The 143503-nt window shown below is 45.0% G+C and overlaps 3 protein-coding genes across 5 annotated transcripts; 2 read left to right on the top strand and 1 right to left on the bottom strand.

Annotated features, from left to right (window-relative positions):
• The first annotated feature begins 18783 nt into the window (after positions 1-18783).
• Positions 18784-62563, top strand: GALNT15 (polypeptide N-acetylgalactosaminyltransferase 15). 2 transcript variants are annotated; one of them, XM_014842176.3, is made up of 10 exons: positions 18784-19924; positions 36893-37059; positions 40162-40366; positions 45893-46060; positions 48735-48852; positions 49876-49989; positions 52592-52723; positions 53111-53215; positions 57530-57673; positions 60511-62563. In XM_014842176.3, the coding sequence occupies exons 1-10, from the start codon at positions 19398-19400 to the stop codon at positions 60655-60657; spliced, it is 1827 nt and encodes a 608-aa protein (XP_014697662.2). In that variant the 5' UTR covers positions 18784-19397; the 3' UTR covers positions 60658-62563. The 2 variants fall into 2 exon arrangements, with proteins under 2 accessions (XP_014697662.2, XP_014697661.2); XM_014842175.3 differs by having other exon boundaries at positions 18840-19924; positions 49876-50070.
• Positions 62564-90251: 27688 nt separating this feature from the next.
• Positions 90252-97298, bottom strand: DPH3 (diphthamide biosynthesis 3). Its single transcript, XM_014842173.3, has 3 exons — positions 96927-97298; positions 96322-96396; positions 90252-92797 (listed from the first exon to the last, which is right to left on the bottom strand). Exons 1-3 carry the CDS (start codon positions 97032-97034, stop codon positions 92732-92734), a joined length of 249 nt encoding a protein of 82 aa, XP_014697659.1. The 5' UTR covers positions 97035-97298; the 3' UTR covers positions 90252-92731.
• OXNAD1 (oxidoreductase NAD binding domain containing 1) lies at positions 97236-138699 on the top strand. 2 transcript variants are annotated; one of them, XM_014842169.3, is made up of 9 exons: positions 97346-97720; positions 108448-108598; positions 110656-110782; positions 111083-111146; positions 121054-121160; positions 128995-129136; positions 136321-136563; positions 137339-137447; positions 138114-138699. In XM_014842169.3, exons 3-9 carry the CDS (start codon positions 110664-110666, stop codon positions 138266-138268), a joined length of 939 nt encoding a protein of 312 aa, XP_014697655.3. In that variant the 5' UTR covers positions 97346-97720; positions 108448-108598; positions 110656-110663; the 3' UTR covers positions 138269-138699. The 2 variants fall into 2 exon arrangements, with proteins under 2 accessions (XP_014697656.3, XP_014697655.3); XM_014842170.3 differs by lacking the exon at positions 108448-108598 and having other exon boundaries at positions 97236-97720.
• The last annotated feature ends 4804 nt before the right edge of the window (positions 138700-143503 follow it).

The raw sequence follows: 143503 nt of genomic DNA, 5'->3' as shown, positions 1-143503 counted from the left end.
ACCAAAACCAGACAAGGACAACACAAAAAAAGAAAATTACAGGTCAATATCACTGATGAACGTCAATGCAAAAATCCTCAACAAAATACTAGCAAATCGAATACAACAATACATTGAAAAGATCATACATCATGATCAAGTGGGCTTCATTGCAGGGATGGTTCAACATCTGCAAATCTATCAACGTGATACACCACATTAACAAAATGAAGAATAAAAATCACATGATCATCTCAATAGATGCAGAGAAAGCATTTGACAAGATACAGCACCCATTTATGATAAAAACTCTAAATAAAATGGGTATAGAAGGAAAATACCTCAACATAATAGAGGCCATATATGACAAACCCACAGCAAATATCATTCTCAATGGAGAAAAACTGAAAGCTATCCCTCTAAGAACAGGAACCAGACAAGGATGCCCACTGTCACCACTCTTATTTAACATAGTATTGGAAGTCCTAGCCAGAGCAATCAGGCAAGAAAAAGAAATAAAAGGGATCCACATTGGAAAAGAAGAAGTGAAACTGTCACTCTTTACAGATGACATGATTTTATATATAGAAAACCCTAAAGAATCTGCTAAAAAACTTTTAGAAATAATAAATGAATACAGTCAAGTCACAGGATACTAAATCAACATACAAAAATCAGTTGCATTTCTACACACTAACAACGAAGTAGCAGAAAGAGAAATTAAGAATACAATCCCATTTACAATTGCAACAAAAAGAATAAAATACCTAGGAATAAACTTAACTAAAGAGGTGAAAGACGTGTACACCGAAAACTATAAAACGTCGTTGAAATAAATTGAAGAAGACACAAAGAAATGGAAAGATATTCCGTGCTCTTGGATTGGAAGAATTAACATAGTTAAAATATCCATACTTCCTAAAGCAATCTATAGATTCAATGCCATCCCTATCAAAGTTCCAACAACATTTTTCACAGAAATAGAACAATGAATCCTAAAATTTATATGGAACAACAAAAGACCCCAAATAGCCAAAAGAATCCTGAGGAGAAAGAACAAAGCTGGAGGTATGACACTTCCTGATTTCAAAATATACCACAAAGCCATAGTAACCAAAACAGTGTGGTACTGGCACAAAAACAGACACACAGATCAATAGAACAGAATCAAGAGCCCAGAAATAAACTCATACATTTATGGACAGCTAATATTCAACAAGGGAGCCAAGAACATACAACAGAGAAAGGAGAGTCTCTTCAATACATGGTGTTGGGAAAACTGGACAGCCATGTGCAAAAGAATGAAAGTAGACCATTATCTTACACCATGCACAAAAATCAACTCAAAATGGATTACAGAGTTGAATGTTAGACCCGAAACCATGAGACTTCTAGAAGAAAACATAGGCAGTACGCTCTATGACATTGGTCTGAGCAACATATTTTCAAGTCCCATGTCTGACTGGGCAAGGGAAACAAAAGAAAAAATGAACAAACAGGACTACATCAAACTAAAAGCTTTTGCATAGCAAAGGAAACCATCAACAAAATGAAAAGACAACCTACCAATTGGGAGAAGGTATTTGCAAACCATAGATCAGATAAGGGGTTAATATCCAAAATATATAAAGAACTCATACATCTCAACAAGAAAAAAAACCCAACAACCCAATTAAAAAATGGGCAAAAGATCTGAACAGAGATTCTCCAAAGAAGACATAGGATGGCCAACAGGCATATGAAAAGATGTTCAACATCATTAGCTATCAGGGAAATGCAAATCAAAACTACAATGGGATATCACCTCACGCCTGTAAGAATGGCTATAATTAATAAGACAGGAAATAACAAGTGTTGGAGAGGATGTGGAGAGAAGGGAACCCTTGTACACTGCTGGTGGCAGTGCAAACTGGTGCAGCCACTACGGAAAGCAGTATGGAGTATCCTCAGAAAATTAAGACTAGATCTACCTTATGATCCAGCTATTCCACTGCTGGGTATTTATCCAAAGAACTTGAAAACACAAAGATATAAAGATACGTGCACCCTAATGTTCGTTGCAGCATTATTCACAATAGCCAAGACTTGGAAGCAACCTAAGTGCTCATCAAGGGACGAATGGATAAAGATGTGGTATATATACATAATGGAATATTACTCAGCCATAAGAAATGATGAAATCTGGCCATTTGTGACAACGTGGATGGACCTTGAGGGTATTACGCTAAGTGAAATAAGTCAGAGGGAAAAAATCAAATACCATATGATCTCACTCATAAGGAGAAGATAAAAACAAAGCAAGGCAAACACATAGTAACGGAGATTGGATTGGTGGTTACAATAGGGGGATGGGGGGAGGGCAAAAGGGGGGATTAGGCACACGGGTGGTGATGGACTATAATTAGTTTTTGGGTGGTGAACATGATGTAATCTGCACAGAATTTGAAATATATTACAATGTACATCTGAAAGCTATATAGTGTTATAATCCAATGTTACTGCAATAAAAAAAGTTTTAAAAACCAAAAAAATTAAATAAATAAATTGTGCAATAAAAAAAACCACTAAGAAGTCAAAACACTCGGCTCCGTTCCTCACCAGGCAATCCCTAAAGCTGTCTAATCCTTACTCTAATTGTTACAAAGTCCTCCTACTGATTCAGCCCAAAACTGCCATGCTGTAACTTGCCCATGGCAGTTCTAATTTTCTCCTCTATGTCTTCCTGCTCTTGCTAGAGGATCTTTCCCAAAAGGAATCAGACCTTCCTGTCTGTATTCTCTCTCTTCGTTAGCGTTGGAAACTAGCAAGAAACACCATGGGTTTTTAGATGCGGAATCACAAGAAGGGGGAAGGTTTTAAGAAATCAACAAGACTTTATTTCCTCTAAGAATCCGTCTCCTCTGGTTTTCCCAGGCATCCGTGGAACAATTTCTTTGAACAGACCTAGGTCTGGGATCTTTGATCCCTTCACTAAGAGCAGGCCTCTTTATACCCAGATGGCAGCCACAGACCACTGAGGTCCGTGGACACTTTGTTGACCTCATAATGTGTCAGTTAGCTAGGCTGACCTACATTTCCCAGAATTCTCTTTCTTATATGTTTTCAGTTAGGGTGATTATATTGTTTTTCCCAGTTTAGATATTTGAAAGGATTCCCCAGTCTCCACAGCGTATTCTCACATGAGACTTGTATTTAAGGCACAGAATACAGTGCAGGGAGAGAAAGAGAATGCAGGGAGGCAGTGTAGGTCCCAGAGACATTCTGCAGCACCAGGTCTGTGCACAAGGGCCCACTCTTTGTTCACATAGACCACACTGAATCTCTAAATTGAATGGCCAAGATCTGTGCTAGGAAACTTAGCTTCAGGAGAATTCCCTGAAAAGAGCTAGGTGGCTCTTTAAGTAGTCAAGCCAGGCTTAGCCACCTGGCGAGGCCAGCTGCAAACCACCAGTGAAGATGATAATTCTGGGGCTTGCCGGGAGAGTTTCAGTCCTTAAACAGCATATCATATGTCCCACTGCCCTTATCTTAGTTATAAGTCACAAATCAGACATTCAGGCATCCCCACAGGTAAAGATGGAGCTGCCAGTATCTCCACAGTGGGACATAAGAGAGATCCTTGGGAGATCTGGAAGGCAGAAGGGAAGCAACAGATGCTATGGAGCTCACACATGTTGTGGCCGATTTGCTAACTCACCACATTGGCATGAAGTGGCTGCTGGGCCTGTGACTGCTCTACCTTGCCCTGGATCCTCTTGCAGCTTGTCTGCTCCTATTTCTGGGCCAGGTGTCTGTGTTTAGCTCCATGCCAAGGGGCCCCAGCTTCTGCAGAGTACCATACCACCGCACCACCTACCTCAGAGGCAACCAGAATTGATACGGGTTTAAACCATCCTTATGGGGTTCCAGTATTTATGGGTTCCAGCTTGTTCTTGATCTCCTCTATTTCGTATCTTTCTTTCCTTTCTAACTGCCTGTCCTGTGGACTTCAATTTCTGGCATCATATGTGAAGACAACAGCTTTACAGGGACTGCTTAACCAGCTCCAGTGATTATGTAAGGCCGTATCTCTGCAACAAATCCCCTAAATGTAAATCCCTATCTTTCTATGTACCTATCTACCTGACATCTATCTATCTATCTATCTATCTATCCACCTATCTAATCTCCTAGTGGTTCTGTATCTTGTGTTGGCTCCAGACCCCTGACTGATTAGGTACTCTGCCATTCCCCAGGAGCACAGCCATTGGCTTCTCCCTCTCTCTGTGTTGCAGAAAATGCCGGATGGTGGCCAATTCCCTAGGCTCTGCTTCCGCACACGCTGCCACTTGACTCGCAAGTTCCTTCTGACAATCTCTATTCTATGTGCAGGTGGAAGGCTGGGCAGCCAGCACTGTTCTCAGCTATGGAGTGGGCTGATGGGCTGTGCAGACTAGCAGATGCCAGACGAACAGCCAAGTAGGCTCGGCTAATTTCTCACAAGAGGGAAAATGACAAAACAGTGACAAGAAATTACTGGAAAATTCCACTAGCCATGACAAATGGAGGTCCTTGGACATCTAATAAACCTCGACGCAGGAGAATGAGGCGAGCTTGCTTGACAGAAACAGAGGTGCCTCGCCACGCGGACATCAGGGCAGACTTCTAGGCATCTCTTGGCATTCCCAGAATGCCTTAGAGTGCACACGAGATAAAGATATGTTTTCTCCGGGCTCATACTCAACAGGTGGGTTTTGCACATCTTCTAACAGAGAAGTTGCAAATTGACAGTCCGTGGGCTGACATTGGCCTGCTAACATGTTTTGTTTGGCCTTAACAGTGTATATTACAATTTTTGAATTTATTGCCAACTTTTACTAATTGGGGATTTCACATTTTAAAAAATCTAGATTTCCCACTTTTCTTGAAAAAAATCAGAGGATTTTGCAAGTATAGGCCTATCTTCCCACATGGTAAAAATTGGCCGGAGCTGAGTAACAGCCATTCTTGTCAGACAGGGATAGGAACTCTCAGCTCACACAGTACCACCCAGCCTACTGTTCTTGCTTATGTTACCTGCTTGGCTTCTGGAAGCATCTAAGTTTACAAGCCCTGGTCGTCCCATCTGTATAAGATGCTCGTATCCTCTCCCACTATAGTAGAAACCCAGGCTGGACTTCAATTGCCAGCGTCTATTCCTTGTTGCCTGAGGACTTGCTTTGGCAGTCAGACCCTCTGTCTGCTCCCCAACAGGCCATGAGTGCCCCTTCCCAGGGGTCCTCAACTGATGGGAGTTCGGATCACTCTAATGCACATGCTGTGCCCTGGCTCCCAGAGGTCCCCAACGATGTGGAGCTCTAGGTACCCACAGTGGTAGCTGCCTTAATGACATGCCCTTTAAAGGCTCCTCATCCTCCCTATCTCCCTTCTCCTCTTCCCGACCAGTGGCAATTTTTTTTTTTTGCCATCTGAATAAACTTCTTGTACAGTTTATAGTACAATAACAAGAATTTGTAGTAGTTACGTTCTGTAAAGTTGCCATGAATGCTGACTTTGCAGATACTGAGCTGTTGCTCCCAGGGGAAACAAAGAGTTAGGTTCCTGTGAGCCTCTGCTCACAACGTTTTGGTCAACCAATCAGTGCAGAACCTTGTTCTATGTGTTCATGTTCAAGGACCCCTTATTTAATGTGTGCTGTCGATTCGTTGACATTGAACCCACAGCCAAGAGCACTACGACTTGTGCCTGAGCAAAGCTCATCTAAGACACGTATTTTCTCCATCAGCCACATCGCAGCCTTCTTGCATCTAGGGACACTAGACAGCACTTCAATACCAGGTTTGGGGGCTGTTTTAAACAGCAGAATCGCCAACACAAAGCACAAAAACGTGAAAAACCTGGCAGTAAATAGACCGTGAAAAGGACACTTGCTTACGATATAAGAGCTGAAACAAGAAGGCAGAGCGTTGCCTTATTTGACCTCAGCTTGGAACGTGCACATCATGTAACTCAAATTTTTTGTCACTCTGCACATGTCCACAAATGACTGTGAAAGGGCCATGAATGTTGACTTTGAGATTACAAAGAAATTGTAATAGCAAGTGGGCAATTCACAAATACAGAATTTGTCAATAATGAGAATCAGCTGTCTGTTTAGAGGCAGAGTCTGCTTCTAAAGGGACCCCAAGTGAAGACAACATCATAGAAGTGCTTTCCTCCTCAAGTAATTCAGGGGCAACTAAGAAATGGGAAGAAATATAAAACAACCGTTTTCAGGAATTGGCCATCAGGTAGCACAGGATAGTGATCCCTGAGAGAGGGGAAACAAATGAGGTGAGCCATATGATTTCCCCAGAGTATTGCCTAGAGACTGTTTCCAGGCTGTGGTGCAGGAAGGAGGAACCCACTTGGAGCCTGGAGGTGGCCCTGAGTTAAGGAGACAGAGCTGGGAGACTGCGGAGGCCAAGGCAAAACACTAGAGAGCTGAGAGCTGTGCACAGAGAGAGCTCCAGAGATCTGCAGATCTCCCTGAGTCTTCATAGGAGCTCTGATCAGAACACGCATGTGAGCAAATGACCCAAGGCCAGGGAAAAAACTACCTGGAAAGAGCAGAAGGAAAAATCCTCGGAGTTCGCACAGTGTTCCCACCAGCCTGAGTGGAATACCTCATAAATCATGGAGCATTAACAGAGCACTCATAAGAGTCTTGCCTCAGCAGTGGGGAAAAAATTGGCCCTCAACTAAAGACTGCTCAGAAGATCAAGTCGTTTCCAACCAAGTGAACTAACTTCCAGAATAAAGCTCAACAGTATTTATAGAAATACAAAATATCCAACATCAAACAAGATAAAATTCACAACATCTGGCATTAAACTGAAAATTACCAGGCATGCAAAAAAGCAGTAAAATATGACCCATAATGAGGAGAATTAATAGAAACAGATCAAGAAATGACACAGATGACAGTGTTAGTAGACAAGGACATTGAAGTCATTAATATAACTATCTCCCATATGTTCAATAAAGTAGAGAAAAGATTGTTGAGACATAAAAGATATTAAAGAGGTCCAAATAGAACTTCTAGAGATAAAATTAGAATGTCTGGGATGAAAAAGGAAAAATACACTGAATGTGATTATTAGGAGATTAGATACTGTGGAGGAAAAGATGACTTAACTTGAAGACATAGCAATAGAAATTGGAAACAGAAAATGAAATTTAGAGAGAAAAAAGTGAAAGATAAGTTGGAGGCTTTATTAGAGTGTGGCTTCTAATTGCAGGTCATTCAAATCTGTCCCTGCGACCTGACTGGGAGGACACAAGACTGGGAAGCTGGACCAGCGGCACATTTCCTAGATACACTGTTGGTAGAAAGGGCGCCACTCCTGTCACCGCTCTGACTCAAGATGGCTTCCGGCATGCCCCAGCTTTCTTCTTTCAGGCCTGAGAGACTCAATGGGTAGCTGCTTCCGTCTACTCTACTCTTAAGGTATTTTCTTCCCAGGAAATGGGAAGAAATGACTATGAAGTTTCCTATCTCTCCAGGTCTTTCCTCCATTTTTGCCCTCCAATAAACACAGGCACTTTTTAGGACTTGCTACTCATTAATGATAAATGGACAGGAGACAAGAATAACAAAATGAAAACAAAATAAATGTCCTAAATATCACACTAAGTATAGATCTTCTTTCTACCAGATGGTAAAATATAAAAATGGGGTTGGGTTTCTCTTTCTCAACAGACATCTCTGAGCGCCTTCTCAGATGATACTAAATATACTCTGAATAAAGACTGGGACCCTGCAGAAATGGATATTAAAGCCTCAATAAGATACTGTTAATTTTTTTATTATTAAATATCTCAAACATACTGAAAATAATATAATGGGCACCCACATATTTACATTCCAAGTTTTTAAAAAGATATGTTGTCATATTGGCATCAGAGCTCTTGTTTCAATTAATGTTTCAAGTTACAGATATAGCTAATACCTCCTTTCCCCACTCTGTTCCCTTCTTTCTCCCCATTCTCAGCACTATTCATCTCTTGAAGGGGTTGTTCTTTTTAATAATTTTTGTTTTACCACATATGCATAGTATGTGGTACCATTTTGACTATTTTAAAAAATCACATAGATATCATACTATGATTTTACAACTTTTTCACTCAGTATTATATTTTAGAGATTTACTTGTGCAGATTCATGTAGATTTCGTTCACTCATTCTAACTGCTTGTATAGGACTTCCTCATGTGACATTATATGGACATTGGGGTTATTTTCTATTTTTTGCTATAACATGCTTCAGTGAATAACCTTGTACATGTTTTTTTGTGAACATATATAAAAGCTTCTCCCAGAAGTGGAAATGCTGGGTTGGAGAGTATGTGCGTTCTCACCATTACTGGATATTGCCAGAATCCTCATCAAAGGTACCAGTTTAGACTCCCACAAGTAGCATCTGAGCAGTGCCTTCCTCCCACATCTTTGACTGAATTGGTAGTATCAAACTTTAAAATTTTTTATCAATCTGTATCTAGACTTTCTATTCTGTTCCACTGATCTGTTCCTCATTCATATACCAGTACTACACTATTTAATGATTATATCTGCAAATCTAGCTATCTCATGAGAGGGATTTCCTTCTTTGTTCTTCATAATTATCTTATCTATTCTTGGTTCTTTATCCTTCTGTACTAATTGTAGGATAGCTTGTGAAGATATATGGATTTTGAATGTAAAGACAGTGAATTTACAAATGAATCTGAGGAGGATTGACATCTTTATGATATTGAGTCTTTTCACCCAGGATTATGCTATATCTCTCCAGGTTTACTTTTATTCTTTCAACAAAGTTTATAGTTTCCCCCATAAATTTTGTGAGATTTATTACTAGGTATCTGAGAGTTTTTGTTGCTGAGATACCATTTTTCGCTTGTCAGGTAGGTAAAGACAAAAACGGTTAACAACACTCTATACTGGTAAAATTATGGAGAAATAGGCATTCTGATATTTTATTAGTGCAAGTGTAAATTAATACAACCTCATTGAAGTACAATTTGCAATAGCTCTAAATTTTTTGATGCATGTTCTATGTGACCCAGAAATTCCATTTCCAGGAATTTGCAAATATATGCACATATATACATGAGATTTTGTGTGTATAGGGATATTTAAGGCAGCATTATCATAAGAGCAAAAAGTTAGTAACAACCTTTATGTGTATTGGTAAAGACTGGTTAAATCAATCATTAAATAGTTTATTCATTCAGTCAAATACTATGTAGCCATTAAATAAAATGAGGCAGCTTTATCAATACTTACGTGGGAAAATGTCCAACATTTTAATTTTTTTTCTTCTTCCTGCTTTCTTTATGTTTAGTTTGCCCTTCTTTTTCCAGTTTCTTAAGGTGGTAGATTAGGTTATTGATTTGAAATTTTTCTTCTTTTTTAATATAGGTATTTATAGCTATAAATTTCCCTCTAATACCGCTTTATCTCCCTCCCATAAGTTTTGGTATATATCTTTACTTTCATTTATTTCAAAATATTTTCTAACTTCTTGTGTGATTTCTTCTTTGATTCATTGGTTCTTAAGGAGTGTGTTGTTTAATTTGAATATATATGTGAATTTCTCCATTTTTTTGTGTCATTGATTTCTGTTTTCATTCCATTTTGGTTGGAGAACATATTTTGTATGATTTCAATTATTTTAAATCCGTTGAGACTTGTTTTATAGTTTAGCTTATGGTCTATCCTGGAGAACGCTCCACATGCACTTGAGAAGAATGTGTATTTTGCTATTGACGGGAGAAGGACAGTGATACCTCTTAAATTCCTGTCTTCTCTTATCCTACTCTCTCTTCCCTACAGTTATTTCAGCGCATCTCACTCTCAAACTTGAAATCTCTCACTTTTGTGCCTAGTCCACAGGGATTTCTTAGTTTTTTCGTGTTTTTCCTTTTCTCTCCTCTTTCTTGCTCTTTAGTTTATAGACCAACTTAGCCTCTCTCGTGGTGGCTCTACCTTCTCCTCCTCCTCTTTATTCCCCACTTTTTCTATCATTCAGATTCTCCCAGGACAAAATAGAACGGAGAACTGACCCAAACATAAGAATCCATTCCTTTTCTATATGGCTCTTTAGTTTAGTCTCTCTCTATCCATTTCCCTGAATCTACATTACAAAAAGTCCAGGAACCAAGTTGACAGGGAGAGAATTCCACATATGATCAGATCTCTCCATATGGTTAAAACGAGCTGGTGAAGACAAAATTTTTCCTTCTATAACCACCTTTCACGGATCACAGACCCAGTGGGAGATCCCTGTAAACAAGTCTTAATCAACTTGGTACGATTATCCTTCGTCCTCGAAGTCACCTGCTGGAAATTCCTCTTAGCTCCGTCTAGGTCTAACAGAACCAAGCGCAAGGCTTTGACAGTGGCCGTCTCAAAATTGGAATCAATTTGATTTTAATTCATTATTAACACACTACTCCTAGTCCTTTGAAATCATAGCACCAGCAGGTGCCAAGAACACAAGATCTCTCACAGCTTTCTAAGACCTTTCAGCCTGTGAAGGGGTGGAAAGGTAATTGCACTTTTGCCGTTTATCTCCAGACTCAGAGAAATGTCACACCTTTACATTTTATTTTGCTTTCTTCATATTTACCCAAATATTAGTTTGTACACGTCTCTATAATTACTCCTAGAACAGTATATGGTTGAAATTATTTGCAAAACTGTCTTCCTGGCCATACCTTGCTTATCTTTTTATCTTCTGTGCCAAGCACCTTGCCTGGGACATAGTTGGTGTTTAGTAATGTTTGCAGAACAAATGGAGACAATACAATAACAAATACACCCAGTAGGGCTTCACAATGCTTTTCCAAAGGAATAATTATAGGTATCACAAACTTAACATACCGGTAACATAACTCATCGTCTATCTTCAAAATCTGTTCCAAGCCCTGTGTAATTATTCTTCCAAGTACTGTCTCAAAAGTTTGGCAGCCTCTTTAATCCGTTCAACCCCACTTCCGGTCAGTGCAACTACCTGCAAGGCTTGTTTCAAGTGTACACTACAAATGCTCATGTATGCACGCACGCACGCACATGGCTACATGTTTCTAATTTGACTACAGAGGATGGTGCATTCACCCTGCTTTCTACACCAGGACAGGAAGTGGACCTTTATTCTCAGAATTAGAGGAACAATGAAGGGCAGAGATGCGCTGCCCTCTTAGATCACTCAGATCTTCAAGACACCTGGAACTCAAATGGCAGGATAAGGTTTTGGAGGTACTAACTGATGTGTTTTGCTCTCAAAATGTTGATTTGTGTCATGGCCAGCGCCCAGGTCTAGGCCCCCCAGAGAGGCAGCATCAGGGGTGCCCTTGCCTCCCCATCACCCTGTCTGGCTGGATCCACATGGGATAAGCTTAGTGTCCAGGACCTCCCTCCCAGTTTGACCTCACCTGGTATTACTGAGCGGTCTCCTGGGCAAAAGGGGTAAGTTTCTGAAAACATGTTTTTTCAGAATAAAAGATGTTACCTTTTAAAATACATATAATTCATGACTTGAAAGCAAAATAACAGGATTTTTTCCCCCACATTTTGTTAGAAACTGTTTTTTTAGTGAAATTGGGTGATTAGACTCAATTCCAGAATACTGTCAGTGTCACTGGGATTAACTGGGTTTTTAAGACAGGGTGGCTTTACAATGTCAGACATGGCCTTTGCCCTTCAACAGATTATTCTAGGCGTAATATAGAATATACTGAAGAATGTTTCACTTAGGGTCTAAGAGAGTACCGATTACGTAGTTATACGCTTTATTGCAGAGAATACAGATCAGGAAACTTGTCATAGTCAGACTTAAATAAAAAGAACAGAAATAATCTTGCTGAATACTACAGGAAGTTATTTTTCTCAGCAATTACTTTACGCCACAGCAGAAATCCAAGAAAGAGATACAGCGTTCACGCTGTTTGGCATCTCCGTCTGAGTTTGGATTCCCCTGAAAGCAAACCCTGAGATAAGGACTTGGACGTACGTAGTCTATTTGGGAAGAGAACTCAAGAAGCACAAGTGAGGGGGCGGGGAGAGAAAGATGAAGAAGGGAGAAAATGAATAAACGCTGTGCTGATGAGCAGGTTGCCGCTGCGGACAACTGGGACCTCAGTCCTGCTAGGAACTCTTTCAAGAATTATGCAGACCATATCTCAGAATAGTCTCATGGAGCCGGTTCAGTATTATCTGATGAGGTATTTATCCACCAATTTCCTTTCCCTTATGATGGAAGTTGCTTAATGATTGAAGTTAAATCCCCAGCACTTCTGGCCTGCTGGGCATGAAAGGTGTGCAAGCTCCATGATGCTGGAGAAACCCTCAGGCAGGCAGGAGATGCAGGCACTTGAGGGGAAGCTATCTACGTGTCCACCTGCAGCCGCCCATGAACTCAGAGCTGGGATGAGGGCGTCTAGAGCAGTGAATCAACCAGGGCTGCTACAATCTCCTTGGGAATTAAAAAAATGTTAAATATATTTTTTAAATCTCCTAGGCTGGGAGAGGAATGGTTGAAGGGAAAGCAAAGAGATCTTCGATCCCCATGGGTCCCTGAAACGTGTCCTAAGCCCCTCCCCTAAGCCAAGTCTCAGGACAGGAAGTATATATGATGGTAAATGACAGAAACCCCAGAAAGAGGGGACCAAAGTCCCCATCTTCAGGTACAACCCAGGGCAATGGCAAAACCCCAGTGTCCTCTTCAACCAGCATGGGGTGGGAGTAGAAGAAAAGTCTCATGTGGATTTAGGCAGGTGGGTGTGAGACAGTCTCGCAGAGTTCCCCATGTCCCCAACAAGAGTAGCATGGAGTTGTCACAGGAAGCCTGTGACCCAAGAGGCCTTGTGTTTAGAGAGCAGGTGGATGCAGCAGAACCTCTGCAGGAAGTGTCTCAGGGCCAGACGGGAACAGGGCCCTTTCAGAGGACTCTGGCATAGATAGAGGACAAGGATGAGGACAGGTGTGCTCCACCCCAATGCCCGAGCCCTGTGTAGCACCCACAACTTAGACTCTGCCCCAGGAGAGTGAGGCGATGGAGAAACCTTGAACTTCCTGAGACTGGCTCCACCACTGAGGAGAATGTGGGTTCCTAAGTTCTGTTTTGGCAAAGATAAAAACCGGCCTTGCACATCTAAGTCTGGGACCTGCAGTTTAAACACACAAAACTGAGCTGCCTTGCTTCCCCCTCATGCTGAAGCAGAACTTATCTTGGACCAGAGAGAAGCAGCTTGAGCTTGCATCTCTTCCTCATCTTCTTCAAGGAGATGGATTCTTTCTGAGAGTGCTCTTGAACCTTAGCAGACACTTGAAGCATCTGGAAGGCTTGTTGAAACACAGATGCCTGGGCACACCCCATAAACTCTGGCTCAGTGAGTCTGAGAATGGCCTAGGAAGGACCTAGATTCTTGGCCATCTTTGCATTTGAAGATGGACCTGCCAGTGATGGTTGGGCACAGAAAGGGTGCCTACCTACAAGCATCATGGATGCCAGTCCTCCCCAAGTTAGCCGTGTGTAAAGACTGCTCCGTGTCAGGGCTGGCCATGTGGTAATTAGACACTTTGGTGCCCCAGTCAGCAGCACTGTTCTTCCCCATACAATCCATGCCCAGAGGGAGCACAAGGAAAGCAGAGCCGTCTGGGTTGTATCAGAGCACCAGGAAGTGGGGTGGGCCACCTCAGGCACAGTCTTTCAGGTGGCCTGAGGGAAAGGAGGAGGTGGAGTTGGCTGTTTGATATGTGGTGGCATGTCCTCCCATTTCCTTTCTCCCCTTTCTAAGGCCAAACATAGATACTGATCCCAGGTGTTATCTTATTGTCAACAATTTACTCAGTGCGTATGTATAGTGTACACCAGATCTCATCTCTGAAAGCCATTTATTTGACATGTGTTGCTGAGCCAGGTGCTGTGCTAGGTGTGGGAGAGACAAAGACAGAACCACTGTTCATAAGGAAGACCAAAAAGCAAATAGCCATCGCCGCATGTTATAACAAAGTCAAACAGAAGACACTCCTGGTAAGTCCCTCGGGGAATTGCCTCATCGCCCTCCTTGCTTCTTGCTCTTGTTTTCACCTGAGCTTAGGATGGGAACCAGACTGGTGACCAGGCTTACAGCTGTCAATGGCATCTTCTTGAATTGCCTGGGCCAGGTCTCCCATTGCATGGCAGTGTTTACTTACAAGCTCGTGTCCCCTGTTCCCTCAGTGAAACCTCTTGGTCCCTGATTTGTTCAGGCACTTTAACCTGCTACCCAAATGAACTGAAAACTTCCAACTTTTTTCTAGGCAAATAGCAGACTTTTACACACCAAAGGTGCTGTGGCCTGTGACAAAACAGGCAAGCGAAAAGCTAAAGCAAGCAACATGCAGAAACCCCAGGGACTCTCTGACTGGGGTGCTCACTGTCTCAGCTCTCTGAGCTCTGAGCCTAGATGGATGATGCTCCAAGCCTCATGAGGGACCAGAGGTCCGCATCTGGGTCTCCACCAGCTCTAGCTTATCTTAAGCTGGGACTGAGAACCCCAGGCTAGAGCCAAGCCAGATCTAGTCCTGAGAGGAGCCTTTCTTCAGGGTTGTCTCTGTCATGGGAAGACCAGGCCCAAGACCCTGGACTGAGGAGGTAGTATGACACAGGGAAAGAGATGGAATGAGAGAGAGAATGGAAGGACAGAGGGAGAGGGAGAGTGGAGGGAAAGGAGGGAGGGAGGTGGTCAGGTGAAAGGAACTGTACTAGTTTTCTGAGCTGCTGTGACGAAGTGCCACAGCCTGGGTGACTTAAACAACAGAAATTTATTTCCTCACAGTTCTGGAAGCTAGAAATCTAAAGTCAAGGTGTCAGCAGGGTTGGTTCCTTCTGAGGGCTGTGAGGAGAATCTGTTCCATGCTCTCCCCTGGTGTCTGGTGGTTTGCTGGTGATCTTTGCTGCTTCCTGGCTCATGGATGCATCACCCCCATCTCTGACTTCTTCTTCACATGGCGTTCTCCCTGTGTGCATGTCTCTGTGCCCAAATTTCTCCTTCATATAAGGATATCAGTAACGTTGGATTAGGGGCCACCCTATAACCTCATCTTAACTTGATCATCTGCAAAGACCTTATTTCCACATAAGGCCACATTCACATGTACTGGGGGGAGGACTTCAACATCTTTTAGGGGGACACAATTCAACTTATGATGGGAACACAGGTGAGAAAGAGAGGAGGAGGGACCCTGATGATGGGGCAGGTACCACAGTCCTGTGTGTAGGCCCTTCTCCCCCAAAGAGCCCTGGACAGGGGCAGTGTAGCTCCCGTGTAGCTTTGGGCAATGAGTAACAGACGGGATGTCCCTCAAGGAAGTCTCGTTTCTGAGGCTGAGAAGAATAAGGTAGAGGTGGAAAAGATTTTTGTGTTGTGTTTGGGGATCCATGACTTGCTTGGTTTGTTTCTGAGTAGAAGACATAGAGAAGAAAATTCCAGCTACATGAGGACAGAACTAGGAGACAGGGTTGTAGACCGAAGATGCGTTGCTGACATCTGGGTGATAAAGGGAGGATCAGGCTATGAGATGGTATATGAGCAGCAAAGTAACACTCCTGCAAGCCAGGAGCTGAGAGGGGGCAGAACAGCATGCAGGTGGGACGTGGCCCTGGTGGCCTGGGGTCAGGAAAGCCTGCTGCTCCCCCCAGACCTGGTGACTTTCAAAAGCCGGGGGATTTGTGGGGAAGTCTGAGTCCTGTGCTGTGTGGAGATGTAACACTTATTACATTGCCCAGGAGAGGGGCCCCTTCCTTTAACTGTGTAATGGACACTTTGGTGGGGAGGCCATCAGGGATCCGTTAGAGTGAGTTTCCCCAGGACTCTGGTGGGAGTCAGAGCCAAGGGCAGCACGGCCAAGCCCCTCCGTGGTAGTCATGCCAAGATGGTCCATTCTGACCCTTAACCATCCCAGCAGGTGTGGACCAGTTCAAGGGTTTTTGAGGGACCTCTGTCCATTTGAAGAGCACCTGGAATTTTACGTCCTTTAGGGCAGCCTTAAAGTATCAACCTGGGATTATGGGCTGTATAGAGTCCTTTTAGGGCTGATCCAAATCTCAGAGTCTCAGGGGACACACAGACCTTGTTGACTTGAATCAGAATAGCCATCTAGTTGTCTCTATATTCATTTGACAAACATTTTTTGAATGCCTAGTTTGTGCCAGACACAGGGCCAGTCTCTGGGGAAACAGCAGTGGACAAAACCCCTCCCCATGTAGGGTTACCTTTTGGGGTGAGGTGGGGGCATAGACAGTAAAGGCCTGAGTATCTTACTTGTTGAGCGTTGAGAAGAGCCACAGAGATTCTCAAAGAGAGCAGGGGACGAGGATGGAGAATGCCACACGTAGATGGAGGGGCTTCTGATGCCAAAAGGTGGGCCAGGAGAGGCCCCACTGAATAAAAGACAATCAAGTAAACACGAAAGTGAAGAAATAAGCCACGTGGCTGGATTTCCAGGGCAAGAGTGATCAAGTAGAGGGTCGTACAGATAAAGGCCGTGGAGTGGGATGTGCCTGGAACCTTCGAGGCCAGTGTTGCTGGAGAGGGTGGGGGAGGGCGCTCTGCCGCAAGGGTGGAGACTGTGCACACTCAGTTCTCTGACAGCCTCCTGGAATTGAAGCTTTCTATCTCATTATCCTCACGAAACTGAAAATGTCCCAGAAATTCTGAACTTCATCTTCCAGGGTGCCTGCCTCTTGAACCTGAAAGTCGCACAACTCCCACCCCCAATACACCCTGATGTGGGATTTGGAAAATGCAGTCTAATCTAGAAGTTTGCAAGTGGCATTGGGGCACTGTGCTGGGCTCTCAGCAGAGCAAACTCATGTAACCCACCATGTCACCTCTGACTCTACAGATGGCTTCGAGGACCACACACACACACAGGAAGAAGCAAGTGAGTCAAAAGGAAAAACATTTTTTTCTATAAGATGTTTAGGCTCACATTCTAAGATCAAAATCAAAACGGAAACAATTAGCAATTTGCTTCAGGAACCCCCAATGTCAGTTGTCCCCACTCCACTCCTGGTTACAGGACAGCCTTGCTGCTTTACAGCTGTCAGGAGAAACCCACCTCACAGTGATGGGTAGGTACCCAGAGTCAACCTGTTCCAGCCAGAAGCCAGGAGCCCGAGCGCTCTGAGCATGCTCGATTCCCTTCTCTCTCCTGTCCACATCGCTGCCCCCGGATCTTGGGTCTCACGGCCTCAAACGTCTTCTGTGTGCCACTGGTGTCCAACTTCACATCTGAGGCCAGACCTCTCCCCTGACCTCCAGCTATCATACTTCCAGCTGCCTCCCCTTCAGTTGCCCTTGGCTGTCTAAGACATCTCCAACATCGCATGTCCCAAGCTGAGCCACTGCTCTTCACCTCCTTTTCTCTGCTCCCGGCTTTCCCCATCTCAGTTGATGGTAACTCTACTCTTCCAACTGCTCAGGCAGTTGGAAACTTGAAATCATCCTTGACTCTTGTCTTTCTCTCATACAAGACATCAATTCATTAGCAAATCCTATAGGTTCTTCCTTAAAGTATGTCCAGAAGGGGACCTCCTCTCACCACCTCCACTGGTACCAGGCTGGTCCACGTCCTCACCTGTTCCCACTGAAGTGACACTTTCATGGGCCTCCCTGATGCTGCCCTTTGCTCTCCCACTGTCTACTCTCAGCACAGCAGCCAGAGCGAGCCAGTTAGAATCCAAGTCGATCGTGTCTCTCCTCTGCTCACCACCCTCCAAGGGCTCTCATCTCACTGAGAAGAAAAGCCAAAATCCCCAGCATGCCCTGCAAGGTCCTACCCGATCTCCCCTGCCCTCTTTCCCCTCTTACCCTCTCATTCCATTTCCCATCACACTCCACTTGCCCACTCTGTTCCAGCCACCTGGTGCTCTGCTGTTCCTGAAACAGGCCAGGCACTCCCTCACCTCAGGCCCTTCCCGTTCTTTATCCTCTTTGCCCAAAATGCTCATCCCTGGACAGCCGCCTCGCCCTCCTCCTTCCCCAGGTGCTAACTCTCCTGTGAAATCTCCCCTCTCCACTCAGCGTCAGTTGTCAACTGCCCGCCCTCGCTCCCAGCCCCCTTTCCTGCTCTGTTTTTCTCCTTGGTTCTTATCACCATCTCACCCACTGTATGTTTTAATTGATTATCTATCTGTCTGTCTCTCCCACTTGAATGTAAGCTCCAAGAGGCACAAATTTTGGTCTGTTTCATTCATTGCTGTACTCCCAGTCCTGAGAATCGGTTCCGCATAGTAGCTGCTCATTAATATTTGTTGATTGAATGAGGAAGTTTTCTGTCTGAAGGAACATTCCACGCCTCTTCCGACGTCCCTCCATCACTGGCCAGTGCATCATAGGCATTCAGATGCTCCTGTGGGCAAAAAGGGCTTAAAAGAGCCTCTCCCATAGCTTCCCTCATTTTCAGAAAGACAAGGACAGTGGTCCTCAGGAAGGGAGGGAGAGTCCTGTCCAGCTTTATGGATCACCTGTGGGAGGCTGAGGATGCAAACAGCCAGCCAGCTCCCCGCATTTACGTCACACGTACAGCCTTTCTGAAGTCGGGAGGGAATACTCTGTCCTGCCCCTTTGGGTGGGGAAAGAAGTCATCCTATGAAGGAAATTCAAATCCGACCTCCTGGAATGTTCCTGTTTGGGTTTGGTGCCAGCAGTGACGGCTTTTATCCCCCCTACCCCACCCCACCCCACCCCCGCCCCGCCCCGGAGTTGTGTTCCGTGTGGTTGTGCAGAGCCTGGGAACAGTGAGGGCATTAGGACCAGGGGCGAGGCGCACGCCTGGCTCCCGCGGTGTCTGGCAGAGGCTCTCTGGCTGAGCGCAGAGCTATGTGTGAAAGGAAACCAGGCACCGCCTGCCGGCTTCACATCTGTTGATCTGACCTGACTTGCAGCATCCAAAGGAGCACGGCTGTCACCTCTGCTGGACTGAGGACTCACCAGCTCCCCCCAGACATCGCATAGCAACCTGACCATTCGTGCAAGGGGGGAAACGAAATACACGGGACTAAACCCCTGAGCAGAATGGAATAATGATTTTTTTCCCAAGGAGAAAAAGGGGGGCAAACAATTCCATTTGAAGTCCCTGTGAGTGGGCTTTCAGAAGGCAATTAAAGAAATCCACTCAGAGAGGACTGGGTGGGGCTTGGGTCCTGTGACTTTCTGACTATAAGCGAAGCCAGTCTTACACCCGCTGTTGGCAAAGGTCAGATGGGAAAAAAAGGAGCAGGTTAAGTGACGATCAAAGAACTTCCAGGTGGAACCAGGAACCCAGGTTCTGCTGCCAGCTTGAAGGAACCTGCAGCAGGAAGAGAAAGTGAACTTGAACATGACCTGTTGCATTTGGCAAGTTCCAGCAACATGCTCCTAAGGAAGCGATGCAGGCATGGACCATGCAGACTGCAGTTCCTGCTGCTCCTCCTGATGCTGGGGTGCGTGCTGCTGCTGGTGGCCATGCTGCATCCTCCCCCGCATGCCCTGCACCAGGCTGTCACAGCCCAGGTCGCCGAGCACAGCCCTGAAGCTGGGTACCGCCTGAACTTTGGGGAATCCCAGGAATGGGTGCTGGAGGCCGAGGATGACGGCCAAGAGTATGACTCCCTGGAGGGCCTGTTGCCCTTTATCTCGCTGCAGGAGGATCAGCTCCTGGTGGCCGTGGCCTCACCCAGGGTCAGGAGGAACCAGAGCCGGGACAGGAGAGGTGGCAGCTACCAGCTCATCAAGCAGCCGAGCAGGAGGCAGGACAAAGAGGCCCCAGAGAGGGACTGGGGGGCCGAGGAGGAGGACCAGGAGGTATCTGAAGATGAGCTGACACCTCTCAGCCTGGAGGAGGCGCTCAGCGCCCGCATCCCCCTGCAGAGGGCGCTGCCGGAGGTACGGCATCCGCTGTAAGTAAGGCCCTTGCTTCCCTTCCCTGGTACTGGAGTGCAATCAGCAAACGCCAGGATGCGAACTTTCTGCACCCTGCCTCCTCTGTCCTCAGGGCAGCACTTCTCAAGGTGCGGTCCAGGGACCAGCAGTGGCAGCAGCATCACCTTGGGACTTGTTAGAAATGCATAGTCTCAGATCCCATCCCAGACCCATGGAGTCAGAAGCCCTGGGGGGTCCAGTGGTCTGTATTGAACTAGCCCTCCAGATGAGGACCACTGTCCTAGAAACAGAAAAGGAGGAACTTGTACTTGTTCCTTCTCTTCCCCATCCCGGGTTCTTGGCCTCCTGTCTTTGGATTATGGGGTCAAACAGCTTCATCTATATAATGCAGAGGGGGCTTGGAGCAGACACTCTCCAAGGCACTTCTGACTCCAGTGCCTTTCAAGACTATGGCTGTTGTTAGTGTTTGCTTTTATTTTGGATCAAAATAACAATTGCAACTAACATTTTTGTGGCTCTTGCCATGTGCCTGGCGTTCTTTGAAAAGCTTCTCATGTATTAACTCATGAAGTCCTTACAACTCTGTAGGATGGGTGCCAGTATTACCGTCATGCCTATTTTATAGGTATGAAAATAAGGAACAGAGAGGTCGAGTGACTTGCCCACAGTCAACCAGCTAGTAGGTGCCAATGCAGGGATTTGAATCCAGGCAGAAGCTCCAGTCTACCTGAACCACCACTCTATGCCACTAGACTAAGGGGACAGTTCCAGTGCCCAGGAGCTAGAATACTGTGCTGATGCAGCCTAACCTAGCTGGGTGGTCCCACTCCTAGGAGGCAAGCTGGGAGTGTGATGACATGCAGGCTGTGCCCAGGGGAATGGCCGGCTCATCTGGTACACCCCCTGCCATCCCACACCATCCCCATGGCTGGCCACAGAGGAGGGAACCTGGTTACCAGCATCCAGGGGCAATGCAGCTGGGTGGTTTGGTGATATAGGTCCCTTCCCTATAAGCCACCGCTCTTCGCAGAGTCTAGAGAGTTCCCGGGTGAGGATCTGTGTGGAGCAGGAGTGGGAGCAGGACCACTTGCTCCTTGGATCCCTGGGGGAGTTCCTCTCAGCCTGGCTGCCTGGCTCCTTGGCCACTCACTGTCTGGGTCATGTGAATGCTGGAGAGCGGAGCCTCCTGAGCTGGTGTCCCCAGTGCCCCACACACCTCTCCCTGGTCCCAACCCTGCTGCTCTGACTCCAGTTCTTGGCCTAAGGAGCTCTTTCCAGGAAACTCGTAGACCCAGCCAGGCCTACCCCGTTGCAGTTTTGTGGTCTCTGGAGTTTTAATTCACAACATGCATTCCAACCGGAGATGAATGGTCATTGATGCCATGTGGGGAACCCCCAGGTCCAGGCACACAGTTGAGAAATGACTGCTGAATTGAAGGAGTATATAGTTTTCAAATTCTTGGATACATCTTTTCATTGGCCTAGAGCAAGGATGAGTATCCTCATCCGTCAATCAGAAACATTGCCTCAAGCAAGAGGGTCTCTGGCTACCAAAGGTGCTGGTGTGTATGTGACCATGAGTGTCTGCATTGTGCATGTGTGTTGTGCATGTGCATATATGTGGGTGCATTGTGTTGTGTGTGTTAAACAGTGTTGTGTGTAATGCATCATGTGGTGCCTGAGTGCCTGGTGTCTGTGTATGTTGTGGTGTGATATGCACAGGTAGAAGCTGTGCATTGTGTTGTTACGTGTGCATGTGTGTTGTGGATGTGTTAATATTTATGTATGTATGTATGTCTGTATGCATTATGTGTGATACATGCATGCATTGTGTATGTTGTGCATGTGGTATGACACGCATTGTGCATGTGTGTTGCAATGTGGTACTTGTTTTACTTAGGTTTTTGTGGCACATGTGTGCATGTATATTGTGCTGTGACTGTGTTGCATGCATAGGATGTGCTTGTGTATGTACTATGTGAGTGTACTGCATGGTACAAACGTGTATACCTTTATAATGTACTCATGCACATCACGTATGTTGTACGTGTGGTCTGACGTGCACATGTACTGTGTCTGTACATGTGCATTGAGATGTACTGCTTGTTTTGCACGTTTATGTGGTACATGTGTGCACATGTATTTGTGTGTTGCACATGTGTATTATGTGAGTGTTGCATGCGTGTTACAAATGTGTTGTGCAAGTGGTACACATGTACATGGGCAACTGTGTTGTGTGTGTTATGCTTGTGGTGTGAAGTACATGGGTGTGCATTGTGCACATGTGTGAATGCATGGTGCGACTGTGGGTACCTTTTGTGTCCTGTGTGTGAGGTGCACATATGTGTGTGTATGCCACTTCTGTGGCGGCCTCTTCCAGTCAGGGTAACAAACTCATCTCTGTTTGCCTGAGTCTTTCCTGTCACAGAAACCCCTCAGTCCCAGGCAAACTGGACACTTGGTCCCCCCACTCCCAGCCTGCCTGGTCCTCACAGCTCACCTCAGCCTCAGCTCTGTCCCGAGGTGTGTGGCGCCCTCTGCTGGCCTCAGGCTGGCTCTGCAGCCTGTGAGCCCAGGCCTAGGCTCCCAGACGCCGGTCTCCCATCCGCCTTCAGGCCCTGGCTCCCCCAACTTCCTGGCACCTCTCCAGGATATACGTGGGATTGTCTGCAAAGTGAGGCAACAACCCTCACCTTCCCTCCGGGGTGGCAGGACTCTCCTCCTCCCACTGCTTTAAAACTGGGCCAAAATACAATTCATAACACAACAGCCAGGTCTTAAAGCACCTGCTCTGGCGAGTTCTACACGGCTGCTTTCCCGCAAGGGCCGGGAGCATGCCAACATCCACTGGCCGCCTCCCTCGTATCACCAGTGCCATCAGCGGCCCCAGAGCTTCTTGCAAGCCCACCCTTGACTCCTTCCCAGACAAGCCCCCCGGCCCAGTTCCTGCACCAAACCGGCCTCAGGCCTTCTCTGAGTGCCTTTAGGGTCATTGCTGGAGGTCGGTTTGCAAAGGGGATATGCGAGGATAGTTACTAATAATGCAAGACCAAAACAGAAAACAAAAATCAGTGTGAAAGAGGTCAAAAGGCAGTTTCTGGAAAGAGAGGTAAAATTACAGTGAACTCAGAGCACTTACTACGTGCTAGGGACGCTGCTAAGTGGTTGTCATTCCTTTAATCTTCATAATAAACAGATAAGGTGGGTAATATTATCATCTCCATTTTATGGATGAGAAAACCAAGGCCCAGAAAGGTGAGGGGACAGGGGCCAGGTCACCCGACCAAGTGTGTCTGACACCAGAGTCATGCTCTTAACCACTGTGTTGTACTTCCCGGGCAAGTCACGTGGTTTGGAAGCATTTCAAGCTTTTCCATCTATAAAATGGGAGAACTCACACTGGTCCACAGGGAGACGCAGAGGACGATGTTTATCACAGCGCCCTTGGTGGCACTGAGGAGTTGGAAGCCACCTGGGCATCTCGTCACATGGCGCTGGGGGAGCTAGACGCAGCCCAGAGATACTCGGGGGGCAGGGGGGAAGCAGCAAGAGACTCAGTGAACGCTACCGATGGAGGGGGCCCTTCCAGGGACCACGCTGAACGATAAAGATGCAGAAAGAGGTCCGTAGCACATCGTGAGGGAACATGTGAACTCTATGCGCACAGACAGCCCATGCTTTACAAGAACAAATGAAAATCAATGGAATGGCTGTGCTGTGGGGAGGGGAGGGTCCTGGGGGCAGGGGCAGGGACAAAAGTGAATGATACATAGATGATACACGATGGAGCCACAGGCTGAGGAATAGGATTGACTCAGCCCTTCAAAGCTGCTGTCAAGAGGGGGGGCAGGGAGAAACAGCCTTGCCCGTTCAGCCTTGGGTGGCATCAGCAGCTTCCACAGCCCTCCCAGGCGCAGCTCTCCTTTGATCATCCTGGCTTCCAGCGCAGGGCAACTGATGCCCAGGATCAAAGAGGCTCCCGACTGGGAAAGAGCTTTGTAATCTCTGTGTCCAGGCAGGCAGTGGCTCTCAGACTTGAGTGTGCGTCAGAGCACCTAGAGCGCTTGTTAAAATACAGATTCCTGGCCTCCACCCCTGCAGTTTCCGACTCAGTAGGTCCAGGGTGGGGCCCAAGAATTTGATTTCTACAAGTTCCTGGGTGACGCTGATACTGCTGATCTGAGGACACTTTGTACGCCTAACAGGTTGGACAGAACGAGCTTCTCAAACTTTAACACGCAGGCAAATTGCCTGGGCATCTCATTAAAATGCAGAGTCTGACTTAGCAGGCCAGGGTCGCACTCCAAGATGCCACATTTCTATCATGCTCCCAGTTGGTACCAGCCCTGCTGGTCCACAGACCACACTTTTGAGCAGCTACATCGCTGGTTCCTAAAACTATGTGCATATGAGATGCCCCCATATTGCTTGTTAAAAACGGAGATTTTCACACCCCATTGCTAGAGCTCTCCATAGTGCTGAGTTGAAGCCCTGTGATCTGGATTTTTAAAAGCTGATGCTAGACAGTTTGGGGACTCATAGACAGTAACTGGAGAGATAGTAGAGTTCTGGAAGGTTCCATGGAGAAGGTAGTACTGGAATTGGAAAATAGAGAACAGAGACAGAGAGGAACACAGTTCCCTTCATGATCTGGAGTTTCGTACAAACATAAACGTCAGCTCAGCTATACCTGGCTTTGTGCTACCTGCTTGTATCAACTTATAAATTGCATTTATGGTTTGACCCATGTTTCTCCGGTTTATATACCCACGACTGTGACTAAATCATACAGCCATAGAACAGTGGACCCAGGGTTGAATTCTGGCCCACCTCTTACTGTGTGACCTTGTGCAATCACTCAATCTCTCTGAGCCTGTTTCCTCAACTGTACAATAGAGATGATAATAAACCCTCGCATAAGGTTGTAGATCAAATGAGACAAAATGTGTGATGATTTTCCTCCCAGTGTTCAAGTCCAAACCGAAGATGCCTTTGTCATATTCTGGAATATAGGGTCTAGAAGTGAGTTGGAAAGATGGAGGAAAGCTGGAGCAGGCAGCTGTGGACATCGCATTATTGTCTTTTCTCTGATCGAAGAATTACTTTCTGCTCCTGTGGGCTGCTAAATCGTCACACACTTGGCAGCACTGTGGAATTATCCGGAAAGTCTTAGAAACTACTCATACCCAGGTCTCACTTCCAGGAATTCTGATTTCCTTGCTCTAGGGTGAGGCCTGGGCATCCCCAGGTGGTTTTGCTGTGCAGCCACAGCTGAGAGGCACTGGGTGGGCGGTGGCATTTCACAGCCAGTGGGGAGAGAAAGGAAGCACTGTCTTCTTCTTTGTTCCCTCCCTCCTGCCCCGAGGCCACTTTGCTGGCAACTTTGTTGTCCTGGAGAAGGTGGTGTTGCAATCCACAGGTCAGGTCGGTTCCGCCAGTCACTGAGCCACCCCAGAATGACTCCCTGCCTGCTCTGTTGGCTGGGATAGCCTGGGCTGCAAGAGAGAGGAGACAGCTGCCGGGGCATCAATAAACCTGAGCGGGTGGGCACACCCCTGAGCGGGGGTTGAGGGTGAGCGGGAACAGGGACAGGCTGGGGCAGAGGCAGTGCAGGAGCTCAGCTCATCCCCTCCCCAAGAAAGGAGGGAAAACCACCCAACGTGGTCAGTAGGAGTGCTGGTCCAGGGGGACCTGGCCGGCCATGTCACAAAGGGAACCCACAAGCACCAAGCTTTCAGCCCTCGAGTCCAGCGTAGCCATGGCCGTGGGCAGAGCCTCCTAGGATGTCCACTCTGGATCCGTCCACCTCAGTGGAGTTGTGGTATAGACAGGGCCGAGATCAAATATACCCATGGCAGCCAGTGCAGTAGGGTTTCGCTTTGTGCTTCGCTCTAGCCCTGGGGATTAGATTAGAGGTGGTCAACCTACGTCTTATCTTTTTTAATTACTAGGGAAAATAGGTATTATTTACCCCAGTGCCACTCAAAGTATGGTCCTCAGATCTGCAGCATCAGAAATGCAGAATCTCAGGCCCCACTCACACCTACTGGATGAAAATCTCTGTTTTTTAACAAGCCCCCTTGATGATTCATATTCATGTTAAAGTTTAAGAAACACTGATGAGGCCATTGGTTCACAGCCCTGCCTGCACGTTGGGATCAGCTGGAGAGTTCTGCAAATCATGGCGCCCAGCCTCCACCCCAGACCAACCAATGACATACAATTCACGGGCTCACTCTCTAAGTGATTCTAATGTGCAGGCAGGCTGAGCACTACTGATCAGGCCCTTTCAGGTGAAAAGGAACAGAGACGCTCATGTTATGGCAGGTGGCGGGGTTACTTCGAGTCTGCACAGGAAGTAAGGGACAGGAACCATCCAGGGAAGATGCAGGAGGTGCAGGAAGTGCAGGAGGAGGACAGGAAGGAGGCCCACAAGCCACAGTACTCCAGCAGCTGTTCTCCCCAGCACCTGCTCACTTTGCCCTCATAGCAACTGATCTGTTAATGTCTTGCCACTAACAACCACTGTCCTCCACTCAAGCTGTGGTCCAGGGACCACCAGCATCAGCATCGCCTGGGAGCTTGCTTACTAGAGATGGAGAATCTTAGGCCCCACCCCAGACATCCTGGCTCCGAACCTGCATTCATGGAGATGCTGGGTTATGTGGGTGCACATTCACGTCTGAGAAGCGCTGGCCTACCTCTTGGCTTCTACTGCCTCATCTTCAGCTTACTGCCCACTCTATGACCTGCTACTAACACTGACCCTCTCTGCATGTCTGAATATCAAACTCCGAGGATCTGGAAGGTTCACCTGGCCACTATCTGGAAGACGTCATCCCTGTTAGGGGGATCTATTACACCCAGATGCTTCATAGGCTCTGGTCAGTGTTGAGACCAGTGACTTCCAGTTGGTGCCCATCTTTAGTCCAGAGCAAGGGAGTCAGGATCACAGCAAAGCCCAGGATGCTCGGAGCTCCTCAGAGAGAGTCTATGAGACTTAGAGGACCTGCACAAAGAGAAGGGGACTGTGTGCACCTCGTGTGACTTGTCCCCACTGTGGGGAATGACAGGCTGGCAGCATGAGCCTCAACTGCAGGCTCCAGCCCTTCCCACGCCTCTCTCCCCTCCGTAAGCTTCATTGTCCATCCCTCTAAGGGATCATCCCCAGGCTGTGTCCCAGCCCTTCCACCCTGAGGCCTGGCCTGGAAATTCATCTTCCCAAGATGAACCCCACCAGTTAGAGACCAGATGGGCTGAACATTGGGATTTTCACAGGATGTAAGAAATTGCCTCTACGGTATTACTCTCCTGTTTATTTAGAGAACCAGCCTATACACTTCTTGAGAGCAAGAACAGTGTCTGCTTTCATTCATTGAACAAATATTTATTTAGCAACTATTAAAGGTGAGAAGGTGAGCAAGACCCAGCCCCAACTGCAAGGAGCTTTGGGTGCACTGAGAGATGCAGACAGGCCACCAGGCTGGTACATGGGTGGGCTCAGGGCTGACATTTGGAAGCTCACCTGAGTGAGGGGACTTTGCTGATTTGGTAGGAGTTGGGGCTCAGTAACCCCAAAACAGCTTTAGAAAAACCGGCAGAAACTCTTCTCCTCTGGCCTGGTGAGAGGAGGGTGGGAGCGTGTTTGCGCCACAGCCAGGCCATCTGGCGCAGTGCTGTGACTCATTCTCCTCAGAATCGTCATCCAAATGCAAGTTCCGAGTTCACAGGGGATCCTGGAGCTGCAGGAAGAGGGCGAGCATCTGCATGTAAACGCACCTGGGCTTTCTGATCTTGGAGCGGGAAGAGACAAAGCCAACATTTACTGAGCAGCTCTCTTGGGCCAGGATGGTCCCCCTTTAACCCAGACAGCACGCCTGCACCAAGTCATCAGCACCCGGTGTTGGCTGATTAGGGGATGTAAATAGCAGAGCCAGGATTCAAAGCCAAGTTGATTCGGTTCCAAAGCCCTTGGTCTTTCCTTCCCCTCCTGCAGCTCAGAAGACAGACAAACGAGGTCTGGGGCTCTGGACACTTGTGTGATGTATGTGAACAGAGATGGTACAATACTCACCCTATAGGGTTGAAGGACAAAGAAAGTAACCCCATTTTTTCATAAGAAAACCAGCATTTCTTCATGGATCCTTTTCCGGAGAACCTGGCCACATCGGGGCTCTGCTTTACAAGGTCCAGAAGCCATTTCTGTGTCCCGCCTCGTCGATCCCTCAGCACAGACAGGGCAGGAGGAACGCGCGTCTCCACGACAGACAGACTCTGAGGGCGCAGAGGCGGAGGGACAGCCTAGGGCCCCGGCATGGCCTGCTGACCTTTTCCACGTTTGTTTGTTTACCTGCCCGACTCCCTCGAAGGATCTGAAGATACATCGTCAAACAGAATGTTGCTAGCGCTATAATATTCAGTCAAGGTAAAGGGAGATAGACTTTGGAATACCTTTCCTGCAGTTCCTGGTACTCGTCAAGCCCCTTCCCACCGCCGGGCCTGATCGGAGGCTGTGCCATCTGCGAGGAGCACCGTTCCCCGCCCATGCTCCTCCTCTCCTCTGCGTGCTACCCACCCTTCAGGTCTCGGCTTTCGTCTCACGGCCCTCACTGTCTCCTTGGAGCGCTTGCTACAGCTGTCGAATAATTATTTAGTTATCTGTTTAATAGGATATAAGCTCTATGACGCCAGAGACTAGCTTGGTTTGGGTTCCCCCACAGCCGACCTGAGATGAGGACTGGTTTCGCAGGTGGGGCCCCGGAGCGCTGATGGGGCCTGGGATCAACAGAAGGCAGCCTCTGGAAGGTGTGTTTTCCTGGCGGTTACCACTGTGTGCAGCTAGAGCTCAGCCCTGCGGGGGATCCGGGAGACGGTGGGGGACATGCACCTCAGCGTACCCCGCCTCCTTCGGGTGGAGGTTGCTGGATATCATCCCGCCAACTGTTTTGAGTCACCGGCTGAGGGCAGTGCACAGGAGTTGGTGGGGGGTTAATTCTCCAGCTCTTCAGGTCAGCGATGCTCAGGGAGAGCATGTCCCACAGTCAGAGCAAGCCCTCCAACAACTGGAAGTCAGGCTGTCCTGTATTATAATGACGTGACCCAAGGGGCTACCGGCAGAGGCACCGCAGATTCTGCTTCAAGGATCTTGTCTATTTAATTCATTTTCAATCCTCACACATAGTAGATTTTCAGTAAATATCTGTTAAATGACTGGATGGAAAGATGGAAGGTCAAGATCAAAGAGAAAATTGGAATGAAGATGGACAATCCACAGAACCCTTTCAATGACTAAATATCCTATTTCTTTACTCTGAGCTTCTGGGCAGCCAAATTGAATAAAGAAACACAATAGATATCATGATTCTTATTGCTCACAAGGAGGAAACACGCCAGGTTCTCGGAGGAGGAAAAGTTTTTCCTGGCACTTGTATCTGACAGGAATTTCCCTCCCAAGCTGCTTAATGGGGATGTAAGTGATAGAGTGGACAACATCCTCAACAGGTTCCCTGTGTAATAGAAGCAGGTTCACAAAACTGATTCTTGTACTATTCTCTGATGAAAGCTGAGAGCATGGTGCCCAGCATGACTCCACATAAGTGAATTTCCAAGGTGCCCAAGACAGTGGGATCTAAGTACAGTGCTGTCTGAGGACCTTAATGAATCAGTGTGGATGGTCCAAAACATGTGACAGAACCGATCTGATGGATTGCACATTCTTCAAATAATCCTCCATCATTGTCACTTTGATCTAGACACTTGAACCCAAGCCTTATGACTCTGAATCCAGAACATCGTGTTAGCACTTAGTCCAAGATGGCAATATATATATTTGTTAAGAGCAATATGTTTAAAGTCAGACCGACCATCAGCTATTTGCTGTGTAACTTTAAGCAAGTCACTTAAGCTCTCTGGGCTGTAATTTCCTCATCTTTAAAGTGGGAATGCGTATCCATTATCTAGTGCTGCATACACACCACCTCAAAATTTAGTGGCTTAAAAAAAGAGATAAATTGGGGGCTGGCCCCATGGCCAAGTGGTTAAGTTCGTGCGCTCTGCTGCAGGCAGCCCAGTGTTTCGCTGGTTCATATCCTAGGCGCGGACATGACACTGCTCATCAAGCCATGCTGAGGCAGTGCCCCACATGCCACAACTAGAAGGACCCACAACGAAGAATATACAACTATGTACCGGGGGCTTTGGGGAGAAAAAGAAAATAAAAAGAGAGATAAATTGGACTTCATGAAAATGGAAAAGTTTTGTGCTTCAAGAAAATGAAAAGATAACCAGAAGTGGGAGAAAATATTTGCAAATCATATATCTGATAAGGGATTTGTACCAGAATACATAAGGAACCCCTGCAACCCAACAATAAAAAGACATCCAATTTTTTAAAAATTGGCAAAGGATTTGAATAGACATTTCTCCAAAGAATACATTAAAAATGGCCAAAAAGCACATGAAAAGATGCTCAAGTCAGTAGGGAAATGCAAAGCAAAACCACAATGAGACAGCATTTCACCTCCACTAGAATGGCTAAAATAAAAGACAGACAACAACAAGTGCTGACAAGGATGTGAAGAAGTTAGAACCCTCACACATTGCTAGCGGGATTGTAAAATGGTGCAGCTGCTTTGGAAAACAGTTTGGCAGCTTCTCAAATGTTAAATGTAGAGTTACCATAAGACTCAGCAATGCCAGTCCTAGGTATATACTCAAGAGAATTGAAAACATGTTCACACAAAAACTTATGCATGAATGTTCATAGCAGCATTACTCATAGTAGCCAAAATGGAAACACTCAAACTGATGGATGGATAAATAACATGTGGTATATTCAAACAACGGAATATTATTTGGCAGTAAAAAGGAGTGAAGTACTGACACATGCTACAACATGATGAACCTTGAAAACACTAGGTTAAGTGAAACAAGCCATTCACAAAAGGCCACATATTGTATGACTCCATTTATACAAAGTGTCTAGAGTAGGCAGATCTATAGAGACAGGAAGTAGGTTAGTGTTTGCCAGGTGCTGGGGTGGTTGCCTGGGGAATGGGAAGGAAGTGCTAATGGGTAGTGGGTTTCTTTAGTGGGTGATGAAAATGTTCTGAAATTAGATAGTGGTGATGGATGCACAACCTTGTGAATATAGTAGAAACCACTGAATTGTACACATTTATATAAGGGTGGATTTCATGATATATAAAATATATCTCTATAATCTTTAGCTAGTCCTCTAAAGTAACTCTACTTGTTATCCTCATTTTACAGATGAAGAAATCGAGGACTAGAGAGGTATCCAGGCACATGGTGGCTTGCAAGAAATAATAATAATTAACATTTATTGAACTCTTACTACAAACAAGGCACTGGGCTAAGTACTTTATATGTATTAACTCATTTGATCCTCCAACTACATCATTTTACAGATGAGAAACCGAGGTTAAGTAAATAGCATACTCAAAAAGGGCTTATTGGAATCAAAAAGATTGCAAAAATAAGAATCAGTTACTCTAGGGGCTGGCCCCACAGCCAAGTGGTTAAGTTCACGCGCTCCGTTTCGGCAGCCCAGGGTTTGGCTTGTTCGGATCCTGGGCCCAGACATGGCACCGCTCATCAGGCTACTTTGAGGTGGTGTTCCACAACTAGAAGGACCCACAACTAAAATATACAACCATGTACTGGGGGGATTTGGGGAGAAAAAGCAGGAAAAAAAAGAAGAAGATTGGCAACAATTGTTAGCTCAGGTGCCCATCTTAAAAAAAAAAGGAATCAACTACTCTAGATGTAATGGGTCTGTGGATCTGGAAATTGCTGAAAAGAAGGATGATTATCAGAGAGCTTATGTCACTTGGCCAGGTCAGATGAGGGCAGATCCAGAATTTGAACTCAATGCCAAGGCTTGATCTCTTTCCACTTGACATACAGGCTCTTCCTAAGATGCCCTAAACTGACACAGTTTTTGAGCAAGGTGGATGGAGTTGCATTTTGGCTGCTCTTGGGGCATCGCACGTCACACCCTCCTTCTCCACTCCACGCTATGACCTGGGCCACAGGTGTAGAGAGGGCTCCGTTTGCCCATCCTCATAAGGCTCGGTGCTGCCCACAGGCTGTCAAAGCCCATCCTGGGCTGACGACCATGGACTCCTGTAAGTCCATGTATTCCTGCTTTCCACTGGTGTCTGGGGGCTCACAGCCTGCACCATCCACAGGCCCCTCCTCCTGGTCATTCTACCCACCAGAAACAATCCCTGGCTCCTCTGAAAAACCTCTAACAGGCCTGAGACACAGGCCTTGCCAAACTTCTGTTTATAATATTTAGGGCTGCACTCCAGAGCCATGTGAAATGTATTGGGCCTTCTCATAACCCACAGGATTCACTCAGAGCCCACAATTGTGGCCCTGGAACACTGGATTATTTCCCTGGTTAGTTTCAGTTCTTGTCTCCCATCAGTTTTGCAGTTGCCTGAAGAGATGCCCCAAAGCTGTCTGTTTATGTCTTGAAGGCTGTGTGAGCTTCTTCCCGTGGAGTGGGCGAAGGGTCCTTTCTGAGCTGAGGCCGGCACATCCACCTCCACAGCTCAGGAAGGCATCTCGCTCAGCCTTGTAGCAGCTTTCAAAAACCCACTTAGCCTTTCAAAAGCCCCAGCAACCTATTGGGTTTATCCAGGCACACTCCTTGCCCATTGTTCGGTTTGCCACCCTCTCTCTGTGAAGAGAGAGCACGGTTCTCTCTCTACAAAGCCTGGAAAATCCTGGAGCAAGACAGCCGGACAGAGAGGAGGGGAGTCTTGTGAAATTCTCTTTGAAACCCTTTCTTCTCTGGATTTTCCTCTTCCCTTCCCCCTCTCCTACCTGAAGAGGGCCCCAAAGAGTTCAGAACACAGAATTTCAAGGCTGGAGGAACCTTAGCGATCCATCTTGTAGTAATGGTACATCTTCTAATAATGGCAGCAAACGCATGTATGGTGCTTGCTCCATGCTGGCCACCATCCTGTCGATGCAGGTAATCCATAACCAATCTATAAATCGGAATTGGGGTGAGTTTATTCTGAGCTAAAATGTGAGGACCATATAGCCTGGGAGAGTCCTTCCACAAAGAAACAGAGCATTCCAAAGAAGTGAGGGTGTACGGGGTGGTTATATACCCTCAAAGAGGATATTTCACGTATGATTGAAATATCCCTTTTACAGTAGTCACAAGATTGCCCTGTCAGCACAGCGATTGAGGGACACAGCAGGTAGTAGTAGGTCTGCTGTCTTGGTGGGTGCAGCAGGAAGCAAGTCTGTTGTCTTGAGCTGGGTGGTCACAGGTGAGCACAGTAATAAATTCCTACTCTAGGGAAAGATGCTTATCCTTAAGGAAATGTCAATGTGGGGAGAAAGTTGCACCTTTATCTTAAGGGCCTTTGTTTTTGCCATAGGAAATGTTTAAAGCAGATATATAATGCATGCTCAATGGCCATGTCAGGCCCTTTTGGAAAAACAAAGTCAGGCTGAATTAGGTTTACACCAAGTGGCTTCCTCGTATACTCCAACATATCCTATTGCTTGCCATTTCTATTCGTCAATCCTTAGTGCTGTAAGAAGTGCGTCATCTTCACAGCAGCCCTACAAAGTACTACACTTTGAGGAGACCAAGCCTCCAAGAAGCTAAGCGCCTTGCCCAGGGTCATTTACACAGCTAGGAAGTAGGGGGCTCCAGTGCCCACAGCCTGAATCATCAGGCTAGACCACTGCTCTGCAGAGAATGTTCCACAAGGCCAAAGAGAGGAAGTCGGTTGCCCTGGGTCACCAGCTATTAGGCAGAACAGGAAGCTCTCCTATCTCCTGCCTTTGAGCAATGTGCAAAGAGTGTGGGCTTAAAGAGCTAGAGTTTCAATAAGAATCTCTTTCATTACGGATCCCTACTATGGTCCAGGGACTGTGCTAAGTGCTGGTCCCTTACGAAAGCTTTGAAGTGGGTGCTGTTGGCGTTCCCAGTATGCAGATAAGGAAAACCGAACTTCCGAAAGTGGTTCAGGAGGCGTCTTATGCTGTACTGTAGGGTGGTTGTTTAAAGATAGCTATATTTAACAAAGATGATACACAGGCTCATTACATCTTATCTTTTTCCAAGATAGCTATAAAATAGCCACTGTCCATTGAGTGCCTATAATTATTCTCAGATTCTCCCAACAGGCCCAAAAGGTGAATATTGTTATCTTTATTTTCCAGGTGAGGAAACTGAGGCTTTTAAATATTGAGTATAGTACCCTAGGAGACTTGGGAAGTGGCAGGGTGAAGAGTCAAGTCTGAATATGTCCAATTCCAAAGTCTAAGCTCTTTTGGCCATCTACTACAAGGACAGACACGCACACACGCGCATGCACACACACGCCCCCCCACACTGTGTTGTTTATGGTCCTTATATGCTACGAATTCGGGTGGAGAAAGGGGCCAGACCTTTGGGAAGGCATGGCGCTCTTCTGCCTTGAGGGGACAGACTTTGGTCCCTATAGAACTGTACCCATGGGAGTTCCATATGCAGCCCTCTCTGTCCCCAAATTCCTCTCATATCCGAGAGAACAGTCAGCCCCCCAGCAGTTGCCCAAGTAATATTTTAGGGTTTTTTTGTACATACTGAATTCACTGAGGCAAGATTTCTTTTCATAACTGTCTGAGGCCCCAGTCCCAGGATCTCTGAATTTGCCTACACCCACAACCGCAAAGGAAATGGAGAGAACTCAAGGAAATTTTGAATCTGTTTGTGAGCCGGTCTAGAGCAATTCTGAGGGCAGAGTGGAAATTCTCAAAGTCTGGTGGGTGAATTGTTGGAAGAGAGGTCCACCAGGGCATGGGGAGAGAGGAGGGGGAGCGAAGCGAGGGGGAGGATGGAGGAGTTAAAGAACTCAGCAAAGGCTGTGGCATGCACTGGGGCACTCAGTTATCTTCCTAAAACCTTATGGGGAACTGGTTCCACTTTAGACATGTTATTTGAACAGCCCTGAAATCAGACTTAAGGATGCTTCTAAGGACACTGTCATCCATTTAGAGACTTCTTTCGGAAGTCCATAGGAATTTCCTTTAAGAATTAGTGCTAGATGTAAAAACTGGTGAAATCCAAATAAAGTCTGTATTTGAATTGATCGTATTGAACTATGTCAAATTCCTGGTTTTTATCACTGTGCATGGTTATGTAAGATATTCTCACTGGGGGAAGCTGGGCGAAGATAACACAGGAACTCTCTGTACTATTTTTGCAACTTCTTGTGAGTCTTAAACTATTTCAAAAAAAGAAATAAATCATTTTTTAAAAAGTACTAGAAAGAGCATCGCTTTCCCTAAAAAATCTGGTATGCAACGTCTCTGATGGTGACAGTTCTGCTGCAGAATAAATCTCCCATTTTACTTTGGCTACCAGAAAGCTCAGAGTCAAATTTAAAATTTATTCTAGAAATACCAAGGCCCTTATGGCCTATGTGTTTATGGTCGTTTTTCAAAGGTTGACTTTCTACAGTTACTTAGATTTCCCTTCTCCTGACTTTTCATCCTTATTTTTCTTTCACCATGATTTTATTGTATACATTTCTTGTGAGTGACTTCAAATCCTTTATGGGAAGAAATAATGTATAAATACATAGACTAGTAAAAATAATTGGCACAGCTAGTTTATGGGATGGTCAACTTTTTAAAAAAAATTATCTAGGAATTCTGTTTTACTGTTATCTTAAAGCACTTACCTAGTATCAGCTCCCCCTCCCCCATAGGATTTTGCACTGAGAGTCTTGTGCAGGTTTCCGGAGCATTGAGAGTTTCAGCCTTGGTTAGGACTCTGCCAGGCAGAGGGACACTCCGCTAATGAGCAGCACAGGCTGATGCCATGTCAGATGGCCTTTCCGTTGTCACCCTGCCTGCAGTTCCACCATCACAGATGTGGATGTGTTGCAAGTCTGGGATCCTCCAGACAACCCCTATTCAGATGCAAATACTCCTCTGAGGATGGACACAGTTTTGACAGCTACAACCTAGAAAGAAGTGCTTTGGAAACGCATTTTAGGAAAGTGACTTTGTGGACAATTATGAGCCACATGCTGCTCGATGTATTGGGCTGTTGTTATAATTCCTTCCACTGTGGGTTTAACTCTCAACAGACCCAATGCAAAGCAAACACAAAGCATCCTCTGCACCTTGAGAGGAGGAGGGAGCCAGACAGCCTCCCAGTGGAGGTAATGCCACACACTCTGTCCGTTCATCCAGGAGCCAGCAGAGTGGAAAAGGTGTGATAGCTCTGAAGGTGTGATACCCAGCTCTGCCACTTACTGGTAACGTGGCCTTGGATGTGCCTTGCTTCCTTTCTGAGGCTGAGTTTCCTCACCTGTAAAATGAGGGTAAGATGGCCCACCCACAGAGTTTTATGGGGTGAACACGCAGTAATGTATGCAAAGGGCCTAGCATGGCATCTGGCAGGTTCTTGGCATTCCCAAGTGTTCAATCCTTGCCCCTTATTCAATAATAATATAATAATAATAATAATAATAATAAACATTTATTAGGTGCCACATGCTGTGCTAAGTTGTAGGAATACGAAAAATAAAGAAAATAGCATCCCTGCCCTTAAGCAGGTGACAATTAGTGTTCATAGGACTCTTACCAGCCTATGTAAGGCTCACACAGCCCTATGAGATGGGTAGTATTGCCATTCATCCCCATTTTACAGATTAGGACAGTCACCTGCTCAGAATGGGGGTGACACCTCTCAACTGCTACTAGAGGTGTGGATGAAACACTGTCAAGAGCTCTTAGGCTCTGAGGACTGGGAGGTAGCAGACAGCACTCCTGTTGGGTGTCCTGGGCTCTCTGTCTGGAAATTGTCAGAAAACACAGTGAGAGCTGTTGAGTTGGGAGGAGCAGCCGCAGCCCGGGTCTGGGGAGTGAGTGAGAGAGGGCGGGATGCTTCCTGCGGCCTTCTCTTCCTCAGGGCTCCCTGGTTCTCTTCCCTGCAGGTGTCTGCAGCAGCATCCTGGGGACAGCCTGCCCACAGCCAGCGTCATCCTCTGCTTCCATGATGAGGCCTGGTCCACGCTCCTGAGAACCGTGCACAGCATTCTCGACACAGCCCCCAGGGCCTTCCTGAAGGAGGTCATCCTGGTGGACGACTTCAGCCAGCAAGGTGGCTGTGGGCTTCTTCCAGCCTCCCTTGGGTGGGCCTGGGCCCTGTGGGGGGTCCCAGGCAAACACTGGGGTTTGGAACCTGTTTAGACAAGGTTCCCAGAACCAGACCTCCGATGGGAATTCAGGTGCAGGTAACTTATTTGTGAAGAGCCCCCGGGGGCAACCAGTGAGGAAGTGGGGGCAGAGGACAGAGAAGGCAGAGCAGCTGGCACAGCGAAAGTCCCGGCCGGACCCCATGGGGTTTCCCCCAGGCCCCAACCTCCACAGTCCGATAAGCTTCTCCCCAAGACGCTCAAGACAAGGGGGTGGCCATTCTGAGTGCTTCCTGCCTCCTAGACACTGGGTGGAGCACATGTCACATATTAGTCATTAAATCATTTGAATGTGCATCAGACTCACCTGGCAGGCTTGTGAAAACGCTGACTGCTGGGCCCACCCCCAGAGTTTCTGGATCTGGGAGTGGGCCCAGGAATCTGCATTTATAACAAGCTCCCAGGTGATGCTGATGCTCCTGGTCTGTGGACCACACTTTGAGAGCCACTGCTCTAGTCTTTGGCTGGGGCCAGGGGTCTGTGTTTCTGGCTTAACTAAATGGCCTGCAGAGGCCCCCCTGGCCTTGTGGGAAGATCAGACTGCATGGAGGGGAGCTGAGTGTTCACTCAGGTCTGCAAAACCCTTTTCTAAGGCGAATGAGAGAGGATGGGATAGAGGCCAGGTGCCTCTGTCAGTTCTTCCTGAGGGCCTCATGTCAGGAATTTGCCCCACCTGGCCCTGGCACTGAGTCAGACTAGCAGGAGGCCCCAAGGGTGTGTGGGGTTACTGAGACCCGTCTGGCTGCATATTAGGCAGGATGAATAAGCAGGTCCTGGGCTGGGCTGGGTTGGCCAGAGACTCCCCAAGCCCTCGGCTGGGGCAGAGTCCTCCCAAGAGCACACTTATGGCCCCTCCCCCATCAGCTGATGGACTGTGCTGTCAGTGTCCCTCAGGAGACTTCCCTTCTCCTTGTGTGTGTAGAAGCAGAGGAGCTGGGTGCCAGGGATGTGGGCTGCCTCCCATGTCCTCAGCTCTTTCTGCGTTCCCTTTAGCCATACTTGGAGGGTGGCTTTTGGCCTCATAATCACAACTAGGCTGCTCTACCTCTGGACATCACATCCACATTCCAGGAAGGAAAAGGATGGAAAGCAGATAGGCAGAGGCTAGCCAAGTGTGTCTTTTTAGAAAAAATCAGTGAATCAGTAGTTTTTCCAGAATCTTCTCATCCATTATATTTCTACCAGAATTGGATCAAAAGCCTACCATTAGCAGGAAGGGAGTCTTGGCAGGTGAGTGCTTTTAGCTGCCTGAACAAAATCAAGTGTCTGTTAGTAAGGTGGAAGGGGAGAATCAATGTTGGGGAAAATGACTAGCAATGCTCCACGCGGTGGCATCACTGATGGGCTGGTTCTCAGACATTCAAGTTCAGAAATTTGAACAGCTTCACTAACAGAGGCCCTTCTCTAGAGAATGGACTTGGAGCTCCAAGCTTATCAGAAAAATAATTCCGAAGTAATAGACCAGTACAACATTTTACCACTGAGAAATGCAACAACCCAGCGATTGGGAATCCTTATATCCACCGCTCAGGACAGTTTCCCCTGAAGAGGAATCTCCCTGGGGAGCCACATGCCACTAAGAGGGCAGCTTCCCAGGGAGTCTGTGGGCCTTTGGGTGAGGCTGCCAGAGCCTTCCCTGCCTTTCTGGAGACCCAGCTACCACTGCAGCCAGGCTAGGTGTAGCCCAGCCAAGACCGCCTCCAGGCTGGAGAATGGGGGTATCTCGCTCTCTGGCTCAGTTCTCTTCAACACACATGTATCGAGTGCCTACTGTGGGCCAGCCCTGTGCTTGGGGTTGGAACAGCAGAAATGTACGAGGGAAGTTCCCTGCCTTGAATCTTACTCCAGTGGCTGGGACCTCCCCATTTCCAAGACTTCACGAGGACACTGCTTCTCTGCCAACACATTATTCCTTCCATCTCCACTGGCTTGTTCTTGCAGGTGTGTGTGCTTATGCGCACACACACACACACACACACACACACACCACACACACAGTTACCTTAAACACAACACTTGAGAAGCTTCTCTTGTTCTTTACTGCCTTCTCCTTAAGGCTCTTTCTCTCCCTTGCCCTGTAGAACCACTGTTCCTCAAAGAGTGTCTAGATGCCTGGTCTCAGTTTTCCCCTTGCAGTTTCTCTCTAATCCACTGCATTGCCCACTCAGCACCCCCACTGCCATGAGACATCTTTGGCCGGCACCACTGATCTACCAGTTGCTGAATTTGACGAGCCCTTCTGTCTTTGACTCCCTTGACCACAGTCTCAGGTTGAGTTCCCTAGAGTTGGAGCCTGAGATGGGGATTCACGTGCATGTGATTTTGGGGGGCTGTACTCTCAGGGGAACCCTGTAGAGGAGTGGGCGAAGCAGAAGAGGCAGAGGAGGCGGTTGAGCCTCGATGCGGTTTCAGATGAAGTCCAGCCACGGCTTGATCTCGTTGGGAGCTCTGCACGTTGTAAACTGCCCCTCAGGGTGTGTCCTGCCCTGAGGCAAGGGGGCCAGCTTTTGTACCCCTGCAGGTGGGTCATGGACTCTGGGCACGTGGGGCCAGGGATGGCGTCCTGCACGACTCCCTGGTACTTTCAAGAGAGGCAGTTCCAGTACCAAGGGCACATCTCCAGGGAAGGATGTAACGAGTCAGCAGCTAACCCACAGCAGCTGGGGCGAGCCAAACCAAACCGAAGCCGTAAAGGGGCCCAGGGCACCTGTGTAGGGCGCCAACAGGGCCTCGCGGCTGCATTTAGGAAAGGTCAGCACATCTTCTCCTGTCCTGGTTTTATGACACCATCCCTCCTGGTTTTTGATAGAGAGAACCCTGACCCAAATTAATGAAGCAACTTCCATCTTAGCAACAAAGACACTGTAACAATGTATGTGATTCTCCGGACCCTTGTGCTCACACAGCTCCCAAGAGAGAATTGCCGACAATGATCCTAGAGATGGCCTTCACAGTCTCACTGACTGTGGCATCTGTGACCCCACTGACCACAACCCTGTTGATTCCAGGACAACTCAAGTCCGCTCTCAGCGAATACGTGGCCAGGCTGGAAGGGGTGAAGCTGCTGAGGAGCAAGAAGAGGCTGGGCGCCATCAGGGCCCGGATGCTGGGAGCCACCAGGGCCACCGGGGACGTGCTGGTCTTCATGGATTCCCACTGCGAGTGCCACCCGGGCTGGCTGGAGCCCCTCCTCAGCAGAATAGCTGGTGACAGGTAACTCAGCCCCGGGGTCTGCAGACAAGAGGTGGGAGTGGCAGAAATAGTCTACTCCCTCAGCCACTCACGGAACATCTGCCCACCATCGCAAGAGTGCCTGAGTCTCCATCATTAGAGAGTGATCTCTTCCTTTTGGCTTTTCAGATGTTTGAGTCTTTTAAGAAGTATAGAGAGTTAGGGTCTTCCAACCCACCTACCTTGTTTCACAGATACAGGAACTGAGGCCTGGAGAACAGCTTCTATTAAGTTGCAAATACCCCTGGGAAGGGTAACACCTTATCATGGTTGTCACTACCTTTGATGAAAAATCAGCAATTTTAATCAAGATTGTAGCATAACCTGGGGAAAATCTCTAAACTTTGTTAGGCCATAGGTTACTCCCCCGTATAAAGAAAGCCTCAGCCTCTGATTGCTAAAGTTCCTTCGAGAGCTAGCATTCTTTGGTTTTCCGGTTTATACGAGGGGTCTCTAACTTTCTAACCAAGCCAGCCCTGGGGAATGTGAAGCTGGAGAGGGTTGCATCGCACACCCCATAGTCAAGCATTTAAAATCTTTCTTTGACCAGTTCTCCTTTCTCCCTTTCCTGTCTTGCTGTCACTCTGTCCCCTACTTCCTTGATCCACTCAAACAGTTCCTAACATGTCTTGTCAACTGTTTCCTTCAATCTGACTATCCCACTCAGGAAAACCAAAGCCTGATGGCCAGCCCGCCTTGGACCCCCTCAGGCATTCCCCTGGGGCTCGTGGAGGCCTGTCCCACAGTGGGAGCTCAATAAATGATGGTTTTGATGGTGTCCAGCCAGATAGGGCTGGTGCTGGGACCAAGCCTGTGACTTCTGTTCTTGCGCTCCTTCCTGTGGTAGACGTTGACTGTCTCGTCTGAAGTTGTGGATGACCACCTATAAGAAAAACATTTTGAGGGGCTGACTCCGTGGTGTAGTGTTTGGGTCTGCCACGCTCCACTTTGGCAGCTGGGGTTGGTGTGTTCAGATCTGGGGCGTGGACCTACACCACTTGTCAAGCCATGCTTTGGAGAGGACCCACATACAAAATAGAGGAAGATTGGCAACAGATGTTAGCTCAGAGCCAATCTTCCTCACTAAAAAAAAAAAGAAAGAAAGAAAAGATTTCTGGACCAGGGAGTAGAGGAGTTAGCATTCCACCAGATGGTGGAGATTTCAAGCAACACAAGGTAAATCATTACTAGTCCTGTGATTCCTTTGTAATAAAGAAGAACGATCAGAGCTCAAGTGAAATCAAGAAGGATTAATTTTGCCCAATTCCAAGACACAGATTACAGCCCACTCATGGTTCACATCTCATGAGAAAAGGAGACGTGTGTGAATTCAGCACCAGAAGTAGGACAAGCAAATGCACAAACCTTACAAGGCTGCCATCTTGGATTCTGTTCTCAAAATCACAATGACTGTGTATCACCAGAGCAGGACGTAAAATTGGTCCTGCCTGTTCCCTGTCAAATTCCCATCCTCTGTATCACAGATGGATGGCTCTCAGAGAGACCTTTAGGATCATCTAGTCCTATCTCATGATTTCACTATTGAAAAAACCTGAGTTCCAGGAAGGGCAAGGAGACCCCCCCAGGGTCACACAGCCACTTCACAGCTGGGCTCTTCTCTATGCTTCTTTTATGCAGACATTTAGGGATTCAGTAATTAATAATATTAAGCCTTAAGTACGTGTGACCCTAGCAGACTTTTTTCATACAGTGTCTTCAATGACCCCCCTGTGAGATACCGCAGGCAGATTTTTGCTTCCCTTTCACAGAAGAGAGGATTGGGACTCAGAGAAGTAAAATGGTGTGAAAGACCACGCAGAGATTTTGTAGCTGAGTCGGGTGTTCTGACGCCGGGTCCACTGCTCTTTTTATTGTATACGAATTTTTTACGAATTGGAGAAGCTGAGCAGGGAGAGACATTTAGTCATCCCCACCCCCACCCTGGTTGTGACATGTGTTAAAACCTTGATTAGATCGAGTCCCTCGTGTCTGCTTCTCACATTGGCGCCACCTTCACAGATCTGGAGATTTCTCACTGTAGGCTGAGAAGGACTTGGCAATGCCTCAGTGTCCTCAGCTAGGAATAAAATGGGGCTCCTGAGAAGCCTTCTGTGGTTAAGAGGGATGAGTCTGTGAAATTCTAATTTCCTGGGTTCTTCCCCTCCCCTCTTTAGTAAGCTTTCTCCCCACACCCTCTCTCCCTCTCATTCTCTCTGTCTCTCTCTGTCTCTCACACACACGCGCCCGCACACACACACACACACACACGACCTCTGGTCCTAGACCCATGCTGGCTTGGCTTCCTCTTCGTGTCCCCCTCTTCTGTGATCTGACCATCTTTTTGTCATCCCACACCTCACTCACGGCTTCCTGTGCCCCCAGCGCTCTCTGGGCCCCGGTTCAGCTTGCAGTCCTTCAAGAGTGAGGCTCTGAAAGAAGAGCTCCCTCTCCCGGGTCTGAGCTCTCCTCTGTTCCACGGCGAGGCCATGTGAGCTGTGCTGGGAGAGTGGCCCCTTCCGAGGGGTTTTACTCCCCAGTGACTGCTCAGGTCCCTCCTCTCGGCTGCCCCGGCAGCTCCCCTGTGTCAGGCAAAGCTGTAGAAGCCGCTGGGCTGGGCTCCTAACAGCTGCTGCTCTTTGAGAGAGGAAAGGGGCCCCAGCTGCTTCTGAGGCTTGTGGCAAGAGACACTGTGTCACCAGGAGAGGACCCATTGCCCCCAAAGCAGAGAAAGGTCTTTAAGAGCTTTCATTAAAAAGGTGGCGTGGGACGGTGAGTAAACAGTGTAAAAGACATGTCAACTATTCAGAGAGTTATAATTTTCTCAACACCCTGGTCAGAGCACTCAGGGCCTGATTACTAGCCCTGGTTCCCTGCCCCTGCCCACAGAAAGGGTCTGCTGAGAGCCACATGGCAACTTGGTATGAATCAATAAAAGGAGTCCCTTCCTCGTGACCCTTTACTCCCATTCCTCAGACAATTTGTCATAATACACTCATTTTGTTAGAGCAAGACACTTTAATGCTAACTGCCAGAAGATTTAGAAATAAATATGCAGATTTACGGTGTCTGTGATATTTGAGGCATTCTTTAGGATTGGGCAGTGCACAATCCACATAACTGTACATAGCAGCCCCAGACAGAGTGTCTGTAAGAGCAATTGTTTTTAGGGCAGTCCTAGGAGGTAGTGATTGGTGGCTGGCTTCTACATAAAGTAACAAAGATGAAAATCAAGAGTAGCTGTCATTCCAGCTGCCAACTGCCTTGTGCTGATTTCCAGCTCTAGTCCCCAAGCCAAGGAATGAGAGTCATGGCTCGAGAAGAATGAAGATTTCCAAGGGAAAGTCGGCAGCCCTTAGTGAAGCGCTGAGAGGCAGCGCCGTCTTAGGGGGGATCCTGGCTCAAGAGGCTGCCCACACTGTTTCCCACTTGAAGATTGGTCTGGACCCCCATCTTAGAGACGCGTAGTTCCTAATGTCACCTAGAGCTCAGCCAGAGCTGAGCCTGCTCATTGGGGAGAAGCAAGGCGGGGCGAGGAAGAGACCACCTCCCACCTCTCTGCCCTTCAAGGGGTCAAATGATTGAAGCTGAGTTAGCTTTTGAATATCTGGATGGCAGTTTATTAGTTGACCTCACATATTTCAGTTAACCTGTCTTTGCTGACAGCTCGACTGCCTCTGTTTGTCTTTTGAAACCCAAACGCTTTGACCTCCTGGAGCTAGAAAGACTTGTGAAAGGGTCAACCCTGTGTCTGCCTGAGAGGTAAAACCTAGTTCACGAACAAGAGAATGATGGAGTAAGCAGACACTTGTAGCTCCTTTCAAGCCAAACAGGGCAGCTTGGCTATGTTGCTTTAAGTGATTTCCAAGAACACCAGACACATGTGTAGGTATGAAACCCAAAGCTAAATATAAGAGTGTTTGGGTTTTTTTGATCACTCTTTTTGAGTCACTAGACTGCAGTTACTCCCCAGTTCAGCCCTGGTTAAGCAGCCGCTATGGTCCATGGGAATAAAAACCAAGACAGAAAACCTCTTTCACTTCATTCATTGAGATTTTATTCTTCATCTCTATCCGAAATGTACTCAAAGAGGTTCATGATTAATCACTTATGTGTCTGGTTAAAATAGAAGGAAAAAGAGATTTCAGAAAGGAAAAGATGGTATTGGGAATCAGAGGTAATACAGTTATCACAAGTGAGCTTTATATACGACTCTGAGCTTCCCGCAAGACAGAGCAAAAAGTGAAAGTTGATAAATTTTAGAGTTCTCCTCAAGAAGGACACAGCTCGGAGGTCTAGGACAAATTGATTGTGTGGATGCTTGAATGCAATTTCCTTTCTCGTCCCGTTATGATTATTAAGAAGGCACGAATTTGACGAGATTCTTCAGAATTCAGCCACACGGCTTCCCTGGCTCTTAATTCTGAAATTCCACAAAATGCTTTGCCAATAGCCAAACCCATTCCATCTGCTCAGTTCATTGTGCAGTAAGTGGAGACTTGGGAGGGGGCTGGTGTCCTCCTTTCTTCCTTGATCTTGCTTCTCAGTTTTCCTAGGTCAATGCAAGGTGTCCAAAAATAGTGGAGACCCAGACAGATTAAGTTTCCCTTCCCTTCCAGAGGGAACAACGTGAAAAGGGAAGGAAAAGCCCATCAAGATCCTTGCTCTAAATATAAACCCCATGACTCCTCATGCCAACATCAGTCACTTAAGGCCACAGATTAAAGCAGATAATTGAATCCCAGGACCACCCTGGCCCTCTTTGTATGGCCTGGGCTTATGCCAGCCCTGGCTGACTCTGAGATGAAAGAAACAGAGATGGAAATCCATAGGAGTGTAAACACAGCCTGGCCGGCATCTCTCCTTCCAGGAACCACGCTTGTCTTAGAGTGATACCTTCCAGCCACCCCCGAGTTCAGGCCTGATCCATTCCATTGCACAGATTTTAGAAGTAACAGTCTTGAGAGGCCAGAAAAGATGGGATTGAGATATTGGCTAGGTGGAGAGCAGCTCCTGGAACACCTGAGCGGTTACCTGCTTAGTTCAAAGGTGAAGTTTCTGACCTGTGCCAATTTCCCACATGACCTTCTCTGAGGTCGTTTCCCAGGCCGTGCAGAAAAAGGGGGATAAAATACAATCCCAACAGCATCAGTAAGTGAGCAAATACACATAGACTCAGGACTTGGGTTTGCTTGTAGACACCATGTGCTAATATTAATTTTAATAATGCATTTTAGTAAGCCCAATATATCCAAAATATTACCATTGTAACATGTAATCAATATAAAAATTACTGAGGTTCTTACATCTTTTTTCATACTAAGTCTTCTGCATCCAGTATGTATTTCACCCTTACGTCACATCTCAAGTTGGACAGACCACATTTTAGGTGCCCGATCGCTACACGTGGCTGCTGACTGCCATATTGGGCAGCACGTGTGTAGAGTGTGTTTCTGTCCCCTAGCAAGCGAATGGTTTGTATTCCCTAGCTGATTCCACCATTCTTTCCAGGAGCCGGGTGGTGTCTCCAGTCATAGACGTGATTGACTGGAAGACTTTCCAGTATTACCCCTCCAAGGACCTGCAGCGCGGGGTGTTGGACTGGAAGCTGGATTTCCGCTGGGAGCCTTTGCCGGAGCGTGAAAGGAAGGCCCTCCAGTCCCCCGTCAGCCCCATCAGGTGAGGCCCCGTCGCACAGCCGGCTTTCCCTTGGCTTCCTCAGGGTGGACTGGGCGGCCAGCCTGCTTGGGATCTAATCCTGCCTCCCTTAGTTTCCTAGCAAGTTCATTAATCTGTGCCTCAGTCTCCTCATCAGTAAATTGGGGATGACAACAGGACTTGCCTTAGAAGGTTGTTGTGGAGATTGAATGAGTTAATGGATGAGAAGCATTTAGAGAGTGCCAGGCGCTCAGCTTCAGGTGTTATTATTGTCGTGTTGTTACATTAATGGAGTCCAGCACAGCTCTTCCAGGTGGCCGCCATGGACGCCCTGTGGGACAGGGACAGAACCTGAGCTGGGATCTTGATCCAGCTCTGTCTAGCCAGGCAACATGGGAATTTCCCTCGCCTCAGGTACTTCCTCAGTAAAAAGGAAGAATTCGGCCAGGTGAATGCTAAGCCACCATAACTCTCCAAATATTTCCAATTTGGGGGGTTCTTTGGTTTGATTTTTGGACATGTTTGATTTTTGGACAATTATTCTATTTAAGTAGATGTTCTAGATATCTTCTGTTGCGCAACAAACCGCCCAGACTTAGTAGTATGAAACTACAATAGTTTGTTAAGCTCACGGACTCTGTGCGTCGCGAACTAGGAAGGGAGCACGGGGGGTTGGTCGTCTCTGCTCCATGGTGTCTGGGGCCGCAGTAGGGCTGTTCTTTACTAGACGGGAATGGCAGGAAATGGCTCAAGAGCTGGGGGCTGGAATACCCTAGAGGTCTGTTCACATGTCTGAAGGTTGATGCTGGCTGTCAGTAGGGACATCAGCTGGAACGGTGCTGATCTCTCCATGAGGTCACGGCACGTGGCTAGTTGGGGCTCCCTGCACCGTGGCGCTGGGTTCTGAGAGTAAGTATCCCAAGACAGCCAGGTGAAGCAAGCTGTGTCCCCCTCCCTCTTTAAAAAAATAATTTATCGGGGTGAATTTCACATAACATAAAGTTAACCGTTTAAAAATGAACGAGTCCGTAGCATTTAGTTCATTCACAATGTTGTGCAACCTCTGCCTGTATCTGGTTCCAAAACGCTTCCATTACTCCAAAGTAAAATTCCTTCCCGTAAAGCACTGTCTCCCACTCTCCCCTCCCCCAGCCCCGGCAACCCCCAATCTACTGTATGTCTCTATGCATCCATCCGTTTCAGACATTTCATATAAATGGAATCATCCAATATGTGACCATGTGTGTCTGGCTTCTGTCACTTACATAGTGTTCTGGAGGTGTGTTTCCCCTTCTACTGCCAAGCTTCAGAGTCACCTAGGGTCACCTCCACCATAGTCACAGGCCCACCCAGGCTCCTGCGAAGGAGACGTAGACCCCCCTCTCAGTGGGAGCGGTGTCAATGTCACCCTGTAAGAAGAGCCTGTGGGACAAGGGATCTGGTCGTGTCTGCCTTTGGACAGCGACCTTCATCTGCCACAGTCAGTCTCCATCATATACTGCCCACCACCAACCAATTATCCAAGTCGTTTCTGACAGCCTGGTACAGGGACACGGAATGAGGCATTGGGCACAAACAGGCCTTCCGAGGGTCTGCCCAAGGGAGTGTAACTCTGGCAGCAGATGTGTGATAAGCCACAATCTTAGATATGCAAAAAATAATTCTCTTTACTTTGTAATAAGGACTTCGGTAATTTCTTTCTTGACCCCTCTTTCTACCTAGTGGCAGAAAACTTCCAGGCAAACTAGTCAGATTCAGTGATTGCTTAGTCATCTCATATTTATATTTTTAAAAATGTTTATGCTTTTTTTTTTTTTTTTGCTGTGGAAGATTGGCCTTGAGCTAACATCTGTTGCCAATCTTCCTCTTTCACCCTCCCCACAAAGCCCCAGTCATAGTTGTGTCTCCTAGTTATAGATCATTTTAGTTCTTCTATGTGGGATGCTACCACAGCATGGCCTGGTGAGTGGTGTGTAGGTTTGCGCCCAGAATCCAAACCAGTGAACCCCAGGCTGCTGAAGCAGAGCACGCGAACTTAACCACTTAGCCACGGGACCAGCCCCTGTCATCTCATATTTAAATCTATCATCCAGGTGTGTCCCCCTTGCTGGTCTCCCTGAAGTTGATTTTGAGCCCCAGGCTCCTGTGGGGACAGCGTGGGTGAGAGGGAGTGTCCCGCCCTGGGCTCAGGGTGTCCTGCATCGGTGTGCACCACAATGTCCCTTCACTGGCTGTGGCATCTGGCCAGGGGTTGGCAGCCCTGCCCGCACGAGAATACACCCTCCATGTGGTAACTGCCAAAGTCCCACATCGGGATGCAGGAAGAAAGAGGAGGACAGAGCCTGACCGTTTCCCTTTGTTCAGGCCTGGTGCTGCCTGCCTTAGGATATCTTGTTTTAACCAAGGCCTCTTCCCAAAGGTCTTTCTACAGGGACTCAAGCCAGAGGGTAGGGAACTCTCAGGACTGGCCCCGTGGCCCTCCCTATAGGAGCAGGACCTGAGGAGGGGGTATAAAGGGCCCAGGCAGTGACAGTCTCTTTTGATAAAATACTGGGGTTTTTGACCTGGTTGCTTAGCTCCAGTCCTGCAGTTAAAAGCATCAAATCCACCCTCTCGGCCACTGGAGCTCCCACCTGGTGAGCCTCTCTGATGTGCTTCAGTTCTGACTGGTCTGTTCCGTCTTCTTTCCGCCCAGGAGCCCTGTGCTGCCCGGCGGGGTTGTGGCCGTGGACAGACATTACTTCCAAAACACTGGAGCGTATGACCCTCTCATGTCACTGCGGGGTGGTGAAAACCTCGAACTGTCTCTCAAGGTATGTCCTGGACCAAGGGAGGACCCAGGGGGGCTCTCTGGAGTGGTGCGTATGGTCACAGCTCGGAGGCAGCATTAGAAATGCCACCGATCAGGGATAAGGCTGTGGGCAAATTATAAAGTCACTAAATGTGGAGTGTCAAATCTCCTGTTTCTTCCCCTTTCCCATCTCTCTTGTACCCTACCTTGATTTTACCCTCAGCTTCCCTCGTGAACTCAGTTATCAAAGCTGCCCCTAGGAAAGGACACAGTATCAGTCATCTACACCTTAGCGCAGAGGTGCCAGTGACTTCTCCGTCACCCATAGGCCAAAAGAGATACCAAGCAATTCTGTGTAATGACCAGTCTGGTCCAAACAACTTCATAAGTATTTGTCCTAACAACTTAGCTCCTGTTAGGCACTGCACAAGTTTTCAAATCTTGGTATCAGATTGGACACCACCACCCTTGTTTCCTGTTTTCATTTTCATCTTTATCCCCAAGTGTGGACTGCAAGGCTTCCTGTCAAATGCCTTCCAGGCATCTGGGAGCAGGCGGGAGGGGTGGCGGAGAGCAGGGAATGCTCCTGAAGGAGGAGAGACTCTGTTGAAGGAGAGCTTGGTTTCATCTCCGCACACATGGCTCTGGTGCCTTCACAGCAGGAAACTGCACAAGCTTTTAGAAGTTCCCTGACCACCATGGACACCCTTCTCCCTGAGGAAGCCGCTTTGGGGAATAGGGGTGCTCATCCGCGTGGCCGCATCTCTACAAGTGCTAAGTCTGAGCCTGTGTTTCAAGGCGGGGGGCACGTTCAGGAAGTTGCATGGGGTGGACCACTTACCTAGCCAATTCGGTCCCAGGACAACAGTCCCTCTTCTTGCCACCTCGCCACTCCCCTGCCCAGAACTCCCAGATCTGGAAACTTGCTGCCCCCCGAGGACTGGAATTATCTTTACCATTTGTGCTCATGATTTCCTGAGGGGTCCCTCACTTCCCACGTTCTGGGAGTGGAGCGCACAGGTGTTTGCTTTCTCTTTTGTGGCAGGCTTGGCTCTGCGGTGGCTCCGTTGAAATCCTCCCCTGCTCTCGGGTGGGGCACATCTACCGAAATCAGGATGCCTATGCCCCCCTTGACCTGGAGGCGACCCTGCGGAACAAGGTTCGCATTGCTGAGACCTGGCTAGGTTCATTCAAAGAAACCTTCTACAGGCACAGCCCAGAGGCCTTCTCCTTGAGCAAGGTAGGCAGAGAGCCCAGCAGGGGCTTCTGGACCCACCACAGGGCCACCAGCTGGAGGCTGGGCCTGGGAGTGTCTCTCGCTCCAGCCTGGAGGAGAAAATAGAAGCTTCTGGCTTACCCTTCCCTTGAGTTGCCCCTCTCAAGAGGCTCCCCTACCTGGTGGGGCTGTCCTCGGTCTCTCCAAGCATCTCCAGGGGACGTCACAGCTGGTCTCGGCCTGGAACCCCCTGATGTCTGTGGGTTGACATCCATGGGATGCGATCCTTCATCATGGGGCCAGAGGAGAGATTGGGTGGGGGTTGTGATGAAACAGGTCTCAGAGGGCCCTTTCTTCATGGGCAAAGTGCTCAAGACTGTGAAATTACCTAAGACATGAAACAAATGTAAGTATAGAAATAAACATAAAGGATCCAAGACAAGCCAGAGAAAAATAAAAATTTCAAACCTTTAATTAAATGGCCACAAAAGTGCATTTTTGCCTGGTCAGCTCCCACTCAGCTCAGTTCTTATGGAGGGACACAAACATGCCATTTGACGTGAGACAGGAGTTCGCATCAATGTTTGCCGCCCTGGGACTGGGAGCTCCAAGGTAAGATTTCCAGGACCCACAAAGGTCCTGGGACAGCTTCTACAAGCCCTCACCAGCCACACTGCTGGCTATGGCACCTTCTCTGATCCACAAATGTCCCTCTCTGTTCTTTTGATGACCTTCCCAAGGAGAATGGCACCTCCTACTGGTAAATGAGAAGATCTTTTTTTTTCTTTTGAACGTTCTCGTTAATTCTTGTTTTGGAAGTATCCTATTGCTTACTTCGATGTCAGGATTTAATAGCTTCACTGCCTCCCCGGAGGTATTTGAAATCAGGCATTTACTTTCAATTTAAATAGCTAAAGGTTAATTTTATTCTAACAATTTCTATCCTTCCATCCCCTTTCCTGTCCACCCCTAAAACCCTTAGGTGGATTTTGAGATACAGAAATGCTGGGCACCCAAAGGACAAGGCCGGGGTTTCACTGCTGGAGGAGCTGGCATTCTCTTGTTTTCTCCTCTCAGGCGTGGTTGTACAGAAGGGGAAGTTCATTGTCATTTGAGGTCGAACAGGGGCCGGGTAGATTTGCCAGTTTGTCTCATCACCACAAAAGGTGAAGGTGCTGGAACGTGCATGAAGGAATGTTTCTGCTTTGGTAGCAAAGTTCAGACTTGGAGAATGGCTGGGGAGGTCCCAAGTGAACACTAAGAGTGCCAAGAAGTTATCCAAAAGACTTACACGAATTTTATTAGGGGAAAGAGTAAGAGATCTCTCTGGTTTAATGGTGGGTAACTATGCTGAATAGACAAGAAATTCCTGCCTTAGAGAAGTTGTTCTCAAACTTTCTGTGGATAAGACTCACTGGGAGAAATGGTTAAAATGCAGATTCCAGGGTCTCCACCCCAACCTCTTGAGTCCTAGTCTCTGGGGTAGGGCCCAGGGATCTGCATTTTAATAAGTTCCTTGGGCATTTCTGAGCCAGGTCCTCAGGGAATCATACTTTGAAGCATGTAGAGAGCATTTCAGTATGACAGACTCAGACTTACTTTTCCTGATATTTCCATCTGAGGATGAACAGAGGGAAAAAGCAGAATGAAACCAAGCTCACTTCACTCAGCCTGTTGGGCCAGTGTCTAATTGCCAGACTAGAGGCCACCCCATTGGAACTCTGATGTGGACTTCCTGTTCCAGCTCCCTCTCTTTTCCTCTTCCCATCATCCCAGGAAATAATTATCTATCTTTTTTTATTTTTGGTCCTTCCAATCCCTTCTAAGCATCTCTTTCTTCCCTAAAAATATCCAGGATTTACTACTAAACTTGTGGGTAGGGTTCTTTGTATCTTATTAATACAGCTAAATACATAAATTTATACTAAGGTGTTAAGGACCTACCTTGACATCCATTCTATATATTGTATTATAAAGGAGGATTGCAAGGAAAGGGGATAGTGTAGCCCAAAGAAATGATTCATTAATAGAGGATATTGGGCACCTAGAGGGGAAGAAATGTAAGCTTGCCTTGTCCCCACCCTGCACCCCACAATTTACCAGCTTACTTCATCTCAGTTGCCCTTGGGTCAGTTCCTGCCTCCATATGGCCCATCATGGTGGTGCACCACACAGACCTAGGTGCAAAGCCCCACCATTTTGCTGGCTTCCACAGAAACGTCATCAAAGCACAGACATCATGGTCTTTGTAGAGCGAAGATGTAAGGGGTTGTGGGAAGGGAGTGGCATCACCCAGCATGTTACTGGTCCCACAACTCTCTCTAGGGAAGACCCATCCTGTTCTGTCCCTTCCAAACCCTCTTCTGTCAATGTGTGGCCTTCCCTCCTTTCTGTAGCCCTAGGGAACTGTGGTCTTGGCTCCTCCTTCTGTCCCAGTCCTTCCGCTTCTTCCCAACCACCTCTGTCTCCCCCACCAGCACCACGTGAACTCTGGTATTAAGCAGGCTGGCTCCATCTTGCTGCCCGTGCCTTTCTCCTCCCCCAGGCTGAGAGGCCCGACTGTACAGAACGCTTGCAGCTGCAAAGGAGCCTGGGTTGTCGCATGTTCCACTGGTTTCTGGCCAACATCTATCCCGAGCTGTACCCATCTGAATGCAGGCCCAGGTTCTCTGGAAAGGCAAGGCATGCCCCAGGGAAGCGGAGGAGGAAGGGGAGGGGGGCAGCTTCCCAAGACAGAAATTGGATGTTCAGTTGCTCTTCCGTGACCCTGGCCAACCTGTCCTGAGCTCAGTGGGGCTCGAGGCTTCCATGCCCGCCCTGAGGGAGGTGACTGGGTTGCCCCATAGCCCATCCTAGGGCACTTCATCACGACAGGTACATCCTGCCTCCTTCAGGAGGCCTGTCCCTTAGGATTAGCGGCTTCAGCTTGACCTCACTCATTTTTGTGGCCTGAACCTGGCACCTTGAGCTACGCTCTTGAGAGGGAAGGAGAGCAAGGGCGCCTGATAGAGGGTGTCTTTACGAGGAGGGCGGGATTCACTTCTGTGTGGATGTCCACTTTCAGCTCCACAACACTGGACTGGGCTTCTGTGCAGACTGCCAAGCAGAAGGGGACATCCTGGGCTGTGCCATGATGCTGGCTCCTTGCAGTGACAGCCGGCAGCAACAGGTAGGTGGTCAGAGTTCTCCGGGTAACAGCCCGGGACCTGAGAGAGGTCTTTCCTGGGATGCTCCTTACTTCCCTTTGGGGCATCTCCTTTCAGTGGTTCTATGTCCCTTGACTGCCCATGGTCCCCCTTGCTGACAACCCATCCTAGCTCTGCCTGCCCTGCCCCCGGCTGCAAGCACAGACATGGACCGTCATCAGAGCATATGAGTGTCTGAGCCTGAGGGAAATGGAGAGGCTGTTTAGCCAATGCTTTCATCTGACAGATGAGGAAACTGAGGCTCAGAGAGTAGCTAGCCCAGGAGTTGCAACACAGATGTCTCCAGGGTCCAGGCAGGTAAAGGGAATGAGCACAGTGAGCTGGGTGGAGGCCGTTGTGACTGAGGAGCTCATGCCCCATCTGAAAGGACAGCTGCACCTGCCCAGCCCCAACAAATGGTTTTTGTTTGTATGAGAGTAAATCCAATGTTATAAGATCACCCAAAATTTTAAAAAACACTGGAAATCCAGAGTTTATGGAAAGCTCCCTATTTAAACTAAAAAAACTATAATCAGAAGTCAAAGAAAACCTGTGTGCAGGTAAATTTCCACCATCTGGACCAGCCAGAGATCATCAGCCAACTAGAACCAGAGATGGGAAGTGGGTCCCCTGAGCGGGCACTGTCAATGCAGAAGCACTGAGGGAGCCAGTGGAACGGGAACTGCTCCCCGTGCAGCGGTGCCTCCGACCACCTGATGGGACTCTACTGTCAAGTCTCACGACCTCTGGTGCTGAGTCCTGGCCCAGTAGATGTGTTGCGACTTTCAGGCATTTAAAGGCGATCTATGGGAGCCGAAGTTCCCAGAGGGGGAACTTTAGCGCACCACAGGAGCCTGGGGTGTGTGTGTGTGTTTGTGTGTGTGTGTGTGTGTGTGTGTGTGTGTGAAGTAGAGAGGGAGGGCTGAATTTGGGGCAGACAGGCCTCCTGGCTTCAGGGCACCATCTGCTCCTCTTGCCAGAGGAGCTTTATGCACAGATGGAGTCACTGGCTCCAGGTTTCGGAGCAGTGGCCTCGTTCAGAACATTTCCCATGCACAGAGCAATTTGGTCTGTGAAATTCCTTCCACAGCAAGGAAGGCTTTCATTCCACGGTCAGAAGGAAGGCAGAGGGTACAAATGCCCCTGGAGAGAGGAGGGAATGGCACATAAGCTCTACTGGGATGCCAGGGCTGGCAGGAGCCTCTCCCCAGAGTGGAGGGCTCTGACTTGCTTGGGAGCACGAGACAGCACTGAAGACCAAGTCTGTGGATTTCCCTGAGGCCCCACTCTGCAGCATGGCTGGACCCCTCAGTACACAACAGGAATGAGGCTGCCCTGGTGACAACAGAAGCTTATGGCCCAAAGGGCAGCCAAAGAGAGATGTTGAACATGACTTGCAGGCACTCTGCCCACAGGGAGAGGCCCCTCCTTGAGCCAGAGTTCCTGTTCACAGTGTATATGGCCCAACACAGTACAGACTATTCGAAATCAATGCTACGCCTACTAGGGATGGGTCAGTCTAGTGGCTTGTCCATTCCCTGGCCGTAGTTTTTAACCCTTTTAGGTTATATCTTGAGGTTGCCATATGGGGGCAGGATCAGCTCCTGAACCAAAATTTGGTTCCGCTATTGAGACTGATGACCCCACACATGCAACAAGAGAGACTGAAAAGCACTACTGTTCACTTAGTGAGACTTTCTTGGGAAGAGCATGGCATGCTCACAAGCAGGCCTGAACCGGCCCAAGGGAGCAGGAAGGGGCGGTGGCTTTGGTTCCCGTGTGGGTTGGGCTGGGCCGGGTGCTGGCTTCCAAGCTCAGGCTGGGCTTCTCTGGTTTGAACTTCCCACCAACAGTAGAGAAGGGAGTTCCAGGGCTTTCTTATGAGCTCGCCCAGAAGTGGGGCAAGAGGAGGAGGAGAAGCAGTGGGGCTTGAAGCTCAGAGGTCACACATCAGCCACGGACTCAGACTCTTATTACAGTTTACTTGCTTCCTTTAAGAAGTTGATGAACTCTCAGGACCTTTCCCCAAGAAAAACACCACACACCGCACACCACACAAAATTTTAACAAGTTCCGGGGGTTCATGGATGCCTTGAGGCCCCATGGGGGTCTAAAATTCCTGGTTCATAACCCCCAGAAGCTGAAGGAAAGAGGCAAAGGGTGGAATCCTGCCTCTTCCTGTAGCCTCCAGACTGGTAGACTTAACCCCTTCGAGTGTCCTAGGAGAGAAGAAGAAGGTAGAAGTCAGCAGAAGGCTCTAGATGCAGCAGGGACATCCCAGCATCCATGTAGGCCCCTTGGTCATCAGAAAGGTCTCTTTATATCTTAGGGTATATCTTCTCTTCAAAATTTCCATCATGGAATAACTTCCCAAGGTGGTGGGAAGCCTCAGTGATGCTGGCTGAGGGTTGGTGGGTCCACTTCTTGTCGCAGCTTGGATGCTGACCTAGAAAGTCTAGCCTGCCCCCGATCTCTCTCCTTTCAGCATGTGACTGGGGCCTTTGCATTAGGCTGTCATATCCCAACGGCCTCTGTTAAACATAAACAACAAACTATCAGTTCCTGGAGATGTTGATCAACTGAGTCAGGTGAGGCCCCAAGAACCTGAGGCAAAACCCAGAACATCTCCTGGAAGGTCTTAAGTCCAGCCCTGAGGAGGACCACCGGGGGCTGCACTTGGCCGTGCAGGCCCTGGGATCATGGGGGAAGGCCCCGGGCCTGCAGGACATGTGGGGAAGCAAATGCTCAGGATCCACTTGGCCTCTTTCAGCTTTGCCCTTTACTAGTCTTCCAGAACACACTGACAGGAATTCACATCTGACACAGGGGAGGAGGACATAGATATAAAACGCCAAGTGAGGAAGCTGTGTAATGCGGTGGGAACAACTCCCCACTTTCTAGCCGTGTGATATCAGGCAGGCGTCTGAACCTCTCCGAGTCTTTGTTTCCTCACCCGCAACTGTGGATAATGAATCCCCCTCATGCAAACAGACTGTTAGCTTTTTGGGGTTTTGATTCTTGTTGGGGAGAAGGGATTAGCAAGGACTTCTGTACTCAGCAAAACTGTGAACTAGATACGCCGAAAGCACCTAGATATGCCATATAAAAAAATAAGAAGAAACACCCTCTTTTGTGCATAAGTAACTGAGTTTAGGGCAAAGAGAATCTCCAGGGGCAAAAAATCAAGAGGCAACTGAAAATAGAGCCACAGGGCATGGGCCAAGTGACCCACCTGGGGTGAGGGGACAGTTACTGTCAACCTCAGGAATCCAGAGGCATTGGTTTCATGCAGGGTGAGCGATGAGATCCCACCTTCAGGCCATGAGAGAGGAGAACTGGGAATGAGGCTTCCGTAAAAAGCCAGCTTTGAGTGTCAAAGAGTAGCCTACTTATGAAAAGTTTGACTAGAAAAACCCACCCACCGACACAGGAAGATGACAAGGAAGCTTGTCTGTCTCTACAGGGTCTTTGCGTAGGAGAGAATTACTCTCTCCTGAAAATTTCGAGGCATCTCATGTTGGTTTAGGGTTCAAATTTACATGAACTGTGTGGTCTGGGAGTCCTCAAGCAGGACTGGCTGCCTAATTTGTGGGGCTCAGCGCAAAAAGGAAAATGTGGGGCCTATACTTCGGCAAGTTTGAGAATTTCGAGACAGTAACAGCAGAGCATGAAACCAAATATATTAAAGCAAGAATATTAAGCCCTTCTAAGCAGGAGCCTCCATCCAACTGTACGGGTCACAACCCTGTGTCCCAGCCACAAAATTAACATAAAAATTAGTTCTGGCTGCGCTTGGCAGGAACAAATGGAAAGTGGGCTTCTTACAGTTGAAGGCCTGCAAATGTGTGCACAATCCAGTACCACAAAACACCAGAGGAAGTGACAACCACAAGCGAGAGTCAGTGGACCCAACAGACAGCAGGAAAATCAGTTACAGGGCCAAGAAGAGATCTTCTCCAGAAAGAGATCAACTTGGGCCCCAGAAGTATTCCTTATCTGTGCTTCCATCAGTACACTCACAAAACACACAGCATGGCCTCGCCTATGGGGCAGTAAATAGAGTAATGGAGGAACATGCTAGAATGCATAAATATGAATGCAAAAGAAGATGGAATGTTCAGATGCCAGGGCTAGTCTAGTATCATATTTGCGGACCTGACTATGAGATACGGTCTTGCTGAACCCATAGAATCTGAAGATTGCCCCTAGACCTCAGCCCTATGGTGAGCTCTCCTTCCCTCATCTCCAGGTTGGGGAGCATCTTCTAGCTATGCTAATAACCCCTGCCTCTGTCCCAGGACCTGAAGCACACTGGCAGGAAGGAGATCCGCTTCGGCAGCCCACGGTACCTGTGCTTCGATGTCAGGAGAGAGCAGGTGATTCTTCAGAATTGCACGGAGGAAGGCCCTGCCATCCATCAGCAGCACTGGGACTTCCAGGAGGTGAGTAATCCATTCACAAAGGGCTCGGCAGTGTCACTGGCTGGCACTGTGTCCCAGGCTCTTTCAAGGGGTCGAGTATTACTTTACAGGCCTGTGCCTCTGTGTTGAGCTTAGTGGCATGGCACTAAGGCCTCAGGGGGAGGTAAAGCCAACCTTGCAGCAAAGTTGGGCCGCCAGCATCTTGAAATGTACCAATTTGCCATGTTTCTGTTTTGCTCTGACCTTGATCGTGGCAGAGAGAGGAGGCAGCCTCTTTTTAAAGTTTATTAGCTCAGATCACAAGTAGGACCATGGAGCACGTTACAGAAGCAGTCAACCACCTCGGTGGTGTGGTTTTAGGAGCAATGGAAAAGCCCTTCCTTACTCTATCACCAAAATAGTTGTGGCTATAGATATCATCCTCTTCCTTTGCAAGTTCCTGTGAGCATTTCATCGTTTTAGTAAGACTTTGATTCCTATGACCCCAGAGAGAAGCTCTGGATCTTTTCCAGAGGTTATGTATCAATAAAGAGGAAAAAGGAGGAATGCAGGTGTTTAGGGAGAGTGAGTGGATCCCCCATACAGCATTGGGATAGGAAGGTGACAGTATCAACAGTAAGTGTCCATACATAGCTTTGCACCTCAAATCCTTCCTGAAATGAGTTAGGGTATAAATACGCAAGCAAATAAGTACACACATTTTTAATTTATTTTGTGTGTGTGTGTGTGTTTTTGTTTTGTTTTGTTTTTGAGGAAGATTAGCCCTGAGCTAACATCTGCCACCAATCCTCCTCTTTTTGCTGAGGAAGACTGGCCCTGAGCTAACATCCATGCCCATCTTCCTCTGCTTTATATGTGGGACGCCTACCACAGCATGGCTTGCCAAGCGGTGCCATGTCTGCACCCGGGATCTGAACTGGTGAACCCCAGGCTGCCGAAGCGGAACGTGCGAACTTAACCGCTGCACCACTGGGCTGGCCCCCTACACACATTTTTAAAAATTTTCTTTTCTTCAATTTTTGCTTGGGAATAAAGAGGGTAAAATAACTAAGCAGAACTCTGTGCATTAGTACTCTTAAAGCAGGCTGTGAAAGAAGAACATCATACGGTGGAAACTTAAGCTGAACTCACAATAAGCAGTTGAGAACAAAGCTCTTGGAGCTTTGATACCAAGTGAACCCAAGACTCAGGGGCCCAAATGCTCAAAGAAGTCTTAGACATCAAGTTAAGGTCCTTTATGAATGATCATAAAGGATCATTCTAAGCAAGTCCTCTGGATAAGATATGTTTTAGAAACAGCATTGAAAAATAATACGTAAAACGTTAGTGACTAAAATGTACCTGGCATCTTTTAGGCATTAAAAAAATAAGACTTCAAAAAAGTATTATCACTTGGCCATAAAAAGGAATGAGGTACTGTTCATAGCAGCTCTATTCACAACAGCCAAGAGGTGGAAGCAACCCAGGTGTCCAATGATAGATATGAATGAATAAACAAAACGTGGCGTAAACATACAATGTATTGTGATTCAGCCTTTAAGGAAGGAAATCCTATTTGCTACAACATGAATGAACTTTGAGGACATTACGCAAAGTGAATTAAGCCAGTGACAAAAAGACAAATCCTGTATGATTACACGTAAATGAAGTATCTAATGTAGTCAAATTCATACAAACGGAACGTAGATTGGTGGTTACCACGGGCTGAAGAGAAGGGAGAAAGGGAAATTGTTGTTTAATGGGTACAGAGTTTCAGTTTTGAAAGATGAAAAAGTTCTGGAGATCTGTTTCACAATGTGAATATACTTAACACTACCAACCTTTACACTTAAAAATGGTTAAGATGGTAAGTTTTATGTTTTGTATTTTTACCCTATAAAAACAAGAAAGGAAAAAAAGAAACTAGGTACTATTTTATGCAACAGCATGGATGAACATTGAAAATATTATGCGAAGTGAAAGAAGCCAGTCACAAAAGGCTATATGTTATCTGATTCCATTTAGATGAAATGCCAAGAATAGACAAATCCATCAACACAGAAAGGAGGTTCGTGATTCCAAGGGCTGAAAGGAGGGAGGAATGGGCAGTGCCTGCTGGTGGATAGTGGGTTTCTTCTTACCGGGATGAAAATGTCTGGTATTCGACAGTAGTGATGGTTGTGTATACTTTGTGTATACACAAAAAACCACTGAATCGTACAGTTTAAAAGTGTGAATATTATGGCATGGGAAATATAAATCTAAACTAACAAATAAATGGACATTATCAGTATTGTTGATTATGGTTGTTTAATAATTGATTTCTTCTTGAAAAGGGGATGGCTACATTCAACATTAAATCTGGTAGATTTTGAACAGGAAGCAGCTGTAGTCTTCCAAACATGACTGACTGGCCTTTGGTGGGTCCTAGAGAATCTGCTCTCTACTACAACCTGGTGGCAATCGTACTAAATTGCTGGCTTAACAGAGGGCAGAAGTTAAATTCAATCCTTTTAGAAGCAGAATTTCAGAGGTACAGCAATAACAGTGACAGTCACCAATACAGCATAAAGACTGAGTGTGCTCTGTACACTGGCATCCTCCTTACCAGAGCTCTCTGAGAAATGGCATGATTACACACCACAATAAAGATAATTAATTAATGAACCCAAGGCTCTGAATGATGCCTAAATTTTAGGGCTACCTAAATTATATTTTATATTAACCAAAATACTAGAAAATGCTGCTTACCAGGCCAGTTCACATTACCTCTATTATTCGCTTAGTGATTAGCACAAATCTTAGAAATATCTTTCTTTGCTGACTGATTGCTGGGGTCTGACTGGTTTTCTTTTTTTCCTTTTCCTCTCTCTTTTCAGAATGGAATGATTGTCCACATTCTTTCTGGGAAATGCATGGAAGCTGTGGTGCAGGGAAAAAATAAAGATTTGTACTTGCGCCAGTGTGATGGAAAAGCCAGCCAGCTGTGGCAATTTGACAAAGTCAACACTGTGGACGAAAGATGAAGGACAGTGTCAGAAGGAAAAGAGGAGTTTGGCCATCAGAGTTCAACCCCAAGGGAACTAAAAGAACATGTGTATTTCGTGGAGCCGACCCTTTTGTGTTTGTGCTCCTGGTGATAGTAGAGAAGACGGCTCCGTGGATGAATATAAAAATGTCTCTCCTTCTCACATCTTATTTCATTGGCTGCTGGCTATTTTAGAAAAAGGAAAAAAATAATGGGCTCATTGTCTCATTCTCTTCATCACTAGTAGATGATCATTACATAGCACAGAAGATTCTTCATTTTTTTCCGTTGAGCACTTAACAATTGCTTTTATCTCTGACCAAGGAAAGGGGCCTGGACATTCTCTGGCAGCACCTCCAGGATATGTAAATCCAGTCTACCGATTTATTTCCAATGACCTTACCTTGGATTGTCTGTGCAGCCAACCATGAAAATTAAAGTGCAAAGAGGATAAAAAGGCCTGACATCCCAAAAACTTTGGATTAGGCTTATTAGGAAAAAATTCACATTCATTGGTTGAGCCATAGCTCGGAAGAAGAAAGGGAAGCGTCTGAGAGAAGAGTAAGGTTGGAGGGAAGATGGAAGAGAGCATTAGCCCAATTCTCCAGCTCAGTCTAGCGTCTGGAAAGAGGCAGCAGACCTGGCATAGGATGTTTTCATATTAATGAGAATTTCCTCAGAACTTTCTACCTCCATTCACTCTGCCCTAGCCCTTCTCTAGCGTGGTGAACCACAACCAGATTCTCATGCAATGTGTTTCTCTTTAGTCATTGGTGTTGGAAGCATCACTCAGACTGAGCGTTCACACTAACAAAAATGTATACAGCTCAGAAACTCTCCTGATGCCCTCTTGCAGGGTTTGCATCAACTGGATCAGAAATATCAACCTTCACAAACAGGCAAAACTCCCTGGAAGGGAAATGCCAGTGTCTGAGCCAAAATTCTTATGAGAAGAAGCAGGGTTAGGTGTTAATGTCCATGAGGGTTCACAGGGCCATCTCTGAGCTTGCAGCCTGTCTGAGACACCCAAATGTGCCCACAGGTTGAGCGTTCACAACCATGGAAGAACACACCTCCACTAGAACAGAGCCAACACTAACAAGAGTGGAACGACTCTCCTTGCTGTGACCTGGCCTACCTGGTTCGACCATAAGTGTTGCTGAGTGGGGTTGGTTCTGCTATTAAGAAGACACCATTCATGCACATTTCTCTTTCAAATAGAATTCATTCTCCACGTGGTCAACTTAGAAACCTCCTCTCAAAGATGCTGATCTCCTTTGGGCTATCTCAGAACACAGTGTGTTTCAAATGAGAAAAACTAAGTAGGAAGTGAGGGTTGCCAGACAATACCTATCATAATTACATATTCCTTCTCCACCTTTTCGTCAATGACCCACTGCATTTCTCCTTCCTCACACTACCCTCTAGACCTGTGTTAGTAGCCACTACCCACATATGGCTAAATGTAAATTCATTAAAATTAAAGAAAATTTAAAACTCAGTTCCTCAGTTGTACTGGTCACATTTCAAGCACTCAATAGCCACATGTGTCTAGTGGCTACTGTATTGGAGAGCACAGACATAGAACATTCCATCATTGCAAATGATTCTATTAGATAGTGCTGATCTAGATAGATTCATCATCCCATGGAGAGAAGAGATTTTAGCCACTGTCTTCTTCCATCAGACTTGTCTATATTTGAAACAAATTCCCCTAACATCCTGTGGCTGAGATGGAGCTAAAAATTCTCGGATGGCAACCTTGTAAAAGGCATTAATGGTTGAGAAGGGAAAATTAAACAAGACCTCTATTTTTTTTTAATGAACTTTATTATTGGTATTATGGGTGTTTAAAGTTGCTGCAATAAATTAATATAATTAAATAAAAGGCTGAATTCAATTGTATAAGTTGTGTTTGACAGTAATTAAGAAAAGGACCCAGATGGCTTATTGCTTAATTGGTTGAACAAAGCAAGAATGTAGTGTTTCTTGCTTCCTTAACCATCCCTGTGATTTATTTCTTTATTACAGAAATGGCTGTCAACTCGGTCCCTGGCTGGTACTTACAGACCCTTAATTTAAAGAAAACAGATGCCTCTATTTGGTTCTAAATGATATTCAACCTTTTCCTCATAGTGGAACTGCGTTGTTCAAATTTCCTTCTCTATGAACTTCGCTTTGATATTATCCAAAACGACCAATGTAAAAGTAGAGAAACCTGGCAGTTGGAAGATTTGATTCCCAAAAGTTTGATCTTCACTTGTCCACTTGAATTTTATGATAGGAATTCATTGTTTGAGTTTCAAGATTAGGTTCCAGCATCACCCCCGCCAAGTTCACCATCACTATTAAGTATCCCCCTGGGGGGATAGAGAGTTTTCAGCCAGCAGTCTGGAGTCCAGCACTCTTATGCTATTTCACAACAGTAAGAGCAGATGTCATCCCTGGAGGGGCCCTGATCTATTTCCTCTTTGGTCTCAATGCCATAGATCCCACTGGCCAACTCAGAATTCCAACTCCCATAGACATCAAAAAGTCCCACAGGTCCACGATGACAGGGCTGTCACTGCACCAGAACTTGACATTATTAGAGGTCATGTTATTGTGCTCATCCTGAGAGGGTTCCATTTTCTATTAGAAAGGCCAGTTTCTACTGGAAAAGCCAGTTGGACACCAAGTGATCTGTGATCAGTCACCAGATCTGGACAATTCTATATATTATGTACACTATTTATGCTTGTTCTGTAAAACCTTTTTTAAAAATGCAACTTATTTGTGACCACTTTTGGCCAAAGCCCAAAGCGCCTCCAAGTCCTGCCCTGATTGTTCAAACGCCTTGATTTAGGCATAATTCAAATGATTACATTAAGCACAATAGCCAAGGAAGTGATATTTCCAGAATTCTAGAACCATCTGCCATTTCTGTATTAATAACAGTCCCTCCAATCTCTAATCTCCTTATAGTTTCAACCCCTTCTTGCATAAAATGTGCTCTTTGGATATGGAAGTGTGTCCTTAGCATTGTTTCAACATTGTGACGATTTTTACTGTGGGAGTTCTTTCCACAGGTCTGGGATGTTTATGTTCTCTCATCACCAAAGGCAATAATACCAATACATAATACCAATACATTAGGCTATCACAACATATAAGCAGCTTGCCTGAATTTATTTGGCTTAAAAGTAGAATCATCATGGGGCCCGCCTGGTGGCGTAGTGGTTAAGTTTGCACACTCTGCTTGGGCGGCCCAGGGTTTGCTGGTTTGGATCCCGGGCGTGGACCTACCATTGAATATCAAGCCATGCTGAGGCAGGTGTTCCACATACAAAATAGAGGAGGATGGGCACAGGTATTAGCCCAGGGCCAGTCTTCCTCAGCAAAAAAGAAGAGGATAGGCAGAGGATGTTAGCTCAGGGCTAATCTTCCTCAAAAGAAAAGACAAAGGACTATCATGCTGACTTCACCCCTAGAGTGATAGTTTGCAACTCAGCCCAAACATATCAGATCATGTTTGAATATTAAAGTTTCCCAACAACTCCCAAACTGTTCAGCAAACTCACAGTCCACTGACATTCCAGAACCCACGACAAATGCTAAAATGCTACAGTTCTCTCTCTCAGGAAGAGGACAGGGTCAATTCTGCTGCAGCTTGGGCTTATGAAAGGCTTTTACCTTTTCAGTAAAGCGCGACCAGAGGGTAGGGCACCCCTTATTGAGAGACCCTCAGGAAGGCACTGCTGATCATTCTCCTTTAGGAAAAGGCCAAGGGTGGCATTGCTTACTGTTTGGTTTAAATAAGATCCAAGAGAGCCTGAGTAGCTGTCTTTAAAGTCGTAACCTGCCCAGATGCACCAGTGCTGACCCTGTTCAGAGGGTGGAGAAGTATCTGTTGTGTGGGAGCTGGGCAGCTATTGGATTAGCCAGTGCAATTCTTCAGCTCTAGCCATGCGACCACAGTGGGAGCTATCTAGTTCCCACCACATGATTCCACCCCCTTCCTCCTGCTGATCGGCTCTAGGGAGGATGTCTGACCCAAGTTGAGTCAATCAGCACATTCCCCAGTAATTTCGTTACTGAGACTAAGAAAGCAGTCTTTCTACAAGAGACTTAAGAGATGATATGAAAATGTATGAGCTCTCAGCAGCCTTGGTTTCTGTATATGGCCCTATGAAGCAGATAAATCCAGTCTGGAGAGAGAGAATTAAAGAGTAGGGGAGGGACCGGGAGGCAAACATCCAAATAGGAGCGGAGGAAAGAGATGGAACATCTTGATAGTATTCAAGTTGCTGGTTCCAGTTTGTTCCTGAGGTCTTGCTGGATCTCCGTCCTCAGAGTCCATGAGACATCCCCTAATATGTTGTTTAATCCAGTGCTCCTCAGATTTTATTGTGCTCACAAATCACCTGGGGATTGTGTTAAGGTGCAGATTCTGATTCGGTGGGTCTGGGGTGGGGCCTGAGATTCTGCATTCCCAATGAGCTCCCAGGGGATACTGATGCTGCTGATGTGCAGACACTCTCTGAGCAGCCAATGTTTAAACTATTCCAATAGTTTTCTATTGTTACTTGGAACCAGGAGAGTCGTCACTGGACCAGATCTTGGACTATTCTCTTTTGCTTCTCAAAGATCTCTTTCTGAATCCACACGGTAGGATGGTTTGATCCTATATTGTATAGGACATCACCTCTTGTTCAATGTAATACAGCCATTTTTAATTCATTCTCCTCTCTTCCCTCAGCACTCTTCCTCTTTCTCATTCTACTAGTTCTACTCTTTTGACCAGGGGAGTTCTTTACCTTTTTTATTGTTTTTGCTGTGTGTTCTGTGGTTGTGTTATGCTCTCCTCGCTTTCCTTATCTCGCCCTCAGCTTCCCTCTTTTTCTCATCTCTGAGCAAAGCTACTTTTCCAAGACCCATGTTCTTGTGGTATCTTTTATCTCATTCTCCTTTTTCCTCTGTCCAGCCCTCTATGCTCCTCCATCACCAAGTCCTACTGGCAAATCTTGATGGAGTGAAGAGAGTCAGTTTCTTCAAAGAATTTCTAGAGCACTGAGTAAATCAATCAATTGCTCAGATTTCCAGCTCTTCTCAGCCTCAGCTCCTCTCCTGGAAGAATCCAAAGTGTGAAAGAGCAGAAAGACCATTTAATATGGATGTGGGATGAAAGAGCTACTAGAGGTGCTGCTGGTAGTGGTGGGAATATGGCCCTTGTCTTGAGGAGGCCGTTGGGGTTCTGGCAGGTAGGTAGCCCTCTAGAGAGGATCTACATAGATGCAGCTGCAAGGGGCCCTCTGGAGATGGGCCAGGATCAGTGGCCTCTGAAAATAGCCACATCTAAGAGCCAAACATGAGATTAGATGATCAGAAAACAAATCCTGCCAAAGCTCAGAATTTGATTCTCTCAATCCTTAAATTAAATCTCACAGTAAAGTTAAAGTACACTTAACTAAGAAAGAGACGCCACATTCACCCATCAACACCAGAGTCTGTGACATAGTGTTTTGACCCCGCCCACCTTTCTCTGGTCTTATGGCTTCAGTGTGCTCCTGAAGAACTTCCAACCATCAGTATTTGCATTTCTTTGCCTGAGGGTTTTTCCCAAAGCCAAAGAAGATGGCCTTATGATGTGGGGCAGGCCAGACATGCCTTGGAAGTCACCCCACAGGACCAGCCCTCAACTGATGACTGACAAGAGTTGGAGTATAAATACCTCAGCTTCCTCACCTCTCTGGGAGGATAACTCCGAGATATACCTGTTCTACAACATTTCCTGGAGTTACCAGCGAGATTCAGCTCTAATCGCCCACAGTGGTAGCTGGCTTGATAATACATCTTTCATTGGCTGCATTCCCATCCATAACTCTCTACGGGTGCTTCCTAAGCTCACCTTCCAGATAAACCACTTGTACTCAAATTCTTATCTCAGTGTCTCCTAATGGGGAAATTCACCCTAAGACACATGGCCTGGCCCATCGTAAGCTTCCATCTATGAGAGGTATTTTGCTCATCCACTCTTTGTTTATCAGTAGTCCAGTCCTATGCACCAGATACCCCTACTCCCCTGAGTTGAACTTACTCCACCAAACTGCAAGACCAGAGTGTGGGCTTCTGGGCAGCTGTGTCCTGGGAGAAAGAGACTGAGGAAGGGGCAAGGTGCTCAGTCGTTATCCCAAGCCTATCAATAATATTAGACATTCTTCCTCCCTAGGGAAGAATGAATGAGAGGCGGAGAGAGGCCACAAGTGTGCCATTAATTAATGTCCTTCTTGTAGAAACCTGAAGCCTAGGGAAGCAAGGTTCCTTCTGCATCACAAAAACATTCCCTCTCATATTCCAGTTATTTTTCAATAACTGGTACATACCAGTGTTAGAGGATGTACAGGTGAACTACGTAAGTCAGGAGTGGAGAGCATGATTGCTCTCCATGAGAAAGTGAGGGGAATTCAGATATGAGGTGGGTATTGAGGAAGAGATGGGCCAAGCAATATGGTGAATACCTAAAGAGCAAGATGATGGAGGAGGTATTCCTATGGGAGCAGAAGGGGTTGCCAGAGGGATTTTCAGAGTTAGGTGTTTAGTCTTCAATATAAAGTTGTCTGCCTTATTTCCATCACCCCAAACTTTTAGCCAAGACTTCTGCACTGACTATTGTGCACTATGTTGGAGGATGGGAATCAAGGAAGAGGGCTGAACCCCTGGCCAGGACAGAGAGGGAAAAGAGCAGCCTTTGCAGGTTGGGTAGACACCAGTGAGACTGGGGGCTCAGTGGAAGTGGAAGCAGGGTGACATTGTATAGAGAAGAATTAACACAAATTCTTGCCACACACCACGACAAAGTGCCAATCAAGATAAATTCACTTAGGTAAGATAATATTTTTAAATTACATTAGTCTATGAACTAGAGTGAAGACCAGCAAACTTTTTCTATAAAGGGCTAGATAGTAAGTATTTTTGGCTTGGTGGGCCCTATGGTCTTTGTCACAACTACTCAGCTCTGCCATCGCAGCACAAGAGCAGGCATGGACAACAATAAATAAATGAGCATGGTTGTGTTCCAATAAAACTTTATTTACAAAAACAAGTGGCTGGCCAGATTTGGCCCATAGCCATAGCTTGTCATCCTCTGGACCAGAATACATGGCCTAAGTGCAGAAGGAAATTAATTACAGATTCTTTAAAAGCAAACAGAGAAATATTACCAAAGAAATTATAAGCTTGAAAAATACAAAAACAAAGTGTTTCTTTACTATAAATAAGAAAAAGCAAAGTAAAAAGAGTGGAATAATGTATAGGATATGTTATTATTATAAGCAGGATCCAACCCTTTTTAGAGAGAAATAGGAATAAACAAATAATTTTTTACATCAAAATACAAACACACTGTAGCCCATGGTCTTTTTTCTTTGGGAGGCATACAGCTTCTACAGTTCTTCACTGTTAAGAGAAGTTGGGCAGAACAGGCTTTCTTAAGGAGACCACAGGTGACAACAAGAACATCAACATGGAAAGGAGGGCTGCCAAGAAGCAAAGAGTAACTCTCAGCATTTTAGTCGTACCCGTAGGATTAAACTACACTAACAGATAAAACCTGACACTCAAGTTTCTATGTTATTGCTATGAAGAAACTCACAAAGGGCAATGCGCACACTCCCCTACCCTGACACAATTCTCTTGCAATTGGGATGTGTAGACAATCAGATGCAAGCTCTTGTGTGGGGCAAGAGCAATAATCCCTGTGTATTTATATAAACCCAGATCCCTGGCATCAAGTTTGCCAGACTTCAAAACACAAACAGCAGGAGTCAAGCCAAGTAAAGGGACTTCCAACAGCAGGGCTTGAGGCCAGGGCTGTGCCAGGCCAACAAAGCTCATTCCTAGTCCTCTTAAGCCAACATGGGCCCATAAAACATGTTAAAGGCCAGACCCAGGCGTGCCTCCTGCCTGTTATAATCTATGCTTGGGGCTGCCAGTCCATCATGCCCCTTCAAGTGTCAATGTTGGCATGTCCAAGTCTGGCTCCAGATAAAACGAACAGCCTGAGGCGCCTCCTCCTCCCCACACTCAAGGACAGTGTCAAAGCTGTCCAACCCCATCTCTATTCCTCATCCTATTGATCTGCTCACCACACTGCTGACACCACTTGTCATCGTGCAGTCAACCTTCACCATGCACAAGGGACAGGCAGCTCCATAGCTCTGGATACCCAGATGGAAGACACAGCTGAGGCCTACTGACTTCTATTTTGGAGAAATCTCATTTTCCCCATGTGGTCAGATGCTAATGTAATGAAGGATGAAAAGCCCCTCTTCTTACTTTTCATTGGGAACATTATTTTCTTCTTCAGTTGACTCTTTGAGAATATCCTTGACCACTCTCCACGGGAGGCCCTTGCACATAGCTCTCGGTGGTGGGCTGGTTTGCTTGGTAGTGGAGCTACAATTGTCTCCCTGAGGCTCCAGCTCTGTGCCCCTGACAATGACACTCCCTCACAGATTGGTTTGAGCAGTGGCCTTCCCAAGTGATCGGGTCTCAGCACCCTCCTCCAACACACCTGCCACTTCCTTGCATAGCTTCCCTATGCAGCTGACCCTAGCCTAACAGGTGGGATCCAGATGGAAACATGATACTTGTTGCCTTGAGATTGCTCTTGTCCTACATTGTTTTTCAATATGGCTCATGGTGGAATTATACTCCAGACTGAGTGATAGGCTTTTTAGCATAGAGCCATGGTCCATACTTCCTTGTTTCCTCCTTAGCACTTAGCACGGGGCTGGATGCGTGACTCCAGGGGTTCTATCATGGAAGAGAAAAGAAAACAAGATTTGGGATACAGAAAAATGAAATTTCAAGAGTTAGGAGGAAAATCAAGCAGGAAAATTTTGGACACTAATTGGGCAATAAACAATAAGACCTCTGAATGAAGATATGTACCATCGTCAGAAACAACAGTAATAACAACCACAAGTGTTGAGTCTGTGCTAAGTTCTTTGCTCACATTATTTCTTCTGATATTTACAATAGGCAAACAAAGTCAGTACCATTATTATCCATATTTTGTATTATCCCTTTCTATCATTGAGAAAAGTGAGGTTTACGTAGATGTAATTTCCCCAAGGCATTACAACTAGAAAGTGACGCAGCTGGATCACAAACCCCAGTCCATCCGGTTCCGGCCTTCACTTTTAGCCTTTACATTTTATTGTATCCTAGCATTTGTGAGTGAAGAAAATAAAGTAAAACAGTGACCTTCCCAATGGGAATGGATGAGAATAAGGACCAAGTTGTTTCGGGATCTACCAAAATCAGAAGCATCAGTTTGGATGAGTTTAGGTGCAAGTGACGGAATAACCAACCTTCAGGGGCTGCAGAAATAAAGAGCTTTAGTTACCTCACATGCCCAATCCAAAGGTAGGTAGTTTGTACTTGGTACAATGGCTCACGGATGTCATCTATGACCCAGGCTCCTTTTAATCTTCCGTTCACCATCCCTGTTGACTTTTGATTCTGGGATCTCTCTCCTCCATGGTTACAAGATGGCCACCACAACACCAAACATTACATCCTTGCCCCACTATCCCAAATGGGAAGGAAGAGAGTCAGCAAAAGGAAGTGCTCGTCTAACACCGTCTCTACTCAGACAGCAAGATCTTTCCCAGAAGCCCCCCCAGCAGACTTCCCCTTCTATCTCATTGGCCAGAACCATGTCATATGGTAACCTTTGGCAGCAATGGAGGCTGGAAAGTGACTAGGAGGGTACCCCAGAAAATGGGTAATGGGCTGATCACACTGCCACCCAGAACCTCCCTGGGTTCTGCGAGTCAAGAAGATGGGTGGTTGACTGATGGGCGGCCAGTCACAGCATCTGCATTAGGGGGATGACTCCTCTCTCGGGCAAGACTGGGCTCTGCATTTTTAAAATCACTATGAGATGAAAATGGCAGGCCACTGAGACAGAGATCTATAAAATTCTGTGCTCACATCTTCTAGACATTATCTAATCAGCTCCTGCCGGCTGCCCAAAGGTAGGAATCTTAGTTGCTCCAGAACCAGCTCAGTTTCCTCAGTCTGGGGAATGGGGAAAGCATGAGGGTGCCTGCCACTGGATCTCACCCTCTACCACCAGAGTTGGTCAAACACTCTAAGAAGCAAAGGTGTTTTAATCACTTTTATTACACACCTTCTGGAAAAACTGTGGCCCCAAAGTACCACTGAATAAAACTCTTCCTTTATTCTTTTCTCTGAGAAACAGGTTTCTATTTGCTTTCTAAAAGAATCATAAAAAGCAAGTCAGCATGGCTTATAAAAGTAACGGGGGAAACTTCCCATGGGATTTATAATGATTTGCCTCCTTTATTGTATTTCATATGGGAGTATATGGTATAGGAAGTTGCTTGGGAGTTTTGCTAAAACAACAGTTACAGCCTGTTAACCCCTCTGCTCCCCCTGAGAAGGGAGGAGCCACTGTCTGATAGTGCCAAGGGGCCTTGGGGTCTTCTCAAGGCTTTCTCATAAGGCAGGGGCTTAAGACAAAATCTTCCAACTCTTTGCTTCTAATCCTCTCACTCTTGGTCCACTCAGCAACCACGGAAGGTGACAGCATCTGGCTGATACCCATGAGGGCCGAGTTGGAAAGGCCAAATCCTTTCTGTGCTCTGACAAATCTCAACGGCTGGGCTCTAGGCGGTCTGCAAGGCACAAAGGTAAGTTCTGAATGACATGTTTACTGTTAGCAACCCAGATTATAATCCTCTTTCTAGAGTGAATTCTAGACTCTTAGGGTCACTTCCCAAATGAAAAAAGCTATAAAATTTTTTGAACATTGATTATACACCAAGGACGCTTCTAGATCCTTGTCCCACATGTTTTCTGACCTGTAGCTTGGATGACCTTGATGTGTCACCCCTGAATCAGAAAATTGCAAAATATCATCTTCGCTGCATATGATGTCAGCACAGATGGGACAGAGTTGGATGCGTACCCTCTGGTTTCTGGACGGGCAGAGATATTTAAAAAACAATTCCAGGAAAGCAAACAAATGTGCCTTTTGATCCATTTACCAAGTGGGACGCAAAATAGACCTGAATATGTAAATGACAATTATTTTTCCAAAATTGTTATGGGGACATGCCTAGCATTCCATGACCCTTAAAATACATATTTGTGAAGTGATAATCCACCTATGTTCTCATAATTTCCAGGTGTTTCTCTAGCTTTGATTCCTCTCTTAAACCTCAGATTCACTCCTTCGAGCACCATCCATCTACCCCGAGCTCAAGTGATTCTGCAAAAGTGCTCCCCTGCTGGAATCCCCTCCGCTTCAGAATAAGGCCTGGCTGCGAGACACAGCCTGCCTACAAGGTGCTTCCTGACCTGGCCTCCACCCTCTGGACTCACCTGCTGATACTCACTGCACCATCTCTTAACACCAAACTATTTGTATCCCCCAGTACGACACTCTTTTTTCTTGTCTCTGCTTTTGTCATGCTGTTCCCTCTGTCCAGAAAGCCCTTCTCTCCTCTCACCAGCTTGTTCTCACCCATCGTGCAAGACTCAGTTTGGACATCACCTCTCCACAGAGTCTCCCCAAAGCCCCAGGCTGGGCTAAGACCCCCTCTTCTGGGGCACTGTGTATATAATCTGCCCGAACATGGACCAGCCTGTATTAAAATGATCACACACATTTCTTCCACTAGACTAAACAAATTTGCCCATCATTTTGCCCAGAGTCCCTTGCACAGTATCTGACTCTTGTTAGGCATGTAATACATGCCTGTCCAACTTGAACTGAAGTGGTAACAGCATCGTTCTTTTGTGTCTGGAGTGAAGCAGAGTGAAAGTGAGAAAAGAAAAGTTACAGAACTTAAACTCAGACACCCAGAAGCTCTTATAAGAGGGTTTTGCCCTGATTACTTTTCAGTCTTCCAGAGTCTTTGGACAAGGAGACAAGGATTTTCAGTAAACTAAAAATTTTTTTAAAGAATCCACAAATCTAATTCAGTTACATGAGAACCAAAGGAAACTTTTAGTAAAAGCAGAATCACCTTTTTTTTTTTTTACAATAGCTCATAAAGGGACACAAATCAGGTCAGCCAGAGTGTGCTGACTGGAAATGGACTGAGTACAAGTCATTGCTCTAGATAAGGAGAGCAAGGGGAAACACTTCAAAGTGCCTGGAAGGGAAAGCCATGGAAGACAGCAGTGCAGAGACAAGAAGCAAGCCCTGCTCACCCCCCGCCCCCAGCTCCCCCAAGGCCTGGCATTCTACCTCGAGCTGTGGGTTTCAGAGCAAACCAGGGAGGCGGGGACACAATGAGGACACTGGTTAAAATTGGGGGGAGGGGACAGCAATTACTTAAGCGTGGGAGCAATGGATTCGCTAGGAAGTGTGAGGTCTTCATGTTGCAGCAGAACAAGTGTAGCAGGAACGGATTCAGTCCCCACACTCAAACACATTGGCCTTCCGAGCTCCATGGTGCTAGGCGGCAGAACTCAGTCCCGGTGAACGTAGGGTTCCTTGCCCTGGACCTGGTCTGAGTCCCCGGGGCTTGCGCAGCGTCAAGGCGTCAGAGGCCAGGTGGGCATCTGCTCTTTGGTTTACACAAGTGGCTTCCGAATCTTCCCCATGAATGTCTGGAAGGTCCCTCTGTGCCAGCTTTCTCTCAGCTACATTCATCTCTCGTTCAGGGTCTAGAAATCGTGCTGCTCCCTGAGCCTCTCTGGGGCCACGGAGACCCGGGGGGCGTGTCCTGCCCCTGTTCTCATCTCCTTGGTACTCCCAGGGGCTGGGAAGTCATCCATTACGCTGCTGCCTGCACCACACTGGGCAACGGGCACACCCTCTGCCCACACTCACCGCACAGCCACCCTGGCTTCCGTGCCACGCTGAGACCAGGGACATGCTGGGGTCTTGCCGCCTCCTCAGGTCCTCCCCGGAAGCCACGGATTCACTCTGCACTTGGTGAGCTGGGCTGGCCCAGCAACCTTCTCCAGGCCCAGGCCAGCGTCTGACTCCTTTGCTGCTCTGCCCACCTCTAGCTAGACACATCCATTCTGAGACAGCCAACGGGACTGGGGCATGTGTGGAAGTTTTGTTTTGGCTCCTCAGGAGAGCTTCAGAAGCTGTGGGAATACCCCAAGCCCCTCGGAACCCAGGCTTTCACATTCCCAAACTTTCCTTTGAATTTTTATTTTGGCCCTGAGGCAGTAAATGCTATAGAACAGGTGGGGCCTGGGCATCTGTGTTTTTTAAGGATCTCCAGATGATTCTGAAATGTAGCCAGGATCAGGGGATTCTGATGCCCTTGCAATATAGCCTTATCAGGTGATTGTCCTTCAACAATTGCAGAGGCCACAAAAAAACTAAACTTTATATTCTTCACAATGTGAAGAGAAACTAGGGGCTGCATCGTTTGAGATTCTTTGGATTACAAGCAACAGAAAATCTGACCCAAACTGGTTCAAGCAAAAGGGAGAAGTAATAGATTCATGTAACTGGCAAGTCTAGGGATAGCTTACCTTCAGGTCCAGCTTGATCCAGAACTCAAAAGGGATCACCAAGATCCATGACTCAGTCTGGCTTCCTCTGGTTTAGTTTTATTACCTGGTCCCCTAAGATGGCCACTTGACGGTTTTCGACTTTCCCCATGGCCACAGGAATTCCAGACCTCACATCCTCCTACTAGACTGTTTTAGTGCTCTATTGCTACATAACAAACTAGCCCTAAACTTAATGGCTTAAAACAACTATTATAGCTCATAATTTTATGGATTAGGAGTTGGGTTCAACTAGGTAATTCCTCTGCTTCTTGTGGCATCAACTGGTGTCACTCGGTTGTATTCAGCCGGGGGATGGTCTAGTCAGGAGAGTCCAAAAGAGCTGTACTCACATGCCGAGTCCCTCGGCAGGAGTGACTGGCAGGCTGGGCTCGGCCGGGCTCTCCTCTCTCCATGTGGGCCCAGGGCCTCACCCGTGGTCTCTGCAGCAGGGCAGGCGGGTTTCTTACACGGTGGCTCAGCAGCCCCGGAGATCAACGCAGGAGCTGCCAGTCGTCTTAAAGGCCAGACTTGGATCTGATAGAGCACCCCTTCCCCTATTCTCCACTGCTCAAAGCAACCACGGATCAGCCCAGATTCAAGAGGAGGGGACAGAGTAACAAAAAGTGTGCTGCCGTCTTTAAACCGCCACCCCAACAGGCCAGCAGCAAAGACTGAGTCAATGTTCCAGGATCCCCAGCAAAAGCTCTGAGGTTCATGCTGACTAAACTGGCTTTGGGAATGTCCCTGTCCCTGAGCCAATCTCTATGACCAGGAGCTTGGGAAATTTTGACTGGAGCTGGGGGTGGAAACAATCCCAGCCAACACAGGGCTAAGAAATTCTGTAGAGAGGAGATGGTGGTGGGTGGGTCCTGGGGAGGTGGGTTGGTTTGGGGTAACCCAAGAGCAGACCTGAACAAGGCCTTGGATGCAGGAGCTTTCTTGGGGAGGTGACCCCAGGAAGCAGCAGTGAGGGAGTAGGGAGAGTGGGACAGGGAGGGAGGGAGAGCCAATGTAAGGGCGCTGCGAGCAATGGGGCTCAGTCTTCCTACTCTGACATGCCTACAGAACATTTTCCAGAATGGTCCCCCTGAAGGGCAGCAGGCTGGGAGGTTTTTCCACCAGTTCTCCTCCTTTACTGGTTGGAGGTTACCCCTGGGGGCGGGGCATTAAGTCCCTCCAATGCACCTTGCAGGCTGCACTTGCAAGAGCAGAGTGGGCTCCATGGCAGAAAAGTGGGGAGACTTGGCTTTGACCTTCACATGGTACAAGATGAGTTTGAGCCTGCATGGAACTGTCCCCCAGAGCCGAGGCTGAAAGCCAAGGAGGGCCCGGGATGCAACACTGGGCACCAAAACATCTGCTGCAGAGCCAACCAAGAAATGCCCCCCACAGGGTCGGAGCCCAAATTGCCTCTCCAAATGGCTCCCAGGGAGCACTTCAGCCACTGATGGAGACCCAGAAAGCTCCTCCTAGGCTGTGGATCAGTGCTGGCCATCTTCCCTTTGGGACTGTTGATGTCCACTAGTCAAGACCACCAGGATCACACCTGTTGTTGAGCAAAGTTGGGTTTATTGGCGCTTGTTGCAACGAGGGAGACCACATGACATGGGGAACCATGGATGTCCCAGTAGGAAAGTGCTGAAAGAGGCTTATGAGATCAAAGCTTGGGTTAGGTAATTTTGAGAAGGGTTCTAGGAAGCATAGTCTTGCTTTGGATTGGGAGCTGTCAGAAAGTGGGGCAATTTTATGATTGGTGTCTTGATAATTTGTATCTAGGAGGTAGTGGGAGAGCAGAGCCGGCCTAAAGCTGTAACTGGCAACCGCAGACATTTGCCAGGAGAGGGGGCTCTCTGGTCATTTTTGAAGTGTGCCCAGTGTTGTTGCTTTTGTCTCTGCTCACACATGATGACACTGTGGTCTTGTTTTTGCCTCACTCCATCATGGTCACGGTGAACTTGTCTGATGTTGGTGTTCCGTGAAATTGTGTATAAGTCGGGACCGCAGCCTAGGATGGGTGCCGTGCCTAGGGCTTAGTGCCTTTTTCCTTCTCAGGTTTCGTATGACACAGGCTCTGTGCTCTCATAAGAGCAATGGGTACTCTCATTAGCCCAGCTGCACAGCTCTCAGCAAGAATCAACTCATGGCGTGCAAGGGGCAAAATAGACACAGACCGACAGACCCCTTCCGTCTCTAGGTGTGGCTGGAGACCTTTGAGTGGATTTTCTCTCCCTCCTCAGTCACTCACAGCTGCGATGCTCGCGATTGAACCTCAGAGCGATGCCAGCAACAAGGAGACTGACAGGGCTCGCCAATCCACGTCCTGCCATTTGTTTGAGGGTAACAAGGCATGATGGTGACAGCTCAGATTACACTCCTAGACACAGAATCCTTAAACTAAATGAGCCTGGCTGTCAGGGAGGAGAGTGACAGGCATTCCACATGTTGCAGACTCTGCTGCTGGTGGTAACCATCACAGGAAAACTTTAAATGGGACTTGCATCCTGGAGAGCAGTTTCTGAAGCAGTGTTTGTGCGTGGCCGCTTAGACGTTAGAACGTTCTGTAAGACACTGCTGGAGACACCTCTGGTGCCTGCATCACTTGCCCTCAGGCCACCTCTGTCTTCAGTGGCAGCTCCTGGACAGCTCTGTGTGGCTCTGATTCCCTTAGCCCTGAGCTAAGGGTCTTCTGCATTCTGCCCCAGGGGCTTCTTCCTGGCTTATGGGGAGAGTTAATACCCTCAGGGCAACTCTCAGTCACCTAGGGGACAGGAACCAGTGGATAGATGCCCCAGCATTCATCTTTGGGGTGGAGAAATCTAAGAAGCACTCTGTACACTTCTCAGAGAGGTCCTGCAGAATCAAGCAGCAACTTTGATAACATGTCCTTGTATTGGCTTTTCCTTCTTCCCCATCTCATTTCCTCACTCTCACACTCCTGCTTCCCAGGGTCACCTCCCACATCAGACACCTGCACCCAATCCTTGTCTCAGGCTCTGCTTTTAGGGAAACCCAAATGAAACCACACAGCTTGATGCCAAGTACATTCGTTCTCCACCCTAGGGCCACAGAACTAGAACAGGGTCCAGCCATCCACATGCCTCTGGCAATCCTGCCACTGGGCCCTTGGCCCTGCTATGGGCCTGGTCCTGCATCCTAACACATTGAGCAGTTCTTTCCGGTTTTCTCCAAGGGGTCAGCCTTTCTAGCAGGCACCTTTTGGTGGCACGTGGCTGAACTGCACATTAAACGAGCTCAGCCCTGCGGAGGCAGGGGAGAATCATAGAATACTGAAGCATCTCATGTAATTGAAGGAAGGGTCAGACAACCAAACTACAGGGAGGCAAGGGAGCAGCAGCCACGCCACTGGCTTCTTCCCATGGAGAGGACTGAGGCCCCAAACAGCTCAGGAGGCCCAACTCAAAGAGGACAAACGCACAAACACTGTAAGGCACAGATTTCTGTAAGCTCCAGGAAGAAGCTTTGTGACTCTTGTTCACTGATTAACCCAAGTGCTTAAGATGTATCTGCAATATGGTGTAGTGTTAATAGATCTTTGCTGAATGAAAGGAAGAAAGAAATAGGAAGAGGAGAAGGTGGGAAACAGAGGAGGTGGGGTGGGGGAAGGAGGTTTGGGGTGGGATGGACGATGAAATTATCTAGCCCTCAGCTCTGGACGGACGCTGCTCTTTCCAGGGGTCACGGCTGGTGATGCAGTCCCGTTATCCCTCCCCTCGGAAGCCTGCTGTGGTGGCCCGCTGCTTGGGACAAAAATCCGACCTGCCTAGTGTCACATGCAATTCCCTCACAGCCCAGCCACGCCCGCCTCTCCTTCACACACTGTCCCCTCAGGGCACACCGTCCCGCGAGCCCAGGGCCATCCTGAGGGACCTGTCCTGAGCCACCGTCACTGTTCCTCCTCCAGAGAAAACATCGGACACGTTCCCAAAGGATTTTAAATTAGTTTTATGGGGAAAACATATTATAGCAGAGCCCAGGGGGGAGTCACGGATCCTGAACACATAGTAACACTCTTCCAGCCCTGGAGGGGAAAGCAGAACATCATAGAGCTAAAAAGAAAAGTATTTCTATCAATGAATACAGCAGTGGAAGGATGATAGGAGTAAAACATTTTAAATAAAAATTAGAGGGAACAATTGAAATTGTATCTGATGAGTTGTGTGGCCCGAGGTTCGTAATTTTGCTGAGAAAACTAGAGAAGTACGAAATGTCCGTCTTCCAGTGTTGCTGCTGCTACGTACTCTTCCATTATTTTACCTCTTCCGAATGCAGCTTTTCATGCCTAAATGCATTTGAACAAGAGTAAATTTTGGATGGATTTGGACCTGGGGTGTGGAGGGTATGTTTTATTCTCCAGCATCTGCAGTAGTGTGTGTGTGGGGTGTGTGTGTGTGTGTGTGTGTGTAAGACATTCTACTATACTGTAGGATGCTTGAAGACAAAGTCTTATGAGCCATGGCATAGAAACATGGTTCAACAAATATGTGTTGAATGAATGCATGAGAGAAGAGAAGGGTAGTGACTGTTGAGCATGGAGTATGTGTCTGAGCCTGTGCAAGGCGCTTAGCACATGTCATCTCATTTAATCCTCACAACCACCCCGCAAGGTGATTTTCATCATTCCCAGTTTATAGAAGGGGAGACTGGCTTGCCCAAGGTCACAAGACTAACAAAGGATTCAAATTCCACAATGTCAGATCTCAACGCCCTTGCCTTCTACATTGTAAGGCTGCCGCCTGAAGTGAACTTGCGCCATCTAGTGGCAGAACTAGAACAGGCACCAGGTCGGCCTATAACATTATTAAAGCTTTAGTAAGCGGCACGCCCTGGGAGAGTTGGTGAAGCAACAGACTCGTCTGTGTCCCATTCTACCTCCAACCCCACGACCGAAAAATGACAACAAAAGTTAATGGCACCATAAATACTAAAGAAGAACAAATAGTACCAGCATGCTTCAGGGATGTTAAAAACCACTGGGCTGCCGGGCATACCCTAGTGGGGTGCAGAGATTCAGAGAGGAAATCCTATTTCCTCTTAAGCAGCACGAGCTTGAGTAGCTCAAGCACCACTGAAGATTCCAGCAACTATTTTAACCATCCATTTTAACACCCATTATGTGAAAGATGAGGTGAGCACAGGCGTCAGCCTGGGGTTGTAGCACCTAACCCCTAACTCTGAAACCTCTGTTATGGGACTTTCACATTTCTTCGTAATTGTTGATTGAAGAAACAAACAAATAACTAGCTACAAGTGTGAATCCCTCCAGATCAGCGTCTGCTTCCATTTCCCCCTAACTGCAGCGCCTGGCATGGCATCAGACACAGGGCAGGCGTTCCATGAGCAACAGGAGCACGCGGTGCACGCCGCCCTGTGGGAGACCTCGGCGCAGTACCACGCAGACTCCCCCACAAGCTGGCAACTAGACTGACGAGGTATGATTTTTAAAAAGGTAAAAAGTAAGCCCCTCATTCAAATTATAGTGAGCATGTACCAAAGATTTATTAACTCATTAATGAAGGAAACCACAGAATGGTAAAGCTGGTCCAAAAAAAGAATGGCAGAGACTGGTAATCAGTGAAAGACGGAATGTTGAAACGAGATGGTGAAATTAGACAATGTCTTACAGGACAATAGACCATAACCTTTGCGAGTTTTATTTTCTGTTGGGTAGAAATTGTCTGCATCTGTTCCAGGCTAAAATCGCTTGAAACTTTCTATTCTTCTACAAATTAACATCTAACTTCATAGAGAATCTGAGCCCTAATCAATAATAAGTAGGAAGCCAAACAGGGGTGTGTCTCTACAGAGATTTAGGTGATCCTTGGGCTTGTCCTGGTGGGCAACACTCCAGTGTGGTATTGAAAGGACCTTTAGCTATCCTTTTGCTTTGTTTCCAGGTTTTAGATGATTTCTTAGCAGAAGCATTGGCTGGATTAGTCCTGAGATGTTTCCAGAACAATGGGAATCCTCACGCTGCAGGGACTCTCAGAAAGCACGTAAGACCTTTGATTTTGTAGGTGAGGGATCTGAGGCTAGAACAGCTGTCACTAGAGAATCAGTGCCATCTAGGGGGACTCCAGGATAGTGCCGCTCTCCAGCGCAGGCGCCCAGACATTCGGCCTCAGCCCCCTCTGTGCTCCTAGGAGGCCCCCAGTCTTTTTCTCATCAAGCTCCCAGGCAAACCTCCCCCTCACCCCCCACCCCATGCTCCACCCCTCCACACACACCTGGTACCCTGGCCCCATCACCCACTTTCCTACACGCCCAGGGATGTCCATACCCCTCCCCTGCTTCACCTTCCAGCTGCCCCCAACTCAATCCTGGGAAAACTGTTAAAAAATAATTCTCCGCAAAATGGTAAAATCATGACTCTCATACAGACATAAAAATGAACATGTTAAAGATTTTATTTAACTTATGAGGGAACAATTTTATTTTACTCATGAGGGACCAGGAGATGTTATAACCAGTTCAAAGGAGAATCCAAAAAACAGACACGTTTATGGATGAGTGATATTGAAACAAATATGTAAATGGAGGCAAAACTTGCCTTTTCACACAGTGGGAGGGCAGACCATTGAAGCTTTACCAGACAGTCCAGAATGTGCTCATATACGGACGAGAATGATCTGCGTGGCTGTCAGTTGCCTACAACTGCAGAGATGCAAAACAGCTCAAACACCGTGCGAGGCTAGAGTCAGGTACCTGGAGGGGTGTGCTCTAGATTAAGACAGCTTTCTACTGACACGCAGATCTTGTTTTCTCCACACTGGGAACACAGAAGCCCCTCACCATCCCCCTGCTCCTTCCAAATTTCCCAGGCTTTCTCCAACCCCAATCTGCTGCCCCCACAGTGACCCAGCACTGTTTTAACACTGAAGGTCTGCCTTGTGCCCACAAGGCCCGGCTTGGGCTTGGCGGCGACACTTCCCATGCCACATGGGTGTTCCTGGGAACAGCATGGTGTGTGCACACAGCACTGAGGCCTCCACTCCTCTGTGAACAGCCGGTGATGTTTGGGTGATTATAGCTCTCCAACCCAGTCATTAGCCATCTGCCCAGCCACCCATCCCTTCTCTCCTGTTGCAGTCCCACCTCTTATGTTTTCAGTATTTTTTAGGGAAGGGTGGCGTTCTGTTTCTTGCTGTCTGTTGACAATATTCATTGAGAAGATACTGTTCAAGTTACTGTTTGCTGCCTGTTCCCCCTCAAAGCACACGAGAATTTACTCTACCCTAAAAAAGATTATAGGCACCTCAGCCAGAAAGCAAATAAACATTCTCACAGTCTGTTGCATGTGCTTGGGCCCTCCCTCTCTCTCTCTCTCTCTCTCTTTCTCTCTCATGCTCTCTGATGCTTTCTCTCTTTCTCTTCCTGATTCTCCCTCTCTTCCCCTCCTTGAGTTTCTGTATCTGTCTTTCTTTCACACACGCAAACACATATGCACACATCTCATACAAGAGCACATATAAAATTACAGGTAAGGATTTTGAAATACAACACAAAGTGAGTACAAAGAAGTGCCGAGAAGGAGCAGTGTGGACAGGCTGGAGTCGCCTGGGGTGAGGACTCCTGGCCCAAGGAGCAGCCCTTCTCTGAGTTGCGTCTGGAGCAGGCACAGTGCAGAATGCTGGGGACGCTCGGCCAGTAGTGCCTTCAGCTCCTCGGAGGAAAAAAAAAACAAAACCCCAAATCATCATGAGAGGAACAGAAATGGAAATGAGGCATCTCTCTGGTTTTATCTGAAACAGGGATGTGTTTTTAAAAGCTTTGCTTACCTCGGCTTGGTGATGAATTCTAATGGCCTCAGCCCAGTTGCCTCCGCACACACACTCCCACCCCCGTGGAGGCGTGACAAAGCGCTCTCCTCCAAGATGCTGTTATTCCAGTAGCGTCTCTCCAACAATGGAGCACGCAGGGCCTTGGAACCAGTTCCCGGACTTGTGAATGAGGCAATGGGGCAAGGGAGCCACAGACAAAGCCCAAACAGGCACTAGGCTGGGAGGGCACCCCTCGGTGTGTGTGGGGTGGTGACAGGGCAGGGCAGAACTTTCTGGCCACTTTGGAGGTGTGGAAGGCAGACTGATGAATAACAGGTACCATTTCCCACTGGCATCACTGTGCTTCGCGCATGGCAGGTGCGTAACAAATATTTATTAGATGAGTAATAGCAGCAAATACTTTCTCAGCACTTTCCACGAGCCGGGCACTGTTCTAAGTGCTTTGCTCACATTAACTCACTGTATCCTCCCAACAACCCTGTGAGACAGGTGCTGCGACCCTCCCATTTTACAGATGGAGAAGTCAGGCAGAAGGAGGTTAAAGTGTCCGAAATCAAACTCGGAGAGACAAAGCAAGAATGTGTGTGCCTTGGAGCACGTGCTGGCTAGGAGCTTACCTTCTTCACGTCATTCAGTTCTCCCAGCAATTCTATGAAAGAACGTCATTGTCTCCATTTTGGAGTGAAAGAAACTGAAGCTCAGAGAGGTTAAACCATTTCCTAAAGCCTCACAGCTAACAGGACCCAGGATTCAAACTAAGGACAGCAGACGCAGCAACTTAGTCCTCCCCGCACTGCCCGCTCCGGTGAGTTGTCAGGCTGTCAGGAAGCAGGCTGCCAGCATCCAGGGTCGTCCTGTATGCCAGCTGGGTCCCAAGTGACAGGTCCCTGACAACCAGCATTGCAGTTGGGGGGTCGGCGGGGCGGCTGTAGAGGGGAGCAAAGGCCCCATCAGCCCCCTCCCAGTCATCTGGGGGTCCACCATTGGTGAAGACAGCAGTGCGCCCTTCCTCTGAGCGGGATCAGGGGTGACAGGCCTGCAAAGGGGACAGGGACTCCAAGAGGAGGCAGCTGTGGAGTTTCTCCCATCCTGGAACCAAGGGAAGAGGAAGGACCCCGGGTCAGGCTGGGAGGCAGACAAGGGGCACCGGGGGACTGGGATCCAGGCCATTTTATCCCATGTGTGCTGGACCTCTGGACCCTGAGAGGGCCTTAGTCATACAAAGATCCATTCTCTCAGAATTTTCCAAGACTTTTTTTCTCTCTTGCTTTTTTAGTGTAATTCATTTCTGTCAATTATTTTTGTTTACAGTAACAAAATATTGGAATAATCCAACTTACAATAATAAGAGAGTAGTTAGAAGTCCAAGAATTGGTGGACTGTTTATAGAAACTGTGCTAAGTTATGAACAGATGTGCATGGAGTGATTTCATTTTTGTAGAAAAAAGTACATGTGCACATATGTGTGCGTGTGTGCTGTGTGTGTAGAGAGAGAGACAGACGGAAGGAACTCAAAGATCTGCACCAAGGGAATACCTGGTAAGGTATTCACTGAGTTCCCGGGGAAACTGGGATTTAGGAGCTCTCGTTCTTTATTTTCTTTCATTTGCCTGTGTTTTGTGATTTTTCTGTGATGAGGATGCATTTCTTATAGAATGAAACAAAACAATAAAGAATAAAATTCTATTGTTGAACATTTAATTTGTACCAGTTGACTCATTTTTAAACATTTATGTCCTTCCTGCATTTTGTCATTAGAAACAATATGGAACCAGGATTATTGGCAGACAATGAATAAGAGATAAAACATAAAATAATGAAAAATTGTGAAAGTTGTCCAAAAGTGTATGCATGTGCAAAGCAGTTGTCGAATGTCTCATGATGTAACACAATTACTAGTGCTTGAAAGAATGTTGACTGGAATATAAGCAGATATTGGTTTTGACTAAATTCTTCTCTGAAATTGTCAGCTGACTTGCTTTTTGAACCCAAGTGTAAGCCCCAGGTTTGGTGGGAGGAGGTGGTTCTCCTTGTTTGTCCCTCGTCGGCTTCGTTCTTTCAGCCACTGGCCACCCCTGCCTCTTGCTCTGTCCCTGTGTAGCCCCATTCTTCCATGTCTGATTTCCCACCAAGCTTTTGCAAAAGGCACACAGGCTCTCAGCATGTGCCGCCCGCTTCCACCACTAATTCATGGTAGGACTTGGGGCTCCTCCCCAGCTTCTTCTAGGAAACTGCAAGGACTTTTTTTGTTGTTGAAAGGGCAGGGATTTGAAATCTCATGTGAGGCAAAGCCTTATAGCACGTAAAACAGAAATTTCACTTCATGGACTTTTATAGGAGTAACACTTTCAGGGTTATCAGTGAGTCTGCCATACTGGAGGCGTAAGGCCATCCAACTCAGGCCATCTCAGAATAAGCCTATTGTCCCCTCTCCCTTCCTGGGCTCTATCACTCCTGGGCCCCTGGAAACTAGGCAGCTGCTCTCCTCTGGCCTGGGTCTTCAATGCCGGCAGCCCGGGAGTGAAAATCAGCCAGAAACCCAGCCCCTCCTCCCCTCTGAGCCCTTCTCCTCCAGAGGGGTGCTTTTCCCTTGGCTCCTTCACTCCACATGGGAAATTCAAGTATTTTTTTGGTCCTGTTGGGGAAATAAAACAATCCTGCCAGGAAAAAGACCTCTTGGGACCAATACAGAAGAGAGAGCAGATACAACTTATCACTGGGTAAAAACTTACAGACTCACACGCATGTAAGGCCGCGTGAAAGTGGCTGTGGAGTCTGGACAGAATCTCACAGGAATTTATGCAGTAAAGTAGAAGGAGCAAGGAAAACTTTGCCCATCTCCTTGAGAGACAAATGGGTGGGCCTTGTGATGGGCACCTGTACCCTTCAGTGACTCCTGAGTTCATTTCCATGGTATGTGTCTATAGTCCTAAGAGTCAGAAGGCCTTCAACCTTGCATTATAAAATCAAAAAGTCGGGCCTCTTCTCAGGCCTGTTATGTTTTCAAGAAGACTCCCTAAGAAGAGGGCAGTGGGAGTAGGTGCCTCTCTCCTCGAAGAAAGTATCCTTATTTTACCCTTACAGTCCCTTCTGAAAAATCACCTGTATTATTCCCCAAAACCACCTCCTTTCCAACAGAACTTCAACAGTGATCTCTCCTCCCTTTTCACTTCGTGCATCACTTGGTGGGAACTCATACAGTGCATAGGGCTTACCAAAAACTTCATGTTCACTATCCCAGTTGATTTTCACAACCCGGGGAGGTGGTTTATCATCTTTATTTTACTGATGCCGAAACAGACTAAGCAACTCTCCTAAACTTGGTGTGCGGGGAGCTGAGACTTGAACCCAGGTCTTTGATATCAAATCTCTCATCCTTTTCACCCTGTAAGAACATATTGCCAGGACATTCTAATGCAGAGAAAGAAAAAAAGGTAATATAAGAAGAAGAGGAAGTTGGGAGGGGCCTTTTATATTTCTTTAGTATATGAACACTGTGCCACATTCTAGAACAGACCTGTCCGATGGAACTTTCTGTGAGGATGGAATGTTCCTTACTTGAGCTGTCCAATATGGCAACTACAAGCCACAGCCACGTGTGTACAAGGATACTTGAAATGTGCTAGTGTGACTCAGGAATTGACTTCATAATTTTATTTCATCTTAATTAATTTAAGTGTGAATTTTAAAAGCCACATGTAGCGAGTGGCTACCATGTTGGACAGTACAGCTCTAGAACGCAGAACCCTGCTAGATGCATCTCGAAATATCACCGAGGCCAGTAACCAGCGGGCCCGGTTTGCCTCAGCTCTCGGCGTGAAGGTCTCGCAGATGTCAGCTGCCTGGACATTGGCCTGAAGCAGGCTGCCCCTCAGGAAAGAGAACACATGGGCTCAGAGAGGTGTTGGCTGCACGGGCCCTTCTACAAGCTGGTGTGGGCTTGGGCTGCACACTATGTGTGGTGGGGCTCTGCTCCCCCGACAAGTCCTGGCCGCTGTCAGCTCATGATTATTTTAGAGAGTGTTTAGTTTCCCTCCACTCCTTCTCTTCCAACTGCCCTTCCCCAAGCCCAGAGCACAGCAGCCATCCCGAGGTTGCCCCCTCAGGTTTGCCAGGACAGCTTCATTGGAGAATAGAAATAGTCATTCGCCTGCTCAAAGTCACGTCAGGACAGAGCGAAGAGAGACCTTCAAAATCATTTCTTCAAAGCCTTCTGTTTTACAGCTGAGAGACCAAGGCCCGGAGAGGTGACCAGTACTGTCCTTGGCCTCTTTGCCCAGGACACTGACCCACTGAGCCCACAGATGGGGCAGGAACACGTGTGCAAGCGAGAAGAACAGGAGCCATCTGGCCGAGGTCAGGCACTCCTTCTGCCTCATCGTGTCCATACAGTAATTTCCTAAAATTGATGATGAGTAAGGGGTATGTTTGGCAAAGAGAACAAAGTTTTCAATCTTTTAACTGCCAACACACATATTTAGGTCACTTATTGGTAAAAAAAATTTCCATCCTGTTCTTAAAGATTCTCTGTAATATTATTCTATTTTTATAAATCCCCCTTTGCACAGAGATTAGGCCTAGCTTTTATAAACAAAAAATTCTTGGACCATATTTATTGATTGAATGGCACTCCACATACATTTTTGAGGAGAGTAACTACTAATAATTTTAATCCTTTTCCAAGCAGAAAATCCTTCTTCACATCTAACTTCACTGTTTTCTTCCCTCTAACTCAGCATGCTATGCTGAGTTCGTAGCCAAGCCAGATGGACAAGTCATGAGCAGGCTACATTTTTCTAAGAATATATAAACTATATCTGGCAGACTCTGTTCGAGGTCCAAAGTTCAAGGTTTTAGGTATGGCCATGCAGATCACACAAGACTTGAAGTGAGAGCTGTTCACCTGATTTGAAACACTGCAGATAACAAACTGTTGGACACCACTGAAATGTATCAGGGAATTTAGTTGCAATAAAAACAGTCAAAATGAATCATCTCCAAGTTCCAACAACCAGGAAACAGACATGTCAGTAAGGTGGGTAGTCAAGGCCCCCATGGGTATTAACATCCCACTTTTAATGACGCCGTAAAAGCACGTGGCCCCATTTCTCTCTATAATTAGAGCTAATAAATATCTGCAAGTGGATATTTATGGCAGACTTTGGAAATATTAACCTATTATTACTAGAGTTATGACGTTCTGAATTTCAATGTGAAAAATGCAGCCAAAGCCTTGCTCGTCTCAAAAGGCAAATGTAGCAAAAATTAATCCTATGGGACTGTTGTCTGATGTCTGGCCAGCAAGATGAGAGCAGCTGACTTGTTTTAATGTTTCAACTGCTTCCATTTTATCGCTTGGAAATTTTTCAATTATTCAAACACTGCCACAGAAGAAAGAAAATGGGATTCGGAGTCAAAAGAATTGGATTGAAATACCAAGCCTGACGCTTAATGACTGTGGTAGATGAAATTACTTTTCAAAAAGATTCACTCCTTCCCTCTCCACCACCTCCAGGGGAGAATTTATTTCCCTGCCCCCTTGATCTTGGGCTTGGCCACATGACTTGTTTTGGCCAACGGAACATTGGCAGACATGATGCAAGCAAAGACTTGAAATGTGCATTGTGTGGTAGGAGCTGGCTCTTGCATCTCTGTCCAGGCTAGTTGCCTGGTCTGAGGAAGAGGGGAGATGTGGGACGAGATCCAGACCCAGACTGCAGTTTAGAGCCCCCCAGCCAAACCCAGCCAGGATCAGCCAACTCCAGCTAACCCACAGACACATAAGAGAGAATAAATTACTACTGTTTTAAGTTTTGGGGTAGTTTGTAATGCAACAATACCTGATCGACACATTGGCAAACATTTGATTTCAGTTAACTTGGGGATAATGATATAAACATTATAGTGTGATCTAAATGCCATCATGCTATTATCATTTTACCTATTTAAGAACAAATAGAGCGTCTCACCCCTGCTTTGGCTTCCCCAACATTTTATATGGTGACAATTCAGCTAAGCTGGGACCACAGGACTACATTTTCCAGAATTCCCTGCCCTGTATGGTCCTGGGTTAGCATTGACCACAAGAAATTTTGTGCAAGATTTGGAAACCAGACATAAAGCAGCAGATGTGTTTTATGCTCTGAGGTTTGGAGCAGGGTCTGGGGAGCAGTGGGTGCTCACGTACATTGCTGCTGATCTGCTAGCTTGCCTTGTACTGGGGCAAATACGCAACTTCATAGGGAAGGGCACGAGCTTCCTCTGGAAGTCACCTACAGCACCAAGTTTGGAGGTGGTGAGAGACAGATGTAGGTTCCAGTTTGTATTTTCTCTTGTTCACACCAAGCTTTCTTTTCTACCAGTTTGGCTGACCTATAGTAGCCTCAACGTCATATGCAGAGGTAGCAGCCTTACCTTGAGGCCTCCACTCGCTCCTGCAACCACATAAAGTCTAATCTTTATAGCAAATCCTTCATTCTCTATCACTCATGGTTCTTCTTCTCTGGATTGAACTCTGACACACTATGGCTGAGTTCATTGTCATTTTAACCTGTAAACTCAGGCAAGCTCCCCAGATCATAGTCTTGGGTCATTTATGATGGAGCAGGAAATATGTAATATTAAACTATTGTTTATTGAGTCCTTACTATGTGCAAACACTGTGCTAACTGTTTTACATGTATTATTTCACCTAATCTTACAAAACGGCCCGAATTCCCCATGCAGGCTGGCTCACTCTTGTCATCATCACCCATTGGTAGTTCAGAGATACCTGCTAGCTACAGTAATTCCAAGTTCTGCCATTTGGGATTGTAGACTAGGACTCAATGCCCTCTGGGGTGACCCTGGGTGGCCTGTGCTGCCCTCATAGAAAGAGCCTGGAACACATGTGGTGCCCATTAAGGGTTTTCACCCTCTTTTCCCTACCCTCAGTCTTGGCAGTAATCTTTGTCCGAAGGTACAAACTCTGGCCCTATCTGAGAACTCAGTTCCCTTCTAAGAATGAGTCTGACCCCAAATCTCTGCCTACTGACTCGGTCCTGTGACCATGGTCAGGTCTCAGATGGAAACTGCTTGCCTGTCTCAGTCCCAGGTGCTGACCCACTGAAGCAGTGCTTATGGCTCCATGCCACCTATCGGCATGCCCCAGCCCTTACTAGACATTTACCTCTATTTAGAGCCACTTCATATTGAACCCTTTCCCCCATCAAATACCCCTCATTTGCCAGGACTGAGGTGGCTGTCTTCCTGGATACCTCTCCTATTTTAATTATTTTGTGAGCTAGGGGATAGTATTTTTAACTGTGATTTCTTTTCCACATGTTCTTCGTTTTAAACCCTTAAGAAGGAATAATTTGTAAAGTTTCCAGTCGAGAATGTAATCTTGAGCAATTTGCTTTGTAGGAAGTAGGGAATGGTAGGCATCCTCAAGTGGAGTTAAAGAAGTTCTAATTACTTACACCTGCATAAGCTGTCACTTTCCTAAGTGACGTTTTCACAAGTCTGCTTCATTGGCATCCTTCAGGTCTCAGAGAAAGTGCCAGACCTGAGAGCCTTCTGTCTACCCTTTATAAAGGCACCTGCTGCAATTACACTGTCACATCCCCTGGTTTCTTTCCTCTGGGCCCCAAGCACAGCCTGTGATCTTATTTTCTCTCTTCTAGTTGCATGTAAGCTCCAGGATGGCGGAAACCCTACTTGCTTTCCTCACCTGGTACCTAGTATGTGGCAGGCACTCCACAAACACTTGCTGAATGGATGAATCCATTGAGCAACCCCAGGAAAGAGGTACTATTATGGTCTATATCTCACAGATCAGGACAGAGATACAACAAGATTAAATCAATTGTCCAGGATCACGGTGGAGGAACTAAGATTCAAACTGTGTCCTCACCAGAGCTGGGCTCTCAAACCACTGCACAAATTGGTCATTAGCCTTAAATAAAGTATCAAGCTTCTTTCCCAGCAATAAACTGAATTACTCACCTAAGAATGTCAACTATCTTTGCCTTACTGCCACTTGATTCAAAGCTATTTTTTTTCCATTAACAACAAAAATCCAGAACTGAAACCCATGTGGCCATACTGCAGAAACAGTGGCAATTTCTTTCCTATTTAAAGACTCTTTTGTCCATACCAGAAACCTACTTAGAATGTCCCAAGGCAGTTAAAGATTTCTACCTCATATAAAATCACATCAAATCCTTTTAATACAAAAAGTTGGTATTTACGGGAAGAAAAACTACATGAAAGCAAATGGATTTGAATGATCTGATTTTATTTAGCATGCCAATACAACTTATTCTAATAAATTAATATGTACAGTTATAAAAAACGTTGAGTGCTAAGAAAAATGCTTCTAAATGTGCACACTAAAGTATATGCAGAATCCTTTAAATCGTTGACTTTATAATTTTCAATCTCAGAAGTGTGGTAACATCTAGTTACCGAAGAAGAATGGAGTCTCTCTCTCTGTAATTCATGATTTAGATAGTTTTGAGTTTAAAAAGGTTTCAATTACCATTTCAGCTCCTGCGAGCTATGAGGCCTGAAATGACAGCACTGAGGTCTGGAAATCACCTCACCCAGTCTCCTAATTGCACAGATGAGGAACCCACCGGCCTTGCCAAAGATTACAAAGCTGGTGAGACAGCCTGGATTACAAACCGGTCTCAGAGGTGCTCTGATATGTTTGTTAAGCTGAAGAAGGCACAGATTACAGGGAACTCTAGTCATATCTGAAAGACCCTGATTTTACTTTCTGCTTAACATAGGACTCAATCCTGATGTGTTCTTTTGTTGTTAACAAATTTAGTGACTCAGTTGCTTTGGAAACAAAATCACTCCCATTATTGCAGAGGATCACTGACTGTCAGGTGCCATTTATGCTTCTGTTCTCCTGGGATGTTTGGACTTGGGCAACTTGTCTTCCTGCTCTTCCATGCTCATAGCAGAACCACACTGTTCTGTTCTGAATAGAAATGCTCGTGTCTGTTCTGGTTTAAAATTCATCATCAGCTAAGGGAACGAATGTTACGGACACCAACCAAACCATCAAATTTGAGTATGGGAGCGTTCATTTCTCTTTGCTGCTCATTCCCACAAGTCAGCACATGGCCTGCCGTTCATCTGAGCCGTTACTGGTTCCAAAGCAACTGTGGATTACTTCTGGGGCAACAGGGTCCCAAATAGCAATGAGATTTCTCATCACATCAAGAATATGCCATACAATGTACCACACACTTCTGGCATACAATTTTTGGTGACTTATGATGTCTCAGCCTAATGGCTGCACATAGCCATGCTGCTGGCAGGTAAAAAAAGGCCACTCACTTGTTTTAACTTAAACCTCAAAGAGTGTGTGCAGCCCATTTATCAATCGGTAATAGAATGTTCATGTTCTGGCAAGCTATTTTTCTAATTGCAGGAGCCAAAACAACCTGCCAGACATCGGTGAGTTTTTTTAACTTTATATACACACAGCAAGATTGTGTACAGAAAGGGAATTTTTGAATTTCCATGTAAGTGATTCTAATTTTTTGCTACTCTCCGTGCTGCAGCAAAGGATGACTGATAGCCTATCTCTATATATCTCTTTTCTCCAGGGCAACATTTCTCTGTAAGAGCTAATCTTTGGTGTGGTTGCAGCTTACAGAGGCTTATTAGATGTGCCCTCGGGAGCATACTTATTTAGAATAGGCCTCTCATTTTCAAGTTCATCCTCAGCAAGTATAAGAGTTGTAGAAGCTTTACCTTTTAGGAGTTGTGGCTTGATTTTGCAGCAATGCTGAAGTGCAGCTGCCAGCCATGAAGACTATCTAGAATGCAGTTTCATCAGCCTTGCCTACAAACAAATAGACAAATTAGAACCCAGACACAGAAATATTATTTGCTCTGACCTGGGAAAACCACTCAAGCGTTTAATTTACTAAGTTGGCATGTTTTTCTCCTCTCATTCTGTTACCGATTTCACTTCCTTTGGCTGCTTTTCTTTTTATTCTGTCCTTATTTTCAAGGAACATGCAGAATATCGATAAGGTAACTCCATACTCTTTGACCATTTCACTTTTCGACTTTTCTTTCTTACTAACTTTTAGCTCTGGAAAAATTGTGAGCTTAGTACATTTTCTCTTTAATATCATGATCAGAACTCAATGCATGAAGTATAACGGAAATGGCTTGCTTACCAGAACATGAACTTTCTAGTAATGGCAAGCCTGAGAAGGCTGGCTTGGTGTGGGAACTGAAAGTGCAGTACTGACAAGACAATGCATTTTCTCAAGTTTAGGATTGCAAAGCTGATGTCAAATTTCAAAGAAAGGGCTAATTTTAATAATCCTAATAACCAACTCAAAAATAAAATCCCTCATTTTATTAAGGAATCCTAATGACTTTGAGGTAGATGATGCTGTTATCAGATAATGAAATAAGTAGGTGTAAGATGTAAAAATAACTAAAGGAAAGAAAATACTGAATTGAAATTATCTTCCTTTAAATTCAGATGGAAAATTAAGAACACTTCCAATTCAAAGTTCGAAGCACAAAATCCAGGTACGTCATGTTGTGGACTTGCTTCTTTAATTGGAGATGAACTCGGTAGCCGATGGAAAGAATCCACACTCTAACGGAACAGCAAACTCAAAAGGGTTGTCCCCATGAAGAAGCCCGCAACTATGCATTTGACTTTTTCCAGCTTGGCTCATTCCCAGATGTTCAGGATTTAGATTCCTGCAGTCTTCAGCATTTAACTAATTCTTTGTTGGTGGAAGGGGCTGGGACTGTTTCTCCACACATAAACTGATCCTGAGACAGAACAAGAAATTACATTAATCATAGAGTGTCTGTGTCACAAATGCATCAATAGTAAAGTTCCATTTTGTTACAGAATCAATCCAGCTCTGTTAATTTAGTTTTTCTATTGTTATGTCACTTCATCCTTGTTCAAAGAGTCAATGTCGGGAACAGAATTATAATCTTAAAAGTGCATCAGTTTTTAGTCTTGAATTCCTATTTAATATAAAGCACCTTATCTTATAAACAAACATGCTCATCTTCACTACAAAGCATCTACTTCCCAGAAATCACATTTATAAAGACATGTCACACCTTTTAAGTTTCCGTATTAATTACTACGTACACTAAAACTTCTCCACTTCAATATTTGGCCATTCAAATTCCTGTCTTCTTCAAAGTAATTACTCCTTCCAACTAAAAGGGATAGCTCTTTATGCGTTTCCCAGCATACATAATCTGTAATGTTAGCTACCTTGTAAATGAAGTTCAATCTCTGATTATTTATCCTGGCGTATGTCAGCTACCACAAGAAATCTGCCCCCAGGTCACCCTCATCTCCTGCAGTCTGACCCCAGAAGGATCAGCCTGTAGTCCATCCCTCGCACTCTCTCACTCCTGCCAGCACCCAGAACCCGCTCACTGTGCTCTTTGGAATCTATGGTCCATCATTAACACAATACTCCATATTTTCAACCTCTTCTTTAAAATGTCCCTGTGCCTTCTTGCTCTAAAGTAGTGCTTCTCAAAAGGTGGTAGGAGGGGGGCATTGATTTTCTCTTCAGGGGACATTTGGCAATGCCTGGAGATACTCTGGATTGACACAACTGGGCGGGGGTGAGGGGTGCTACTTGCATCTAATGAGGAAAGGCCAGGGATGCTACTAAACACCCTGCAATGCACAGGACAGCCTTGTACAACAAACAGTTATTTAGCCCAAAATGCCCATAGTACTGAGAGTGAAAAAAGGTCATCCCCGAAGGGCAGTTTTCTCTGTAACCCTTCAAGAGCTCTGTGTGCTCTTAGGGCCCCAGTACCACAGAGATAGGAGGAGTGGCTGTTCGCTCCTTTCTGCCACCATTCTCTTTTCCTCTTTGAAACCCACCCACTTTGAATATAATCATGAGACTGTATCATCAGTGCTCCTCTCTGTTGCTGTCGCCTACCCACCTTGAATCCCTCATTCCAACCCCTCTGGGACCTCCACTGTATTTATCCTACCCCTTTTCCAGCGCCCTTCACTCCCTTAATGTTTTCTTTACCTACTTTAAATTCCATGGTCAATTATCATAATCGCTCTGCTCTCACTCCTTCCTAATCCCTTGGCAAAGCCACAAGCCTGGTTAAATCTAACTTCCTGTGTCTCCATTCACCCGTGTAGCTGAATATCTACCACCTTAAACCCTCTCGATCCTCTGTCACCACAGTTACTGTCCCATGTCTCTGTTCCCCTTGAAAGAAATGTCTACACTTGCTGCTTCCTAGTCTTCTCTCATCCTCTCCAACAAGCTTTACACCATCAGGCTCTGTCTCCATTATTCCATTGAAACGGCTCTTATCACGTTACAAACGGCCTCCACGTTAAAGCCCACAGTTAACTTTCAGTTGTCTTTCTATGGGAGCGGCATCTGACAAGGCCCTTCACCTCCTCCACCTCTTCTCATCTGGCTTCCAGGAGACGACACTGGTGGTTTTCCTCCTTCCTCAGCGGTTGCTCCTTTGCAGCCAGCTTTGCTGACTCCTTGCTTCCCTCCTGGACCTTTATATGTTCGAGTGTCTCAACTCAGTCCTTTCTTTTGTCCATCTCTATCTTCATTCACAGCCCTGGTGATCTCATCCAATCTCATGGCTCTAAGTGCTATCAATATGCTGACACTCCCAAATTTACAGCGCCGGCCAATCTCTCTTTGAACTCCAGACTTGCATATCCAAGTGCCTCCACACTCACTCCACTTGGATGAAAAACAGGCCTCTCAAACCTCGTATGTCCAACTCCCACCTCACACCTGCAGGCACCTCCCCATCAGTTGATGGTAAATCCATCCTCCCAGTTATGAAAGCCACAAACGTTGAAATCATCCCTGACTCCTCTCATATCTTACATCTATCGGTAGGAAAATCCTTATCCTTTAAAGTGTATCCAGAATCCAACCACTTTTCACTACCTCCATTGCTGCAGCCTGGTCCAAACCACCCATCTCCTCCTTTGATTAGTCTAACAGCTTCCTAACTGGTTTTCCTGCATCTATCCTTGCTCCCTCAGTCTACTCTGAACACAGCAGCCAGAATCACTCTTTCAAAACTTAAGTTGGATCATGGTACTCCTTTGTCCAAGAATCTTCTGATGGTTCCCTATATCATTCACCACAAAAGCCAGAATCCTTACAGTGGCCCACAAACACCTTTGTGATCTGCCCCACTCCACTAACTTCATGTTGGACAGCTCTCACCCTCATTCATTCTGCCCAGGTCACACTGGCCTCCTTGCTGCTCCTTGATAAAACTAGGCATGTTCCTGCCTTAAGCCCTCTTCACTGCAAGTCCCCTTTGCCAGACTGCTCTTACCTGGCATAGTCAGGGCTCCCTTCCTCATCTCTTTCAGTCTTTGCTCAATCAGGCCTGCCATGATCGCCCTATTTAAAACCGCCACCTCTTCGCATACCAGCACTCTTCATCTCCCTTACCCTGTTCTCTTTTTGTTCCAGAATACATTATAATAGAAGAATAAATCAGTACACTTCTAAATTATAGCAGGCTTCTCTTGTGGGGCTAAGTGCCTTATTCCCACCTTCCCTATACTCATTTTAAAGTTCATCCTTAAGAATGTTAAGCTCTGTTACATGTCAATTATATCTCAAAAAAAAAAAAAAAGAAAAGAAAAGAAAAAGGAATGTTTTGCTTCTTACTTAAGACTCTATTCAAAGTACTGACCAAAAGTTGGGGTGGGGAGTAATAACATTTATTTGTTTTCCATTGTCAGTATCCTTGGGTGAAATACAATAGGACAACCAAAGACTAAAATGAAATTGTAAAATCGCAACTATGACATATCTCAAACAAGATAATGCGAAGTCCTATGCATAAGTCAGTAAGAAATACTACACAATTCCTTTCTATATATAGAAATATATATTTATGACATCTTGTATAAATAAAAGAAATACTACACAGTTCCCTTCAAAATAAGTTTAGGAGCAATGAACAATTTTAATTACTTATTAAATAAAGGAGGAATAAAGACTGTCAATTAACTTTTAGAATTATTTTTTTTCTATTTAGTAAGTAATAATTTTCACTAGATACAGAGCAATTTTTCTTATTGACCTCTCCAAAGCTAAAACGAGTTAACTAATTTGAGCTTTTAAAATTTCAATTTACAATATGGCTGTTCATTAATGGTTTTTAAAATCTGTTTTAAAAAACAGCCTTTTCCTAACACACTGCTAGGAAACATTCTTCTGCACTTATCACAGACAGACTGCTCTAGGTCCTTGCCTCAAAACTCTCCCCCCATTTTTTCAAATCCGACCCCTTACTTTGTCATAAATCACTTTGATAATGAGAGAGCAGCTAGGACATGTTGCCACGTCTTCCCCGTTCTCCAAATCTTCCTGTAACAAAATCAAACACCGTGTGGTCAGCACAGTCTTCCTACTGCAATCTCCTCCTCCCAAACCCGCCCAGCCCTATAGGCAAGCTCCTTTGAGGCCTGCCTCCCCACAAGGTATGTGAGGGCCAAAAGGGCCTTCTGAGAAAAATGCCAACCCCACGTTTCCCTGGAAGCGTCACCTGGGGGAAAGACCCAGGAAGGTTAGTCAAGGTTCAGGCGCCTCAAAACCCCAGGGAAGACAAAAACGCATCCCTTCCTCCACAGAAGCATCCCAGGAAGTGGGACCCTAAGTGGGGGAGGATGGCGAGAAGACAGATGCTCCCCCGCCATCCACACCCACCCCCCGGGTCTGACTAAAGGCCAGAACCATGTGCCCGCTGACAGCTCAGAGTATCAACTTTGGGGGATTCAGAAACAGGATAAAAAGGGCGTGGATAACTAAGAGTGTCACGCGCGACGGAACGGCGGAAGGCAGACGGCAGCGACAAGGCGCCTGCTCCGATGAGTCGCAGGGCGGGAGTCGGAGGTTACCTTGGTGATGCAGAAATTATCCCCGCACGGGCAGGGGTAGAAGTACGTCTCCGAGTCCTCGTCATATTGGAAATCCTCGATCTCCACCTCGTCGTGAAACACCGCCATTGTCCCTGGAGCCCGCAGACGTCTATGGCCCTGCCGGCCCACGCCGGCCCCTGTAGGTCCAACGTTGCGGGCGCCGGCCCAGGCGGGCGTTGTCACCACGCACTGGCGCAGGAACGACCGCTTCCGGCGCACAGACAATGACGTAGCTCCGGACTTGGAGGCCAAACGGGTGACCGGGTAGCGGTCACCATGGAGATGCCTGAGCTACGGGGCGGAGACGCTGGAAGATGGCGTTCGCAGCTCAGTGGCGTCGCGCGAGGCTCCGCCCATCGGGCGGCAGCGACCAATAAGACGTGGGGATGGCTCGCGCTGCTTCTACGTCACGTCGGCGACGCCGGAAGCTCTCAGGAGTAGGTGGCCGAGTTTGGCCCGGATCTGTGAGCCAACTCCTCGCGGTGGCGGTGCGGAAGCCTCTTACTGTGGCTGTGGTTGCCCTGCCTCACGCCCGCGGACCTTAGAGAGGCCTTAACCTGACCCCGCGGAAGGCCGCAGCAGGCCACGGTAGCATCGACTCGGCCCTCGGCGCTCCTGGGGAAAGGGGGACGCGGGAGCAGCTCAGCCTCCCGGACCTCCCTCCCTGCCTCCTAGTGAGGACGAAAAGCTCCTTTGGCATTTTGGTTCACCGAGTGACCTTGAGCTCAGGCCGACGCCTAGCTTGTAGTTCCTGGCTGCACTTGGCTGTTCAGGTACATCCCCGCCTCTGCCTCACTCCAGATTATCTTCACATGCCCTAAATTGTGTCGCTGAAAGGACCCACACCTGGAAGGCAGAGATAGAGTTCTAGTCCCGTGTTTCCCAGGCGTATAACGTTAACTACAGTGATTTGTAGTAGTAATAACATCAGCTTTTATTATTGGGAGTTTGCAGTGTGCCGGGTATTGCGGTAGGTATAATTCTCCCACCAACCCTGGGAGTTTAGATATTACTCCATTTTGTTAATCTTCAAACTAAGACACACAGAGTTGGGTATCTGGACCAAGAGCACAGACCTAGGAAAAGAAGAGCCTGTCTGTCCCCAAAGCCCGGGAACAAATTACTTAATTTGTATGAACCAGTTTCCTCTTTGTAAAAGGAAGAGCATCAGCTGGCAGGGTTATCACCGTGAGGCCTGTGTATACCTTACAGTGAAATACGAATAAAAGGTGGTTTGTATTGAACGCAGTGTTGGTGCCCGATTTGGTACAGCCGGATTCCATGGGGTATTGCTCCATTACTAGGCATTTATTCACATCCTGGTGGAGAAGGCATGCTGTGCAATGAAAAAAGCGCTACAGAACTGCAAAGCCGAAGATCCGGGCTCAGAATCTGACTGTTTCTAACTAGCTCTGGGAGCTGGATGTTTACATTTTTTGGGTCTTATTTCCTTTTCTGACTTAAAAAGCCTTGGATTGGAGATGATTTACAAGATATCTTCAGATCTAACATTCGACTTTTGTGTGGAAATTATGAGTTTTATGCAGTTCAGCAATCACATATACCGTGTTTATTTTTTATTTAGATGTATACATAACAAGCACTTATGTACACATTCCTATGCTTATTTATGTGCACAGACTCAAATATTTGCATGAAGTTGCCAATTTTGTGCACACTGAAGTGAAGCTCCACGTAGTTTAGCTCTTTTAAGGCTTGAAAACCTAAGGGCAGAGAACTCTGAAAGGAAATCCAGAAATTACGTTAAACGAGTTCATAGAGGACGATTTCAGAGGCCTCGCAAACACTCCATTTTGTATAGTTGGAAATCTACCCAGCCCTTGGGAAACCTTTGTTAAACTTCTCGAGGGTTGACTGGGATGATTCTGATCTGTCTGAGCAAAGCCCACACAGTTCAATGGCTGCTCCCTGTATCTCTGTAGACACAGACACTTCCCAGGTAGCCTCTTGGAGACAAGAGGACGGGAGAGAGTCTCCAGTGTCAATTCTCTATTCCCAGCGATCATTTTGAAGTTGGGAACCATATTTAGTTCTCCAGTGCTTCTGAGCATATGTACCTACAAATTAAAGAGGAGCCATTTTCAAATGTTCAGAAATGGGTGCAGTCATATTTGGCTCATGGAAGTATAAATTGGTAGACCTTTTAGAAAGGCATTTGGATCTATCAAAAACAGTTTGCTGCAGCCATTCTGGTGGCATAGTGGTTAAGTTCATGCACTCCACTTTGGTGGCCTGGAGTTTGCAGGTTTGGATCCCAGGCACAGACCTAGCACTGCTCATCCAGCCATGCTGTGGTGGCGTCCTGCATAACATAGAGGAAGACTGGCACAGATGTTAGCTTAGCGACAATCTTCCTCAAGTAAAAAGAGGAAGATTGGCAGCACGTTAGCTCAGGGCCAATGTTCCTCGTTAAATCAAAAATAATTTGCTGAGAAATCTTAAAATCTGAGGTTAACAGTCCTAAAAGTTACAGGGATTGTTAGGTAGTTTTTCTTCATAATTTCTTTGTAATTTTCCAACTTTTCTTTGAGTATATATTACCTAAAATGGAAAAAGAAAAACTAATGAACCAGTTAATAATAATTGACACTATGTGCCAGGCACTGTACCAAGTGTTTCACATGTGTTATGTCTTTAAAACAGCCTACTGAGTATACGTATCATTAATCCCATCTTCAACATTGGGAAACTTGAAGTTTAGGGGCCAAGAAACTTACCAAGGGTGGCAAAGCTGATAATTGGCAGTAGCTATGGCAAGAACTGAGATCTGTCTGACCTCCAAACTTAGGCTCTTAATTAACTACGATGCCGTTTGTGATGAGATGGTGCTTGAAGTAGAGCTGGATTAAAACAGTGCTGGAGCTCAGCACACTGTAGAGATTTTCCGCTGGAGCAGTGCTGGTTCCCTTGAGACCTAGATTTGGGAGTCTCCTTGGCCTTCCATAGTGCTTTCACCCTGCTGTCTGTTGGCCATCCTGCTTGTCTGGCCTGAGGTAGTTCCCTGTGTGGTTCTACCCAGTTTGAGTTCATACTGTGCTGGAGAGAGTGAAACCATAGCTGCACATGTGATGCAGGCTTTTTATTCCTCTCAGCACTTTTAAATAAAACATTACGAGTACTAAACTTTGCATTTATTCCTAAAAGGGAATTGGAAACATTTATAATGAGACATTTTTGGACCCTGAGAGCATGACAAAAGCAGATTTACTAGTTACTAAAGGGTCACTTGAGATCAGATATTTATGGTTTGGGTTTTTAAAAAAAATTTTTTTTATTAAGTTCATAATAGTTTACATCAATGTGACATTTCAGTTGTATATTGTTTCTTGACTGTCACCACATAAGTGCTCCTCTTCACCCCCTGTGCACATCCCCCACCCCCCTTCCCCTGATAACCACTGAACTGATTTCTTTGTCCATGTATTTGTTCATATTCCACTTGAGTGAAATCATCTGGTGTTTGTCTTTCTCACTCTGGCTTATTTCGCTTAGCATAATTCCCTCCACGTCCTTCCATGTTGTTGCAAATGGAATGAATTTGTCTTTTTTATGGCTGAGTAGTATTCCATTGTATGTATATATATATATATATATGTATATATATATATATACATATACCATATGTTTATCCAATCATCAGTCGATGGGCACATGGATTGTTTCCATGTCTTGGCTATTGTGAATAGTGCTGCAGTGAACATAGGAGTGCATATGTTACCTTGGATTGTTGATTTCAAGTAGTTTGGGTAGATACCCAGTAGTGGGATAGCTGGGTCATATGGTAGTTCTATTTTTAGTTTTTTGAGGAATCTCCGTACTGTTTTCTGTAGTGGCTGCATCAGTTTGCATTCCCACCAGCAGTGTATGAGGGTTCCCTTTTCTCCACACCCTCTCCAACATTTGTTATTTTTAGTCTTAGTGATTATAGCCATTTTAACAAGCGTAAGGTGGTATCTTAGTGTAGTTTTGGTTTGCATTTCCCTGATGATTAGTGATGTTGGACATCTTTTCATGTGTTTCTTGGCCATCTGTATATCCTCTTTGGAAAAATGTCTGTTCATGTCCTCTGCCCATTTTTTGATCTGGCTGTTTGTTTTTTTATTGTTCAGTTGTGTGAATTCCTTATATATTATGGAGATTAACTCCTTCTCAGATATATGATTTGCAAATATTTTCTCCCAATTGGTGGGTTGTCTCTTTGTTTTGATTCTAATTTCTTTTGCCTTGCAGAAGCTCATTAGTCTGATGAACTCCCACTTGTTCATTTTTTCTTTTATTTCCCTTGTCTGAGAGGATATGGTATTTGAACAGATCCTTTTAAGTTTGATGTTAAAGAGTGTACTACCTATATTATCTTCCAGGAATTTTATGGTTTCAGGACTTATCTTCAAGTCTTTGATCCATTTTGAGTTTATTTTTGTGTATGGCATGAGATAATGGTCTACCTTCATTCTTTTGCATGTGGCTGTCCAGTTTTCCCAACACCATTTATTGAAGAGACTATCTTTTCTCCATTGTATGTTCTTGGCACCTTTGTTGAAGATTAGCTGTCCGTAGATGTGTGGTTTTATTTCTGGGCTTTCAGTTCTGTTCCATTGATCTGTGTGCCTGTTTTTGTACCAATACCATGCCGTTTTGATTGCTATGGCTTTGTAGTACATTTTGAAGTCAGGGATTGTGATACCTCCAGCTTTGTTCTTTTTTCTCAGGATTGCCTTAGCAATTCGGGGTTTTTGGTTGCCCATATGAATTTTAGGATTCCTTGTTCTATTTCCATGAAGAATGTCATTGGGATTCTGATTGGGATTGCACTGAATCTGTAGATTGCTTTGGGCAGTATGGACATTTTAACTATGTTTATTCTTCTGATCCACGTGCATGGGATTTCTTTCCATCTCTTTATGTCATTATCAATTTCTTTCAGTAATGTCTTACAGTTTTCATTGTATAAGTCCTTCACTTCCTTGGTTAAATTTATTCCTAAATACTTTATCCTTTTAGTTGCGATTGTAAATGGAATTGTATCCTTGAGTTCTCTTTCTGTAAGTTCGTTATTAGAATATATAGAAAAGCAACTGATTTTTGTAAGTTGATTTTGTACCCTGCAATTTTACTTTAGTTGTTAATTATTTCTATAATTTTCTGATGGATTCTTTGGGGTTTTCTATATATAAGATCATGTCATCTGCAAACAGCGAGAGTTTCACTTCTTCACTCTCGGTTTGGATTCCTTCTATTCCTTTCTCTTGCCTAATTGCTCTGGCCAAAACCTCCAGTACTGTGTTGAATAAGAGTGGTGATAGTGGGCATCCTTGTCTTGTTCCTGTTCTCAGGGTGATAATATTCAGGTTTTGCCCATTGAGTATGATGTTGGCTGTGGGTTTGTCATATATGGCCTTTATTATGTTGAGCTAATTTCCTTCTATCCCCATTTTGTTAAGAGTTTTTATCATAAATGGCTGTTGGATCTTGTCAGATGCTTTCTCTGCATCTACTGAGATGATCATGTGGTTTTTATTCCTCAATTTGTTGATGCAGTGTATCACGTTGATTGATTTGTGGATGTTGAACCATCCGTGTCCCTGGTATAAATCCCACTTGATCATGATGTATGATCCTTTTGATGTATTGCTGAATTCGAGTTGCCAAAATTTTGCTGAGTACTTTTACATTTTTGTTCATCAGCACTATTGGCCTGTAGTTTTCCTTTTTTGTGTTGCTCTTGTCAGGCTTTGGTTTGAGAGTGTTATTGGCCTCGTACAATGTGTTAGGAAGTGTTCCATTTTCCCTAATTTTTTGGAATAGGCCAAGAAGGATAGGTATTAAATCCTCTCTGAAAGTTTGATAGAATTCCCCAGGGAAGCCGTCTGGTCCTGGGGTTTTATTCTTTGGGATGCTTTTGATTACTGTTTCAATCTCTTTCCTTGTGATTGGTCTATTCAGATTATCTGTTTCTTGATTCAGCCTTGGGAGGTTGTAAGAGTCTAAGAATTTATCCATTTCCTCTGGATTATCCATTTTGTTGGCATATAGTTTTTTGTAGTATTCTGTTATAATCCGTTGTATTTCTGTGGTGTCCATTGTTATTTCTCCTCTTGCATTTCTAATTTTGTTTATTTGAGCTTTCTCACTTTTTTTCTTTGTAAATCTGGCTAGGGGTTTGTCAATTTTATTTATCTTCTCAAAGAACCAGCTCTTTGTTTCATTGATGCTTTCTACTGCCTTTTTTGTTTCAATAGCATTTATTTCTGCTCTGGTTTTTAGTATTTCTCTCCTTCTGCTGACTTTGGGCTTTGTTTGTTCTTTCTCTAATTCAGTTAGGTGTAATTTGAGATTGCTTGTTTGGGATTTTTCTTGTTTGTTAAGGTGTGCCTGTATTACGATGAATTTCCATGGGGCTTTTGCTGCATCCCATGTGAATTAGTATGGTATGTTATAATTTCCATTTGTCTCCAGCTAGTTTTTGATTTCTTCTTTAATTTCTTCAATGATCCATTGCTTGCTCAATAGCACGTTGTTTAGTCTCTACATCTTTGTCCCTTTCTCAGCTTTTTTCTTGTAATTAATTTCTAGCTTTATAGCATTGTGATCAGAAAAAATGCTTGTTATTATTTCAGTTTTCTTAAATTTATTGAGGCTTGCCTTGTTTCCCAACATATAGTCTATCCTTGAGAATGTTCCATGTGCACTTGAGAAGAGTGTGTATTCTGCTGTTTTGGATGGAGTGTTCTATATATGTCTGTTAAGTCCAACTGATTTAGCATTTCATTTAATTCCGCTGTTTCCTTGTTGATTTTCTGTCTGCATGATCTATCCATTGATGTGAGGGGGGTGTCGAGGTCCCCTAGTATTATTGTATTATTATTAATATCTTCTTTTAGGTTTGTTAATAGTTTCTTTATGAAATTTGGTGCTCCTGTGTTGGGCACATGGATAATTATAAGTGTTATTTCTTCTTGATGGAATGTCCCTTTGATCATTATATACTGCCCCTCTTTGTCTCTCTTCACCTGCCTTATCTTGAAGTGTATTTTGTCAGATATAAGTATGGCAACACTTGCTTTCTTTTGTTTACCATTAGCTTGGAGTATTGTCTTCCATCCCTTCACTCTGAGCCTGTGTTTGTCATTGGAGCTGAGATGTATTTCTAGGAGGCAGCAAATGGTTTGGTTTTGTTCTTTAATCGATTTTGCCACTCTGTGTCTTTTTATTGGAGAATTAATCCATTTCGGGTACTTATTGATGTATGAGGGCTTAATGCTCTTTTTTTATCACTTGTTTTCCAGTGCTCCTACATTTCCTTTGTTTCTCATCCTGTGTGTTTTGGTCTACTCATTGAATTATGAGGTTTTTATGATGTGTTTCATTGTTTTCTCCTTATTTTTTATTTGTGTCTCCTGTTTTTTTGTTTAGTGGTTACCATGAGGTTTGTATTCAAAATCTCATGTGTAAGATAGTCCATTTTCTGATGGCCTCTTATTTCTTTAGTCTAAACTGATTCAGTCCCTTTCCTCCTCCCCTCCTGTTTTTCTCACATCTTATTCCATCTTGTGTTGTGAGTTTGTGATTAAAATGGCAGGATTATCTTTGTTTTTGGTGTTTTCCTTCCCTTTATCTAAATGCTATACTTGAGTATTTGCTATCCTATTCTGATTCTGTCTGCCTGTTTATCTTCTTACTCCATGTTTTGTGACCACTTTCTCCCTTTTTTTTTCCCCTCAGGTATGAGGGCCTTCTTGAGGATTTCTTGGGGTGGGGGGGGGGGGGGGAGCGGGGATCTCGTGGCTATAAACTCCCTTAGCTTTTGTTTGTCTGGGAAAGTTTTTATTTCTCCCTCATATCTGAAGGATATTTTTGCTGGATAGAGTATTCTTGGCTGAAAATTTTTGTCTTTTGAAGATTTGAATACATCATTCCATTCTCTTCTAGCTTGTAAGGTTTCTTCAGAGAAATCCACTGAAAGCCTGATAAGGGTTCCTTTGTAGGTTATTTTCTTCTGCCTTCCTGCCCTTAGTGTCCTTTATTTGTCATTCATTTTTTTCCAGTTTTACTACTATATGCCTTGCAGTATGTCTTTTTACATTGACAAATCTAGGAGATCTAGAAGCCTCTTCCACACTGATTTCCCTCTCTTTCCCTAGGTTTGGGAAATTTTCTGCTATCACTTCCTTGAACATGCTTTCTGCTCCATTCTCCTCTCTCCTTTTTGAATGCCTATAATTCTTATGTTGCATTTCCTCTTTGAGTTGGATATTTCTCGGAGACTTTCTTCATTTCTTTTTTGTCTTAGTTCTCTCTCCTCCTCTGTCTGGAGCATTTCAACATGTCTTTCTTTGATTATGCTGATACACTCCTCTATGATGTCCACTCAAATGTTCAGGGAATCTGTATTTTGTTTTATCTCTTCCATTGTGTCTTTCATCTCTAATATTTATGATTGGTTCTTCTTTATAGTTTCAATCTCTTGTGAAGTAGCTCCTGAACTTGTTGAATTGTTTCTCTACATTCTCTTTTACCTTGTTGAGTTTTTTGATGATAGCTATTTTGAATTCATTGTCATTTAGGTTACATATTTCTGTGTCCTCAGGACTGAATTCTGGGTACTTGTTTTCTCTCTGGTCTGGAGATTTGATATAGTGTTTGATATTGCTGTAGGAGATAGGTCAGATCTTTCACATCCTGATATTATTTGGTTGCATTTACTGCCTGTTGCCACTGGGTGGGGGTCAAGAGCCACATATTCTGAGCCCTCTGCCTTCAGTGGAGATCCCAGGCAGTGGAGCTGGTGCAGAGCAGGTTGGGGAGGGGTGCTTTCTCCTGCATGCTCTCCGGGCTTCCTCACTCTGCTCTCGTTATCTGCTCTCCTGGGGTGTTGGCTTGATGCGGTCACCCCCTGTGAAAGCTCTCGCCCCAGTAGAGGTCTTCTTTCTAGGCTGCATGGGCCCTCGGGGGTCCTTGATGTTCCTGCAAATGAATGTCCCCTCCTCTGTTCCTTCCATCTCTAGCCTTCTATGGTCACAGATTGCAGTCTTTAGAGGAGGGGGCAAAGTTCTCTCTTAGCCCATTCCAGCTCCTCCAAGGGGGGCTCCAGCCTCTCTGCCCTCCGTCATATGGCTGCGTGTCTCTCCAACGTTTTTGTGTTGTGTTAGGATGTCCTCTGTTGGAGTATGGATGCCCCTTTTAGTTGTATGTTGGAGGGGAGAGAATCCCAGGCAAGTTCTCTCGGCCATAATGCTGACGTCACTCCTTTAAATTTTTTTAATCGTAAAATGTTAACAGTGCCAATCTGGAAAATACCAGTGACCAAAATTCTTAGCATAAGATCAAATTTAGAACTAGGTCATAACTATGTAGTAGAAACTGTATTTGATGAGTGCTGTTGTACATCAGGCCAAGGGGAGTTGTTCATTGGCAATATCAAACCACTCCCTCTTGTTTGGCAGGGAGGAGAGAGGTAGTTAATGTATTTGGGATGATTTTTAGTAGCATTTTTGCTTGCCAGGTTCTTCCATAGACATTCATTCCTCTCAGCCGTCCAGTGAGGTGGGGTTGGCATTCTCATTAAAAAATGGTAAGAAGTGACTGGCCCGAGATCAGACAGGAGTAAGGAGTCAGATCTGAGCCCAGTTCCACTGATTCCAAGTCAAGCACTCTGTAATTGCTTGTGTACCACTAGGGTTCCCTTACCAAATGCCACATGCTGGGAGTCCCTTTGCTTCCCCAGTGGCAGGTAGGATTCTAAATCAGCAGGTGCCGTGATGGTTCTATGAATTTACTTAATTTCAGTGCATTACTGCTCTCTGAGGCATTCTTGACTTTTCTCATTCTCTCCCCTCATCCAGCCTATCAGCAAGTCATAGGGCTCTAATTCCAAAATATATTCTGTGTTTGTCTACTTCTGTCATCTCTGTGGCTTTCTCCTACTCTAACCTTAGACTGGAGCCTTCTCACTGGACTTCCTGCTTTGACTCTTGCCTGTCTGTGAGCCATAGCAGAGCAGTCTGAGCGACCCTTTAATATTAGATCCCGTCCCTCTCCTGGTTTGTTCAAACCCTTCAGATGCTTCTCGTTGCCCTTAGGATAAAGTCCTTCCCCTTGCCACAGCCTGGTGTTATGTGGCATGTGTCTGCCTGCTTGACTTCATCCCTTATCGCGCTCTCCTAGCTCATTGCTCTCCAGTCACACTGGCCGAGCTTCCTGCAAAACACCAGGCTTGTTTCTGTGACTGGGCCTCTGCCGCAGTGCTCTGCCCTCTGCATCTGCATGGCTGCCTCTTCCTCATCTGTCAGGTCTCAGCTCAGACAGCTCTTGAGAGAGAGCTTTCCTGATATTCCCCCACCCACCCCATCACTCTGTTTCCTTCAGCACACTCTTTGTCATCTGTAATTGTCTTCTTGATTATGTTTACTATTTTCTGTCACATACGCTGTAGTAAAAGCTTCATGATGGCAAGGGCCTTGTGTCTGGTTCTTTATTGTGGCTTCACGGCTTAAAATAGTGCCTGGCATGGAGTAATCGTTAAATAGATTGACTGTACTTTTTAAAAAGAAACCAGTATAGTTCATTTTAAATCTTAAATTTAATCTGTTGCTTATAGTAATTTTTTTACTGCTTAAATGGAGATGTTTTACTTAGCATTTATGATCGTTTTCTATGTTTCAGAAATAGAGTTAATTAAGAAACTTTTGGTGAGGTAACGTCTGTGAGGATACAAACATTGATGGAATATTCTTTTGTATATGGTTTTAGAAATTACTTAATATATGTTAAGTTTCTATAGTTAATTAAATACATTAACTGACTATATGAAACCATTGGACATATTTCAAAAAATGGGTAGGTTTTTTTTTAATGCCTTATTACTTTGGATGGCACTTTAACACAATTTAGTAAAAAAATACCCTTCTTTTTTTTACCAGTAGGTGGCCCTCTCGGTCATGGTTACTATTGTTACAAAACCAGATTTCAGAATTTTAAAGACAACGGCTTTTTAAAATGAACTTTTCTTTGTTTTCCAGTTTAGTTGAGCAGTAGACCATGCAAACAGTCTACTCGTGAAAGATATATCTTATGTGGGGACAATTTATTTTAGCAGTAGTTGTCTAAAACATTGAGCAGAACAATATTTCCATAGTTACCTATATATCACTTACATTTTATCAGGGAACCTGGCCTTAAGTGCCATATAACTGTATCATTCTAGCCATTGGTCTGGACTTTCATGGGATGGATATCCTAAGAAACAGGGGTTAAAGACAGACCAGAGAAGATGAAAAAGAGAAGCGGTGAGAGAAAAAGTGAGAAAAGAAAAATGGAAATGTGAGAAGGAAGAATTGATGGAAAGTGAGTAATTGAGAGTAGACTTGCTGTGGGGAGATGCCTGCTGGTTAAAATGAGCCTTGCCTTTTGCAATAAGAGAGAGCCCTTTTTTAACAGTTTCCCAAAGCATTGTTCTCATATGTTGTCTCTGCCATTGCAGGAATTTTGTGAGAATTGCAGTATGTGGAACACTGTTTGTGTTCCAACCAGTGAATATCCAAAGAACTCAGCAAAATACCAGGACCAAAATATTGCATGTCAGTCAGTCAGCCATACACTTAAGGACTCCTAAAATCTCATGGACTTCTAAAGTAAGTTTTCGTTCTTTCTTTCAATGATTAGTGCACCATTTTTGGTTTAGCACATTTGAAGGAGAGAAACTACATTTAGTAGTCTTGCATGAGTTGAAAGAGGCCTTATGCTTTTTTCATTTACTAGAGAGAAAAATAGCAAGTAGCATGTTTATCCACAGTGATGCCACACCATAGTATGGCAAGAAATGGATCTTTTATCTCAAGATTAGTTACGAAGCAGTGGCTTTTTGATATGATTTGGTTATAACTGAATAAATCCCATGTGACTTAGAGCGCCACCTGATTGATTTACTTGTATTTATTTTCTGTCTTCACCGTCTAAAATATAAGCTCTCTAAGAAGATCTTTGTTTTGTTCGTGTCTATATCCCCAGTGCCTGCCACATAATGGGCTCTTAATAAATATTTGTCAAATGAAGGGCTTAATTAATGAATAAGGAGCAGGAATATAAGCACACCTAGCTTAAGTATTTTTCTAACACTACCTTTATTACAATTAATTTATATAGTGCCTTCCCAACAACTTAGAAAAAAAGTATGTTCACATTTATTTTTGTTTATTATCAAGGTAACTAAGATTGGAAAGGACAGATACAGCAATATGACATGTTGAAAGTGGGCATCTTAGGCAAAGAAGCATTTAAAATTGGCAGAGGAAAACAGAATAGTAGGAACCAAAAGTATTTATCATCTGACTCCCAATCAATGCTTTTCCTGATAGGCCAGTAGTTTTTAGAATTTGAAATGTTGGGAACCTTTCTGACTTTTTGTTTTTTTAAACTTTTTATTGAAGTATAACTTACAAACAGAAAGGTACATAAATCCTAAGGGAACAGTTTGATTAATTTTTTTATTAAGACAATTCTTTTAGAGCAGTTTTAGGTTCACAGCAATATTGAGGGGAAAGTACAGAGATTTCCCATACACCCCCTGTCCCATAGATGCATAACCTTCCCCATTATCAACATCTCCCGCCTGAGTGGTACATTGTTACAGTTGATGAACCTCCTTTTACACATCATAATCACCCAAAGTCCATGGTTTACATTATGGCTCACTCTTGGTGTTACATGATCTGTGGATTTGGACAAATATATAATGACATTTATCCATCGTTATGGTATCATACAGAGCATTTTACTGTCCTAAAAATCCTCTGTAGTTTGATGGATTTTTACAAAATGAAAATACCCATGCAATCAATATTCAGATTAAGAAACAGCATTGTCACTCCTGCCTGTCCAAGGGTAATTACTAACTTCTCTAACTTCATAAATTAAAGTACAAAATAACTTCTGTACTTTATAAGACCATAGAATATGTGCTGTTTTGAGAACTTCTTTCATTCTTTTCATTCAGTGTGGTATTTGTGATGTCCATCTCTGTTACTGCACGTACTTGTGGTTTGCTCCTTCTCCTTGCTGTGAATCTCAGAAAGTGTGTCTGCCCCTTGCACTTTATCTAACAAGGAATATTAAAACCTTACATGGTGCTCTTTGAGTGGAATACAATTGTCAGGCCGTTAGAAAATCTGCTCTCCTTTTCTGTAATAGCATAAGATTAGTCGTGTGAACTTGGTCAGAGATTTTGGAAACTAATAGAGAACATAAATATTTGATGGCACCAGTGATTACATACATATGTACCAAGGAGATCAGATGAAGCAATGCTAAATAATGGCAGAAATTTTGTCAGGGTGAAATTAGGCCCTGAATTGCTTTGCTGTTAGATAAACTCATAACAGCACCAAAAAAAATCCAAACTCTTCTTCAGTGGCCCCTAACATAGTCTATTTCTCTACTTTTTCTTAAAATACAGTCATGCGCTGTATAACGACATTTTAGTCAACGATGGACAGTGTATATGAGGGGAGTCCCATAAGATTAGTTCCATATAGCCTAGATGTGCAGCAGGCTATCCCATGTAGGTTTGTGTAAGTACACTCCGTGATGCTCACACAACCACCAAATCACCTAACACCACATTTCTCAGAACATGTGCCCATTGTTAAGTGAAGCCTGACTGTATTGTAACTTTCAGTTTATGTTTACCCAGGAAGCGCCATGGCCTGTGCTGCTGTCGGGGTTCCTGGCTTGTTTCGAGGTTCTGTTGGAGCCATCTGCACTCAGGCTGCTTTGTTGAGGTTGACACCCAGTGCTTTGCGCCATCTTACTCTAAGCAGGTGAGTTATCTGCCTCCAGTGTCATTTGAGGTTGATTTTCAGAGACCTGACCGGCTGATGGTCGTGGGAGGCCTACGAAACTCGCCTATGAAACTCCTGAAGGCACATCATAACATCTTGTTTAAGTGTGCATGCCATTAGCAGATCGTTAAACTTTAGTTAGATGTACAAATTTTCATTGACCATTTTCTAGGATCCACAATGTTATATTGTATTTTGGATAGTCATGATATTACAGGGGAAACTAATTTAACTATTTTATGAGAATAATACTTAACCTAATTTTACTTTTTGTTAAAGCATAATGAAATCCAAAAGGAAAACTGATCACTTGGAGAGAACAGCAGATGTCATGCGACGGGAGGTTTGTATCTTTGGGCTCTGGCGGGTTTCTCTGGCTGCACTGTTAGGAGTGGCTTACGGAGAAGGCGTTAGATGAACTGGATCCTTTTGAGGGACAGTCAGAAAAAGTTCGTTATTTTTCTGTTCAGAACTTTTCTGAACAGGGCATATGACAACTGCTTTGAAAAGATGAGTGAAATACTCAAATTTTTCCCTTTAAACTTGGAATGAATGGATTAATTTTTTTTTTTTTTTTTTTTTTAAAGATTTTATTTTTTCCTTTTTCTCCCCAAAGCCCCCCGGTACATAGTTGTGTATTCTTCGTTGTGGGTTCCTCTAGTTGTGGCATGTGGGACGCTGCCTCAGCGTGGTCTGACGAGCAGTGCCATGTCCGCGCCCAGGATTCGAACCGACGAAACACTGGGCCGCCTGCAGCAGAGCGCGCGAACTTAACCACTCGGCCACGGGGCCAGCCCCTGAATGGATTAATTTTTGATGAAGCGAGTATAGCAGCAATTGAGGGAACTCTCTTCAGAGGAATAATGTTTAGGTTTTAGAGCATACATTTTATGAATAGCTTATCTTGTCCTTTTCTGTCTGTCTTTTTTTTTGGCACCATGTCTCAAAGTCCTTGTTCTTATCCCTACCTTAGAACGAGTTCTTATTTCATCAAGGGAGAAAGCACTAACGGCTGAGAAAGGAAGGTGGACGAGCTGTTTTTACCCTTCCCACGCGCAGATTTTTCCAACCATGTTCAGACTGTAGAAAGCTAATCCTTCACCTGAAGGGGTGTCAAGGGCTGGGAAATAAAGGGTCCTCACCCTTCACCTCAGTGAGTAACCCCATTCTCTTTTAAAAACGTAAATTGGATAATTGATTCTGCTTTTTTGAGTGATTCTTCACATATTTGGATGTATTTAGCTTAGTGTTGTAAGTGTATTTAAACTACTAGCAAAAAAACCTCTATGTATTTCATATAAAGAAGGATTATACGCTTGTATAAACATGGTCAGAAATGCATTGTCACAATAGTTTAATTTTTAGTATTATGAGTAGGATATACTTTGGTGTAAAAGAGAATTGCTTAGGCCCCACTTTTTAAGCTAATTCTAATTTCAGAAAATTGCTTTGGGACTGAGGGTGGTATGTTTGTGGATTCAGCTTTAAGCCAACGTTTTTTTGAAAAGTCTGTGTAAAATTAGTGTAATAGATTATGAATGTGTGGGAAAATACACTTTTCTCACTGATGATAAATCTTAAAATTTTTTTTTTTGGTTCAACGTGCAAAAATGCTGATTCTATAAATGTGAGATTTGTTAGTATTACTGTTTAAAAAGTGCAACCTTGCCAGTTTGGGGAAAAAGGTGGTTTATTTAACGGGCTTGGAGTACACTCTTTTATGCATAGTGTTTTGAGGCAGGTAGACTTGGAGCAGGTTTGGCAAACTTTCTGCAGAGGGCCAGATAGTAGGTATTTTAGGCTTTGTGAGCCGTACTGTCTCCGTTACAACTACAAAGCTCTGCCTTTGTACTGTGAAACAGCCATAGACAACATGTAAACAAATTGGTGCGGCTATGTTCTAATAAAACCTTTTTTACCAAAACACCCAGATTTGGCCTGTGAATCATAGTTTGCCAATCCCTGAATTAGAGTAGCATTTCAGAATTTTGCAGGACAAAATTATTGAGACTTTTGGTGGGTTATTTGGAGCCAAGTTTAGGAAAATTACACAGAAAGTTAATGTAAACTCTAATAGTGTGATTGAAATGCTGAGAATTTTAATGCCTGGAAGTCAGAAAATTACAGGGATAATCCAGCTATGGTACTACCTTGGTGGAAGAATTTTCCAGTTGCAACTCCTCTCCTTCTCTTCTGTTTCTGATTTCCACTCCTCTCCCAAGCAGAATGAGCATTGGGAGCTGGGAGGAGCTGGATAAAGCTAGATGATGTCTGGGGCCGTGACCTTGGCCAGCTAAGATCATCAGGGGGTCACCCGAGTCCCTCCAGAGGTACATCCTAGCCACAGAGCAAGAACTCAACCTTGGACCTGTCGAAATGAGCAGCACCTTGGGTTGGGCCATAACAGGACTGGATCACCTTCTCGTAGTCTCCTCTGCCACCCTTCCTTTAATTTGTGTTGCAACTACACTTTACAGAACTCCCCACTTGTCATCCGCTCTTCAATTTAAGTCTGTGGGGTAGACTAAGGATGTGCATATGCGTTTTACAGAGGAGGAGGCAGAGCTGAGGAGATATCTAATGGCTTCTCCCAGGGCCAGAAGGCAGCTCCAGTGTAGGTCTCTGATTCCTAAGGCAAAGGACCCTGCTGTCCCTTCTGGGGTGGGTAGAGAATGGAGCACTCACCCACCCAGGAATGTCCTTTCATTATTGGGAATTGGGTTCCCTTTGGAGAACTTACTGAATGACCATATTATGATGTTAATGATTCTTACTTGGGGCTGTAAATGTAACCAGTCTGGGGTCGCCCAGATTCAGGAAACTGAGCTCTGAATTGAATGACAGTTGACTGTTTGTGTTCTAGTTCATATTTTCTTCTTAAAGATCAAAGAATCAGCAGTCTGGGTAACCTTAGAAATGTCAAGGAGATAAGAGTGGAAATAGTGTAATGCAGTAAGGATTGTGCAGGCAAGACTGAGATTTCACTGGAGGGGTCACTCCATGCTTGGCCTCTGTAGGGGGCCAATCCACTGAGCAAGATCTACTCTATTCATCAATTTGATGGGAGAGTTTGGTAATGAAAGAATTTTTTTAATTACTAATTCTTATGGATTCATTGGAAATATGCCAGACACTAGGCTGGTTCTGGAGTTGCAGCGTTGAAAATGATAGATAAGTCTCCGACCTCAGATTGTAGTGGGACTCTGATCAGAAGAAACTGATTTTATGTACCTAATTGATTTTGGAAAAACCATAATCCTTTTTCAGTTGTACTAGTTTGCTTCTTTGATAAGCCTGTGTCTTATCCTGCAAATGTCTCGTGTGTCTTGTTCCCTTTTTGTTTACAAAGCTCTCAATTATGCAGTAAGTTGTTCCTTGATTCTCCCAAGCACCCTGGGAGGGAGGTGTAGGGATCCTAAGCCTCGTTCCACGGTTGGGGAGATGACAACTTCAGAGATTTAGATGGGGCGACTCTGCTCCCTGATTTGCCTGGGGTAGTCCTGGCTTGTGCCTCTTGTCCTGGTGTGATGATCAGTAGCACCCCCTTTCACTCTCACAAGTGCCCTGCTTTGGATGATAAATTACATTGTCGGTCTAAGTTTAAAGGACTCATTCAAGTAAGTAGAGGACTCAGCCCTTGAATTCGCATCTTTGCTATCAAATTGCTTTTTCCTTGTACTGCAACAAAAGAATGTGACATATGATTTAGACAAAGTTTAACTGAGCAACACAATGGAAGATAAATTTCACATATCCTCGTCTCTGTTCCAAATCAACACTTCACTTTAAGTGTTCCTGGGCGTAAGAAAGGGGGACTTACTGTTGGCACAGTAGTTTGCTAAAGTCAAATGGCTGGGCTCTTGGGGCAGAGACCTCTGGGGATCCTATGGGTCCCAGTGCTAATTATTGAGTGCTGATAATCTGCTTGACTTGCGGTTTTGCTGAGGCTTGGGTTTGGATGGGATGGGCTGCTTACCCAGAGAGCTGGGCCGTGTCCTGAGTTTAACCCTTAAGGTTCTCTGCTAGTCATCACGTGCACATTTTGGGAAGGTTGTATGCTGGAGTGGCCTTCTTCAACTGGGAGGTTTGGGGGTGGGCATCTCATTAATATGAAATGTTTCCCAATGGTTGGACACCTAATTTGCTTTGATTATCAGTGAGTCTTTCACAAATTATCTAGCCTGGGACGAGCAGTACTTGGCATTCCAGCCTCAGGACGCTGTGAGCTCCGACAGAGCAGCCTGTGAGGAGGGCGGCTCCTTGGGCACAGGCCCAGTTCAGCAAGGCCGTGGCCACAGTATCTCACAGTGCTGACGTATCATAGGCACTCAGTACGTGTTTCAGTGACTAGAATAAACCAGTGTTAATCCCCGCTCTGGGCTGATTCCCTGCACTGCCTTGGATGAGTCGGTTTGTAAAGGAGGAATGGTGATGATACCATCTCAAGAGATGAGATGCTGGTGCAAGTGTCCTGTACAGTTCTATACAGCTGGGGGCTGTGAAAAATGAGGATTTGCCTATACTGCTACTTCTTAACTATGCCCAGCACTTAAATCTTTAGTGTCTAAAATGTATAGTGTCAATATATATGTTAGCTTTTCATTGACATACTGTATGGTTTTTTTGTGAGGAAGTTTAGCCCTGAGCTAATATTCGCTACCAGTCCTTCTCTTTTTGCTGAGGAAGATTGGCCCTGAGCTAACATCCACGCCCATCTTCCTCTATTTTATATGTGGGACGCCTGCCGCAGCATGGCTTGATAAGCGGTGTGTATGTCCACACCCGGGATCTGAACTGACAAACCTCAGGCCACCGAAGCAGAGCATGTGCTCCGCTACGCCACTGGGCCAGCCCCTCACTGACATACTTTTGTTCGATAAATTAAGTAATCTGAGAGGCCAAGCTCTTTTCCGTTTTTCCTCTAGAGTTTCCAGTCAAATGAAGTGGATTTTATTTTAAATTTAGTGGACATGCCTTGAGTCCTTGCTGTGTGCCCAGCCCTGTTCTAGGTGCAGAGAATACAGCAGTGTGTGAAGCAGGTAAAGCCCCTTCTGTATGTGGAGCTTCATTCTGGTGCAGATAACCTAGAGATTGTTAGATGTGATACATGCAATGAAGGAAATAAAGCAGGGTAATGGGGTCATGGGAGGCAAGAATGGCTGAGGGCAGGTGTGCTATTTTAAATCGGTATGTAACATTTGAGCTGAGACTTGAATAAGGAAAAGAGCCAGCTGAATAAGGAAGATAGCCAGCCACACGCATAGCAGAGGACTAGCAAGAGCCAAGGCTTTGAGGCAGGAATGAGCTTGGTGTGTTCAGAAGAGAGGGCTAGGAGGAGAGGTAGGCAGGGCCCCAGTTGTATAAACTGCTGTGGGCTTGGGTAAAGAATTGGGATTTTACTGTGCTTTGACACCAGGTATGAGGCTACTGACAGTCCCAGGAGAGGTGATGGTGGTTTTGACTAGGGTGGTGGTAGTGGGGATGGGGAACAGTGGGTGGATCTAGGACAGTAGTAGGGCTGAGGGGATTCACAGATTGGGGGGCTGGGGGCGCGGAGGGCAGATGCAGTTAGTGAAAAAAGGAAAGGAAACCAAGATGATTTCTAGCTTTGGGATTTGAATAATCTGGGTAGATGATGATGGTGGCATATGTTTGCTGAGATGGAGAAGAACAAGTTTGGAGGAGGGGAAATAAAGAGCTCAATTTTGGAATAATATGGGGTGGGAGGATGGGAAGTGGGTGGAGTTACAGATGAAATGAAAGAAGATTAGCCATAAGTTTTATCAACTCATATAAGCTGTTGAATCTGGGTCACTGTTACATGGAAATTCATTATACTATTTTTACTAGTTTTGTATATATTTGAAATTTTCCGTAATAATAAAAAGGAAGAAATTTTGGGAGATAAAAGAGTTCTGTGCTGGATGTGTTGTTTGAAATGGAAATTCAAATCACCAGTTGGGAGTATGAGTTTGGAGTTCGCTGATGGAAATAAAACGTTTAAGCCGTGTAGAGAGTAGGGGAAGAGGGCCCAGGACTCAGCCCTGGGGTGTGTCAACATTTAGAGGTTAAGTAGAAGAGGAGGGGCCGGCAGAGGCGAGGGAGAAGGGATGGCCATGAGGCAAGAGGGAAATCAGCGGGTGTTGGTGATCAGCAGGATGTTGGTGAAACCAGGAGAAAAAGTGTTTCAAGGAGGGAGTGGCCAACCAGCTGAATTCTGCTGAGAGGTCATCATTGGTTTTAGCAAAATGGATAGTAAGTGACCAAAATGACCAGCTTTAGTTCATCACTGGGAGTGAAAGCCTGATGGGATTGTGATGGAGAGAAATGGAAGATAAGAAAGTAGAGCCAGGACCATATGTAACTCTAGACAATTTTTTATGTGAATGGGAACAGAGAAATGGAGTGATAGCTGGATTAAGGGTAAGGCTTGTTTTGTTTGTTCTATTTTGCGAAGCAGCAAAGCAGTGGTCAAGTGCCTGGATTCAAATCTCTCCTTTGCCTCTTACTAGCTCTGGGACCTCAGTTTTCTCTTGTATAAGGTGGGGATAATAATACCTGCCTTCTAGGGTTGTTGTCAAGATGGAATAAATCAAGGTATGTAAATGCCTGGCACATGGGAAGCGCTGCACATAGGTGTTTGCTGCTGCTGTTGCTTCATGTGAGGTGGGAGATCCGAGTGCTCGCCTGCTGTCTTGGAGCGGAGCAGAAGGGGGTGATGCGTGAGAGAGGGTACCTGCTGCAGTGAAGGCTTGAGAGGGCCGTGAGGAGACTCAGCCAAGTGGACGGGTTAGCCTTTGGTAGGAGCAAGGAGAGTTCATCTGTCATTCCAGGAGGTAGTGTTGATGGGCGTAAGCCACTTAAATTGTACAGGTGACAAAATTTTGTGGTCTTTGCTTGCCAGTAAATCACTTAGAAAACCAGTTTCTTTTAATAAGATTCCTACTCATCAAATTGGTAGTCTGACGCAATTTAAATAACATCCCTGGGCCTTAAAACATCATTTTCCATTCTTGATGATGACTATATTTTCCTTCAGCTCTGAAATTCCCTGTGCCCTAACTGTATTTTTGTGTCAAGTCATCTCTAATCTTGGCTTTGTCTAAATTTTTAAGCCAGCAAATGAATGAATGGGAGTGAACCAGAGGCAGCCAGCCAGATTTCCCAAAGAAAGACCTGTTCCCTGTACCAAGATTTTTGCAGCAGCAATAACATCAAAATATCCTGCATAAAACCAGCTTTTTAAATCAGCATGATGGAATTTCCTTTTAGATGTTAAGTCTGCCAAAGCATTAAAAATCTGTGCTAGTAAAAGTTGGCAAATGTATTATTATTTTATTGAACAGTAGAAGAGTCTAAATGTTATTTAATGGAAAACTTCACTTCCTGCCATGTGTTTTAACTTAGGACATGGCTAGTTGAGGTTTCAGTTGCAAAATCTTTTGATCCATTAAGTATGAGAGCAAGTACAAATGTTAAAACAGAATTTCTCCTTCATGTTTTGCTTATTCAGTAAAAGTAAAGAAGGCGTATAACAAGGGCCCTGATTACAGATCCTAAGTGTATGAAACTAGCTTCAGAATAAAATAGAGACGCAACCTTCAAAAAGATTTTGCTAATGTTTTTAATCCACATTCCTAGAAATCTTTATATTGTGTAGAGTATTTGTATTAATTAAACAAAGTGTTATGAGGGAGGCATGTCTTTAAAAACCATGAATTGTGTAAGGTGTTTTGTGTTGCCAGTTAGAGCAATTTTGCCCAGATTATTAGGACTAATAACAATAGTAAGCATATTACTTTTTATATTAATTCCAGTAGGCATAAAGCATCTGGGAACATTTTTGGTCATAGAAACTATCCAAAAGAAAATATGACTTTTTCAATAGAATATATAACTTCTTTTCCTTCTTCGTTGAATTTCATATTTGGACGTTGGCAAGTGACTGGTAATTTCATTTCATGTAGTCTGACATTTGATTGTGAAGTATTCTCACATGTTTCAGCTGAAACTCTGTACCCGCCCCCACCCCCGGCCATGATTATGAATGTTGGTTTCCCTGCCACAAGGTGACTCTTTGGGATATGTTTAAAGCTTATACATAGCTAGTTTTGTTAATGAATCTGACAGATGCCAGTTAAACTGTTATAAATGAAATAATCTACTGCTTGGCTATGTTTTTACAGATTATCATATTGAAAGAAAATAATTAATGTTTTTAAAATAAACACTTCTTTTTTTTAAATGTAAAAAAAATGAGAATAATAACGTAATGGAGAGACCCCTGATGATTCTTACTACCTGTCTTTGTACTAAGATTTTTCAGATAGAGTGTGTGGCAAACAGAGGAACCTTCCTCCTCTGAAGGAGTCCTTGCTTGCCCTGACCTCTCCCAGAGTTTCCAACCTGAGTCTAGATTTTCTGTAGTGGTTTTTTCCCTTTTCTTTTTAAACAATAAAAGGTTCCTGAACTTCTGCTAACCTTTGTTCTGGAAACCAATTTTAAGTGACTGTAACTTAGAATTTTCATTCATTCTGCAAATATTTACTGAACCTTACTATGTGTTGGGCCCTGTGCTTGATCTAGGGAGTTGATACAGATGTAATGGCATGTATAATAATAAACAAATAAAGGAGAGCATATCATGTACTAAGTAAATACTAAGAAATTAATTATAATTAATGCAATAAAATACATTATAATTGACAATGAGAATTTACTATGGCCATAAGTGCTTTGCATATATTATCATTGAATCCTCCCAACAAGTCTCTGAGGAATAGGTGTTGTTATGCTCATTTTATAGCTGTGGGGGCTAGGTAATGTGCCCAGAGTCACTTAGCTGCTAAGTAAGTGGAGGAGCCAGGATTAAATCCTAAGCAGTCTAGCTACAGAGCCCATGCTAACAGCCATACTATGCTGCTACCTTTCATTTTGCTGCTTAATTGCTTAAGACGAGCAAATGGCATTAGATATCATGTCTGATGAAACAGCTTATGGGAGCCGAGAAGCTTGTTTTGGAGAGGGTGGGCGGAATTAGGATAGGTAGAAGGTCAGTAGTGGAAAATCACCCCCACTTGCTCTCAGGGAGAGGAGGAAGGGAGTATTGGCAAAAACACAGAGAAAGAGAGAGGCAGGGGACTTCGCAGGAGAGACAGAAAGGTAGAAAACTTGAGGAGACGCATTGAGATGGTGAGGGAGAGCACCAGCTCTCATGGGAATTTTCCAGTGGATTTTTAAGGATTGTCATCCACTGATAGTTTTATTAGTCCTAGTCCTGTGGGATAAAAGGTGCTGAATGAGCTAGCATTAGGGTGGGGGGTTCATTGACCTTGACAGGTTTCCAGGGCACCTTTAGGTGAAGTCGTGAAGGTCACACCATCAAGGAGAACAACTGTAGTCAGTCACCTGCTACTGATTGGATTTGCTGCCAGAGTGGAGTTGAACGGAAGCAGGAGGTTGAAGAGTCATGTGCTTTTTCCCGTTGTGAAGATGTTCCAGATTTAGGGAGGAAGAGAAACCCAAAGGCAGAAGAAACAAAGAATGAATGAAGTAGAGACGTTTTGAATTTGAGGGGTACTGAGGTATGGATGGCACTTAACTGAAGAGTGCCTGACTCAGACCTTTTTAGGATTTTCTAGAAATCAGATACATCATGCAGAATAGTGCTTCTCAAACTGCTTGGAGGGAAGGGCTGTTTTGTTGTTTTAAGGTTGTGGACTGTTTATATTTTGTAAAATATAATAAAAAATTAAAACAGACATAAAGAGTACAAACCCAATTTGTTTTCTATTAGATTCAACAGATGAACAATTGTTCTGTGAAATCGCTAAAGAAAAAAAAACGTTTCTAAATGCTTACTTTTAATTTCTGAAATTAGGTTATCCTGGACTCCTTGTAGGCTGAGAACAAACATAGGCTGCTAGCTGCCGGGGGGCCTCGCTTTGCCTGCATAGTGCTGACAGTGAGCTTAGGCTCAAGGGCTCCAGTTCCCCCAGCACTCCCCAGGGTGTCCAGTCCAGTCCAGGCACGTGCTAGACATGCATCAGAGAAATGCTTGTTAAACAGTTTCTTTAAGAGATGAGTTTTGTATGCAGAATAAAATTCAATTCGTGTGCTTTATCTTGTTTTGCAATTTCAAAAACCACATCTTTGTAGATTTCAAAAAACCTTAGTTACCAGAAAACCACAATTTGTTCCTCACATTGTGTACACACTCACCTCAGCCACAGTTCCTCTTTTGGCTCTAGGTCGTGTCAGCAGCTAAGGTGTGTGGAGCTGCCTATGAGTCGCCGTCCGTGAAGAGGCTCCGCCTGCTTGTTGCTGATAAAGATTTTTCCTTTAAAGCTGGCCAGTGGTAAGTGGCTTTTCTGTTTCCTAAGTGTTGTGTGTGTTCAAGAAGGTGCAGCAGAAAGAAGAGGTTGTTTTATCTTCAGGAAAGGACTTCTGTGGCCAGCAGTTCCTCCCATGGGGTAGGAATTCTAGACCGTGTGTTCAAGGTGAGCCTCTTTTGGCATGGAGAATCTGATTCCTTTCCCAGCCTCCAAGCCCACCTCAGTTTTGAGCCCATGACCCTCTCTCAGTCATATTTAAAACTGCTGCCTTGAGTTTTCCCGAGTGAAATGAAGCAGCTAGTTCTGTCCATGGACCCAACAGCTCTGATAACAGCTCTGATAACAGCTCTGATAGTTAGCATTCTGCAGCAATGGTTGCTAATAGAATGCACTGCCATAAACTAATCTGCCTGAGTTATGTGTTGCTAGGGATTGATACTTTTTTAAAGATTAGTCTTCTTTATGTCGGATACAGAGTAGACACAGCAGTCTGCAAAAGAGAATAACTGGTTATGTCACAGAGCCGACCACCCTCTTGACTGAATTCTTGCTTCACTCATACCTTGTCTGGGTTGAGTTTAAATATCTTGCTGAATTTATTATCAGGATTCCCCCATCAGGGCCAGACCACACCACACAGATCATGAGTCTGCCCCATTCCACTCTGAGGACTTCTCGGTATGCTGTCCTAAAGTTCCTGCGAGTGGCCTCACTGAGCTGCAATTTAAGTTGAACTGTAAATAAAGCAACTTGTATTTCCTTAGGAAAGGTGTGTTTGGGTGTATGTTTCCTTTATTTAAATAAAGCATTCATTTCTAAATGAGTTTCTGGCATGTCAATCTTGGTAGTATTTCTTAGGAGTCACTTGACTAATTTTGGCAGTCCATCTGGAAATGTGGTTTTGTTAGAAGGAGGATGTGTGATAATAGCAAGTGTGATAATAGCAAGAGTTAGCAGTCTTGTGTTAATAGTTTGCCTTTGAATTTAGAACTAGAAAACAAGATGCTGATTGCAATAATTTGCGTTTGTGAAGCAATTTACTGCAATCTTTGCACATGTTCAGTGATACATATTAAATGCATTTGGGCTGTTGTAGGGGGGTGGGCAACATTTTTACCCTTCAAAAATAGTTTAGCAGTTATTACATTGAGAAGTGGAAACTTTAATTGTAATGATCTGTTTTTCCATTTTTTCCCTCCGTGGAAGTGTTTGTATACCGTGTACATTGCTGTCTCTGAGCCTTCAACTCTGAGTTGTGCCAAGACTCTGACCCATCTCCTGATTAGAAGAAGCCTGTGCATTGGTTTATAAAATGCTGCTACCGTGCTGTGTCTGCAGGTGTGTTAGCAGTCCCAAACTGCAGTTACCTGTTAAGAAAGATGTCTCATTCTCTAGTGATGTGAATAGAAATAGGATCTTGTTGTGATTCCAAAATAAAACTAATCAGGGTTGGAGTTACGTATCCTCTATGAGGGAACAGATTTGGTCATTTCACTGACGTTAGGACTGGTTTTAGTCTGTGCCCGGCCCACTCCTGCTTTAGAGGGCAGACGTGCAGGTGGTCGTCTCTAGCTGGTACGGGTGACCCTTTCCCTGCCAGGTGTCCGTCAGCACTCATTCCTGGCACCTGGATCCTCCCCTTTTGAAAGATTGCACCCTTTTTACCAACTCACTGTATGGCTCTGCGGGCTGTGAGTTCTTTGGATATTTGACTGCATGGTTACAGAATGGCCACTTGCTTAGGTTAGTTGGGTCCGCTCCTTCGTTGCGGTTCCTGGGAAGGCTTGTGCTCTAGGCTCTCAGATCACCAGCTCGGTAGTTACCTGCATGTGGCGCTTTGGGGAAGATTGCAGGGATTAGGGAGAGAGGGAGTGTGGATGTGGCTGCTGTGCAGTTTGTGTGTTTGGGGTTATGGGGTGGAGTGCTGCTGGAGATAAAGGACAGGGTAGCTGTTGGGCTCACCTTTGGGGTAGGAGATTGGGCATGATCCCACGCTTCTGGATTCTTGACCAGTGGCCTCCTCTAACACCTGCCAAACTGCGGGAGAGGCTCCAGACCTGCCTATAAATAAATAAAGGAATGCTCTAGAGCTTTGGGCACAGATCCCCAGGTAGACGCCTTCAACACAGAGCCAGATTGGCCTCTGGGGTTCTTCCCATGCTGCACTGTGTTCTTATTGGGCCCTCCAGAGGGGACTGTTTCCTGTACCAGGAAACCAGATCCAAGAACTCAGGCAGGCGAATCCAGAGAGAAAGGCCTAGGGGAGACCCCCTCAAACCCTTTCTCACTCCGGCGGGGCTCAACCTCTTGGGCTTCGCTCATCAGCGGGTCCACCACTTAGCACCAGCTCCCTGGTGAGTCCTGCTCTTGACCTTCTCAGAATTCTTCCTCCCTGGGGGTGGAAAGATCGGCACTACGTCTTGGGGCTGGAGTGTGCCAGCAGCAGTCCTCATGCAGTGTGTGAGTGCCCTGAGTGGCCAGATTGAGTGTTCCTTGTGGCATTCACTGCTGTGGGCCAGCTCCATCCCCCGAGGGCAGCTATGTCACAGTGTCAAAGGCCTCGTGCTCTGGAGCCTTCTCTGCTCCCATGTGTGCTCTTCCACCTGCCAGCTCTGTGATGTGGCAGCTTCCTTCTTTCTCTGGGTTTCAGTTTCATGTTGTTCAAGAGGGAACAGTAATATTCCTGTGTCTTGGAATATGTCAGATGTTCAGCACAGTGCCTGATGTTTAACTTTGCTAGTTTTTGGTTTTTGTTATTGCCAGTGTTTCACTCAGTCATTTAGATCATTGGTGCTGGTGAGGCCCAGGGGACAGATGCCAGTTCTTATTTCCTTGGCCAGTTCCCCTGCAGTCAAGTTGTTGACTGGAAGAGTGCAGGCCAAGTAGGAGCGAGTGCCCGCACATCACTGCAATGACACTACCCAGGCCGCAGTGAGTACTCGCTCCACATGGGCTGTGCACAGCGCACCACCCGAGGGGAAACAAGGTCAAAGGGTTTTGTAGAGAAAAGTGTGTCTCTGACTTCATATAAGGTAACATAATTTTTATGCTTGAAAGTGACTTTGGGCCCTACTAAGAGAAGGAAGATACTAAGAAGAAACAGATTAGAGGAGAAAGATTAGAGAAATCAAACTCTGCCCCTACCCTCTCGACGGGCCACTGCGTTGTAGACAGTATGCAGTCCGCACGGCTGTATTGGCAGCCCTGACTCACATGACCACGCACAAAAAGCACGGCGTTCTTTGGCATCATTTTTCTGTGTCTTCCTCCCTTGCTTGTCTGGTGAGCGCTGTGTGTCTTAAGACTCCTCTGTGAAGTCTGTCTTAATTCTTTTACCACTGGTAGAGCTGACTACTTCCTCTGCTCTCTTCCCCCTACCTCCCCAAGCAAGTTTTGTCATAGTTTATTTAATCATATTTATTTGTTAATTTTCCCCCCAGTAGAGTGAGTTTATTGAGGGCAGGAACCAAGACGCATTTGCCTCTTTACCTCCAACAGTGACCACGGTGCCTGCACAGAGTAGGCAGGTGCTGGCTGCAGTGTTTGCACAAGGAGTGAGTGTGGAGCTCTGAGGACTGTAGCTGAGAACGAAAGTTTTGGGATCTCCTGGTAAAGCATTGTCATTTGGCCACGGTTTGTGCACCTGCTGTGTGCTGGGCTCTGGGGCTGCATCTGTGGACAGGACAGGGCTGCCAGGTGTGTCACTGTTAGATATGGATATGTGTGCCTCACTACAGAACTAGGCTCTTCCTCTCAGTTCTTCATATACTCACTCATCTGGGTGCAGTAGGTGCCTCAGCTCGTGACTCCAGGAGTGCTAATCCTGCAAAGGGCATTTTTAAAGGATGTGTGTGTTTTTAAAACTTACTTCTTGCACAAATATTTTATTAAATATGTATTGTGCATATTTTCTTAAATCCATTCAGATGAGATTTTTATGTCATTTGAATTCTGTAGCATTTAATGGAGTCCTTTTTTCTGAAGGTAGCTTTCCAATGTTTCTAGAGAAGAGAAATTCTCTTTCACTCACCTGAGAAAATGGTCTGTATCAACGTCAAGCAGCAGAGGGTGCTATAGTTCAGGAGATAAAGCAGCAAAAGTAGCTCATTGATATATTTATTTTTTTAAACATGGACACAGTGGAGATGCTATATACCTCCTCTTTGCTAGATTATAGCAACTGGGTTAATAAATGTCAACTGTTTGCCTCTTTCAATTTGCATCTTGTCTGAAATGAAATGAAATAGAAATTAAAGTGTTTATGGAAAAGAGTCCAGTGAATATAGGCGAAAGTAGGCTAGGGACCTTTTCTGGAGTACTTCCAGTCCAAAACTGATTGTTAAAACTATAAAAAAATGACCAATATTTAAGGCAGATCAGAAGAGAACACCTTTAAGGTCATAGATCAAATCAGTAGAGAACAGCGTGTGCTTTTCTTGTAAGCCTACTGGTAGGAAAACAGCTGGGGGAAATGATACTTTTGCTCTTTGATGGCTGAGAAACATCTAGATTGGATGTACAGGTTTCTTAGACATGGGGATGAGAATTTTTTCCCAGGTTCTAGTAAACCTCTCTTTCTTTGGCATGTAACTGGGTTTGTTGGATTTTCTAAAATCCTCACCAAAAAAGAGTTTTTGTGGCATAGGATTATCGAAGGCTTGAAATTCACAAGAGTCCTAACTATAGGAGTGTGGTTAGAAGAAAAAAGGAAACACAAGACTTTTGGACCCTAGAAGGCCACATCAGCCAGTGAAAGAGTTTTTGTTGCCTTTTCTTTGGATGTACTTTTTAAAAACTTTTGTTGAGATATACTTTACATATCATAAAATTCATCCATTTAAAGTGTTCAATTCAGTGGGTTTTAGTGTATTCACAGAATTGTGCAGCCATCAGCACAAATTTCAGAACATTCTCATCATCCCAAAAAGAACCATGTAACTGATATCATTCACTCTCTATGCTCTCGCCCCCTCAGGTAACCACTGTTCTGTGTTCTGTCTTTATGGATTTGCCTCTTCTGGATGGTTCATATCAGTGGAAGTATATGATACATGATCTTTTTTGTGACTAGCTTCTTTCACTTAATGTAATTTCAGTGTTCATCTGTGTTGTGGCATGTGTCAGTACTTCATTCCATGGTATGGACTACCACAGTTTGTTTATCCATTCGTCAGCTAATGGACATTTAGATTGTTTCCACTTTTAGGCTATTATCAATAATGCTGTTATGAACATTCATGCACATGTTTTTGAGTGAACATGTATTTTCATTTTTTTGGGTACGTACCTGGGAGTGGAATTGTTGGTCATATGGTAACTGTTTAACATTTTCAGATGCTGCCAAACTGTTTTCTAAAATGGCTGTACCATTTTACATTCCCACCAGCAGTGGATAAAGGTTCCAGTTTCTCCAGATCCTGACTAATACTTGCTGTCATCTTGTTGATTATAGCCATCCATCCTAGTGAGTGTGAAATGATAGCTCATTTGTGGTTTGATTTGCATTTCCCCAGTAAATAATCATGTTGAGCATCTTCTCATGTGCTTATTAGCTATTTATATATCTTCTTTGGAGAAATATGTATTCAAATCTTCCTCCCATTTTTTATTTGGGTTGTTTGTCTTTTTATTACTGAGTTGGAAGAGTTCTTTATATATTCTGAATACAAGTTCCTTTTCAGATAGATGATTTGAAAATATTTTCTCCTGTTCTGTGGGTTGTCTTTTAACTTTCTTGATAGTCTCATTTGTAGCACCTAGTTTTTAATTTTGATGAAGTCTGGTTTCTCCATTTTTTCTTTGACCCTGTGTTTTTGTGTCATATCTAAGAATCCATTGCCATGAAGATTTACTCCTGTGCAAATCTTCTTCTAAGAGTTTATACTTTTAGCTCCTACGTTTGTCTATGGCCCATTTTGAGTTAATTTTTGTATATGGTGTAAGGTAGGGATCCAACTTCATTCTTTTTGCGTGTGGATATTCAGTTGTCCCAGCTCCATTTGTTGAAAAGACTATTCTTCTGCCATTGAATTGTATTGGTACCCTTGTTGAAAACCAGTTGACTTTAAATGTAAGGGTTTATTTCTGGACTCTTAATTCTTTTCCATTGATCTCTATGTCTGTGCTTCTGCCAGTACCACAGTGTCTTCATTACTGTACCTTTATAGTAAGTTTTGAAATCAGAAAGTGTGAGTCGTCCAAATTTGTTGTTCTCTTTTAATCTTGAATTTTCATATTAATTTTACAATCAACTTGTGAGTTGCTACAAAGAAACAGGTTGGGTTTTGATAGGTGTTGCATTGAGTCTGGAGACCAGTTTGGGGAATATTGCCATCTTAGCAATATTAAGTCTTCCAATCCATGAAGATGAGGTGCGTTTCCGTTTATTTAAATCTTCTTGAACTTTTTCAGTGTTTTGTAGTTTTCAATATATAAGTCTTATACTTCTTTTGTTAAATTTATTCCCAATTATTTTATTCTTTTTTATGCTATTATAAATGGAATTATTTTTCTTAATTTCACATTTAGATTGTTCAATGCTAGTGTATAGAAATAGTTGATTGTTATATATTGATCTTATATCCTGCAACCTTATTTGAACTTGTTTAGTAGTTTTAATATCTTTACAGTAAATTCCTTAGGATTTCCTGTATGCAACATCATATTATCTACAGCTTCTTCCTCTTCAATCTGGGTGCTTTTTATTTCATTTTCTTGCTTAATTGCCTTGGCTAGCCCCTCTAGGACAATGTTGAGTGAAAGTGATGGGAGCAGACACCTTGTCTTGTTTCTGTTCTTAGGGGGGAACCTTTCAGCCTTTCACCATTAAAGATGTTAGTTATGAGTATTTTGTAGATGCTCTCTATCACTTGAAGAAGTTCCCATTTGTTCCTAGTTTATTGAGTATTTTTATTGTGTAAGGGTGTCACATTTTGTCAAATGCCTTTTCTACATCTATTGAGATGATCATGTGGGTTTTGTCCTTTATACTGCTGAATGGTATATTACATTGATTAATTTTCAGATGTTAAACCAACATTCTATTCCCAGGGTTTTTGCATCTGTATTCACAAGGGACATTGGTCTGTAGTTTTCTTGTGATATCTTTGTCTGGTTTTGGTATCAGAGTTATACTGGCCTTATAGAGTGAGTTGGGACATATTCTTTTCTGTTTTTTTTTGCAAGAGTTTGTGAAGGATTAGTATTCGTTCTTCTTTAAATGTTTGGTAGAATTCACCAGTGATGCCATCGGGACCTATGCTTTTCTTTGTGGGAAGTTTTAAAATTACTAATTCAATCCTTTTAGTTGTTATGGGTCTGTTCAGATTTTATTTTGTTTTATTTTTTTGCTGAGGAACATTTGCCCTGAACTAATATCTGTTGCCAATCTTCCTCTTTTTGCTTGAGAAAGATTTTCCCTGAGCTAACATCTCTGCCAATCTTCCTCTATTTTGTTTGCGGGATGCTGCCACAGCATGGCTGCCAATGAGTAGTGTCCATCCTTGGGAACCGAACTCAGGCCACTGAAGCAGAACATGCTGAACTTAACCACTCAGCCATGGGGCCAGACCCCAGGTTTTATTTTTTCTTGAGACCAATTTGGTAGTTTATGTCTTTCTAGGAATGCATCCATTTCATGTAAGTTATCTAATTTTTGTCTCATAGCTCATAGAATTCCCTTCTAATCTTTTTTTATTTTTGTAACATTGGTAGTGATGGCCCCTCTTTTATTCTTGATTTTAGTAATTTTCGCTTTTCTCTTTTTTTCTTAGTCTAGCTAAAAGTTTGTCAACTTTATCTTGTTGCCCACTTTTAAAATTGCTTCAGCAATAATGATTTATTTACCTTTCCTTTTAGGGTCGATTTCTTTATCCCAGGAGTCTCTGTGGTTGGTGGTTTCTCAATATGCTCCAGCCCCAGACTGCTAGAACAAGAGAGAATGATAGATTTGGCAGTGAAATATACAAATCACCCTCCTGCCCTCTGGATTCACAATCAGGTGAGCAAACTGCCCATTTAAACTTGGAAATCTGAGCATCTCTGCCTCCCACAAAATTTGTGTTCAGCTCGCTTAATCTACGTAAGAAACCTAGGCCTGAGTGAAAGGGTACATGCTCACAAAAGAGCTCCCCCTACATCCAGAATTCAGACTCCAGGAAGGTCAAAGAAGCAGAATCTTTTTGATGCATTAAGGATGACTGAAAGATATTTGGGGACCTGGAAATATCCTCTAGGTTACCAAACAATATTCAGTTTATACCACTTTAGAAACAAAACATTTTACTTTATATGTAAATTTTTGAAAATTGGCTCTGTATGTCATGTAAATGGTAAATCTGTAAATCAGATTATTTTGTCCTAGCCATCCTAAATAAAGGAAATTAAACTATTCTTCTGTCATTATTTGTAGGGTTAACAATCTCTGAGCACATACTGCTGGTGCCCAGAGCTGAGCACTGCTGAATCCATGGTGCCATTGCCTCTCCATTTCAGTCTCTTGAGAATACTTCCCACAGGGTTCTGAGAGAGAATCCACATTTGCTGCTAATAACTCATGCTTCCCCATAGGACTCAGCACAATCCCACGTGAAGGTTCCTGTTCGTTACCTACTAGAACTCTGCTAACAAAGAATGAGCTCAGAACAAATCAGTTATTTGTCTTCTTAGTTTTTGACCTTTGTCCCCTTGTTACTGCCATCCCCTTCACTTTTAGAGGTGCCTTCTATATTTACTAGTACCCCTATCCCATCCCCGGCGTTTTCTTATCCCCTTTACCAAAAAGGAATGCACCAGTACAAATATGATTTAACAAACAACATTCTCCCCTTATTTTCCTGGAAATGATGAAGAATCAACAAAGGCAAACAGAAAACAAAAACGCTAATAACTTTATTTTCAGCAGAACTTGGAAACACACTTCAGTATACTTTTCAGAGAACTGTTATGTTCACATAGGAACCTCAGGGGAATAAGTAGAGGAGGGAGGCCAACGACAACAGATCTCATAGAGCACCAGCCAGATAGCACGGGACTGGGAATGGGGCGGAAACTTACAGCCTCTTGTGACTTTGTTAAATTAACATTTGCTAAGTAGAGCCCCAGGGTGTTGGATGATAAGCCGGTTCACCAGAAGACCACATGAGAGATGGAATTAGAGAGGTTTATTATCACACATCCTGGAGGAAGTGCAGGGCATGCCTCAAGGTCCCACATGGGGAGATCGAGGCAGGGTGCAGGCAGAGAGAACAACAGGACCTAGGGCACATGCCTTTATTAGAGTCCGTGGGTAGAGTGCTTTGGGGTTCCCAGGCAAAGGCCAGATTGGTCAATTCAAACCAAAAAGAGTAGGGTTTTAGTAAGATCCATGGTGATGTTGTCTAAGGGGCACACAGGCGGAAGTCTCTGGGGGATAGGGGAGACTGTCGATTACAAGGGCCATTGGGGAAGTCATATGAGGAACTTACATTTACTTGTCACTCTGCAAGTGTGCTTGCCTGAAGAGCTAGTGTCAGTTTAAGGTCCCCACAGGCCACTTCACTGAACAAAATGGATAGCAAGGTAGCAATACCATGGAGTAGCTTATCCAAACTCTTGGCATAGCCCATGTCTGCAAAAGAGGGTGTGCAAACAAGGTTGAGTTAATCGCCACAGAATTCCCACCTGGATGCAGTTAGGTTCAGTTAGGAGACAGGGTACACAAAGAATCATTCAGACAAGCCATATTTGTAGGAAGCGATATGTCCTCATGGCTGAAGAGAGCTTTTGTGTTGTGAAAACCAGCTAGCTTAGGACATTCTCTTGGCCCATCACCCAGAATAGGACCTTCTTGCAAATAGTTGGTCCCCCCCCCCAAAAAATCCCGATTCATCTCAATCTCATGAAAGAAATCAAAGAAGACATGAGTAATTGGAGAGACATAGTATGTTCATTGATTGGAAGACTCAACAGAGTAAAGAAGTTGGTTCTCCTTAAATTGATTTATAGATTTAACAACACCTATCAAAATCTCAGCAGGATTTTTTTTAGATACAGATAAACTGATTTTAAAATTTATATGGAAGGGCAAAAGAACTAGAATAGCTAAAACTGTTTTGAAAAAGAATAAAGTGAGAGGAATCACATTACTCAAATTTAAGATTAAAATAAAGCTACAGTAATTAAAACAGTGTGGTATCGGTGAATAGATAGACACATAAATCAACAGAACAGAATAAAGAGTTCAGAAATACACTGACACACATAGGCCCCTTTGATTTTTGATGAAGGTGCCAAAGAAATTCAATGGAGAAACGATAACCTTTTCAACAAATAGTGCTGGAACAATTGTACATCCATATGGAAAAAAAGAACCTAAATCTCACACTTTATATTCAAAATTAACTCAAAATAGTTTGTATATCTAAGTATAAAACATGAAACTGTAAAAATTTTAGAAGAAAACATAGGAAATATTCTGAACTTGAGGGTAGGCATAGACATGACACCAAAAGCAAGATCCATAGACGAAAAGCTTGATATGTAGGACTTAATCACAATTAAAGACTTTTTCTGCAATAGACACCGTTAAAAGAATTTTAAAAAACAAGCTACAGACTAGGAGAAAGTGTTTGCAAATTAGATATCCAACTTGTATCTAGGACTTGTATCTAGAATATATAAAGTACTCTCAAAAGTCAGCAAAAAGAAAACAACAAACAGAATTTTAAAAGAGGCAAAGGATTGAACAGACATTTCACTAAAAAGGATATAAGGATGACAAATATGACAAATAAGCAATGAAAAGATGTTCAATATCATTAACCATTAAGGAAATTAAAACCATATATAGTGGGGTATCTCTACAGACCTTTTAGAATGACTAAAATTAAAAATACTGACAATACTAAGTGTGACCATATATGTAGAACTCTCTTATATTGCTAGCAGGAATGCAAAATGCTACATCCATTCTGGAAGACATTGGGCAGTTTCGTATGAAATTAAATATACACTTACTGCAAGACCCAGCAATACCAATCCTGGGTTTTATCCTAGAGAAACGAAAGCTCTGTTCATGTAAAAACCTATACACAAATGTTTACAGCAGTTCTATTCATAATTATCAAAAACCAGAAACAAACCAAATGCCCCTCAGCAGGCGAATGGATAAACAAACTGTGCTACATTCATACAGTGGACCACTGTTCCGCAGTAAAACCGATGAACTGTGGAGGCGCAAAACAACTTGGGTGAATCTCAGAGGCATTGTGTCAAATGAAAAAAGCCAGGCTCAAAGGTTACGTATTGTACAATCCCATTTATGTCACATTCTGGAAGACAAAAATACAGTGATGGAAAACAGATCAGTGGTTGCCAGGGGTTAGGGGTGAGGAAGGGTATTAGCATACAGGGATAGTGCAAGAGAGTTTTTTGGGGGGTGATGAAACTGTTCTATACTTTGATTTGGTGGTAGTTACACAGATCTATGTATGTGTTAAAATTCATAGAACTCTAATGCCAAAAGTAAAAAAAAGGTTTACTCTAAGATAAAGGTTAAAAAGATTTTTAAATTTCTAGGGACATAAAAAATATTTATTCTTACGGTTTGCATGTCAAGTTGTGTCTGTTCAGAATAACCCCCACTGCCCGCCTTAGCGTTTCCACTGTAGGTGTATCCTCAGGTTTTTACCTTCCGACCTTCCGAGTCCTTCCTTTAGTGTGGCCTCAGCTGCCTCATTCCTTTTTAGATTCTCTTTAGATTTTACACCCATTACTGTCTCTAGGCTGCGTCCTAAGTCTCTAAAATATGCCGCTGGGGTTTGACCAGCAAGGTGTCCATGTGCCTCATGCTCAGTGTCACAGTGAGCTTAGCCATCCCTGCTCCCAGTGCCATGAGCCCCCTCCATTTGTCAGCCTCCCACGTGACCTGACCTGGTCCTGGTCCACAGCCCCTGCTTGGTTTCATGCCTCATTGGCATTTCAGTGAGGGAACTTAGTCTTAGAGGCTGTAGAAGATCTCCAAGTGGCATTGCTTGAATGCACATCCTAATTGTAGTGCCTGCTCAGCTCTGCCCGGCGGGAGTCGCAAACAGCCTTTATGGAGTCAGATTTTTCTTGGAACCATTCTGAGGTGGCTATTTTCCTCCTGAGGATTTGTCTTATTAAGTTATTAGAGTGGACAATGGGGGCACGTGAATGTCTGGGTGGCAGCAGGCTGCTCTGTTGGGACATGGGATAAAGTGCCATAAACGTCTTCCTTTATTTTATCTGCTTTGGCTCAAGCTCCTGGCAGGGTAAAGGTTGCTAGACGGCTATTGTGTGCTGGGCTCCAGTTGCTGTGGAAAAGTTGTTTATTTCACAAGTAGAAAATCTATACCCAAATTAGATACATTGCTGTGTAATTGAAGGTAATGCCCTTTACTCACTTCCGTATTATACTGCGTGTACTGTGAGTCTCATGCTCATGCCACCCTGGCAGTTTTTATTGATCAACAAAAGACAAAGATGGCTTTTGATTCTTTCCAGATGCTAGCAAATTAGAAGATAGACCCACTGAAGATTATTTTGTCACTAAGGAGACGACAGGCTTCTTGAGTGTTATCTTTCCCTGGGGCACATTTTCTTGCCAACTTCAGGGTTGAAAATACTCTGGTTTCTAAAAACAATAACCTAAAGACTTCGTTGTCATTATTAAGCATGCTGAAGATGACCACTGGAGAAAATTCTCTCTCTCTGATTTCTTAGTCTCTTTTATTCTTAGATTCTTAGAGATAAAGAGCGAAGTATAGAGGCAAGCGGGGGTGGAGGGGGGAGCACAGAGATGAAGTCTGTTGTCATTGTTAGGAAGAGCCCCTCGGATCATAGATTCTGTCCGTGGGACTTGGAAGGAAGGGGCATTTAAAGCACTTCGGTAGCCCGTGTAGCGAGTCCTAGATTGTAGTTACTCCTAACAGAATGCTCCCCTGCTGCTAATTTCTTTTGTCAAAAATGAAAACCCACTTACCATCCTTTATGTAAAAAATCTCCTACATATTTAAAACAGTTAAGTTTAAATAGGTTTTTTCCCCTCAGAGAAAGGATTTCCATTCATCCAACAGTCCTTTACCAAAAAGGACCTGCTTTGTGAATTCAAATAATTTTCCTTTTTTCTTAGGTTTTCTCTAAGATTAACTCTACTTTAAGCTGTGGAGTCCCAGATTAAATTGCTGTCAAAAAGTACTTGCTGCTTACCTGCCATGCAAGGGGCCAAGGTGTGAATGCCAAAGATTTGTTCTTCAGAAAGCACTTGATAACGTTCATACTTCTTAGGAGGGTGTTTATCTAGTTGATTTAGGTCAAGATTGTGTGATGGAATAATCCTGTGCTCTTAGGATAAATTTATTCCTAGGGTTTGTGTTTTAGTGACAGGGAAGAAGGAAGCTGGCAGCCCCAGCACTTTTCCTTCCGTGACCAAAGACCGAAATACCCTCTTATATGGAGTTTGATGCCACTAGAGACATCTGCCCCGCACTGTGTCATGTGATGCGCATCTCAGCTCTGTGAGGATGAGGGTGGTACCCATTTTTCAGATGCACAGCAGAGGCTCAGAGAAGTGAAGGGGCTTGCTGGATTTCAGAGGGGCTGTGATTAAAATTTAGTCTTCTCACTCCTAGATCAGTGGGTTTTTCTCCAAACTAGGGGTTCTCAACCCTGTCAGATCCAATGCTCCCTTTCTAGAACTATCTTGAAATGAAATTCAAAGTTAATGAATCAATGCATAAAAATTAAAAAAAAATAACAGTTTTCAAAGGAGAAATAAAGGAAAGTGATTCGTAATCAGAGACTGTGTATTTCAATATATAAGTAGTTGGGCATATCTAAGCTAGAAGATAGAATGAAGTAGATGGCTGTCTGCCAGCATAGAGTCACTGTGAACACGCTGTCTGCAAATGCAGATGGTACAGGTGGTCGTATGGTGACAGAACCATACACACATGTCACAAACTGGGATGTGGTTTTCCAGAACAGTGAATGTGCTTGGTGAAGTTCTGAACCCAACCCAGTACAGTCTACATGGCGGTTACATTCTGGAAAGTTGGGTCAGATCTATGCACAAAGTACTTTGAATTTTTTTCTAAAATGAGTTAGGGTCTGGTCTCAGATCATTGCAAACCAGTGTTCGTCCTACATGTACGTCCCATGGGTCATTCAGAGTCTGTGGGGGGGCAGTCCCGTGCATTGCAGATAACAGTGTGCTGCTCAGCTGGCTCTTGGAGTCAAAAAAGCCCTGATTGGTAGCATTTGCTGATTTCTCTGCTGTTAGTACTCCTACAATGGCTGATTTCAAACTACTAGTAGAAACCGGCTCACAAAATGCCTGCAGATTTAACCATCAGCTTAGTAGCAGCCAGCCAGCTCCAGCACACCACTCTTGCTGTGCCCTCTAGATGCCACTTGGGTTCCCCAAATCACTATAAGAATAAAATAGGGTCACTGCAAGTTTCCAACGCCCCCTTCCCCTGCTGGGGCAGTATCGCCCCCATGGAGAACCAGTGCATTCAGCTCTGATGGTATTTCTGGTGTAATTGACCCCACCAAACAGTAGAGGCCTGACCTGGATGGGTGTACATGGTCCTCACCCCCTGCTGTGACGCCTCTGGCTGCCTGTTTTTGCTGCTCCAGGGAGAAGCGAACAGTCCTGAGCAGTGCTGCCGTTCTGGCCTCAGCCTGTGGAGCAGGTCTGCCACCAGGAGGAAGCCCCCAGTGCCTATGCTCCCCAGCCCTGAGGAGCCAGGGCAGCCACAGTGCAGTGACACTTGCCCCATCCTGCCTCTCTCAGCTCCATGGCTTTGGTCAGAACACAGGAGCACCACTCAGAAAAGGAAACTCCCACTTCACAGCTGTACCCTGAGTCCAGTGCCTCTTTCCACAACCCAGTTCATCATCTAAGAAGTTAACAAATGGAAAGATGGCTGAAGCGAGCCTCCTTTTCTCATACTGGAGTGGCTGTGCAGTATGGATCAGCAAGGTGGAGTAGCAAATGGCCTGTGTAATAGACAAGTGGAATCAATTCACAGGGCTCTGGGAAAATTGAGAGCAAGCTGTAAAACTGGTGCTACACACTGATAAAATTGCAGGAGGTAGATGTAGTCAGTTTCATTAAAGAACATTTGGTTTAAGACCTGTGCTACAAAGGACTAAAGGATCTTTTCTTTCCTGCCTTAGTGTACACTTGACTCTGAAGTGGCCGTGAGAGTGGGTGGAGAGTTCTTCTTTGACCCGCAGCCTGCAGACACCTCTAGAAACCTCGTGTTGATTGCAGGGGGCGTTGGAATTAACCCTCTGCTTTCCATCCTACGACACTCGGCAGATCTCCACAGAGCACAGGCAGACAAAGGAAGTGGATATGAGATGGGAACAGTGAAACTCTTCTACAGTGCAAAAAATACCAGCGAACTCCTGTTTAAGGTAAGGGAGAAATGTGTGTTTCATAGCTTGCTGTAAGCAAACTTGTGTCATGGTATTCCTTGTCCATGGAACTTTCTTCTCTCAGTTCTGTCTTCTCTGCACCGGTTCAAACAAAAGGCTTGACAAGGCTTAATTGTGTCCAAATGAGAATTAACGAACACTCTTACACCAGACAGTTAAAACGGCTCGTGTTGAGGAGGCTCCCAGGGGAGTGACAGGATAGGGCAGGTTTGGTGGGCTTGAATCCAGAGGTAGATGAACTGAAAAGTCACCAAGGCCCTGAGATTCCAAGTCAGGAGACCTGCAAGTGGGCTCGTGTGTCACAGGAGTAGGTGAGGCGTCCATAGTTTGGACCCAGCTGGGTAAATGAAACCCCCATCAGTCGCATCTGTTGAAATTAAGAACATTCAGGAAGGCTTTCACTCGGATTGCTTTGCAGCTGCAAGGATGTGAACAAAAGAACAGAAACAGTTAAAAGACACAACTGTGGTCAGTGAAACTGCTGCTTAATTGCCAATGCTTGAGAAAAAGGAAAAAGAAAAAACTCCCGGGGCGTTAGTAATATGCTGGTTAGCATATTCAGATTTCAATTAAAGCCAAATAGCCCTCTGTACTCGGACGCTCTGGCCTGCTAGGCTGCAAACAATATCTCCCTCAGTAGAGCGCGAGCGACAGACGTGTACAGAATGGGAGTCGAGGTTCGGCGTCAGTGGTTGTGCACATCTGTTTTGATTTTTTAAGATTGTAGTGTGACCAAATATGTTTGACATTCCAGAAGAATATCCTCGATTTAGTAAATGAATTTCCTGAGAAGATTGCATGCAGTTTGCATGTTACCAAGCAGACTACACAAATCAGTGCAGAACTCAAGCCCTACATCACGGGTGAGTCCCCTGAAGATGTTTTGACTATCTCCACACAGTTATTTGGCGGACACGCCAGCTGATTGAGCATAGATGCCTTATTGCTGGGAGTTGCCGGCTGGGAATGTCACTACCTGGGGAATTGAGAGATGATTCATCATGGAGAAATAAAGAGAGATTTAGTTGGTTTTACTTATTATATACAGGTTTCCTACTCCCCACATTAAAAATTTATTTTCCACATTTTTGTGGAAATGATCTTTGCATCATCACTGTAGCATGCATACAAAGAATTTATATTCCAGCTTTGACTGAATGGATTCCATTTGCCATTAATGGCCATTTAAATTACTCGTGGTTTCCCCTGCTTGGAAGGATTTTTCACAAAACAGTTTATTTACTTTGTTGAAGGCAGTTTTAAATCTCTACCAAAGATCAGTGAGCTGGCTGGCTGTGTCCGAAGAGTGCGTTATGCTGAGCTTCCCACTTTACTTGCCGTAGTTTAGGAAACCTGGAGATGTACCCTCTGCTCGGGTCTGGCCCCAGGAGCCAACAGGAGCCATCATGTGAATGACTCTAGACTCATTAAGCTTGAGTTACTGAAAATATACACTGTTGTGGTTAGTCCTTACTCATTTCAATACAAACATGTCTGGCTTAATTTGGTATTTATCTGTTTTTTGGTAGAAGGAAGAATAACGGAGAAGGAGATAAGAGATCATATTTCAAAAGAGACTTTGTTCTATATTTGTGGCCCACCTCCGATGACAGACTTTTTCTCCAAGCAACTGGAAAACAGCCATGTTCCCAAAGAACACATTTGCTTTGAGAAGTGGTGGTAGGGAGTGGGCACAGACAGAAAGGAGAAAGCTGTGAGATCTGCTGAGACAGTAACAGATGTTGTGTTGTAGGATTTGTGGCAAGATGAACTTACCTCTGCTAAGGCTTATTTTTTAAGGCTGTGAACTAAGTGACCAGCTGGAGAATAAAGAAGAGCCAGTGACAGACTTAAATGATAAACTTTTTGCAAAGACTTCATTGATTAAACTCTTTTTTACTATATTGACTTTCTTTTATTAATAACTATTTGATTTTCTCATGATGTACTTTGAATTGGTCAATATAGATTTTCTTTCCCCTTAGGGAGAAAAAGGACATATATTTACATTTAATCATATGAAAATGTGGTTTTTCCTGTGAAAAGTGGGCTATCGTTAAATTATTTGACAGGAACTATATATCTTACATTCAATAAACTGATAATTTAAACACATGCTTAATAATTTTATGTTGAAAATTCTTTATAGTCTAATGTCTTCGTTTACCTTACTATGGCCTACAGCCTTGTTTCTTTGGACCATCAAAGTTGCGTTTGGAAATAGAAAATTGTTAGGAAAACTGCCTTAGGGAATTGAATATCCAGCATATTTGCTTAATTTTACTGAACATCCTAGGTGCGTATACCCTGGCTAATTGTTAGTTTCTTCTTAGATGAAGCCTTCTGTGCTCTGTGTCTTGGCCGACTGCCTTAACGCTACGTGTGGGAGGCGGCTTCTTGTTTGGGACAAAGGCATTGGGGACTGCTGTGTCCATGTTGAATCTGCCTTCAATGGCTGGGCTGGCTGGCTGGTGAAACATGCTTAGGAGTGATTAGGGGGTACAGAACTGTTTCCAAATGCTGCTTCTCCACCTTTTTATTTCATTCCTTTGCCAGGGTTGTTTCTGGCACCAGCAGCTCCTCAACACATACTTGTTGAATGACTGAAAGAAAGCACCTAACATTTAACTCCTTGTCAAGCCTGAGGTTAGGAGGCAGTCCCCAGGATGGGTAGAGAGGATGGTGGAGCCTCATTCCAAGGCTGCTCTGATGAAACTGCTAGAAAGCAGACTGTAGCTCTTAGCTTTGTTTAGATTTTTAAAAATCTAAAAGAAATCCATGGGCTAAGGCCAGGCCATCCTTTCTGTGACAGGCAGGCTCGGGCCCAGGACTGCCTGCTTGCAAAACACTGTGAGGGTACAGGGGGTCTGGGAAGAAGGACAGATCAGTGCTGGGGACCCAGGAGCTCCAGCTGCGGAGATTCTGTTCTGGAGCTGACGAGAGAAGACAGCTTGTCCTTCTAATCTCTGTGGCTGCAGGCCTCACAGGGACTTTGAAGCTTAAATGCATAATTGGTTTGCAGGGCCTGCCACTGCTGGCATTGCCATTGTAGCCTCTGCTTGTTTTGAATTTTGTGAAGTTTAAAGCAGAAATTATTTGTCAACTATTCAGATCCCAGATTTGAATTCAGCAGGAGGAAAGGAGGGCTGGTGACCTGATGGGAAAATCAAATTCCATTCAAGGCAGTGATCATCAGGAGCGTTTGGGAGGTGTAGAGAGTGTGAGAAACTGACTCTATGAGGAGCCCTGACTCAGCAGGTGGCCGAGGCTGGGCTTCAGGGCTGAGTACTCACGGGGCACAGGAGCATAGCACAGTGAGATTCAGGGATGTGGGAGCAGCAACCTCTTGTGCCAAGCTCCTTCTCTTGTACCAGCTGGCAAAGGCAGCTGGCAGGGGAAGAGACAGAAAGGTATGGAGAAAGTGCCAACCTTGGGCCTCTTGTGTTGGGAGTGGAGGTGCAGGGTGATCATCTTCAGTGCCACATAGGATGGGAGCAAGGTGCTGCCCACTGCCTCTGTCCAACCAACACCACGGCCTCCGTGACTGCTGTTGTCATAGAGCAAGGCCCACCTGTCCTGGGGATTCCAGCTCCGCCCACCACCCTGCCAGCGACTCACTGTCACCATCTGCACACTGTGGAGATGGGCCAGGTCATGACCTTTCCCTAGACTATAGCTCCTTCTGATTCTGTTGTTTCTGGTGCTGAGTGCTGAACAGTATTTCTGCTCTGCTGGCCCGGAATGTCCTGTTGCCCTCACCTACCAGGCCAGTCAACATCTCTGGTACTCACATTGAGCTAACTCGGCCAAGGTGACTTGGAATTTATAGTGTGGTGGCTGAGAATGTAGTCTAGTGAGAGCCTTTGAGCCAGACAGCCTGAGTTAAAATCTCAGCCATGTCACTTACTAGGTAGATGACCTGAGTAAGTCACTTATGCCTCAGTTTGTAATTACACTTGCAACTGCATATAAAATAGAGATAATAATGCTACCTACGTCATAGGGCTGCTATGGGGATTAACTGGGATAATACATGCAAAGTGCTTGGCAGAGAACTGCCTGAGTGTGTTATTAATTTGCTGTTCCTTGTCCTATTCAGAAAGGATTTCAAGAGGCTGGATGGCTTAGGTTTAGTCTACTCACCTGTAACCATCATGCAGATAGGGCCTTGCGTTGTTCAGTGCTGTGCTTGGCATATAATAGATACTTAATAAATATTTCTTATGTGAGTAAAAGAGCCTGCCCCGAGCTAATGACTGCATTAAAGGAATTCTGAAGGATTTTTCTGGCCCTATCAGTTTGTGAAAAGATGTTTCTTCTTGTGACATGAGACCCTTTCACAGTCTACCCAAGAGACAGGTTAGGCTACTATATGAGCTTTCTCAAATTTTAAGTGTTAGTATGAGTACCACTGCTTGCCAGAAAACAGATCAATTACCAGGTCTTTCCCAAATAGTCCACCATTAAAGGGCCTTTCAGTGAGGCCCAGAGCCCTTCCTCACCAACAGGGTGTCTGCAGGTGGACGTGGAGCTCTGAGATTAGGATGTTCCCTGGGACCCTGATCCTGGTCAGTAGCCCCTACGTAAAAAAAAAAAAGAAAAATTTCAAAGGTATGCCGAAGTAGAGAAGACAGTAAAATGAACTCCTGTGCATCCATTACCCAGTGTCCGTGATTATCAGCATTCTGCTGTTCATTTTTGTCTGCCCTCACCTTCGTTGTGTTTTGTTGTTGCTGGTGCATTTTGAGGCAAATCCTAGAAACTATGTCACATGACCTGTAAACTCTTCAGTATATCTTAGCAGACACATCACTGCAACATGACCACAGTGACATCACCATACTCAACGTGAGTAACAGTGATTCCGTAATAGCATCTGAGACCTTTCAGCATTGTTTCCCCCTCTGCCTCAGAGTCCGCACGTTGCATTGGGTTGATAGGTCTTCTAAGTTTCTTTTAATCTATGGCACCTTCTCCCTACTGCATAGACACAAATATAGACACTTTTCTCCCCCATCATTCGTTGAAGAAACTGGGTCATTTGTCTTACAGACTTTCCTACATTTTGAACCCAGCTTACTTCCTCAAGGTGTCATTTAACATGATCCTCTATCCTCTGTATTTGATGTAAACTGGTAATCAGGTCTAGAGCTTACTTAGATTCAGATTCAAGATCTTTGTTTGCAAGACTACATCGTAAGTGGTCTTTTGTGCTTCCTATTTCATCACATGAGGAGGCATGTAATGTCTGATTGTCCCAGTTTTAACGTTGTTAAGCTTGATCAATGGGTTCAGCTTTCATCAGCCTGATCCATCCAGTATAAAGTTCTCTGTCAGCCTTTCGCCCAATTATCTTAGTAGCTGGTGATCATTGGCTATACCTACTATTTCACTAAGGATTAATTGTCCATTTCTATCATTTTTCCTGCATTTATTACCTGTGATTCTTCTGTAAAGAACTTTCCCTCATTGACTTAGCCCTAAAATGAGTCTGAGGAGGGAAGACAGGATCAATGCTTGATTCTTTCCCTTATTGTCTATTATGAGTTGGTGCCCTAGCAACCTCAGTGATGACTGGTGAGATTTTTTTAAAGTATCATTATGAAACTCATGGCTTTTTATACATCTGGTGGTTTTCATCCATTGCAGTCAATTTTCCCACGTTCAGCTTGTTTTAGGTTGCTCCTGCTGTGTTAGTGGTCCACACTAAGTCACGGGGGTTGATAATGTTTGGAGCTCCTAGAGTTGCAAAAAGTGCTCTAATAAACAGGAAGGAGGAAAAGGAGATGGGTGTGGTGTCAGGAAGCCACATGAAGAAAATGTTTCAAGGAGGATGGACTGGTCACCTGTGTTGTTCTGCTAATAATGACAGGAAAGATGAGTTCTGATGAGCAGCCATCAATTTAGCATCTGGAAGGTCTTAGTGATCTTAATCAGATGGATGGTAGAGTGAGAACATTGGAGTGGGTTTAGAAACAGCTGGGAGGAAAGAAATTGTAATGAGTGAGTGTAGAAAATAGTTACAAAGAATTTTACTGTAAAGGGGAGGAAAAAGATAGGATGGGAGCTGGACTTCATTTTTTTAACTCATTTTTTAAAATTGTCATTTTTTTAAACTTTTTATTTTGAAGTAATTGTAGATTTATAGAACAGTTTCAAAGGTAGTACAGGGTTCCCATATACCCTTTACCAGCTTCTCCAAATGTCAACATCTTACATAACCATGGTGTATTTATCAAAACTAAGAAATTAGCAGTACAGTTAAATTGGTACAGTACTATTAACTAAACCACAATTAGTTTCTTTAGGATGAAAGAAATAACAACCTGATTGTATGAAAAACCATGAAAGAGTCATTTAGTGGGACTTCAGTTGGGGAGGTGATAACTCTTTCTAGAGGATGATAAATTGGTTAACTTATTCATTGAGCATCTACTATTGCACTGTGTTAGAAATGAAAAGGAAAGTATAAGACAAAAGTTATCTTGAGGAGCAAGTTAAATACTTTGGGAAACTATTTTTTTGTGATTGAAATGGAAATGCTTTGGGGGAAAAATGATTTTTTTGCAACTATCACTGATTGAAAGAGAAGCTATGGAAGATGGCTGTCTGGGTGAGTCATTGGAGCGTTGCTATCCTAAGGGTGGAGGAGCGGGAGGTGGTGGAAAAGGTTGGGGAGAATTGTTATTACTGGACGCATAGCTGCAAGTGCGTATACATGCAAAGATGTGAGTACCAACATACGCGTGCGTGCAGTGATTGTCAAACAGTATCCAATGTCACGTGCCTGACATTTCTGCCTGACCTTTTTTTTTTCTTTCTGAATGGAAAACAGCAATTTCCTTTATTCCTGGGCATTGCAGATGATCATATGCTGATAATTTAATCTGAGAGCTCTTATTTCATTTTATTTTAAATG

The sequence above is a fragment of the Equus asinus genome, chromosome 21 (assembly GCF_041296235.1).
Source record: "Equus asinus isolate D_3611 breed Donkey chromosome 21, EquAss-T2T_v2, whole genome shotgun sequence".
Classification (NCBI taxonomy): Eukaryota; Metazoa; Chordata; class Mammalia; order Perissodactyla; family Equidae; genus Equus; species Equus asinus.
The sequence above is the reverse complement of the archived record's forward strand: the minus strand, read 5'-3'. Positions and strand labels throughout refer to the sequence as shown.

What these genes read in the sequence shown, in the direction of transcription:
- OXNAD1 (XM_014842170.3), top strand. Translation starts at nt 110,664, where the DNA reads ATGGCCTGTGCTGCTGTCGGGGTTCCTGGCTTGTTTCGAGGTTCTGTT. An exon ending in TCCTTTAAAGCTGGCCAGTG is followed by an intron (nt 121,161 to 128,994) that starts GTAAGTGGCTTT and finishes CTTTCCTTTTAG; the next exon opens with GGTCGATTTCTTTATCCCAG. An exon ending in CCCTCTGGATTCACAATCAG is followed by an intron (nt 129,137 to 136,320) that starts GTGAGCAAACTG and finishes TTCCTGCCTTAG; the next exon opens with TGTACACTTGACTCTGAAGT.
- DPH3 (XM_014842173.3), bottom strand. Translation starts at nt 97,034, where the DNA reads ATGGCGGTGTTTCACGACGAGGTGGAGATCGAGGATTTCCAATATGAC. An exon ending in ATAATTTCTGCATCACCAAG is followed by an intron (nt 96,397 to 96,926) that starts GTAACCTCCGAC and finishes ATTTTGTTACAG; the next exon opens with GAAGATTTGGAGAACGGGGA. An exon ending in TCAAAGTGATTTATGACAAA is followed by an intron (nt 92,798 to 96,321) that starts GTAAGGGGTCGG and finishes GTTCTGTCTCAG; the next exon opens with GATCAGTTTATGTGTGGAGA.
- GALNT15 (XM_014842175.3), top strand. Translation starts at nt 19,398, where the DNA reads ATGCTCCTAAGGAAGCGATGCAGGCATGGACCATGCAGACTGCAGTTC. An exon ending in CCGGAGGTACGGCATCCGCT is followed by an intron (nt 19,925 to 36,892) that starts GTAAGTAAGGCC and finishes TCTTCCCTGCAG; the next exon opens with GTGTCTGCAGCAGCATCCTG. An exon ending in GGACGACTTCAGCCAGCAAG is followed by an intron (nt 37,060 to 40,161) that starts GTGGCTGTGGGC and finishes TGTTGATTCCAG; the next exon opens with GACAACTCAAGTCCGCTCTC.